The sequence below is a fragment of the Cervus canadensis genome, chromosome 1 (assembly GCF_019320065.1).
Source record: "Cervus canadensis isolate Bull #8, Minnesota chromosome 1, ASM1932006v1, whole genome shotgun sequence".
Lineage (NCBI taxonomy): Eukaryota > Metazoa > Chordata > Mammalia > Artiodactyla > Cervidae > Cervus > Cervus canadensis.
The window spans coordinates 116,903,062-117,045,437 of NC_057386.1; the positions used below are offsets into that span (position 1 = coordinate 116,903,062).

At 42.8% G+C, this 142,376-nt stretch overlaps 1 protein-coding gene across 1 annotated transcript; it reads left to right on the forward strand.

The window, feature by feature from the left end:
• Positions 1-10,207: 10,207 nt before the first annotated feature.
• On the forward strand, positions 10,208-105,662 carry SPPL3 (signal peptide peptidase like 3). The gene is made up of 11 exons (XM_043438911.1): positions 10,208-10,736; positions 75,824-75,901; positions 90,673-90,761; positions 92,553-92,672; positions 93,480-93,558; positions 94,455-94,567; positions 100,838-100,944; positions 101,395-101,558; positions 102,315-102,514; positions 103,699-103,808; positions 104,513-105,662. Exons 1-11 carry the CDS (start codon positions 10,714-10,716, stop codon positions 104,582-104,584), a joined length of 1,155 nt encoding a protein of 384 aa, XP_043294846.1. The 5' UTR covers positions 10,208-10,713; the 3' UTR covers positions 104,585-105,662.
• Positions 105,663-142,376: the final 36,714 nt, after the last annotated feature.

Sequence of the window (142,376 nt, forward strand, 5' to 3'; positions counted from 1 at the left end):
TTCCTGCAGGCCCGCCTTGCAGTGGGGGTGGGGCAGGAGGGGTTATGGAGGCCTCGGAGCACCAAGACCATCGGCCTAGGCCTGGCTGTAGCCGTGGTCCCTGCTGTACTCGAGGCCCATCTGCAACTGTTTGGCACCGGCTCTGTGCCAAACACCACCCCACGTGTACAGTGGGAGCAACGGGGAAGAGCTTCAAGGCAGCAGGGGAGATAAGAAGCAATTGCTCAGGCGATCAGGTGAGTCACTGGTGACTTGGGCTGGATCAGGTGGGTGGGGCTGAGCACCCAGGGCAGACTTGGTCCTTTGTGTCACGGTGGGAAGAGTGAGAGAGGGCCAGAGGGGCCACTGCTGTTTCCCTGCCAGGATTTGCCTTGTGGGGGTGCCTGGCCCCCCTGAGAAGTCAGGTTGGTGGAATGGCCTGTCCAGGAGGGCAGGTCAGCCCCATGGCCCCTCAGCAAGCCCACCCCGGCCTTCTCATCTTAGGAATGCGGCCAAGTGGACAAGCGTGCTCAGAACCACTGGTGGGGTTGGCAGTGTGCTCCTGCCTGCCCAGGCTCCAGGGCTGGGGCGTCACCTGTGACTCATCCCAGGTGGTGCTGGGGAGCAGCCTGCCATGCCCCCACCCCCAAAACACACACACACACACACACCCCGGCTCTGGACTTCTAGGAGAGGACCTGATCAGTGCCGTTTATGGCAGTGGGGGCTTATGATCACTGGGGCAGCAGCCAAAACCCTCCCCTCTGCAGGCCCCATGGTGGCCGTGATGAAATTCAAGCCTCCTTTCCACCCCTTCCTGTGGGCAGGGGGTGTGGTTTTGGGGGACATGATATCAGCATTTCTTAGGGGAGTGGCCTGGGCTGTCTTGCCACATCCAGAGCACTTGCTCTAGGAGGCGACCACCTGGCTGTCCCCCCACCCCCCCATCCCCTTTGCTCCTTCTCCCTCAGAAGCACTTGCTTCAAAGTCCACTCTGTTTCTGCCTTTGCACCCCCATCGAATTCATTCAAACTGGGACACCCCGCCCCCCTCCACCCCCCGCCGACCTTTTGCTTCCCAGGTCATCACCTTTCTCTGGATTCAAAGCCTGGTCCCCGTCCATTTATTACCTCTGCATTTTCAGTTTCTCTATTTGTAAACTCGGAAGAGTCTAGCCTTATAGTTATCAGATTTTTCATCCAGCAAATATTGCGTGAGTTAAGAGACTCAAAGCCCTTTGAAAAGTGCCTGGCATATAATAAGCTCTCAATAAATGGTAGCTATTTCACTATTACTGTAATTAAATATTTACCCAGTGTCTATTCTGCTAGGCCCTGGGGATTCAGTGGTGAGGAAAACAGACAATATTGCAGTGGATGAGGTCAGATAAAGGATGCGCAGCATCTGACACCTTAGGACCCCCAATAAGTAAGGGGATCCTCCTGTCTTTCTCCCCAGGAGTATTCCCACCTCTGAGAACCCCTCTGGTTCTCTGTGTTCATCAAACCTATAGACCTGACCTGAAATGGAGGTTGTGAGATGCTTTTGGCTGGCAGTAGAGCCCCCAGCATGTCTAGTCAGCTTGGGGTGGGCCATGTGCCACCTAGGAAAAGTTTCCCTGAGGAGGAGTCCTAAGGAGAAGTCTAGCAGTTGGGGGGGCGGTGGGGGGCAACTTAGAGGGCGGTGGTGAGTCCTTTCGCATATCCCAGCCAGCTTCCAGAAATGGGGTGTCAGGAGCTTGCCTTCCATGGGTCCTCTTGGTCGGGCCCAGGTTCTCCTTAGGACACTGACTCAGGCCTGACTCTCAGCAACAAAGTTGGTTTATCTCAAAGGTTTAAGCCTGGTTTTGCAATTTTCACATCTCATTCTGGAATTCAGACTTGCCACTCAGGGCTTCACGTGAGGGTGTGGCCTGGTGATCGTGGTGGTTTAGTTGCTCTGTCGTGTCTGACTCTTTGCGACCCCATGGACTGTAGCCCGCCAGGCTCCTCTGTCCATGGGATTTTCCAGGCAAGAATACTGGAGTGGGTGGCCATTCCTTCTCCAGAGGATCTTCCTGACCCAGGGATCAAACCCAAGTCTCCTGCATTGGCAGATGGATTCTTTACCAACATGCATGCAGAGGGCATGGCCTAGGAGGTCCCAGTCTTAGGTAAGAAAGAGCACAAGCTGAGGCGGAGGGTATCTGAGTCCGTTCTAAGAAGCACTTCCAGGCTCTGGGCTCAATTTAAAATGCTTCTTGGGCCTTCCCTGGTGGCCCAATGGTTAAGAATCCGTCTTCCAATGCAGGGGAAGTGGGTTCAATCCCTGGTTGGGGAGCCAAGATCATACATGTCTTGAGGCAGTTTCATTTTGCTCACCCAAATGAAGACCTGGATGAGTTAAAAAAAAAAAAACCAACAAAAAACAACTTTCTTGCTCCAGAGCAGAGGGACATCAGTGGGGATGGATCAGTTGCAAAGATAGAGGTTGGGTTAACTTTGGGGAAAGAAGGATTTTGAAATACCTTAGAAGTTACAGATATGGTTTAACTCTGTAAGTTGGATTTAGGTAGGAGACGGGACAGAGCTCCAGGCAGCAGAAAAGCTGAGGATGTTTATCATAATAGCTACTCTCCGCGGAGTGTTTACAGGTGTCAGGTGCTGCGCAAAATACATCATGTGCATTATCTCATGGAATCTTTACAACAGCCTCATGAGGTTGCTGCTGTCATCATCTCCATTGAAGAAGAAAGAAGGCAAAAGGCTCAGAGAGGTCAGGGCAGCCGCCCAAGGTCACTTAGCTAACAGGTGACAGAGCCAGGACATGGGCCCCTAAAGGGAGGGACTTGAGAGCCCTCAGCCTTAACCCCAGCATCACTGTCACTATCCAGGTGAAGCATGATGCGAAAGTCAGAGTCCTGAGCTACAGAAGAAAAGGAATACTTGTGGGAGGTACTTTGCCTTTATCTGAGGGATGTATTAATTGACTGCGTGGCCTGAGGGATCTCAGTTCCCCCACCAGCGACTGAAGCCAGGCCACAGTCATGAAAGAGCCAAGTCCTAACCATTGGACCACCAAGGAATTCCCATACCACAGGGATTTTTAACCCTGACTGGGCATTAGAATCATAAGGAAACAGGGACTTCCCTGGCGTTTCAGTGGTTAACACTCTCACTTCCACTGCAGGAGGCTCAGGTTTGATCTCCAGTTGGGGAACTAAGATCCCATGAGCCTTGTGGCACTGACGAAAAAACTACCACCAGGAAACAGTGTAAAATGTAGATTCTTAGTCCCTACTGCTGGAGGAGTAAATGGAGCCAGTAAATGGAGCCTAGCATCCTTATTTTTCAGTTTTGTAAATGATTCTGTTGATTTGGCTTGAAAACTATTGCCCTACCCTGAATGGGGGTTTTGAGGGAGCTGACCTCTTCCCAATTCCAGTGGACTCTAGGCTGGAATCCAAACCATCCTGAAGATGTTTGGGAATGGGTGTGAAGTGGATCGAGGATACGGTTATGTCATTTGGTTGGTTTCAAATTGTGACTCTGCTGTGAACTAGGTATGTGACCTTGAACAAATGGGTTCACTTTTTTCAAAGCCTCAATTTAATAAAGGGGGCTAGTTATACTGACTGTAAGGGGACACCCTGATTAATAAAAGGGTTAAAGAATATAAGGGGTGGTAATGGCCAAGTAGTTTCATCAGAATATTTTTGTGTGTGGGCTCAGTCATGTCTGACTCTTCGTGACCTCATGGACGGTAGCCTGCCAGGCTCCTCTGTTCATGGAATTTTCCAGGCAAGAATAACTGGAGTGTGTTGCCATTTCCTCCTCCAGGGGAACTTCCAGACCCTGGGATCAAACCTGCATCTCTTGCATTTCCTGCATTGGCAGGTGAATTCTTTTACCGCTGCACCACCTGAATGACTGTCTCTCAAATAGAGAATAAAATTAACACTCTTGAGAGAAACAACAGAATCCAGGGTCTGTACAGTTTATCATTGACAATAACCAGCACACAAAAATCAAGTGCTAGACATAGCAAGAAATAGAAAATGGACTCAATCTCAAAGAGAAAAAGCGATGACCCAGATGTTAGAATTAGCATCAAGAACTTTAAAGCAACTCATAAATATTTTCAAACTCTGCCTCCCCCCAAATATAGTCATAATGAAGGAACAGATGAGGAACTTCAGCAGAGAACTGGAACTATTAAAACAAAATCAAATGGAAATTCCAGAAGTAAAAAGTACAGTAACCGAAATGAAGAATTAACTTGATAGGTTCAGTAGCAGAATGAACATGACAAAGGAGAGAGTGAATCTGCAGAACGATCAACACAAATTATCCATCCTTAAGACCAGGGAGAAAAAGAAATCACCGAAAAATATTATACAGAGTTTCATGGACCTGTGGGACAACTCAAAGATCTACATACCACATGTCATTCAAATTTTAGAAAAAGAAAAGGGAAAGGATGGGGCATAAAAATATTCAGAGAGAGGGAGTTCCCTGGTGACCTAGTGGTTAGGACTCCAAGCTTCCACTTCTGTGGCCTGGGTTCAATCCCTGGTCAGGGAACGGAGATCCTGAAAACCATGTGGTGCGACCAAAAGAAAAATATTTGAAGATATAGTTCCTGATGATTTCTCAAATTTAATAGATACATTTATAGATTCATGGAGAAAGAAATGGCAACCCACTCCAGTATTCTTGCCTGGAAAATCCCATGGACAGAGGAGCCTGGTGGGCTATATAGTCCATGGGGTCACAAAGAGCTGGACACAGCTTATCAACTGAGCATGCACATGAATGATGATAGTGACATTAAGGATCTTTGCATGGATGTGTTTAACATCTTTATGTCTTCTTTGGAAAAATATCATCTAAGTCTTCAGTCCATTTTTAATTGGATTGGGTTTTTCTGATATTAAATTATATAAGCTGTTTATACATTTTGGATATTAATCCCTCACTGGTCATATCATTTGCAGATATTTTCTCCCATTCAGTTGGTTATCTTTTTGTACTGTCAATGGTTTCGTTTGCTGTCCAAAAGCTTTTAAGTTTAATTAGGTCCCATTTGACTTATTTTTGCCTAGGTCTCCTTTATCTTAGGATATATATATTATATAACTACAATTTATGTCAAAGAATGTCATATTTATGTCAAATTATGTCAAAAATGCCTATATTTTCTTCTAGGAGTTTTATGGTTTCCTGTCTTGTATTTAAGCATTAACCACTTTGACTTTATTTTTGTATGTTATGTGACAAAATGTTCTAATATCATGTAACTGTGCAGTTTTTCTGGAACCACTGATTGAAGAGACTGTTTTTTTTCATCATGTATATTCTTGCCTCTTTTGCCATAAATTAATTGAACATAAAAAAAAGTGTAGATTCCAAAATATCTGTGAATATTCACCAAAATAAGTCAAAGACTGGGCCATAAACAAGCTTTAACAAATTCCAGAAGGTTGAAGCCTTACAGAGGATGTGCTCTGACCACAGCAGAATTAAATCAGCAATTAATAATCATAGGATAACTGGGAAAGCCCCACATATTTAGAAATTAAACAGCACACTTCTAAAAATCCCATGGTATTCCAAAAACCTGCACAAGGATATTTATTCTATTTTATTCATACTTGCCAAAACCTGGAAGCATCCTAGATGTTCTGCAACAGGTGAATGGATAAGCAAACTCTGGTACATTCATACAACGGAATATAATTCAGTGATTAAAAAAAGAAAAGCTATCAAGCCATGAAAAGACAGAGAAGACTTAGCTATTGCTAAGTGGAAAGAAAAAAAAGGCCTATCTGAAAAGTTTACATACTGTATGATTCCAACTATATGACATTCTAGAAAAGGCAAGTCTATGGAGACAATGAAAATATTGGTGCTTGCCAAGGATTTACTGAGTGGGGGCGGGGGGAGTGGGAGGGTGGGAGGGAGGGAGGGAAGGATGAATAAGAGGAGCACAAGGGAATTTTAGGGCATTGAAAGCATTCTCTACAATGGTGAATACATACTATACATTTGTCAAAACAGATAGACTCTACAACACCGAGAGTGAACCCTAATATAAACTCCAGGCTTTAGTTAATAAGAATGTACCATTAGTAGTTCATCAACTGTACTGAATGTACCATGCTAATGCAAGATGTAAATCATAAGGGAAACCTTGTTGGGGAAGAAGGGGTGTGTGGGAACTCTCTGAACTTTCCCATCAATTTTTCTGTAAACCTAAAATTGGTCTTAAAAAGTAAAGGTTTTTTTTTTTTTAAGAGGAACTCATAATCAAAGACTGCAAGTGACCTGACACCTAATAAGCTCAGCATGATGCACCTTCCCTCCAATCTTCTGTCTTACCCATGTCCCCAAGAGAGATTTCTCTTCCTTTAAAGGCTTCTCTTTCTCAGTCAAAGAGGAGGTCGTGGGGAACAGGAAGGGATGCTGAATTTGAGATCATGGGCAGAGTCATGAGACTATCACGTAGAACCAGTTGTTCTGAAACCTGGTTTGCCTTTTTGCTCACTCAAGCATTCATTCCACGAACTTTGAGCTTCTTTGTGCTGAGTTCTGCACTGGGATCCAAAGGTGAAACTGGCGACAGGCCACAGTCCCTTCCCACAAGGCGTGCACAGTCCAAGGGGGAGGATGACAACTCAACAGGCAGTGACGGTTCACTGTGCTAAGTGTTAAAGGACACGGGGGAAACTCAGGGGTCTGCGGGAATGCGGGAGAGGAGTGTCTAACTCAGCCTGGATTTGGTCAAGTGAGACTTTCTGAAGGAGGGGACATAGAACTTGCTCAGTCATTTCTGACTCTTGCAACCCCACGGACTGCAGCTGCCAGGCTCCTTTGTCTGTGGGATTCTCCAGGCAAAAATAGTGGAGTGGGTTCCTCCTCCATGGGATCTTCCTGACCCAGGGATTGAACCTGTGTCTCCTGCATGGGCAGGCGGATTCTTTACCACTGAGCCACCAGGGAATCCCGGGGACATAGAAACCAAGCCTCAAGCTTACAAGCAGCTGTTAAGAAGCAGAAAGCACAGCCCTTTGGAAGCTGCAAGCAGTTCACTCTGTGTGTGTGTGTGTGTGTGTGTGTGTGTGTGTGTGTGTGTGTGTGTGTTAAGAAGCAGAAAGCACAGCCCTTTGGAAGCTGCAAGCAGTTCACTCTGTGTGTGTGTGTGTATTGGAAGGGAGTGTTGGAAAGAGGTGAGAAGAGGGCTGGAGAGGCAGGCGGGGACCGGTCAGACCTGAGCCCTTGACCCTCTCAGAAGCAGCACCTACGCAGCCCAGCCAAACCTGGCAATGCCTGCTCCCTGGAGTCTGCACCTGAGGCGGGTGATGCGTCATGGGGAGACTCACCAAGTCTCTTTTGAACACACTGGGTAGGAGGAGCAATCCTGTAATTACCGTGGTGATAATTAGAGGAACTGCCATTGCCTCTTTCAACAAAAGTTTCACAAGGTGTGGCCCTCTCACCTGTGCAGCGGTGGAGGGTGGGGTGCAGGGAGCTGGGCACCCCTCCTGGGGGGAGCCAGTGCCTGCATCTCCTGCCAGGCACACCTGACTCCCCAGCTGAGGCCCAGAGGTGCCACGGATACCACCTGGGGCTGCTCCAGCTTGGAGCTGAGTGCTGCTGGCAGAAGGACTGAAAGTGACTCCCCAGGTGCCCCAGGCTGGGCAGCCTCCAGCTGATGCACAGACTTGAGATTTACTCCAGCCTGGCCTTCTCCGGGAGGCTTTGAGCCTGCAGCAGTCCTGACTGGCACCTGGAGGTGCCTTCCGCATCTGGGCAACCTCAGCCTGACATACTCCAGCCACCCATTTCTGGGCGCACACTCCATCTGCCTGGACCACCTACACAGGCTTCCATGGCCTGGGTGTCCTCCGGCCCTGCCCAGTGCTGTTTGGCTTCCTATAATGGTCCGCGTTCACATGTTTTCCCAAGAGACACTTGGAGGGGCCTCTAGTCTACATGGAAGAGAAGGAAACCTTTCTTCTCATTTCTCACCCTATACTTTCTCCCAGAACGCTTCTCGCCCCTTTCTTCAAGTGGATTCTTCTCACGGCCCAGAAGGGTCCCTTTGCTTCTGGGAAGGCCTTGACTCTTTCATCAGCACCTCCTGTTCCATCCCTCCAAAACTTGAGTTTTCTCTTGGCTTTGCGTCCTCTGACTCACCGGGAATGAAAACCCAGGTGAATTGCCCAGGGGCGCAGTGTGTCTTTTTGTTTTCTTAGTGACATGTCTCATCTGTTTTGGTCTCAGCTCTCCAGGGAAGGAGCTTCCTCACCTCCCAAAGCCATTTGTGCCAGTAGCTTCTAGCCTTTCTCAAGGCCCCGATGTCTCACGTTTTTGAGACTCAGAATGACTATGTGTCACATTCAAGGGTACACTTGGCATTCTGTAAGAGCATCTGGAAAAGCAGCAAGCACTAAATGAACATCAAAAATTTAGGCTCTTTGCTTTTCCATCTCCCCATGATATCCCCACATCCAGCGCCATTTAGAGCTGGGCAGGTATTTGCAGGCTGGTATCTTTCTGTGAAAGGTCAGAGGAAGGGCCCTTGGTGGTCTGGTATATTCTTGGGGCCCTGCCTCCAAATGTCTGGGGGGACCTGATCTTATCATCTGGCCCCTTCCCCAGACTCACTGGTGGAGCTTCAGGAAACAGATTGAACCCAACTGGTCCTGGTCGCCGGCAATGGGGGAAGGAGGAAGGAGAGATTGCTTCTGAAGGAAAAGTACATTTGGCTTTCTCATGAAAGGGTTCCCCTTGGGGAATAGGCAAGCAGCAGATGTATGGGCAGTGGCCAACTGATCCATTTGAAGATAGATTCAGGGCGTGGTGTTCCCCCATAAGGCTGGGCAGGTCCTGGGAAACTGGAGCAGTGCTTGATCCCGGCCTGAAATTGGGCCAGCTGCAGAGGATCTTGAGAATACTGGTTTCGGGTGTGCCAGCTCTGCTCCCTGTGGAGACTGGGGGTCTGGGAAGTCTACTGTGTCTGTTGCCCAGGCGTGCTTCTAAAACCTGGAGCTGCACTGATCATTTTCATTCATGAACATAGTAAGTGGCCGGGAGGCTTAGCTAGGCCCTTCAAAGTCTAGCCTCAGAGCAGTCTTTCAGTCTCTTCTCTGAACACTCCACAGCAGGAATCATCATCCATTCCACTCCTGGATCCAAGCTCACTCCAAGCCTTCACATCGTTGGGACTTGGCCTCATGTCATTCTTTCTAAAGAGTGTCTTTTCTCCTAGTAACACGCTCACTCTTTCAGACTGCCTCATCAATTCCTGGCAAAGCATTCCCCAGTGCCCCGAGGTTCAGTTCATCTCTCCCTCCTCTCTCCTCCTAAGCCCCAGATTCACTCTGTCGTTCTTTGGTCTAGCCCCATTAAATTTACTTCTGTGTCTGCCTCCAGATGGACTGTTCCCTGAGCTTTGCTCTTGCGTGGTCAGCTCTTTCTCATCCTTCAGGTGTCAGCTGTCACCTTCTCTGCCAGGCCTTCCTTCACCATGGAAACTAGGCTGCACCCCTACTCACGCTGTGTCCCATTACCTTGTGTTATCATCTTCATAAAACTTAGCAGCATCTGCAAGCACCTTCACTTATTTGTCGGCTTGGGCCATCTGTTAAGTCTTTTCCTCTAGAATATAAGCGCTCAGAGGCCAGACCCAGCAAAATGAATTGATACATGGTTGGCACCCAATAAATATCTGTTGATGGATCACATGAAGGCCAGCATGGGGTATTCGACTTGGCCCCTCGAGGACTTGGCACAGAGCCTGGGCGCAATAAAAGCTGGCTGCTTGGAGTTATTTGCTAAACGAATGAATGAACCAACTATCAGACCAACTAAGCGAGGCAGCGTCCCGCCTGCTGACTGACAGGTTGACTGACACTTGGGAGCCCGTGGCCAGCAGACTCTTGATGGATGGGTGACAGCTGAGTGGCAGGCAACAGACGCGCACCGGGCTCCTGACTGGCTGGCTGCAGCAGCCCCTCCGAGAGGGGAAGGTAACAGGGCCCCCGAGGCGACCGCCCCGCGTGGGGAGGGGGCGGCACCAAGCGGCGGGAGGCGGTGCAACCGCCAGAAGCCGAGCGAGCAACAGTCGCCTCGAACCGAGGAACCGACGTCTCCGCGCATGGGCCAGGCGCGAGGGGCGGGGCGCGTGCGTCACGTGAGCGTGTTTTGGGCACGTGACCCGCGCGGGGCCAAGGCTCGCCTCCCGCCCCCTCCTCGCCTCCCCTTGGCGGGTGTGAGCCGAGCGGCCTCGCCTCACCGCCTAGCGCCCCCCTCAGCCGCCGCCGCCGCCGCCTCCGCCCGCCGGCCATGTCCCCGGGCCGCCGCCGCCGCCGCACGAGCGCGGCGCCCCTGCGGCCCAGCGCGCAGTGAGCGCGGGGCCCTCTTGCCGTTCGCCCGCCCCTGGGCCCCCTTGTTCTCAGCGCCGCCGCCGCCGCCGCCGCCATGTTGGGTTTAGAGCCGCAGCGGAGCCGCCGCCGCCGCCGCCGGTGAGGGAGGCCGAGAGCGGAGCCCGCCCCGCCCCGGGGCCCAGGGAGCGGGGCCACCTCGGAGCCCGGCCTCTCCCCGCCCGTCCGCGGTGTGAGCGAGCGAGCGAGCGCCGGGCCGCGGCCGCGCCTTCCGCTCCCGGCCCGAGCGAGCCCGCCGCCCGTTTGTTCCCCTGCCGCCGGGCCCGGCCCGGCCCGAGCCTGCAGCAGAGCCCTCGAGAGTCAGCGCCATGGCGGAGCAGACCTACTCGTGGTGAGTGCGGGGCTCGGGGAGGCCGGGGCGCGGCGAGGGTGGGGGTCGGGACGCCGACGAGGCCGGCCGGGGAGGAAGAGGAGGAGGAACAGGTGCGCTTCGGGGGTGGAGGGGGGCTGGGGACCGCGGCATAGGGGTGCACGCCCCCCTCGCCCCCCGCCAGAGGGGGCGGCTGGCGCTCGCGGAAGGCGGTGAGCGGCCGGGGACCCGGCGTCCGAGGAGGGGCTTGGAGGAGGCGGCGGCCGCGGCGGATGTCATCTGGTCATGGGCGGAGCAGGTGATGGAGAAAGGGGAGCTTGACCCCGAGGTGGCAATCCCATGCGAGGGAAATGGATTCCCACGGGCACTCCGGAACCGAACCGAGGGGGAGGCTTTTGGAAAGGAGGAAGGGACAAGATGAAGAGGGGCGGGACAAGGCAAAGGCGCGGGGGCCACTGGCCGAGAGGCATCTTCTGAGAACAGGTGATACGAGGCCGAATTTGGAAGTTGTCAGGGAGGAGGAGCCACCTCCACTGGGGCTGCTCCTTACCCCTGGGACGGGGAGTGAAGGGAAGAGTTGGTGAGGTGGGCAGAGGCAAGCCGCGGAAGGAGAGTCCGGAGAACCCTGGAGGGTACACCCTGCTGAAGAGGTTGGAAGGGGAGCGTGTTTGGATAACTAGATTTTGGAGAGGAAGTCGCTGATGACAGTGGGGCCTGGGCAGAATCTTTGTGAGGGTTGGTACCCTGTTCTGTAGAATAGGAAGTAGCCCGGTGCCTGGGGCAAGTGTGGAGATGAAGGAGCTACAAGTCATGTCCATTTTAAAGAGACTTTATTAAAGTTATAAAATAGTTTGCTAAGGGCTGACAAGCGTACTGTGTAGTTCATGGAGTGAGAACTATACCTGTCCTGAGAAGGGAGGGCTGAGGTTTGGGGAGAGGGGGATGCACCTCCCTTTAGCCGGCTGAGGTGGAATATATGCTGGAGGGGGTTGAAGGAGTGACGATAATATCCATGAGGAGTGGAGTGGAGTGGAGAGGAAGCGAGAAATGGGATGATGGTAGGTGCAGAGATGGAAAATCTGGTTTCAATCTAGAGCGATTGTTGGAAGATCGTTTTCTCTTGGAAGCAAATGTGGTTTTTGATAGAACTGTAGGCTTTCCCTTCTTAGGAAAGAGCATAGTAGGGTGGGAAGAGCTTGGCGTTTAAAGTTGGTTCGGAGGTCGGGTTCACCTCCTAACTTGCTTTATAACTAGATAAGATAGTAAGTTCTCCATTCCTTTCCCCTTACCAACAAAATAGGATTACCTTTCTCATAAGCTGTAAGGAGTAAATGAATTAAGTTTACAAACTACAGGGTAAATGCAAGGTGCTATGCCTTACTACATTATAATTATCTTAGGGGAACAGCAAAGAAATGAGTAATACCTGAAAAGAATGGCTTTGGATGAAGGCTTTAAACCCAGGGGATGATTTGTGGTGGCTGGGGTTATGAAAAGTGAGGAACGCATTATGTCTTCTCATAGGGAAAGAGGATTGGTGATTGAAGAAGATAATTCAAAAGAGAACTTCAGTTCCGAACATACAAAAAAGAAAAAAAAGATAGAGAAAGCAATGCTAAAGGAAGAATGAAAATCTTAATGAACAATTGTGACAACATATATATTTTTTAAAAGATGTTTAAACTTCTTTGATTATTTTGAGCAACGGTGAACTGCTTCTCCATAGCACGTGATTCGGAACACCGGATTAGAATTCGCGCTTTCTCACGGACAGTTAAAAAAGCAAGTGCAGGTGCCCCTTGCATGCCTCGTCTTGAGCTTCTTAGCATGCTGGCCGCGCTGAGTGTCCTATGGCCGCCCTGCTGTAGTGTGCTGTAGAGGGGCTGTGGATGGGTCAGAGTAAGCGCAGCGGCAGAGAAGTGGGGCTAGTGAGAGTGTTTTACTAGGTACTAGGTAGGCCACACTCTTGTGTGATGTTGGACGGCTCTGCGTGTTAAGGTGAGGGGCAGTGTCGTAAGGAGGAGGTATTTTGTGAAGTTTGACACTATAAGATTTATCCTCCTGAGTACTTCCTTCAAGCTCAGGTCCCTTAATTTGCTTTCCAGGTGAAGAAAGAAGCTCCTTGAAATCAGAACGCTTAGCTCCTCACCTTTAGCACGTTTTGAGATGGAGAAAGTTTTTACATCATCTTGAGAGAGAGGGTTGGGAAACCAGGCATCATCTTGAGAAAGGGGAGAAGATTGGGAAACAAGGCAGCTTTCTTCCTGACTAGTTCTTCCCAAGTCAGTCGGGGGGTAATACAAAGAGCCAACCGTGTGACTTTTAACATATACACTCAGTTGATTCTCAAAAGTAACTGAAGTAGGTGATCTTTCTGTATTTTATAGAGAAGGAAACTTAGGCTCAGGAGCCCAAATGATTTGTCCAAGATACTTCACCTGTGATGCTTTTTTTCAGGACATGAATTCTCCATCATTTTATTCATGCTCATTGAACTCTTAAGTATGGAAAAGGTAATCTCAAAGTACATGCAAACCGTTCTGAATTGTCTTGTCATGTTGGAATATCTTTGTCACTGTTCCGTTGGTTTGTGCAAACAATCAAGAGTTGATTTTTTTGAAAATAGTCTTGCACTTTATTTGTATGTGGCCTTTAGGAAAGTCAGCCTTGTGGAGACTACTGTGGTATGGATTTGTCTGAAGATGGAGTCAGTGAAAAATGTAGGAATATTCGAAAATAGGTTCCTTTAGGGTTTTTGTGAGGCAGACATGTAAATTATAAGAGAAAATTGGCCTTGAGTTGAGGATTGTTGAAGCTCAGTGGCGAGTCCATTTATCCTGTATACGTTTTGCATGTTGAAATTTTTCATAATAGTTTTTTTTTTTGTTTTTTTTTAAGAAAGCCCCTACACATATGTTCATGCTGTTCTCTGGTTTCTTGTGCCTGCTTTTTTTTCCTAGCAAATTCTGTCAGTTCTGGTATCCAGCTGTGATGCATTTTCTGACCAGCCCAACTGAAAGTGAGCTCTTTGTTTTTGACACTTGTTCTGTCTGCCTTACTCCTTTTCATGTGTGAGTACCTAGTCTCCTCACTGGATGGTAAGCTTTTTGATCAGCAAGGAGTTTTCACCTGCTCCGTTTCTGACCTGGGCTGGCTCACTCCTCCTTAGGTTACTTGGTGGTCCCCCACTCCTCAGAGGTCACCATATTGATGCCAAACTTAATGCGGACCCCTGATCGGCATAGTGCATACAGCCCAGAACTCCTGGGCTCAAGCAATTCTCCATCCTCAACCTCCCGAGTAGCTGGGGCTACAGGTTCACGCCACCGAGCCCAGCTAAGCTTTTTGAAGGTTTGTTGTTTAGTTGCTAAGTCTCGTCTGGTTCTTTGCGACCCCTTGGACTGTAGTCCGCCAGCCTCATCTGTCTATGGGATTTCCCAGGCAAGGATACCGGAGTGGGTTGCTATGCCCTTTTCCAGGGGATCTTCCCGACCCAGGGATCAAACCCTAGTCTCCTGTATCTCCATTGGCAGGCGGATTCTCTATCACTGAGCCACCAGGAAAACCCAAGCTTTTTGAGGGTTAGGATGCAATTCCACTAACTTTTGTCCTCCTCTAGCACCCAGCACTTTGTCTTGCCTATAGTTCCTGCTTAGTAATTATTGAACGATTGAATAGATAGGTTTTCAGAGTGGCTCATCCTTTGTTGAAAGGATAAGTGTCAGGGGCAGATCCAGAACCTTTACACCAGGGTGTTTATAGGTTTTGTCCCTGGAAGAGCTTGAATTTGGATCTCAGTATTGCCGCTTCCTTCCTGGGCTGAATGTCATCAAGTATCTACCTCTCTGCTCAGTTTTCCACCTCCCCTTTTTCATGCAGCCAAGCCTCAGATCATTTTTAAAAAACAAAACCCAGAAAATAATCTTCTCCTGTGTACAGGTTTCCTGACTATTCTAGAGAGAGTAGAATACGTTTACTTAATATCAGTTCAAGCCTAAACTTACATTAATCTAGTTTCCTCAACCAAAATACCAAACCGGTTATTTTGTTAATGTCACCAATATCCTATTAACCGCCAACTTCAATAAAGAATTTTTCACACTGAAAAAAAAAAAATGTAAGGGGAAACTGCAGACAGCTGAATGTTTGTAAACCTATAGTTTACAAAAGAAAGCTTCTGGTAGCTTAGTTCCCTGGTGTCTCAGTGCTGTCAGAGTGAGGGTACTGTCCCTTAATAGTTTTAAATAAAAGCGATTGACAGAAGAAGTTAAAATAATTGGTAGTAACACCACAGTCTTTATCATGATCAACGGCAAGATTCTCCTTGTCTCGTTTTTATTCATAAGCACTGAGGAAATAAAAGAATGCATGTGAAAACACACATTAAAGGTGCAAACTAGAGTTTTATTAATTTGAGAAAAAGACCTTGCTCGATGTATGTTTATGAGCAGTTGTTTTAGCGTAAGGTGGGTGAGAAACATCCTTCTCTCTCGATGAGTCACTGCAGTACTTGTGTATAATTGCCCTTGGTAAAAATTACTTATGTTAGGGTTAATTTTGGTGTAAGCAGGGGTGGGGGGGAGGAAGTCAGCCCATGTGAACCTCATTCAGTTGAATTTGTTATCAAAGTATTGATAGTATATCATAATTTGTTGTGTGTTTTCTGTGTGCTGCGGCTTTAAAAGCATTGATGGATAAGGAAACCGAGGCTCAAGGGTGTAAGTAATTTGCCCAAGTATATAAATGGAAAAATGGTTCTAAGTCAAGACTGTTGGACACCAGAATTCTAACACTGACTGTGTGCTGCTTTGCCCATAGTCACTGCTCTCAGCCAGCCCTCTTTTGCTTGAATTTCTTGTTAGTCTCCACACTGATTTCCCTCCATTCTCTGCACAACCACCATCCGTTCTCCTGAGTAGTCTTCTGACAGCCTGATTCAGGTCACCTCAGTCCTCTGTTTAAAACTCTTCAGTGAAAAAAAAAACAAACCTCTTGAATGGCTTTTGGCCACATTAGAATAGAATCCAAATTCCTTAGTAGGGCTCCTCACATTTTGTGTGTGTTTTTGAAGGATGTCAGTAAACCACAAGTTACACAGATGAAAGTCTTTCTCTTCTGGTACTCTGTCCAGTGCCTGGCATACAATAGGTGGTTTGGCAAATATTAATATTTACTGAACAAATGAATGTGCATACCTCCCGCTGGGCTACCTGTCTGAAGATTTGCTCTGAGAACTGCATTATATTGGGGTGATACGTTGTTGTGATAAAGGACATTGTTATGTCAGATGCTTGCAAATAATGCTAAAACTGGAGAGAGATAAACAAGGTGGATCTCTGGAGCAAATGGAAGTTACATCTGTTTTTGGATTTCTGTTACGTATCACTGGATCTGTTGTGATCATATCTGATTGTGTCTTGTGATCATTGCATCTGCTCAAAGTTTTTCAGAGAGAAACTATTTACTTGAAGATGTGTGAGCAGCATTGTAGACTTTAGATTTGCTTTTATTTTTAAAACATGTTTTGCCTGTAGTTAAAGTGCTGTGGCAGTAATGTTTTGGTGATACATGATTCAAGCTAAAATTAGCTGAAGCTAAGACTGTGAATTTTTATTGGAATGATTTTCCTCAATGTTTCTTATAAATCCTTGGGGAGGGGGAGAGCTGAAGAGTTGGTAACCATGTCAGCCTGTAATTTATCAAGTAGTACTATGAATTAAAATGCCTACTGTTCAAGCATTTCTCAAAATACTTCTCAGTAATCATTTATTTTAGAGATATAAATGCCACTGCGTTGAGTTATTACATAGTTCTGTATAATTGTGTTTTAGTTTAACATTAGTAACTTAGTTTTCATCATTTGTACTTTTTTTTTTTTTGAGAGTTTGTGAATTTTTTTTTCCACTTATTTTTATTAGTTGGAGGCTAATTACTTTACAATATTGTAGTGGTTTTTGCCATACATTGACATGAATCAGCCATGGATTTACATGTGTTCCCCATCCTGAACCCCCCTCCCATGTCCCTCCCCATCCCATCCCTCTGGGTCATCCCAGTGCACCAGCCCTGAGCACTTGTCTCATGCATCCAACCTGGACTGGTGATCTGTTTCACACTTGATAAATATACATGTTTCAATGCTGTTCTCTCAGATCATCCCACCCTCGCCGTCTCCCGTAGAGTCCAAAAGTCTGTAAAGCCAGAAAGATAAAGACCAATACAGTATACTAACGCATACATATGGAATTTAGAAAGATGGTAACGATAACCCTATATGCGAGACAGAAAAAGAGACACAGATGTATTCTTACCTTTTTATCATTAAGCCATCCTGTGAAAAATCAAGGATGTCCTGAGAGTGTCTCATGAGGTACTGTTTTAGTTGGCTATGTTTAGCACCTGAAACTTTTATGTGATTGCTGTCCCTGACAGTAGAGCCATAAGTAATAATTTGATTTTTCAGAATTCTATAATATATTTTCTGGAGTTTAAATGATTCCTTCTTAGGATTTAAAAGAAACTGGTGGTTTTGTTGTATGTATAAATCAAGAAACGTTAGCAACTTTGAGTTTCTATGGGTTGTTTGCTAATCCTCACTTAAAGAATTAGAGGCAGAGTGCGCCTCTTCTGGAATTTTTAACCCCTTGGGTATCTAGAGGGGCTCCAGGTGATCAAATTCAATTTTACAGGGAAAATCTACAGTTAGTTCCCATGATGCTCACAATGAATTACCTCTCAGATTTTGTTAATAGGTCTCCTTCGAGCCACAGCTGAAAATAAAGCAGATGCACTCATTTGCTGTGATAAGACTAGATTGAGCTCCTCTGAGAAAGTTAGGTTTGAGAATACTTTTAAGGCATTAGTCTGATGACTATGCATTAGTCTAATAGAGAACTAATAGAAAATCCTTTTTCTTGGTTTGTTCAGTTCACTCTATCTTGGAAAGAAAACTTGATAATCTCTGTTTTGGAGTTCCAGGTTTGATATAATGAAGAACCACTAAAGGATTTTTTAGAAAGGCACTAAAGTAGAGGTGTGTCTTGATTGTTTTTTACATGTTTGTAAATTATACTGAATATAAGTGATCACTCATTAGATTTTATTTGAAACCCTAAGATAGGGTCTAATTCTGTTCTGGTTTCTTTTAAATTGATAAATCTTTAGTGGGAGGGTGATTTTCATCTCTGATTCAGTTCAGTTCAGTTGCTCAGTCGTGTCCGACTCTTTGCGACCCCATGGACTGCAGCATACCAGGCCTCCCTGTCCATCACCAACTCCTGGAGTTTACTCAAACATGTCCATTGAGTCCATGATGCCATCCAACCATCTCATCCTCTGTTGTCCCCTTCTTCTCCTGCCTTCAATCTTTCCCAGCATCAGGGTCTTTTCCAATGAGTCAGTTCTTCGCATCATGTGACCAAAGTGTTGGAGTTTCAGCTTAAACATCAGTCCTTCCAATGAACACCCAGGACTGATCTCCTTTAGGATGGACTGGTTGGATCTCCTTGCAGTCCAAGGGACTCTCAAGAGTCTTCTCCAACACCACACTTCAAAAGCGTCAATTCTTCGGCGCTCAGCTTTCTTTATAGTCCAACTCTCACATCCATACACGACTACTAGAAAAACCATAGCCTTGACTAGACGGACCTTCGTTGGCAAAGTAATGTCTCTGCGTCTTAATATGCTGTCTAGGTTGGTCATAACTTCCCTTCCAAGGAGTCTTTTAATTTCATGGCTGCAGTCACCATCTGCAGTGATTTTTGAGCCCAGAAAAGGAAAGTCTGCCACTATTCCCATCTAGTTCCCATGAAGTGATGGGACTGGATGTCATGATCTTAGTTTTTTGAATGTTGAGCCTTAAGCCAACTTTTTCACTCTTCTCTTTCATTTTCATCTCTGATTAACTGGTTCAATCCCTGGGTCAGGAAGATCCCCTGGAGGGAGGGCACAGCAACCCATTCTAGGTATTCTTGCCTGGAGAATGTATGGACTGAGGAGCCAGGCAGGCTGCAAATACAGTCCATAGGGTCACATAGAGTCGGATATGACTGAAGCGACTTGGCATGCATGCACAGTCTTGTGTTAGTCCCAGTGTTGAATTTTGTACAGTGGTTATTAATGCCTGTCCTACTCCACAGGGTTATTGCCAGTATTCAGTGAGATAATATATGTGAAAAGGCTTTGAAAATTGCTACATGCTTTATAAAAGCAAGTTATTTGTTCTCTGTTTTTAGACCCAAATTGGCTCCAGGTAGAGTTCCTCACTGCAGAAAAGATTTTTCTTTTTCTAAAAATATGTTTTAAAATTGAAGCATAGTTGATTTACAACATTGTTGGTTTCAGCTGTATAACATAGTGATTTAATGATTTAATATTTGTATAGATTATACTCCATTTAAAGTTTTTATAAAATATTGGCTATATTCCTTGTGATGTACTATATATATCCTTGTAGGTTATTTGTTTTATGCATAGTAACTTGTACTTCTTCATCCCTTATCCCTTTCTTGTCCCTCCCCCCCAAAAAAGATTTTTCTTGTTTCACAATTTAACCAACATTTAAACTTTGAGATGTTTATTCTAGTGAGAATTCTCTGGAGATGTTTGAATAGTGTTGCATAAAAAGAACTAGAAATGTTAGTTTGCAAGTTGTCATTGATTTCAGTTGTTGCCTTTGAAATGTGTTGTAAGTAAAACGCTAGCTCATTCGTTTCTGACTCTTTGAGACACTATGGACCATAACCCTGCCAGGCTCCTCTGTCCATGGAATTCTTCAAGCAAGAATACTGGAGTGGGTTGCCATTTTTCTCCAGGGGACCTTCCCAACCCAGGGACTGAACCCAGATCTTCATTGCAGGCGGACTCTACCATCTGAGCCACCAGGGCGGTCTTGGTGTTGTGGGTCATCTTTTAGTAACAAGTTTCACAGTCCACTGCTGCTTAACCAGAAAACAAGAAAAATGGTGACTTGAGTTAAAGTTAAATTTTTTTTAAGTTTATTTTGATCTTTTGAAGGTAGTTTTCTTCATAATGGTGGATAATCCTCTTCTTTGCCTGTTTTTTGTTTTTGTTTGAAGTGTACTGGAAAATTTTCTACTTTAAATTGCCTGAGGAGGGGCTGTGAGCGGTGGGTTATCTGTTTTCCTCACTCTTCACCTCTGCCAGGCACACCCACTTCCCTCTGTCTGAGCGCCTCAGGCTTGGGCTTCACTCTTGACCTAAATAGGACATGTGTAGCCAAGTTTTGTTAATTGTTTGTTCAACCTGGTTATACACATTTGACCTAAGTATAGTGCATGACTTTTTGTTGTTTCCTTGTCTTAATTTTTGCCCAGAATACTCCAGCTTGGCTTTCCAAACTTGACTAAACCTTCAGGCCTTGCCTGACAGTCTTAACTTTTAAACCTCTGATTGTTTGCTCTGATTTTGTAAATGCCCAGAAATTTACATTCATTTCTCAGAAGTGCTTGCAAAAATACTCCTGTTAGAAGTAAAAGCTAGTTTTAGAGAATGAATTCTCTTACCTGTGCCACTGAGTAATGCAAGCACTAATATCTTAAAAGTATTAAGGTTTAATACCTTAAAACCATTTTCAAACCTAACCTCATAGGGCTCAGCTGAATCTTATTACAGGAATACTTCTGGGACCACAGGTCGGATAGCTGAAGGGAGAGTACAGAGTGCACAGAATGAAAGACTCACGTTGAGGCCTGGGATACTCAGTTGAGAAATGGAGGAAAGAAGAGTAGTCAAGGGAAGCTTCATCAGAGGTAGGATAATTAGCAAAGTGTGATGGTGACAAAAGAAAAGGCTCAGAATTTTTAGGGGCAGTAGTGTAAAAAGCTTCAGGATTCAAAGAGAATGAAGAAAAACACAGGCTATTGAGTTTGCAAAGGAAGCCATTCCTGAAAGTGCAGTAATAAAGATCAGAGTAGAGGGGGGGAAGCCCACTTGGGGTGGGTAGTGAGGAAGTAAAGGACCCTTTGGGTGCTGGCCATTCGTTTGAGAGATGCGACGTGAGGACACAAGGGAGGGGGATGGTTGAGAGACAGCAGAGTCATCGAGCCTTTCGTTTTTATTTCATGTAAGGGAGAGCATTGTGTATTTGAAGCCAAGGAGGAGAAATTGATCTTGGAAAGAAATTGTTTGTTTGTTTTTTTACTGTAGTTTAGACGTTTTTTTTTTAAGTCATGGATTTCAGTTAAGAGTTGTGAAGAGGACTCAGTGGGGAATGAATGCTGTGTAGTGTACATGAAGTCGTTCTTTCTTTTGCTCTTTACTTGTCACTTGTTTGGATTGTATTGCATTTGAATTCCTAGGGTTTTTTTTTATTTGCCTACAGTATAAAATCCAATCTTCGGTCTGATTGTCAAAATAATCTGGCTTTTTAACCCTACTGTCCTATGTCGTCTTTAAAAATTTGTTATTTCTGCCAGGCTGGATTACTCACTGCTTCCCATTTTCTTTAAGCTGGTTGGTATACCTGGTTAGCCTTTCTCTGTCTTTCAAGGTCCAGCTGAAGTGCTGTCCTTCCTCTTGTTACAGCCTTCTGATTGGCCCAGAAGAAATATTCTTCTGATGCCTGTACTTCTTTATCTGATCCTGTCAGATGGCTATGCTTTTATGATTTTCTGACCTTGTATTGAATGTATTTACGTGGCTCTCTTCCCACCTTGGCGGTGAACTCTGGTAAGGTAGGATCAGTCATTAATTTCGCGGTTTAAGGACCTGTAATACATAATAGATGATCAGGTTTTTTTTATTTTCCTCCAAAGAATTACTTGAAAGGTGAAGTTTGTCAGGTGCAGGATTTTAGAATAGAACGTGTCCTTAAAATGACAGGGCACATAGAGAAAGTGATATTTGCCTGATGTCTCATTACTCTTTGAAGAAAACATAAAAGTAAAATTGTTACTGTTAAGTTGGGTCACCTGTTGTGGCCAGATGTACCTGACTTCCAAATATCCATTCGGCACATAGAGGATGAAAGTGGCTCAGCCTGGGAACTGAACTCCTAAGGGAGACATTTACAAAGGACCACAGGCCCTTTAGAATAGTCATCTTCATTTTTCTCCAGTCCTCAGTGCCCACACACTGACTGCTATTTGTTTATAATTCTCCCAAATGGGCACCTGTTAAATATGTGACATATATGACACATATATAAGTAGAGGAACTCTGCTATTTTGTTTTTGCAATTAGCAAAACAGTTTTGGGGAAATTTTTTTCAAATGAAGATAGTTTGCAAGAAACTTCCTTTGAGACCTCAAAGCTATATGGAAACTACTTTCTGAACAATTTAACATTTTCTCTCTTTTGCTACTATTTCAGAAATTCATATTTTTTGTATTTCAGCTTCTGTTTAAAAAGTTAATGTTTTTAAAAATAGAAACTTACATTTCATCTTTTTCCTGTTTCTAAAAGACTATTTTCTTTTAACTCTTTTTTTGTTTGTTTTTTGTTTAATAATTATTCAGAATAGGCAGTTAGAGTTGTAATTTTAATTTTTAAAATTTATTGGAGTATTGTTGAGTTAAAATTTTGTGTTTTTGCTGTACAGCAGGGTGAATCAGTTATACATATATCCACTCTTTTTTTAAGATTCTTTTCCCATATAGGTCATTACAGAGCTTTGAAAAGTTCCCTGTGCTATACAGTAGATCCTTACTGGTTATCTCTTTTGTATAAAATAGTGTGTCAATCCCAGTCTCCCCATTTATCCCTTCCACCCTGGTAACCATAAGCTTTCTATGTCTGTGACTAATTTTGTTTTGTAAATAAGTTCATTTGTACCATTTTTTTTCGATTCCTTATATAATCTATACCATATGATATTTGTCAGAAAGGGCAATTTTAAAAAATCTCCTGCAATGGTGTGTACATGTTTTAAATTTCATAGATACAGTAGTGAGTCAGTCTTAGGTCAGAATTAAATAACCTAGTCATATGGAATTGGCATAAACCTGAAGTTTGGGGAACTAGGAGCTTGTTTTTGAACCTCTGCATTCTGTGCAATGGTGAAAAATAACCTGCAGGCCTAAGGATGATGTATTAGCCTGGCTAGCAGAAGTTCTGGCTTTCGTGGATAGCAGAAGTTCTAAAAGCTGAACTAAAGGTTATCACGAACTTAGAAAGGAATTACAGGTAGAGAAGTGCATAGCAGTGGACAGCAGTGAATGACAGACTTTGGACAGTGGAGGCAAAGGCTAGAGACTCAGGAAGCTTCCAGTGGTGAGACCAAATGGTCCAGTGCCAGCTACTAGAGGACAGGAAACTAAGCCAGAGTCATCGTGTACAAAGGCACACAGGCTCCATGGAGCTCTGGAAATTCAGTTTAGACTTACCAAGTTTACAGTGAGTCAGCATCTTTTAGCCTGTCCCATAGCTGTTGAAAGCATCTGGCTTGAGCGTCACAGCTAGAAACCTTGAAGATATTCTCGATTTTCATCAAACAAGTCGTGATGATGGAGATATCTGTGTGTGTGCATGCCAGGTTGCTTCAGTCCTGTCTGACTCTTTGCGACCCCATGGACTGTAGACCACCAGACTCCTCTGTCCATGGGATTTTCCAGGCAAGAGTACTGGAGTGAGTTGCGATGCCCTCCTCCAGGGGATCTTCCCAACCCAGGAATCAGACCCTCGTTTCTTAGGTCTCCTGCATTGGCAGGTGGGTTCTTTACCAATAGTGCCACCTGGGAAGCCCTTTATAATTATATATTGCATGTATATAATTTAGAAAATTTGCCTCCGCTTCATTATCTTTGCTGCTGGATGACCCTTTGTGTTCTCTTAGAACACTTCACTTGTCTCTTTCAGTTGTTGTTTGTTTCCCTGTTTATATCCCTGTAAAGTTTTGAGGATATGGGTTATACTTTGTTCATATCTTTATCGCTAGTTGTTTAGTACATAGTTTATTTAAATTAGTATTATTCCATCTTTAATTTATTTAAATAAAAATCCAAAAATAATAAAATTAGTAAGATGAAAGAGTGTAATCTTAAATTGTTCTCAACCTTTAGTGTAAGAGCTTAAAGGGACAAGCATTAAATATCATTTGAGATACACAGATCATTCTCTTAAGCTGAGTAAATGAAACTATTTTTATTCAAGGTGTTAAGCTGAACCTACCTTGATAATCACTTCCTTTCATGGAACCTCTTCAAAATACAGTGGGAGAATGGGTTACTGTATTAGTTTTAATATCACCACCATAATACTGCATACCAAATTGCCCCAAAACTCAGTGCTTAAAATAGCCATTGATCTGCACGTTGACTTGGGCACCTTTGCTCTTGGCTTTAGATCTGTCAGTCGGCTGGGTGACTCTGCTTTATGTGTGTTCAGTTTGGAGCTCAGGCTGAATGGGCAGCACCTGCCCAAGGGAGGTTCTCATGACAGTGGCAGAAGCTCAGCAGGGCACGTGGAAACATGCAAGACTTCTTGACGCTCAGGAGTGGCACACGGCCACTTGTGCTTCATCCTTTCAGCCGGAACAAGTCATGTGGTGGAACCCAAAGACAAGGAGCCACAAAACTAAACCTTGCCTGTTTGGTGGGAGGAGCTGCAAAATCACAGGGCTGAGGAGTAGATTTGGGAAGGAGTGAGGCATTTGGGCCGGTAATGGCAGTCAGTCAGAGTTGAAATTTTCTCTTTCTTTTCGTATGGCTAGCTATCACTTGTTCTTTCTATTCTAAAATGAAGCATTTCATATAGGTCCCTTTCTGGAGCATTATGGTTTTCATTCTAATGTTGTTCATTTTTACAATAGCTTTATTGAGATAAAATTCACCTACTATTGTTTGGTCAGTAAGTCGTGCCTGCAGCACGCCTGGCTTCGCTGCCCTTCACCATCTCCCTGAGCTTGCTCAGACTCATGTCCATTGAGTCGGTGATGCCATCCAACCGTCTCCTCTGTCACCATCTTCTCCTCCTGCCCCCAATCTTTCCCAGCATCAGGGTCTTTTCCAGAGCCAGTTCTTCGCATCAGGTGGCCAAAATATTGAAGCTTCAGTATCAGTTCTTCCAATGAATATTCAGAGTTGATTTCCTTTAGAATTAACTGGTTTTTCCTTGCTGTCCAAGGGACTCTCAAGAGTCTTCTCCAGCACCACAATTGGAAGATATCAGTTCTTCGGTGCTCAGCCTTCTTTATGGTCCAACTCTCACATCCATACATGACTACTGGAAAAACCATAGCTTTGATTATACAGACTTTTGCTGTCAAAGTGATGTCTCTGCTTTTTAATACACTGTCTAGGTTTGTCATAGCTTTTCTTCCAAGGAGCAGGTGTCTCTTAATTTCATGGCTGCAGTCACATACTATGCTATACGATTCACTGGTTTAACGTGTACCACCCAGTGGTTTTTCGTACATTCACAGAGTTGTGCAACCATGACTACAGTCGATTTTAGAGCATTTTTTCACCCCCAAAGAGACTCTGTACCTGTTAGCAACTCCCTCCTTCCCCTTTCCCCAGCCCTGGCAGCCTCTAATGTGCTTTTGGTTTCTGTGGACTTGTCTATTTCATATAATTACGGAATAATAAAATAATGTCTTCTGACTAATTTCGCTTAGCATAATGTCTTCAGGGTCCATTTCGCTGTAGCATGTGTTAGTGCGTCATTCTTTTTTATTACCAAATAACATTCAGTTGTATGTATATACCACATTCTGTTTATACACATTATAATTGTTTGGGTTGTTTTCACTTTTTGGCTATTATGTACAATAATGTTGTTGTGAACATTCATGTAAAAGCTTTAGTGAAGACACATGTTTGCATTTCTCTTGGGTAGATACATAGGAGTGGAATTGCTGGCTCTTAGGGTTTCTGCGTTTTAACATTTTGAGGAACTGCCAAACTATTTTCCAAAATGGCTGCACCATTTTTTATTCCCTTAGCAGTGTATGCGGGTTCTGATCTCCAAATCCTCACCAGCTCTTGTCATTGTCCATCTGCTTTTATTTTAAAGTATTTATTTATTTGTCTGCATCAGGTCTCAGCTGTGGCATATGGAATCTTTGTTGCATCATGCAGGATCTTTTGTTGTGGCTCTTGGGCTTAGTTACCATGTGGGATCTTAGTTCCCTGGCCAGAGATGAACCTGAGTCTTCTGCATAACAAGGTGGATTCTTAACCACTGGACCACCAGGGAAGTCCCTCATTGTCCATCTTTAATTATAGACATCCTAGTGGGTGTGAAGTGGTTTTGTGTAATTTATGTTTAAAGATTTATAGAAGAGGAAGAAAATGGTGGTTTTAGAATGTTACATCTATTTGTTCTTAACAGTTTAGTACCAAAATTGAACCTTAGTCACCTAAAAATCTAGCATTGAGGGAAAAAATATAATCTTTTGACTCACAGATTTTTCTTCCTACTCGTTTCTTTTACATGCTAGAATCATTTAGGAACAAAGTAGCCTCAGGTAATTGTTAAACTAGTTACTTACCTCTGGGTCTGTGAGGGACCAGATTACTCTGGCAACCTGCTGCATTGTCAGTAGTCATGGGACTGGTTTAATAACTGAAGTTGTTGTTGTTTGTATGGCTGGGGGTGAGTCTCCAGATCTCTTTTTGCCAGGAAAGTAATCACTGGAGGAATTAGTTGTAAAATTCTAGGGCAGCACTGTCCAGTAGAAATATAATATGAGGAACATACATGATTTAAACTTCAGTAGTAGCCAGATTAAAAAGTAATAAGCAATAGGTGAAATTAACTTTAATATCATTTATTTATTTAATATTATATATATCAATATATAGAACTTCCCAGGTGGCTTCAGTGTTAAAGAACCTGCCTGCCAATGCAGGAGAAGTAAGAGACGTAGGTTTGATCCCTGGGTCGAGAAGTTCCCGTGGAGAAGGAAATGGCATCCACTCCAGTATTGCGTGGAAAATCCCATAGACTGAGGAGCCTGGTGGGCTACAGTCCATAGGGTTGCAAAGAGTCAGACATGACTAAAGCGATTTAGCATGCATATCAATATATGGTTCCTACCTGTAGCTCAGACAGTAAAGAATTTGCCCACAATGTGCGAGACCTGGGTTCAATCCCTGGGTCAGGAAGATCCCCTGGAGAGGGGAATGGCAACCCACTCCAATATTCTTGCCTGGAGAATCCCATGGACAGAGGAGCCTGGTGGGCTACAGTCCATGGGATCGCAAAGAGTCAGACAGGACTGAGTGACCAACACTTAACTTACTTATCAATATATCAAAAGTATTTATCGAATCATTTATTGTATGTAACCAGTACAAAATTATTAGCAAGATACTTTATGTTGTATTTTTAGTACAAGGTCTTCTCAGTTCAGACTAGCCACATTTCAAGAGCTCAGTAGCTACATGTGGTTAGCAGCTACCATACTGTATAACACAGTCCTGAAGGTCTTAAGAGCTTTGGTCTATAGATTTTCTGCTCACATGTATAATGATTGTGTATCTCTGGAGGGGAAAAAAAAACAAACAAGCTGATCAGCCTGTATTTCTGGTTCTTAAATTTTAGTTCTTACATGAAATTTCTAACAACACATTTAAGTTTAAATTTATGTTGTTACTTTATGCCTGACCATTGTTGTTGTTGTTTTTTAATGTGGAAGACAATCTTTAGAGGGGTACAGAGAAGCAAACTCCTTACAGGTCAAATTTTTTATTGTGAGTAAAGATTAGTTAGCAAGAGGAAAAAACAGTTGGTCTCCCTCATCATTAAGGATGTTTGAGTTTCCATTGTTCTTAGCAAATGAAAGAAATCTGTTAGATCTGCTATTGTTTGGTCCTAATTATAATTGTTCTGTATGTTCAGGGTCTGCTTTGGCCTGTTCTTTGTCATTTATGCACTACTTGTACTGTTTGACCGCATAACTCACTTGGTTAGACATTAAAAGTTGTAGGTTTGATCTCTATAATTAATTAATGACTTTATGCCTGCTGGGATTCTCTCTTCTGTGAGTTTGCAGTGTTGTTAGAGACTATTTGGCATTTGCTGGGTCAAATGCCAGCAAATGTAATTAAGACAGCTTTGAGAGAAAGGAGATGTCAAGAGTGGGCTGTGTGTCCCAATCACTTGATTACTAGAAGGACTAAATTTGGTCAGATGTCTTCACTCATGGTGTACATTTTCTGATTTGGCTCAGTCCCTTCCACTTTCTGTTCCTGGACGCTGAGTTTCTACATCACTGGTTTGTGTTATTGATTTAGCCCTGAAGGCAGGTTGCGGCCTCCTGGTGTCTGATCAATTCATTGCCTCAAGGATGGGTTAAGGGGACTTCCCTGGTGGTCCAGTGGCTAAGACCCTGTGCTCCCATTGTAGGGGGCCTGAGTTCAATCCCTGGTCAGAGAACTAGGTCCCACATGTTGAAACAAAGATTGAAGATCTTATGTGTCACGGTTAAGACCCAGAGCAGCCAAATAAACAGAGATAAATGAAATAAATATTTAAAAAGAAAAAGGATGGGGAGATAGCAGATCAGTGCCCCAGTGACACTGGATATGGACAGTTGCATGTTGAAGACACAAATACTATCACCAAATTTGACCATTGCATTCAGTATCACTGACTCTTGGATACCTTAATGTTCTAACAAATGTTCTATCAGCCATTGTTGTGATTTTCTGAGTGCTGATACGCAGTTACTCTAAATGAAATTCACACACCTTTGGATTGGGGTCTGTGAGTGGTGGTGTCCTGACCAAGGAAACAAAGATCACTGCTTAATGTGCACATGTCCATGGTACGGCCTACTGCACTCAGCGTTGTGCCCTTGGCATTTTTGATCATGTGGACCCAGGACCCGTTTCTGAGTTCATGTTTTTTAATTTGAAGGCCATGTGAAATCCTTGTGTACTGTAGCTCCTTAGTGCACAATTGTGGGATTAAGTAATACTGTGAGTGGTACTGTTGTTTGTGGGCGGGGGCGGGGGGGGGGCGGTCAACAGTTTCTTTGGCTTTGTTGTGTTTTTGGCACACGTTACGATTTTGATAATTTCCAAATAAAGTCTGACTCTTTGTTAACTTTTTGAAATGGGCTTGCAAGCATTAGCCTAACAGAAAAATAATGCTGCTTTTTAGCTGTTCTTTGGTTTGTTGGTATGATGAAATATTCATTTAAGGGCTGTTTTATTAATGCCTGTTCTCAGCTGAGCGCACAGTCCGCAAGTGGCTAAGCTTCGAGTTGGTTGGGCCAGTGGGGCAGAATTGGAAGCCTTACTTCTCCTCTGGTCTTGTAAGCTAAATAATTCCATTCCTTTGGTAGTAAAATATAATTTAGAGTTCTTCTGTAGTAAAAACACAAGACTTGAACTGATGTGAAGTTAGTTATGTGACCTGTTTATTCCACTTAGTGTAGCTCTTCACTTTGCAGGAATGTTTGTGGGGCTTTTTGTTTTTCTGCTGCAAAATTTGCAGGATCTTAGCTCCCTAACCAGGGATTGAACCCAGGTCCTGGCAGTGAAAGTGCCAAGTCCTAACCACTGGACTGCCAGAGAATTCCCTAGAAGTTTGTTTTTAATTGCTGTGTGGATATATCTCAATATGTTTACCATTGACCACTCAGTTGATGGACACTTTCTCCTTTTTTTGGTTATTATAAATAAAATTGCTATGAATGTCCAAATACAAGTCTTTTTGTGGACACATGATTTTATTTCTCTTGCATAAAACCCAAGAGCAGGAATGGGTCATGTCATAAGTATATGTTGAATTTTAAAGAAACTGTCAAATTGTTCTCCTGTCAGTTCTCAACTGTCAGTTAAGTTAGTTGTTCTGTCTCAGCTGGTGAACTGTCAGACTGTTCTCAGATAGTCTCCAAAAAGACTGTAGCATTTTGCATTCCCACCTGCAGAGTGTAAGGTCCAGTTTCTCCAATCTCATAGCAGAGAGTTGCTTCATTCTCTAGCCATTATAGTGGTGTGTAATGGTATGTCACTATTGGTTTAAATTTGTGTTTCCGTGGTAACTGATGATGTTGCGCATCTTTACACGTGTTTAGTTGAAACTAGTCTGTCTGCTTTGTTAATGTCTATTGAAATCTTCTACCCATTTTTTCCATTGGTTTTTTGTTTTATTGAGTCATAAGAGTTCTATATATATTCTGGATACAAGTTCTTTGTCAGATATATTTTTTGCAAGTCCATAACTTGCCTTTTCATTTTCTGAATGACACCTTTGAAGAACAAAGTTTTAAAAATTTTGATGGTCTAATTTATCCCCACCCCTTCATTATGCTTACTTTTTTTTCATGCACTAGGTGAGAAATCTTTGCCTAACCTAAGGTCATAATAGTTTTTTCCTGGGGTTTCTTCCAAAAAGTTTATGTCCTTTGTTCAGGTCTTTGATCCATTTTGTGTTAAATTTTGTGTATGGTATGAGAGGTAAGATACTGCTTGTTTTTTATTTTCATTTCCATGTGAATATACAATTGATCCAGCACCATTTTTTGAAAAGACTGTCCTTTTCACATTGAATTACTTGCACCTTTGTCAAAAACAATTGACTATAAACACATGTATTTATTCATAGTTTCTCTGTCCTGTCGATCTGTGTTTTTATCCTTACATCACTATTACATTGTGTAATGACTGTATCACTATATCTGTATGATAAGTCTTAAAATCAGAGAGCGAAGATCTTTCGGTTTTCTTCTGTTTTAAGATTGTCGACCTATTCTGGGTCCTTCCTATTTTAGGGTCAACTTATGGATTTCTAGTTTAAAAGTCAGATGGGATTTTGACTAGGATCCTCTTGAGTCTCAGGATCAATTTGGGAGAATTAACATCTTAAGAATATTGAGTCTTAACAGTATCTCTGCTTAGACTGTCTTTAAATTTGTTACAGCAAATTTGTTACAGCAGTGCTTTGTAGTTTTCAGTACATAGTTCTTCCTCATACTTTGTTAAATGTATCCCTTTTCATATTTTTGATGCAATTGCAAATAGTGTTTGTGTTGAAATTTTGCTTTTCAATATTTCATTGGTAATATATAAAAATATAACTTCTAACTGCTCTTGTAGTTTGCAACCTTGCTAAATACAGATTTTGTAGTAATTTTTGTTGCGTTCCTTAGGATTTTGTACTTACACAGTTATCTGCAAATAGAGGTACTTCTATGTAATCCATTTTCATTCAGATGCCTCCTCTTTTTCTCGCCTCATTGCCCTGACTAGGACTTCCATTAGAATGCTGAGTGGAAATAACAAGAGTGGACATCTTGCTCTTGTTGTTGATCTTAGGTAGGCAAGATTGAGCCTGTTACATTCTCTGTGATCTACTAGGTTTTTCTTAGATACCGTTTATTTATTTGGCTGCACTGCTTGGCTTGTGGGCTTTTAGTTCCTTGACCAGGGCTTGAAGCTGGACCCTTGCCAATGAGAGCATGGAGTCCTAACCTCTGGACCATCAAACACTTCCCCTAGATGCCTTTTATAAGGATGAAGTTACCTTATATTCCTAGTTTGTCATGAGGTTTTATCAGGAATGGATGTTGGATTTTGTCAGATGTTTTGTATGCGTCTGTTGAGATGATCTTATATATATTTTTTATCTTGATATGATAAATTACACTGATTTCAGAATGTTAAACCATTCATGCATTCCTGGGATTATGATGTATTTGTGGCAGGGTTTGGTTTGCTGAAGTTTTGTTACAGACTTCTGCATCTATACTCATATAAGATGTATTGATCTATTATTTTCTTGTAACGTCTTTGGTTTTGGTAGTGGGGCCTCATAAAATGAGTGAGGAAATGTTTCCTCTTCTTCTGCAAGAGGTTTGTGTAGACTTGGTATTATTATCGTTTCCTTTAAATGGTTGGCGGGGCTTCCCTGGTGGCTCAGAGGTTAAAGCATCTGCCTGCAATGCGGGAGACCTGGGTTTGATCCCTGGGTTGGGAAGATCCCCTGGAGAAGGAAATGGCAACCCACTCCAGTAGTCTTGCCTGGAGAATCCCATGGACGGAGGAGCCTGGTGGGCTACAGTCCACGGGGTCGCAAAGAGTCGGACATGACTGAACGACTTCACTTTCATTTTCATTTAAATGGTTGGTAGATCACCAGTGAAGCCAGCTGAGCCTGAAGTTTTCTTTATAGAAAGATTTTTAAACTATAAATTCAATTTTGTTACCAGAAACTGGGCTATTTAGGTTTTCTTTCTTCTGGAGGTTGATTTAGGGTTTATGGTATATATCTTTATTGCTGTTAGTATTGCAGTTGGTAGTTTGTCTTCTTATTTATTCCAGGTTGTCTTAATTTGTTGGCATAACTTTACAATATTTTCTTAATTCTCATAATGTTATTTCTTATTTTCTCATTACCTTTTGTATTTGTGCTGTGTGTCATGATATCCCTTCTTTCATTTCTGGTATTGGTAATTTGTGTTGTCTTTTTCCTGATCAGTCTAGCTAGTTTATTAATTTTATCTTTTCAGAGTCACTTTTGTTTTTTATTGCTGACTCTCCAGTGGGTTTGTTTGTTTTTTTAATGTCTGGCCTTATGTTTATTATTTCCTTTCTTCTTATGTGGTATTTTATTTGCTTTTCTTTTTCTGGTTTCTCAAGGTGAAAGCTTAGGTCATTGATTTGAAATCTTTCTTCTTTTTCAAAATAAGCATTTAAAGTGATAAATTTACCCCTCAGCACCTCTTTACCTCTAGCCCATAAACTTTAATCTGTTTTCTTTTCATTCAAATCAAAATATTTTCTATTTCTCTGACAGTCTCCTTGGACCCGTGGTTTATATATTTAGAAGTGTATCTTTCTGTTAATTTATAGTTTCTCTTGTAGTTAGAGAATGTGCTTTTTATTATTTCAGTTCAGTTGCTCAATCATGTCCGACTATTTTTGACCCCATAGACTGCAGCATGCCAGGCCTCCCTGTCCCTCACCAATTTTTTTTTTTATTGCAATATTTTAATTTTAAAATTTATTTTAAAATTTATTTTTAATTGGAGGAAGATTGCTTAACAATGTTGAGTTGGTTTCTGCCATACATCAACATGAATCAGCCATAGGTATATACATGTCCCCTCCCTCTTGACACCCTCCCATCTCCCGCGCCATCCCTCTTGGTTGTCACAGAGCACCCGGCTGAGCTCTCTGATCATACAGCAACTTCCCATTAGCTCTCCGTTTGACACAGGGAGCTGGTGATAGACAGGGAGGCCTGGCGTGCTGCGCTTCATGGGGTCGCAAAGAGTCGGACACGACTGAGCGACTGAACGGAACTGAACTGAATGTATATATTTCATTGTTACTCTCAGTTCCTCCCACCCTCTCCTTCCCCTGCTGTCCACAAGTCTGGTCTCTGTGTCTGAGTCTCTATTCCTGCCCTGCAAATCGGTTCATCAGTACCATTTTTCCAGATTCCATATATATGGATTCAGTCAGTTTAGTCTTTCAGTCGTGTCCGACTCTTTGCGACCCCATGGACTGCAGCACACCAGGCCTCCCTGTCCATCACTGACTCCTGGAGTTTACCCAAACTCATGTCCATTGAGCCGGTGATACATCCATCCATCTCATCCTCTGTCGTCCCCATATATGAAATTAATATACAATATTTGTTTTTCTCTTTCTGACTTACTTCACTCTGTGTAACAGACTTTAGGTCCATCTACCTCACTAGAACCTACTCAAACTTGTTCCTTTTTATGACTGAGTAATATTTCATTTTATATATGTACTTTTTTTTTTTTCAGTGGTCCAAAATATGGTCATGTTTTAGATACTCTTAATAAAAGAATGTATATTTTGCTGTTTTTGGGTAAAACATATAAATATCTATTAGGTCAGGTTAATTGATAGTGTTCAAATCCTCACTGATTTTTAAAAATTTTGTCAATTACTGAGAAAGATGTGTTGAAGTTTCCGACTTTAATCGGTTTGCCTATTTCTTCTTTCAGTTCAGTAAATGTTGAATTTCTGTTCAGTTTACATGTTTAGGATTGACATGTCCTTTTGATGAATCAACCCCTCCTTTGTTATGTAATATCCCCTATTTCTCTTTCCAAAGTCTGTTTTGCTGATGTTTGTGCCACTCCAGATTAGTGCCTGCATTGTGTGTGTGTGTATATATATATATATACACATATTTCCATCCTTTTATGTTTAATCTATTTGTGTCTATTTTTACACTGGGTTTGTTATGGTTAACATATGGTTGGGTCTTGCTTTTCAAATCCAATCCAGTCTTTGGCTTTTAATTAGTTAATTCATACACATTTACTATATCATTGATATTCTTATATTAAGATATTTTCTTTCTTGCTTTTTGTTTTCTATTTGTTCCATCTTCCTCCTCTCATTTTTCCTGCCCCTTCTTAACATTAGCCAAGTATTTTTATGATTCCATTTTGGCTTTCTTGGCTTACTAACTTAATGTCTTTGTTTTATGATTTTAGTGGTTGATAACAAGATTTACAGTGTACATCTCTAATTTATCACCATTGCTCTTGAAATACTGTTATGCAATTTCACCTAAAATTTAAGGAATTTACAATGGTATACTTTACTTTTTCCTGTTTCAGTTACGTTCATGGAATAAGAAGCCACCAGTAACTTAGTATCTTAAAACTATGCTATTAATTTTGCAAACCTTGAATGGGGCACAGTGTGGGTGATTTGTCTCTGTTTTGTGATGTCTGTGGCCTCTCCTGAGGCAGCTCAGAGCTAGAGACTGAAGGTAAAATCTTATTTTTATACTCTTAGTAATACATACCACCAGCAGAGCTTTGTACTTCCTAGGCACAAAAACTATTTTAAAACACAAATAATGAAGGACAGGACTAATCTGTTAGGAGGTTGGATTGTTTTTTATATGTTATTTCTAGAATGTGATTTTTAAAAAATCTACCAGAGATTTGATTGTAAAGTGTAATGTCAGACAGTGTTCTCCCCTGCCAGTTAAACTAGGACTCAGTCCTTTGCTAAAAAGCATATAAACCAAGGATATTTTATCTGTGTAGTATCATCTTAGGGCACTGTAGTTTATTTATTATAACAAAGCAAAAGTCCACCACAGTCTGGTTCACAAATGACTAGAAACATGGCCGATGGATAGCTAAAGGAAATCTAGATCACCGTGGGTAGCAGTCTCTTCAGGATTGGTTTCCAGAAATTATACTCTTTTCCCAAACCCTTCCCAAGGTTTTTTCCTTTCAGAACATTTTGTGCTTTGTCTCCCTCCTTAGCCTATTTTTCTTTAATGTTACGCTACGGGAATCAGCAAACTATGGCCTGTAGCTCAAGTTTTGTTGCAACACAACCAAACCCGTTTTGTTTGCATGTCATCTGTGGCTTCTTTCATGCTGTAATAGCAGAGTTGAGTAGTTGCAGTAGAGACTGTATGGCTTGTAAAGCCTAAAATATTTACTGTCTGGCCCTTCACTGAAGAACTTTGCTGGCTTCTGCTTCTTAAACTATTTCTGATAAAATACCAGTTCCTCCTTCCTCCCTCCCCCCAGTTTGTCACAAACAGATTTTTGGATGAAATACATGAAACATAAATTACCAGATTTTTTAAAACCTTACAAAGTGCATGTCCCAAATTTTCATTATCAGGGTCAACAGACATAAAATTACCAAATTGTGTAAATGCTTTGCAGCATTTATTCTTTGTTTTTAACCATACTTTTAAACGAATCAGTTATGAATTATTTGTGGACCAATAGCAATGCCGAGCCACACTTTGGATAGTCTTGTTCTAGTAGTCAGTGTTTTATGAGAAAACTTTGACATTTATACAGTTTACTCATCCGTTTCTAGCAAGTATTTTTGTAGATCAGGTATATTATACACTTGTGGTTAAGTATGCCAAGAGAGGATGAAGCTACATCATGAAAGTGCTGTGACTCTTCCACTGGTGAGCCACACCCTTCCTGGATCACATGATGTGTACTTTATCACCTCTGACTGAGGGGACTTTTGGACTCTATATATTTTCTATTGAAATTTAACAGAGCTTTCTTATTAATGGGGACAGTATGACTGTAGGCAGAAGTGTTCAAAAATTATTTTAAATCAGTAATTCTTTAAAAATTTCTGTTTCAGCTATTGCAGTTTTGTTTTGGTAGGAGGGTGAAGTAAGCTATATACACACACACTACTGTATGTAGTTTGTGCACTGTATTATCACAATTCTAACCTCAGTTACTGCTTGATAAAAGCATGTAGATTTGGCATTCTTTGTTTTATTTAAAAGGACATGTTAGCACTTAGCTTTATATTTTGTGTGTAGCACACTATAAATTTACTGCATATATAAAATCTTCCCATTGGAAAATTGTTGTACTCTGCCTCCAAGAGACATAATGAGACAGAATTTTAAAAAATGAAAATTTAACACTGTTCAGTTAATAAATAAGTAAAGGGAACACTAATAGTTTCTAAAAAGGAACTGGCTCTTAAAAAGTTAAGCAAATTTGCCATATGACTCTGCAGTTTCACTCCTCCTAGTTTGACTGCTTGTAAATTCTTGACTTATATTTGGTTTCCTCAGTGCCGTGTAACATGGCTGTCAAAAACTAACAATATTTTGATAGTCTTAACATTGCAAGTGACTTTGACTTTTTGCCAGCATGCCAGGACTTCTGCTTTATAAAAGATCCAGTTATTATACTATATTGTTTCTAGAGTTGGTCGTTAGGGATTGGGTGATTCAATATAGACTTTTTTTGTGAAGTTTTTCTTACTTATTTATTTTTTTTTTTTAGTATGTTGCATTGCTTTGATCTTTTCTCCCCCTTTGGGACATTAGGACATTATTACATCATTTTGTTAAATTTTTAAAGCTTCCTTTGAAATACAATTTTCATGTGCTTTAAAGGATTGTTTTTCTAGTATGCTTTCATTGTTTTAGGTATGTTATCTGTACCTCCCCCCATTTTTTTTTCTTTTCCATATAATATCTTTTCAGTATAACTACACTACTGTTTCTTGGTCATTTTAAAGTGAGATTAATTTTTCTAAAAAAAAAATAAAGTGAGATTTATTTTTGTAAACTATTAGAAAAAAAGAGGTGAATCTTGAAAACTTTTCTAGTTTCATGGTTCTAGAGCTCCCTCTTCTGAGTTTTCTCATTTTCTGGCCCTTTCTCCTCCCAGTTCCGTGTCTAGGCTGCCTTCTTCCTTTACTGTTCTTGTCTCTGTTCTGCTTAATTTGCATTCTGTTCCATAGTAGTTTCTCCTCAGTATAAGACTGTGTTCTGAAAGGAACTTCAGATGGTTAACATTTTTTTAAAGATTTTTTTTTTGGCTGTGCTGAGTCGTGTATGTGTGTGTACTGGGTCTTTGTTGCTTCTCAGGCTTTCTCTAGTGGTGGTGATGAGGGGCTTCTCATTGCAGTGACTTCTCTTATTGAGGAGCTGGGCTTGAGGGGCTCACTAGCACGGGGGCTCGGGGGTTACCGTTCCTGGGCTCTGGAGCACAGGCTCAATCGTGTGGCTCTTGGGCTTAGCTGCTCCACAGCATGTGGGATATTTCTGGACCAGGGATCAAACCTTTCCCCCCTGCACTGGCAGGCTGACACGCCACCGCTGGACCACCAGGGAAGTCCCAGATGGTTAACTTTGAGTTATCGGGCCCAGAGTACTCCATCCCCTTCAGACGGACTGCCAGCCTCACCCATAAGTGGAAATGCACAAAACTTTCCAACTGCTCTCGTTTTGGCCCTCTGCACTCTCCAGTGACTGTCTCCTGTCTCTCTGGGGTTTTCTTAAATTCAGGTTTGTCAGATACCCTGTTGCTTTTTCTCACACAGATGGTAGTTCCACATGAGCCTCTAGCTGTCAGTAGTTCCTCCCCACCTGTTTGTATTTGGGGCTTTGTGAGGATACCTCCTCACTTAGTACTGTTGTGAGTGCAGTCAGTTTTGCTATCCAGATTGCTCAGTGTGTTTTTATGGGAGAATTTAGGAGGATTCAGAAAACAACTGTGCCCTGGCTGTTGGCATCATTCTAGAGGTCCTGTCCCATAATTAAATGTTTAAAAAAAATTTTTTTTAGCATAGAAGTGCCAAAAATTGTGAGCAGTAGTGTTTTGGCTTTTGTTTTTTAACTTCAAGTGTGCATGTGGCCTGTTTTAACACAATAAAGTCCAGTGTGATTCATTTACCTGATCCAAACAGATTTGAATTATTTCACTTAGTCTGTGTTTATATGATTAGTAAAATTCATGATGCGTTATCGGACCCTTATTTGGTTTCAGAACACTTAGACAATTAAATAATACATATTTTATAATTGTTTAATATAAAACAGTACAGAGGGAGGTGAATGGAAGAGAAACTAAGTTAGAAAAATTTTCTGTTTGTATTTGCACCTTACTAGTTACAACTTTAAATGAGTCCTTGGATGATAGTATACAGGTGGTTAGTTTACTATTAATGATATGTATTTACTTATGTTCCTTTAGTAATCTGGCCTTAATATTTGCTAATGTGATTTTTTTAGCAAAGTACTTATGACTCATTATTTAGGATAAATTCTAGAGTTTCTTTGGAATTGATATCAATATCTGATATTTAAATACCTAGGTTTATTTCACTACTGTTCTGAGGAAGAGCATTTACTTCATCCACTTTTACTTTGTTGCTCTTGTGAATTAGTACCTCTTCAGCTGCAGTTAACCAAAAAATCCTAATTTGGCTGACTTAAACAGTAAGAATTTGTTTAATTCTTATGGACAGAGATTTTTATCTTTTATGATCAGTGCTTAGGAAATATCTGAAGAAATAAAAATATGTAAATATCTTAATAGGTGAAAATGTTATCTTTTCAGGAGTGGTCAGGCAGCTCACTGCTGTTAGTTTCAAGGGGTCATGTTCTTCCCATTCTTCTGTTCTGCTCTCTTCACCATATTTGTCTCATCTGTAGGTTTGCTGCCCTACTACTTGGAAGATTGCTGCAGCATTTCCTAGATGCCACATCCTCAAGACCGTATCCAGAGACAGAGAAAAGAATCTTCTCTACCTTGTGGGTGCCCCCCCCCACCCCACCCCGCCCCTGCTCCGCCGCCACCACAGTACAGGAGAAACCTTTTCCTCCTTTCTCATTGGTCAGAATTGTGTCATAAGCCTGAGCCAGATCACTGCCAGGGGGACTGGAATCTCTAGGATTGTCCTAGAGCTCTCTTGTTCAGTAAGGTAGCCACTAGCCACATGTAGTTATTTAAATTTAAAATAAATGACAGAATCAGGTCTTCAGTCACACTCGCCACTTTTCAAGTGCTGACTTTCTGGACAGTGCAGATATAAAATGTTTTCATCATGGCAGAAAGTTCTCTTGGACAGTGCTGGCTTATGATTATCAGGAGTCACACTTTGGGCCTTTTAGAATTCACTGTTAAGACTGGAATCTCTCAGCTACCTTCCAGGGATGTCTGTGTGGTGAATATGCACAGCATCCGGCAGTGATTCCATCTTGGTGTGGCTCTTGGGCTTCAGGCACACCTGCACTTCTTACAGGAGTGACTTAGTTCATCCACATATGGACAAGAGTAAGGCTGTCATACTGCCAGAAGGAAGACAGCACATTTCTGAAGCAAGTAGTATTGTCCTTGAGACCAGTAACTTTTTTTGAAATTTAAGCTTTTAAGTCATAATGCTAACTAACAGGGACCTATTATTTATTTGACAAAAATTGATTTATATATGTTTGCCAGTTTCTAACTGGGTAGTTGAAAAATACCGTTAATTTATGTTATTTCTGTTCATTTATTGAGCTATCTGGAAGCTCTTCCTCTGGGAAAGTGTACTTCATAAGTTATTAGAATCAGAAGTTGAGAAGTTGTAGAGTACCCAAAAGATGCTAAGTTGTTAGGTCATAAATGCTTATTAAGTTTGGGCTTCCCTGGTGGCTCAGCGGTAAAGAATCTGCCTGCCAAGGCAGGAGACATGGGTTCAGTCCCTGGGTTGGGAAAATCCCCTGAAGAAAATGGCAGCCCACTCCAAAATTCTTAACTGGGAAATCCCATGAACAGAAGAGCCTGGTGGGCTACAGTCCGTAGGGTTGCAACGAGTCAGACACAGCTTAAAGACTAAACAGCAGCAGCTTATGAAGTTTGGACCCAACAGACTGTTAGGCATTTCTTTTGCCCTTGGGCGTGCCATGAGTAAGTGACATTCTGAGGGAGCAATGACCTGGGACAGTGTAGGAACTTTTGGTGTGGTCTGAGTTTTTTTTGATACTTTGTAGTTTGGACTTTCATTATGTTAAAAATTTGTTGAAAACAAGAGGAGAAAAGCCAGGGAATTATAAACAGCAGCATGGAGAAGGCAGTATGTGGCTCTGGTTTTGAGTCCTGGTTCTTTGGCCAGTTTTATGATGCCAGAGAGATTGGCTTTCTAGACCCACTTGATCCTTAATAAAAAAAAGTAATGGGGAACTTCCCTGGTGGTCCAGTGGTTAAGACTTTGTGCTTCCTTTGAAGGGGGTGTGGTTTCCATTCCTGGTTGGGGAAGTTCTGCATGCTTTGAGGTGCAGCACCCCCCCCCCAAAAAAAATTTATGACAACACCTTATAAGGTTTGAGTGAAATATGGTTGATAAATATACTTTATAGAATTTAAAATCTCTGTACAGGTGTGTGGTAGGCTGAATAATGGCCATCAGAGAGGTCCACATCCTAATCATCCTAATTCCTTTTATGTGTGAATATGGTGAAAGAGACTTTGCAGATGTGATTAAGTTAAAGTTCACATCTTTGTGAATGAGAAGATTAGCCTGGATTATACTGGTGAGCCCAATATAATCACAGGGGTCCTTAGAAAGGGGAGGTAGGAGATGAGATTTGATGACAGAAACAAGAGGTTGGAGTGGTGTGTTCAAGGGCAGGCCTCTGGAAGCTGAAAAAGGCAAGGAACCTGATTTTCCCCTCAGAGCCCCCAGAAGGAACCAGCGCTTCCAGCACCTTGATCGGTAGCCCCATAAGACTCCTTGTAGGTCTGTGACCTCCAGAAGAAATTCTGGTGTTTTAAGTTAGTCTGTGGTAATTTGTTGCAGGAGTAATAGAAAACTAACAGGGTATTACTCAGGTTGAAAAGGGGAAATTTTAAGAAGTCGTTAGTCCATTATTCAACATTCTTTTTCGTAGTGTGAAGTCTGGGATAGCAGCAGTCAGCTTTTCAGACTTTCCTACTGTGGCATAAACTTCTGTGGTGTGGACATGTGGAGGACTGCCTTTGGCTCTAGAGACCGAGTAAGTGATTAGATTGGAAAGGGGCATTGGGGAGGACTCCTAAACCTCTGGTGCATCTGTGATAAGAGTGTCTCCAGAAGGCTTAATTTAGTGAAGAGGGTTCTCGAACTTTCTCCTGGAAGCTTCTGGAGCTGGGTTTTTTTGTTTTTTTACTGATCATCCATCCTATTTCCAAGTTTAGTTTGGTCTAGGAACTTACTTTAGAACAGCTTCTCCAAGCTTAGTGTATTTTACATGTGTACACCAGAGGGTAGTATTTCAGAACCTCTGAAGTGCAAACTTGGGGTTTTCCATGGCTTGGTGATTCAGCTGAGGGGAGCATCTGATCAGGGCCTGCCTGAATGTGTCTGTAACACTGTTAGGAATGGTTGTTTTTACTGAGTCCTTGTCCCCATTTTTTTCAGTCTTAAATTTTCCAATAAAAATTCTCGCTAAATAGCATTTGCCCAGTCCTCGAATGCCTTGGACAAAGCCAGATCATTCCTTGGAGATTTTCTCAGATGCCATATGAAAAAATCATACACAGTATGTTGGTCTCCCTTTTTACAGCAGTTTTGATTTTCTAGGTAAAAGTCGTGATTTAGCTAGGTAAGCAGTAGCTTAGGAGATGTCCTGCCGGTCGGCCACAGGTTTGTAGCAGTTGCTCTGAACTACGTGAATTTTTACCTTTAGGAAACTGACTCAGGTGGTTTGATGTGTGCGGTGTGTGCTCAGTCCTTTCAGTTTTGCCTGACTCTTTGTGACCCTGTGGACCGAATGGTCTTTTTGACCCTATGGAATCTTTGCCACCCTGTGGAAGCCTGCCAGGCTCCTCTGTCCATGGGATTCTCCAGGCAAGAATACTGGAGTGAGTTGCCATGCCCTCCTCCAGGGGATCTTCCTGACCCAGGGATCAAACCTGTATCTCCTGCATTGCAGGTAGATGCTGTACCCACTGATCCACCTGGGAAGCCCAAGTGGTTTGATATATTGTGCCATAAAGCTACAAACTGTGGAAAATTCCTAAATAGATGGGAGTACCAGATCACCTGTCTCCTGAGAAACCTGTGTGCAGGTCAGGAAGCGACAGAGCGGGACACGGAACACCTGCCTGGTTCACACTTGGGAAAGGAGAGCATCGAGTCAGCCAGGGTGACCTGGGCCGTCACACAGGGGACATTGTCACCCTGCGCCTGCTTATCTAACTTACCTCCAGAGTACATCATGCCAAATGCTGGGCGGGATGTATCAAAAACTGGTATCAAGATTGCCGGGAGAAATGTCAACAACCTCAGATACGCAGGTGGTATCACTCTAATAGCAGAAAGTGAAGAGGAACTGATGAGGGTGAAAGAGGAGAGTGAAAAAGCTGGCTTAAAACTCCGCATTTAAAAAACTAAGATTGTGGCATCTGATCTCATCACTTCATATCAAATAGAAGGGGGAAAAGTGGAAACAGTGACAGATTTTATTTCCTTGGTCTCCAAAATCACTGTAGCCATAAAATGAAAGGACACTTGCTCCTCGGAAGGAAAGCTATGACAAACCTAGAGAGCATATTAAAAAGCAGAGACATCACTTTGCTGACAAAGGTTCATATGGTCAAAGCTATGGTTTTTCCAGTAGTCAGCTGAACATTGAAGAATTGATGCCTTCAAATTGTGGTGCTGGAGAAGACTCTAGAGAGTCCCTTGGACTGCAGGGGACTCAAACTAGTCCATCCTAAAGGAAATCTACCCTGAATATTCATTGAAAGGACTGATGCTAAAGCTCCAATACTTCGGGTACCTGATGCGAAGAGCTGACTTTTTGGAAAAGACCCTGATACTGGGAAAGGTGGAAGGCAGGAGGAGAAGGGAACGACAGAGAATGAGATGGTTGGATAGCATCACTGACTCAGTGGACGTGCGTTTGAGCAAACTCTGGGAGATAGTGCAGGACAGGGAAGCCTGGCATGCTGCAGTCCATGGGGTCACAGATAGTTGGACTTGACTTAGCCACTAAACAGCAACGATAAAGCTATTTAGAGTTGATGATCCCATCTGTGGTAACTGTTAGGGGAAGAGTACTTGTGCAGGGGATGGGGGGTGGTATATGTAAGTTTAATGTTAGTTTTGCTTTCATTAATGTAAAAACATTTATATACCCTAATCAAGGTTGCATTACACCTTGTACCCTGAAAGATGGTTAAAATAAATAAATAACTGAATGTCTTTTGGATCATCTTTGATGTGCTCATTTTTTTTCATTGGTGTTATAACAGAAGTGATAAAGAATAGTTTGTGCAGTTTTTTTAAAAAATTCTTTTCCTTACTGTTTGCTTACTTCATCATTTCCGTATTCTTAGATGTAATAAGATACACTGCAACAGCAGTGTTTTAAAACACCTGTGAAACGCCGGTCAGAGTGGCTGCCGTTAACAAGTCTACAAGCAGTAAATGCTGGAGAGCGTGTGGGGAAAGGGAGCCCGCCTACAGTGTTGGTGGGAATGCAGACTAGTGCAGCCGCTATGGAGAACAGTGTGGAGATTCCTTAAAAAACTGGAAACAGAACTGCCATACGACCCTGCAGTCCCACTTCTGGGCGTACACACTGAGGAAACCTGAATTGAAAGAGACACGTGTACCCCAGTGTTCATCGCAGCACTGTTTACAGTAGCTGGGACATGGAAGCAACCTAGATGTCCATCAACAGACGAATGGATAAGAAAGTTGGGGTACATGTATACAATGGAATATTACTCAGCTATAAAGAAGAACACTTTTGAGTCAGTTCTAATGAGGTGGATGAAACTGGACCCTATTATACAAAGTGAAGTAAGCCAGAAAGAGAAACACCAATACAGTATATTAATGGTTATATATGGAATTTAGAAAGATGGTAACAACGACCCTGTATGCACGACAGCAGAAGAGACACAGATGTAAAGAACAGACTTTTGAACTCTGTGGGAGAAAATGAGGGTGGGATAGTTTGAGAGAATAGCATTGAAACATGTATTTTACCATGTGTAAAATAGATGACCGGTGCAAGTTCAATGCATGAAGCAGGGTACTCAAAGCCAGTGCTCTGGGAAAACCCAAAGGGATGGAGTGGGGAGATAGTAGATGAGTAAAGTCATATAGCGATTCTAAATATGATTAAAGTAGTTTCAGTTTAGTTCAGTCGCTCAGTCGTGTCTGACTCTTTGCGACCCCACGGACTGCAGAACGCCACACTTCTCTGTCCATCACCAACTCCCGGCGTTTATTCAAACTCGCGTCCATTGAGTCGGTGATGCCATCCAACCATCTCATCCTCTGTCGTCCCCTTCTCCTCCCACCGTCAGTCATTCCCAGCATCAGGGTCTTTTTCAGTGAGTCAGTTCTTTGCATCAGGTGGCCAGAGTATTGGAATTTCAGCTTCAGCATCAGTCCTTCCAATGAATATTCAGGACTGATTTTCTTTAGGATGGACTTGTTGGATCTCCTTGCAGTCCAAGGGACTCTCAAGAGTCTTCTCCAACACCACAGTTCAAAAGCATCAATTCTTCATTGTTTAGCCTTCTTTATGGTCCAGCTCTCACATCTGTACATGTCTACTGGAAAAACAATAGCTTTGACTATATGGACCGTTTTTTGGTAAAGTAATATCTCTGCTTTTTAATATGCTCTTTAGGTTTGCCATAGCTTTTCTTCCAAGAGACAATCGTCTTTTAATTTCATGGCTGCAGTTACCATATGCAGTGGTTTTGGAGCCCAAGAAAAGAAAGTCTGTCACTGTTTCCATTTTTCCCTATCTATTTGCCATGAAGTGATGGGACCAGATGCCATGATCTTAGTTTTCTGAATGTTGAGCTTTAAGCCAACTTTTTCACTCTCCTCTCTCACTTTCATTAAGAGGCTCTTTAGTTCCTCTTTTCTTTTTGCCATTAGGGTGGTGTCATCTGCATATCTGAGGTTATTGATGTTTCTCCTGACAATCTTGATTCCAGCTTGTGCTTCATCCAGCCTGACATTTCACATGTTCATAGAAGTTAAATAAGCACAGTGACAATATACAGCCTTGATGTACTCCGTTCCCAGTTTGGAGTCAGTCTGTTGTTCCATGTCCGTTCTAACTGTTGCTTCTTGACCTGCATACAGGTTTTTCAGGAAGCAGCTAAGGTGGTCTGGTATTGCCATCTCTTTAAGAATTTTCCAGTTTGTCATGATCCACACAGTCAAAGGCTTTAGTAACAGTCAATGAAGCAGATGTTTTTCTGGAATTCTTTTGCTTTTTCTGTGATCCAACGGATGTTGGCAATTTGATCTCTGGTTGCTCTGCCTTTTCTAAATCCAGCTTGAACATCTGGAAGTTCTCGGTGCATGTACTGTTAAAGACGGACTTGGAGAATTTTGAGCATTACTTTGCTAGCTTGTGAAATGAGTGCCATTGTGTGGTAGTTTGAACTTTTTTTGGCATTGCCCTTCTTTGAAACTTGAATGAAAACTGACCTTTTCCAGTCCTGTGGCCACTGCTGAGTTTTCAAATTTGCTGGTATATTGAGTGCAACACTTTCACAGCATCATCTTTTAGGATTTGTGATAGCTCAGCTGGAATTCCATCACCTCCACCAGCTTTGTCTGTAGTGATTCTTCCTAAGGCCTGCTTGACTTCACATTCCAGGATGTCTGGCTCTAGGTGAGTGATCACATCATGATGGTTATCTACGTCATTAAGACCTCGTTTGTATAGTTCTTCTGTGTATTCTTGCCACCTCTTCTTACTATCTTCTGCTTCTGTTAGGTCCTTTCTGCTTCTATCCTTTATGGTGCCCATCTTTGCAAGAATTGTTCCTTTGTTATCTTGAAAAGATCTCTTAAAATTTCCCACTCTATTGTTTTCCCTCTATTTGTTTGCATTGATCGCTTAGGAAGACTTTCTTATCTCTCTTTGCTATTCTTTGGAACTCTGCATTCAGATAGGTGTATCTTTCCTTTTCTCCTTTCCCTTTAGCTTCTTTTCTCAGCTATTTGTAAGGCCTCCTCAGACAACCATTTTGCCTTTTTGCATTTCTTTTTCTTGGGATGGTTTTGATCACTGCCCCGTATACAGTGTCACTAACCTCCGTCCATAGTTCTTCAGGTACTCTGTCAGATCTAATCCCTTGAATCTATTTGTCACTTCCACTATATAATCGTAAGGGATTTGTTTTAGGTCATACCTGAATGGTCTAGTGATTTTCCCTGCTTTCTTCAATTTAAGTCTGAATTTGGCAATAAGGAGTTAATGATCTGAGCCACAGTCAGCTCGCAGTCTTGTTTATGCTGACTGTATAGAGCTTCTCCATCTTTGACTGCAAAGAATATAATCAATCTGATTTTGGTATTGACCATCTGGTGATGTCCATGTGTAGAGTCTTCTCTTGTGTTGTTGGAAGAAGGTGTTTGCTATGACCAGTGCATTCTGTTGGCAAAACTCTGTTAGCCTTTGTCCTGCTTCATTTTGTACTCCCAAGGCCAAACTTGTTACTCCAGGTATTTTTTGGCTTCCTACTTTTACATTCCAGTCCCCTATGATGAAAAGGACATCTATTTTTGGTGTTATTTCTAGAAGGTCTTGTAGGTCTTCATAGAACTGTTCAGCTTCACCTTCTTCGGCACTGATGCTTGGGGCATAGACTTTGATTACTTGATATTGAATGGTTTGTCTTGGAAAGGAACAGAGATCATTCTCTTGTTTTTGAGATTGCACCCAAGTACTGCATTTTGGCCTTTTTTTGACTATGAGGGGTACTCCATTTCGTCTAAGGGATTCTTGCCCACAGTAGTTGATATAATGGTCATCGGAATTGAATTCGCCCATTCTGGTCCATACCTAGACAGCATATTAAAAAGCAGAGACATTACTTTGCCAATAAAGGTCCATCTAGTCAAAGCTATGGTTTTTCCAGTAGTTGTGTATGCATGTGAGAGTTGGACTATAAAGAAAGCTGAACACCGAAGAGTTGATGCTTTTGAACTTACGTTGGAGAAGACTCTTGAAAGTACCTTGGACAGCAAGGAGATCCAACCACTCCATCCTAAAGGAGATCAGTCCTGAATATTCATTGGAAGGACTGATGTTGAAGCTGAAGCTCCAGTACTTTGGCCACCTGATGCGAAGAACTGACTCCTTGGAAAAGATCCTGATGCTGGGGAAGATTGAAGACGGGAGGAGAACGGGATGACAGAGGTTGAGATGGTTGGGTGGAATCACTGACTTGATAGGCATGAGTTTGAGCAGGCTTCCAGGAGTTGGTGATGGACAGGGAAGTGTGGCGTGCTGCAGTCCATGGAATTGCAAAGAGTTGGACATGAGTGAGCGACTGAACTGAACCAAACTGATTCCTAAAATGTTATGTTTGCTCTTGCCATCTCCTGTTTCAGTTCAGTTCAGTCTCTCAGTCGTGTCCGACTCTTTGCGACCCCATGCACTGCAGCACGCCAGGCTTCCCTATTCTTCACCAACTCCCAGAGCTTGCTCAAGCTCATGTCCATGTTTGACTACTTCAGTTTACCTTGATTCATGGACCTAACGTTCCAAGTTCCTACACAGTATTGTTCTTTACAGCATTGGACTTACAGGTCAGAATCTACCCTTGTAAACATAGACCACCTCTCCATTCCACTCCAGTGCTTATGAACAAGACTAGTTTAGTTTTGTTGCAAAATGCTTACTACTTTTCTGTCATCAGACATTCAACTGCCTATAAAAATGACTCTATCCAAATAGAGATTTTCCCATTTATCTTTGCAGTTAAGATGCCTACAGGTTCACATTCACTGTGGCATTTAGAAAGTAAGGGTACACACCCAAACTGATTATGGCATGTAAGTACAGAAGAACAGGAAGACCAGTGCTCTGCTATGGAACATTAGTTATGAACATTGGCATTATTTTTAATTAGATTAAAATTGGGTTCAAATGGCTACTTTAAAAACAAACCTAATCTGTATTTCCTGCCTTCCCAGAGGACTAAGGAGATTCGGTGGGTGTTTTTTTCCCCCTTTCTTGTTTTCTTTCTCTCAGGTTAGTGTTGAAATCAGTGTTAAGTCATGTGTGTGTGTGTGTGTGTGTGAGAGTGAGGGGTCTCCTTTGTTTGAATCTCCTTTTTCCTGATGCTTGGTACTGTGCATAGGGAAGCTCCAGGCTGTTGTTTCGGGTGTTCAGTGATATAAAACTTCCATTTATTGATGTTTTTAAGTCAGAATCCTGTTTGACTTCTTCCTGAGCCTGAGGGGAAATCTCAGAAAGTCCATTGAGATTTAAGTTATAAACACCGCACTTAATTACTGCATAGGCTTAACCACAGAGTTTGCTGTCACAATATAAATACCCAGATGAAACCTGGAGAGATGCCGCCACACTTCCACCCCCATGAACTCTCTGGCTTTCCTGATCCTGCCCTCTGTCTGGCAAACAAAAATGTGAAATCCATTCCAAGAGCTTCTGTGAAACTGGTTTTAAAACCTTATAAATTACTCAACTGAATGCTTAAAACTCTGCCTCTCTTCTGTTTTGCCAGCTTTTTCCAAGCCCTTTTTTTTTTTTTAGTTTAAAAGAAATGGTTATTTTTCTTGAAAACTTACTGTATTTCACCTACTTTGCTGCACGTTTTTTAAACTCCAATTGTAAAACTTGTTTCTCTTTCAAGTCTTACGTAGCATACACTAAATAAGCAAAACATCCTTGGCTCACTAGTTTCTTCTCCAAAGCCTTCATAGGATAAAACATGCTCAGGCTTTAGGATTCTCATACGGCTATTTTAAAGTGAAATCACAGCTGTGGGAGTAAACCAGAAACTAGTATAGTTCATGTTTCATCAATTTAAAACAGTAAAATAGTGCCTTTACTACAATTAAAAATCTTATTTGAAGAACTTGACATATACCATTGATGAAATGGTGATACACTAAACAAATGGTCATACTCTGCATGCGTTTGAAATGATTTTATGAAATTTGAAGACTGTTTTCACTTCATTTTTTAAAAAATTTTTGTTAGAGTGTAGTTGATGTACAAAGCTTTTGTTATAGTTGATACACAGTATTGCATAGGTTTCTGATGTACAGCAAAGAGTATCGGTTACACATACACCTATATCCACTCTTCTTTAGATTCTTTTCCCCTGTATGTCATCACAGAGTCTTGAGGAGAGTTCCCTGGGCTATGCAGTACATATTAGTTATATTTTTATATATGGTAGTGTGTATAGGTCAGTTCTGGTCTCCCAATTTTATCCCCTCACCCCTTGCGCTTTTCTTCCTGGTCACCATAAAAGTTTGTTTTCTACATCTGTGACTCCATTTCTGTTCTGAAAATATGTTCATTTGTACCATTTTTTTTTTTAAGATTCCACATATAAGCAATATATGATATTTTTCATTCTCTGAATTAATTTACTCAGTATGACAGTCTCTAGGTTCATCCATGTTGCTGCAAATGGCATTATGAAATTAGAAAATTATTGTATCAGTCCCTGTAGCATGTCCCTCCTTTTCAGTTATGTAGAATGTTTTCAGAACTCTGGGTGTGTGCGAGGCACTGCTGTAGGTGGTAGGGATGCCCCAGTGGTCACAGTATCAAAGCCCCTGCTCCGGGGGAGCTTCCCTGCTCGTGGGGAGCAGTAAACTAATGTAAGAAAGGTACCAAGAAGGAATTCTAAGCAGAGAATGAATAGAGAATGCTATCTAGTGATGGGGCTGGCCCCAAAATTGGGTGGGCAGGAAGTGCCTGTCTGAGAAGGTGATATTTAAGCTGATGTCTAACAAGAGCCAACTATGCCACAATCAGAGGCAGCATGTTCTAAGCAGAGGGCCTAGTCTCTCTGGTGGGAATGAGTCAGATATTCAAAACAGAAAGATGGGCGATGAGGCCGAATGATAGTGTTTGTGTTGGTATAGTATGGGGTGAGGGAGGGGATGTTTTAGGGAATAAGGGTAAGTTTGAGGTCAGGTAGGCAGACAGGAGTGAGGATTTTATTGAGACAGTGGCATGTCATGGGGGGATATTTAACAGAGGCATAAAGAATTGGTTGTGTGGGTTGGGAGAATGAGAATGGAAGACAGACCAGTTTGGAGCTATTGCAGTAGTTCAGGGTAGACATGGTGGTGACTTGGATTAGGATGCTTACACTGGAGATTAAAGTGAAAGGATTTGGAATAGGTCTTTGGAAGTATGGTTGATTCATTTGTGTTATAGATTTTGAGTAGCAGGGTGCCTGGTGCCCTTTACTTGATACGGTAAAACTGGGGGGAGAGCAGCTTTGGGAGAAAAATCAAGTGTTTCTGTTTTGTCTGTTTTAAGCTTAAGATATCTGTTACTGGATAGTCAACTGGAGATCGCAGAAGAGCAATTGGGTGTATGTCTCTGGAGTTCCCAGGAGAGGCCAGGTCTATGAGTACACATTTAGGACTAAGCAGTAGAGAGCAAGTGCTGTTTCAAACTGCTGGCCTTTGTAAGATCATTAGGGAAATTGTAGATCGAGAAAGGAAGACTTAATGCTGCCGACCGAAAAAAACTGCCCAGTGTGAGCCTTAACGAATTAAATTTTATTTGGGCCAGAATGAGGACTGTAGCCTGGGAGACAGCATCTCAGATAGCGCTGAGAAACTGCTTAGAGGTAGAAGGGAAGGTCAGTATATATGTGATTTTGGTGAAGGGGGAGTACATGCAATCAAGTACATATTTTTGGGAGAAGTTTCTGCTAGTCACTAGGATCGGACTTCACCAAGAAGGATTTTAGTGCTTTTCAAGATACGAGGAGATGCAAGAATTACATTCATAAAGTCATCTCTTGAAAATGTCTATGTGAAGACCTTTTCTGCCAGTTTTTCCCAGAGCCCAGGGGGCCTCATTTCTGACCTCCACCCTGAGCTCATTTCAGGGGGCGTTGAAGGTCAGCAGCTGCAATGGCTCTTCGTTTTATCCTTGTAGAGGTAAACTGTTGTTATAGCTCAGTTGTGTCTGACTCTCTTGGACCTTATGGACTGCAGCCCACCAGGTTCCTCTGTTGCCTGGAGTTTCCAGGCAAGAATACTGGAGTGGGTTACCATTTTCTTCTCCAGGGAATCTTCCCAACCCAGGGACCAAACCCGCATCTCCTGCATTGGCAGGTGGACTCTCTACCACTGAGCCACCAGGGAAGCCCTGTGGAGGTAAATGGCAAATGCCAGTTTGTAGGTGACAGAACCCTGAGGACTCCAAGAGAAAGAGCCAGCAAAGGCGACTGAAGAAGAATGACCGTTGAGGTGGGAGGGAGCCAGTGGATTGTGGTGTCAGAGAAACCGAAAGTGGAGTTTCAAGGAGGGGTAGAAATTGACATGCTGCTCAGAGGTCAAGTTAAATAAGAATGACAGTGACACTGGTTTTGAGAGCCACACATGATCTTGACGAGAGCATTCTCGGCGGTCAGGGGTTAGAAGTGAGGAAGGAGACAGTGGTTATACACAACTCTTGAATCAAAAAGAGTTGTATCAAGAATAGATAGAACAGGTAATTAATGCTAAGAGAGAACGGTATACCAAACATATACTTTGTTCCTAACACAAGTCAACAAAAATGTCCCTGTGTAATTTATATAATCTATGTATCTGCCACCTGGGGACCCAGACATAGATTAGTAGAACTGTGAGCCCTCATGGTGTGAATGCTCTTGAATGGAGCACGGGCTCAGTGGTCCTTCATGTAACTGCACTCCTGGCTCAGGAATTCACTCTACTAGTTTGAGGCTATAGTTTAATATATTTCAAGCTAGAAATAGTGCAAAATGTGTAGTTGTGTGTCTGTGTGTACTGCCTGTTGGAGCTTCCAGGTCACTGATCAGCTCCTGTTCTTTTGCATTAAAAAAAAAAAAAATGCCTTGGTGTTTTTTTCCATTAACTAAACAGTAGCACTCTGTCTTTAATACTGTATTTTTTTCCTTTTCTCTATTTTTGAAAAATAATCTGTTCGGAAACATTTTTCACGGGAACATCTTCTAAGCTATCAGTGAGGTTCCGCCCGCCCTCTGTAACTTGGAGTGTAATATGTTTTGTTCTGTTGAGGAACAAAAGTTTTCTGATACTTGTTTGTATTAATAGATGCTTTTAACTTTGTAGTATGCATTGGCATTGTTACTTTTATCAGATAGACCATTAGAGACATTTCATGACTATTTTCTCTTACTACTCTACCTAAGGATCAACTTGCTGTGTGTGCTTCTGACGCACTCTCAAAAATAGAGTTCTACCCTTCTTTTTGCCACAGCTTAACAGCTGCACTTGTTTTCTCTCTGTACTGCTGCAGTCCAGTAGCAGAGATTCAAGGCAGTCTCTGTGGTGTGGTAGAAGCTTAGGATGTCATAGTTACTATGTCATGGTTTCCTTAAATGCCTGATAGTACTGGTGCATATTTAAATGTGCAAGCCAATAGTTCTGTGATTCAGGCTGTTTATTGATTAGCAGTCAGAGGAGAAAGAGAGGTTATGTTGATGCTTATTTTGCTTTGAAGAAAGAAGTTGTAATTGTGAGGCAGTCAGATACTGAGACTCTGCAACTGAAGGAAAATTCAGTTATCACTCTGTGTCTGACCTTTCACTTTCCAAACTCAGAAACTGAATAGATTTAGATAACAAGGGGTAGTTGTTTTTGTAACATTGGGCTAATTGTATAAAGCACAGACTGGGACTTGCCCAATTAACACATTTTGTTTCATATTCCAGAACTTCTGACTTATACAGTCAAGTAATTTAACCTAATTCACATGAAGGAACAAATGAGGCAGTTTCTGTTTTCATTCTTTTAAGGAAAATATGTAACGTGGCCTTTTATTTATCCTCTTGCAACAAGGTTTCAGGAATCTATAATAATAAAAGACTGAGTTTCAGGAAGGAGACAGCCCAGATGTTTTGCATATAAGTGATCTGTTGTTTTTACTTAAAAGTGCATAGCCGAGAAAACCAGCGAATAATAAAGATGCGAACAGTTCAAAGCTTTTATTGTTTTTTAAAATAACAGCTTTATTGAGATGTAAAATTCATCCTTTCATAGTACATAGTTCTCTGGTGTTTAGTTATGCCACCATCATGATCTAATTTTTATTCCTCCCATAAGAAACTTGCATGTACAGCCACTCCATTCTCCTATCCCGCCCCCAGCCCTAAGAAGCCACTAATCTACTCTCAGTCTCTATTAACTTGCCTCTTCTGACGTGTCATGTGATTGAAATTATGCAGTATGTGGCCTTAGGTACCTAACTTCTTTCACTTCGCTTAGGGTTTCCAAGATTCATCCAGGTAGTAGCATATGTCAGTACTTCATCCCTTTTTATGGTTCATGTTAGCCCGTAGCATGGATATACCACAATTTGTTTATCCATTCCTGAGTAATTATGAATTATCTGTGTGTGAACACGTTTCTGTTTTTGTTTTTTTCTCCCCCAGTTTTCTTGAGTATATACCTAGGAATAGAATTGCCCCATTTCATAATCTTACTGTTAGGTAATATAGTTGTTGACTAGTTCATTGAATGGAATTATCAGATGTATCTACATATGATGTAGCCGTGGAGTTAGGAGTAGTATTATGCTATTTTCCACCTTTGGTTATTGAAAGAGAAGGACTCTTAAAGATGAGTTGAAGATAGCTCATTGAATGTTTTGAGTCTGCCTACTTTCTTGGACTGGTGGCTGATGTACAGTATTTTGGTACTCATGTGCTCCTTGGTAACTCTAAAAGTCTTATCAGTTGAATGTTTGGAAGCAAATAATAAAATAGAAAGTCCAGTGGCTTAAGCAGTACTGAGGCTTTTCTAGAACAGTAATTGAAAAGTCCAGGTAGCACTGCCTTTGGGCAAGATTTGTTTCTTCACTCTTAGAATTCCTTGGTGGCTTAAACAGAAGGCCCAGTTGAATCTTATTAATTCTGTTGATCTGTCTTGGGTTGCATGCTTATCTTTGGTCAGGATTTGGTATGAGCTGGAGCTTCTCGGGTACAACCCAGGTCAGCATTCTGTTAGGAAAGGAAGCGTGTGCTAGAGAGATACCAACAAGGACCCACTGCAGAGTCACCCCTCTCTCTGTAGAGCTGTTACAGAAAAAATAAGTGTGTATTCCCCACACATGAGTCTGCATTTGGTGACCTGCTGAGTTCAGAAAGCCCGTCTTTCCTCAGAAGACCAGCCCTATTCTTTTTCTGGACTTTCCTGCAGATCCTTTGGATGTCTATGTCTTTTTATTCTTTTAAAAATAGTTTTATTTACTTTTGGCTGTGCTGGGTTTTTGTTGCTACACGGGCTTTTCTCTGGTTGCAGTGTGTGGGCTTCTCATTGAGGTGGCTTCTCTTGTTGTGGAGAACAGACTCTAGAGCACAGGCGCAATAGCTGTGGCACACGGGCTTGGTTGCTCTACAGCATGTGGGATCTTCCCGGACCAGGGATTGAACCTGTGTCTCCTGCCTTGGCAGACAGATTGTTTACCACTGAGCCACCAGGAAAGCCCTATGCCTTTTTATTCTTCAGTATTTCTGTTGGTAAAATATTTGGAGCTTTTTTAAAGTAAAACTGATTCCTTTGTTTTAAATAATAAGCGTGGGCCGTATTCATAATCACTGTCTGAGTTTTCATTCTAAAGAGATGGTGAAGATTGTTTTTACTTTTGCTCAGTGATAGTCTTGTTTGACACAAGGGTTGGGCTTTTAGTGACCAGGGTAACTTGAGTTTTGTCTGAAACATCATCTCTATATGACCCTTCCAGTTAATTCTGATAAGTAACAGGACAAAGAAGTGAATAATCCTCCTCTGGGCATCAGTGAGGAGAATGAGATGAGCATTGAGTGGGTTTCAGCATTTCATGTGAATTGTATCCAAGTTAATTTCCTGATATGGCTCTGGTGGCCTTTTCCCCCCTTGCTGGGTAACAGCCTCAAAACCTCAGTGGATTACAACCAACATTTATTTTTGTTTATGGGTATTCAGGTTGGTGTAGTTCTGCTGATCTAGGCCTTGCTTGTCTAGGCCAGGCTGGGCTTGAACTTCTGGCCAGCCTCAGCTCGCTTTCCTTAGTTCGTGCTCTGGAGCCTAGGCTGAGAGCAGTGGCTCCCTGGGCATGTGGCTACATGTTCTTCTCACGTAGGGTTGCAGGAGTTTAAGATAGTGGCTAGAAACATGCGTTGTCTCTTAAGGCTTCATCTGGGAACTGATAACTTCTCCCAGTTTTAGTAGCCAAAGTAAATTATATGGCCAAGCCCAGTATCAGTGGGGCCAGGAATACACTGTTTCCACAGAGGGAGATTGCAAAGTCACATGACAGCAAACACAGGTGTATAATTCTAATAAGGATGGTGTGAAGAACTGAGAATTATAATCTGTTTAGTCATAGGTATTGTTGTAGGAATAAAGGTGTGTAAAACTGTGACAAAAACAGATTTCTCTGTAGAGTGAGTAGATTAGGATTATGTAAGAATATACTTGGGTACATTTTAATAGTGTGATTAAAACCATTAATAATACTCAGACTGAATTATTAAATGATGTTTTATTTACTACTGCCTCTGAGAAAGCAATCATGGTGGTACCACGTTCAGTTCCTCACCTCAGTGTCTGAAGACCTTTACTAAATTGCTTCTGTTGTTGTTTAGTCGCTCAGTTGTGTCTGACTCTTTGCGACACCGTGGACTGTAGCCCTCCAGGCTCCTCTGGCCAAGGGATTTCCCAGGCAAGAATACTGGAGTGGGTTGCCATTTCCTTCTCCAGGAACTTCCCAACCCAGGGACCGAACCTGTGTCTCATGCACTGATTGGCAGGCAGATTCTTTACTACTGAACCACCAGGGAAGCCCCAGTTTATATATATAATACATCAGTTGTTATAAGACTTTCGTAACTGCTAGAATATAGAATCAATGAAAAGATGGGGCATTTAAAATTATATTTCAAAACATCCAGGTCATCTAAGGAACATTTCAGGAATGTTGTATGCAGTTCCCATAGAGAGAATTATAAATTTGTTTTTGTCTTTTTTGAGTTTCCAATTTCAGTGCTGGCAGAGGAGTGACTTTTGTAGACTTGCAGAAATCTAGATTTTAATGACTAGGACAGTGTTTTCCCTACTAACGGAACTATGGAACCCTTTTCCACAAGAAAAGGATATTTTGAAAAACTACAATTCCATGAGATACATTTTGGATTATACTGTTGTAGACCATATTTATGTAATACATAAGTTTAACTATATGTAAGAAGTATAAGTGATATGTAACAAGACCCCTGGTCTTCCCAGTGGTCACGTACATTTGTGAGAGCTGGACAGTAAAGAAGGCAGAACGCCAAAGAATTTATGCCTTCCTATTGTGGTGCTGGAGAAGACTCCTGAAAGTCCCTTGGACAGCAAGGAGATCTTAAGGGAGTCAAACCAGTCAATCTTAAGGGAGATCAACCCTCCATGTTCACTGGAAGGACTGATGCTGTCTCATGCAAACAGAAGACTCATTAGAAAAGTCCCTGATGCTGGGGAAGATCGAGGGCAGAAGGAGAAAAGGGTATCAGAGGATGAGATGGCTGGACGGCATCACTGATGCAATGAATATGAACTTGGGCAAACTCCAGGAGATGGTGAGGGGCAGGGAGGCCTGGTGTGCTGCAGTCCAGGGGGTTTCAAAGAGTCAGACTGGGCCACTGAACAACATGTGTAGTAAAAACTCAAGATAATAGTGACTTAGAAAACAGGAAACAGCTATGAAAAACACAAGTGTTTGTGTTTAAAATGCAGCTAAATATACTTTGAACTTCAAAAAAGCTCATATTTTAATGTATTTCAGCTAACCTACGACTGCTAACTTAAAATGACCCCACTATGTTTGTGCCACTAAAAAAAGAAGAAAGGTGGAGGGGGGAACTTCCCGTGGTGATCCAGTGGTTAAGACTTCGAGCTTCCAATGCAGGGGGCCAAGTTTCGATCCCTGATGAGGGAACTACATCCCGCACGCCGCAACTAAAGATCCCGCATGCCACAACTGAGAGCTGGAGCAGCCAAATAAATATTTCAAAAAATTTTAAAAACTGTCAATTTTAAAACACTTTAACTTCAGAGATGTTAAAATGTGGGGAAAGTGTGTTATTGACAGTATTAAACATTTTCATGTGTGACTTTTGTCTCTTCCCATGTCTCTCTAACCAGTTGGAGGGAACATTACTGTGTGTAATTGAGAGCTGTTTGGTTAAAGGCAAATAAACTAAGTGAACATAATGCACTATACTACTACTACTAATAGCACTTGGGGATGTTAGTTTTATACCCAGTAAGTCTCTTGGGGCTTCCCTGGTGGCAGTAGTAAAGAAGCCACCTGCCAATGCAGGAGATGAAGGTTTGATCCCGGGGTTGGGAAAATTCCTTGGAGAAGGAAGTGGCAACCCATAGAGGAGGAGCCTAGCAGGCTATAGTCCATAGGGTCGCAAAGAGTTGCAAGTTGCAGAGTCAGACACAACTGAGCACGCCCTTAAGTTTTCTCTTACAAAGCTGCTGCTGCTAAGTCACTTCGGTCGTGTCCAACTCTGTGTGACCCCATAGACGGCAGCCCACCAGGCTCGCCTGTCCCTGGGATCCTCCAGGCGAGAACACTGGAGTGGGCTGCCATTTCCTTCTCCAGTGCATGAAAGCGAAAAGTGAAAGTGAAGTCGCTCAGTCCTGTCCGACTCTTAGCGACCCCATGGACTGCAGCCCACCAGTCTCCTCTGTCCATGGGATTTTCCAGGCAAGAGTACTGGAGTGGGTTGCCATTGCCTTCTCCCTTATAAAGCTGAGCTGTTAGTTATTTTAAAGTTTACTGCTCTGTGTCACTTATCTATTACTATATAACCACTTCAAAATCTCATAGCTTAAAATAACCGTTTTTAATTGGCATTAAATTTGAGATAATTGTAGATTCACATACAGTTGTTAAAAAAAATAAAATAAAAAAATAATGTAGAGAGATCCCATGTCTCCTTTGCCCAGTTTCTCCCATTGGTAAGTTTTGTAAAACTGTAGTGTAGTTTCGCAGTCAGGATATTGGCATTGATACAATCCACTGAGCTTACTCAGATTTTATCAGTTTTATCTGCACAGGTATGTGTGCACATGTGTATGTGTTAAGGTCTGCACAGTTTTATCACCTGTGTCTGTATAGCCACCACCAAGCCAAGGTTCTGAGCAGGACTAACACTAAAAAAGTACCCTTGTCCCTGGTGGACCAGTGGCTTCACACCATGAGCTCAGGGGTTCAATCCCTGGTCAGGGAATTAGATCACCCCATGCCGCAACTGAAGATCTTGCGTGCCGCAACTAAGATCTGGAGCAACCAAATAAATAAAGAAATATTTTTTAAATAGTTTAAAAAATTAAAAAGTGCCCCTCATGTGGCCCTTTTACGAGCATACCCCACACCCACCTCCTCCTTGATGCTGATCTGCTACCCTCGCTTCCATTCCTAACCACTGGCAGCCACTGTCCACCATTTCTAAATTCTGTCCTTTCAGAAAGAGTGTGTTTGCTCTGTGGATTTGCAGTTGGGGCTGGTCTCAGTTGAGTTGGTTTGTCTTTGCTCCATGTGGTATCTGCTGGCTTCTACTGGGACTGGAGAATCCAAGGTTGGGTCAGCCACATGCCTGGAGCCTCAGTGCTGGCTTTCCGTTAAGGTGTCTGATGCTCCTCCCTACAGCCTCTCGTGTAGTCTGTTCTGCTACAGGGCCCCTGTCCACATGGCCTCTTGGCTTCTTGCAGTAGAGCCTGGACTTCTTGACTTGCCAGCTTCGGGCTCCAAGAGAGCAAAAATGGAAGCTGCCAAGTCTGTTTTGAGCTAGGCCCCAAATTGGCACAGACTCACTTCTGTAGCAGTCTGTTGGTGGAGCGATCACAGGGGTAAGCAGGACTCACGGGGAGGGGAAATCTACTCTGCCTCTTGGTGGGAGGAACTTCAGGCTTGTGCAGAGATGAGCAGCATTGCTGGTGGCCGGCTTTGTGAGCTCCAGATAAGACAGTTGCATTCTAGAAGTGACAGCGCATGTGTCTGCTTGGATCTGTAGTAAATGTTATCTCCGTTTTGAGTCATGAATTCGTTTGAATTCCATAAAAAGTGCAAAGAATATGGTAAGATTACATAATATTCTTCCATTAATGTCTGTTTCAAATACAAAAACAGTTCCTTTGCAAGACAAGTTGCTAAGTTCAAGTTACCAACCAGATCTAAGAATTCCCAGGGGGTCTGTGGTATTTGCAGAACAAGTGGTTGCTTGAAGTGGCTGTTAAGATGTTAGGAATGGTTCACCTCTCTTTATTTTCCCAGGTTAGCTGTTTTCTTGTGATCTTACAATACCAGGGCCTTTTTGTATACATCGCCAGCTTTCTATATTACTTACTTTAAGAGACCATACAGAATTTTGTTTTTTCATTAAGCTTTTTGGGTAGGACGTAAGGAAATTGTTTTTTTTTCCCCAGGGTATTTTCAGCTTCCCATAAAAGATCTTTTAAGAGGGAATAATATTGTAGAAGGAAAGAGACCCTCACTTCATGAGAGGATTTGAAACCAGAAAAGCGTTTTCTCTTAAGGTTTTTTTTGACTGTCACATGTTACGCTTCCTTTGTTTTGCTGTGAGTGGCAGCGGAGTAAGTTAAAGGTTAGAGATTCTGGACTTCACTGGAAGAATTCTCTATCATGTACTCAACTGTAAGGAGTAAGCTTCCATAGAATTTGTGAAATGAGAGAGAACCAGAGCTACTGCTCAGTGAGGACTACATGCTTAGCCTTTGTGAATCAGGAGGTTGGTTAAGTAGTGTGGTTGCCGTTACAGAAAGGAGTTTTTCACTCTGAGCTTTAGAAAAATATGTTATTTGGCTGAGAGTTTCCTTCCTTCCGTCCTTTCTGAGTGATGACTGATTTCATGGACATTTTCTGTGCACTCTGTACTTCCCTGGAGGCTCAGACAGTAAAGCGTCTGCCTGTAATGTGGGAGGCCTGGGTTTGATCCCTGGGTCGGGAAAATCCCCTGGAGAAGGAAATGGCAACCCACTCCAGTACTCTTGCCTGGAAAATCCAATGGATGGAGGAGCGTGGTAGGTTACAGTCCATGGGGTCACAAAGAGTCGGACACAACTGCGCAACTTCACTTTCACTTTCTTTCTGTATGTATAAGACACTCTGTTGGATATCATTAAAGGAAAATTAGAACAGGGTCCCTATTTTCCAGGATATTGTGTCCAACAGAACAGAAAAGATATTCACTAATAACTGGTATATAAACCCCTATGGTGATAACATTGAAGTGCAAAACCAGAAGAAAATATTAAAGCAACAAGCTAAGTAAGCTGCCTGAACTTCATTTTTCATTGCTATAAAATAATTGTAGACCAGTTCTCTTCCATCTCTAAAGTATTGTAATTCTGAAATGTATGTTTCAGTTATTGGAGGCTTGTACTTTTTTTAAAGACACATCAGATCCATGTGATGACGTGGAAGATTTATTGCTCTGTATTTTTGGCATGTTTTACCCTCCGTGTACACAGATAAATACTTGTTTTATTATTCATTAATGAAACACAAAATTATGGAAAGGGAGACCCAAAAGGTTGTTTTTATCTTTGGTTAAACCAGAGTAGTTTAAGACCTTGATTTACTGCTTTTCATACCATTCATAATGGTGAGAATAGTACAACTTATCCCCGTTTACTCTGGTAGGAAAAGAGAATTATAGTTTTAAAATTGCAGAAGGCAGTGTCACATAGGCCATCGGGAGAAATGTCTTCCTTTGTTGTAGTAGACTGCTACAGCAAAGGAGAAGGAGAAGTAGACTTCTCCTTCTGTGGCAACATCCATGGTCCTCTTTTGCTGCCCACCTCCTGAATGTTAGGTGTCCAGGTGGGTGCTGTCATGGCCCCACCTCTGATCTTTTCTGCAGTGTCTCAAAGGGTACTGCAGAGGGCGGCGTTCCCCCCTCTCACTACTGCGGCCCCTTATTAACCATGCGTGGCACACTTGGCTTGAAATTGGGTAGTGCACGTGATGGCGCTAAAGAGATCAGGGAGCTGGGAGGAGTAAAAGTGACTCAGACTCGCATACACTAGCTTGTCTGCCCGTTATGGACTGAATACTTTTAAAACTCAGCCTGGTGGGGTTTGCTTTGTTTCTGCGTTCCAGACTGTGGGGAACATAAACAAGTTCTAACTGTGAACTCACGAGCTAGGAAGAATTGATAGGCCAAGTATGAAAATTTCAGGAAATAGTGATAAGTAATCTTGTGAGATAAGTATTATCTCATTAGGATTAAAGGAGAATGTAAGTGAAAGTGTCTAATCCATGACACATGTTTATTCTGAGTCTTCAAAGGTGGTTGTTTAGTTGCTGAGTCACATCTGACTCTTTGCAACCCCAGGGACTGCAGCATCTAGGCTTTGCTGTCCTCCAGTGCATCCTGGAGTTTGCCCAAATTCATGTCCATTGAGTTGGTGATGCTCTCTAACCATCTCATCCTTCATAGGTCAGGGCTCTGCAAATTTATAATCACCTTTCATATGTGTATGTTAAGATGAAATCTCAGTTTTGAGCTCTAGCCCCACATTGGCAGCCCACTTGAATTATATAAAACAAATAGAAGTGGATCTCACCACTTCCTTCGCTGTCTGTCACTTGAAGCTCAGTATATAAAGAAAAACACTCTTTTCCCTGTCCTTCTCACATGTATCTGTTTCTCCTCCTTTGCTTCATGCTTATTTTTGTTACTGTACTACCACCCTCTTATTTACCCGGTTTGCTCCTATTTCTCTCTTACTCCACTGTATCAAGTCAGCTGCCAAGTGCTGTCCTTTCTGCCTGTCCTCTACCTCTTAAAGTGATTCATAGTCTTCTGTCCACCCTGTCTCCTGGTCACTCCCCCTTTTCTAAGGCCTGTTGCCTGTCAGGCCACAGCCTAACTGGTCTTGTTTTCTCTGTTTCCCCTCTGGTCCCTCTGCTCCAGGTTACCTCCAAGTACTTAGCACACTCCACACTTCCTTGTCGTTTTGCCACATTCCTCTTGTAGCCTTTGCTTCTCAATGTTCTTCTCCCCGTTGGTTTCCGCATATCCAGGCCCCACTCATCTTTCGAGAAAAACGCAAATATTACCTCTTTAAAAGAGGCTAAATTGAACTCTGCGGTCGGAAGTAGTCTCTTCCTCCTCTCCTGTCGTTGGTGTATTGTTCCTTTTAACTGAATTTTAGCTCTCTTGCTGGGTCACTTAGAGTCTGAGTTGTTGATGTGTGTTTTCTCTTCCCATTTAGAAGGTAGTCTTGAGGTCATGAGCCGAGAGGCGTCACCATATTGCCACAGGGCTGACGTTCATAAAGTACCCCTTGTACTTCGGAAGGGCTCAGTAAAACATCTGTCCCAAAGCCCTGTTTTTTGAAGAGTCTTCCTTGCAGTCAGATCTCTTATATTAAGCAGCAATGTGGAAACAAGTTGCCTGTGCAGTATGGTGAGCCCTGAACTGCTGTGAGAGCAGCTTGACATTTTCAAACAACCTGTTTTCTCTAAGAGGGGGCATACCTCTATTTTTCTTTTTTCCTTTCAAACATTAGAGCCAGGAAATAATAGTCTAAGGCAGAGACCGATCTTTCATGATCCTTTGGGGATTAATTAAATGCCATACTCCTTAGAATACGGCCTAAATATTGGACATTCAAACCAAATTTTAAGTACTTGGTGCCTATTTTATTTCTAAGGTTGGCTTAATACCTCCTGTTTTTATGAATGTTACTGTAAATTGAAAGCTAATTTGGCATGTGTAAAATAGGATTAACAGTAATGATAACTTTGACACAGAATTATTTTGAGTGTTACATGGACTGATTTATTCAAAGCACACAGCACAGCACCCTAGACATACTAAGTGGTCAGTGAAACCAAGCAGCTGTAACTACGATGAGGAATTCACAGTTGGAGAGTTAGGATTGGTGGTGGTGTAAAGGCAAGTGTGCTGCTGGTGTTTATGGATTGAACTGTGCCCAGTAGTTTCCTAGGAATTAGATTAGCCTGGAAATGTTATGTCAGCTGAGAATTTTGGTTTCTAGGTGACAGTGCTACCATCAGAGACAGGACTGGCATCCCTTCAGAGAAGAAACCTTTCAGTAGGAATCTATAGTAGCTTTTTCTGTCTTTTCAGCTCTCAGGTTAAAATGATAGTCAGTGTAAAGGAGAGAATAGAGAGCCCCTGCAGAAAGGATCTGGAGCTACAGAACTTCAGAGGAATTGCTAAGAGATGGCAGAAATGAGAAGCTGTTTTTGTCTCTATTAAGCATGCACTTTATTAGTGGAAATTAAAAACTCCATGATAGGAAGGAAAAACTGTATGAGAAATATAAGTGATTCAGATACGAACTCTCGAAGTATACAACCTCTCCTTCACATAAACTGGTGGGGTAAGCATTTAACATAAGGAGTGAAATACAGAAATAGTAACATGGAGGAATTTCTTCTACAGGGGTGTGAGTGGAACCTGATTAAAGGAGCCAAAGATCGTGAACCCATTTATCCCTTTTGTAAGAGGAGCAGGTTTAACTTGGGGGTGAGAACTGGTAAATTCTTCAAGCTGCAGTGAGCAGAAGTGTATGGTGGCTGGGCTTCCCTGTAGAGTCACAACAAAGTCTACATAGTAGGACTTCCAACTGAAATGGAGAATGCAGTGGTGTTTACAGAAAAAACAAACCATGAGTTTAAGTAATGGCATTATGTCTGTTTTATAGCAGACTAGAACTTAGAACTGAGTTCCTGATCCCCGCTTCACAACTCCTGTGCCCACTTCGGCAGACACACACACTTGTTCCATCTGTAGCCTTCCCATCTCCCTTGACAGTGGCTCCATCTTTCCACTTGACTGGACTAAAACCATGGTAATCAAATCCTTTGCTCCTCTTTCTCTCCTGCTCCATGTTCACTCTTACCAGGAAATTCTGCAGAGCTTTGTCTCAACACAGAACTGGAATCAGATCACTTCTCATCACCACCGTGACTCACCCTGTGCCAGCCACCTTCTGTCACTTGTGCCTGGATTACCACAGTAGCCCATCCTCTCTGCTTCTGCCTTACCCCACTAGAGTCTGTTCCCCACCCTCCAGGTTGATACGTATTTATTTTCATATAGTTGATGTACAATATTTCTGTAAGTTTTAGGTGTACAACATAGTGAGTCACAGTTTTAAAGGTTTTGGTCCACTTACAATTACTGTAAATTGACTGTATTCCCTGTGTTGCACTGTGTATCTTTGGAGCTTCCTACTTTACACATAGTAGTTTGTACCTTGTAATCCTCTACCATCTTCTCCTTCCCTGTCCCTGCCCCTACTGTTAACCACTAGTGTGTTCTCTATATCTGTGTTTCTTTTTTCTTATATTTTATTCACTAGCTGTATTTTTTTGATTCCACATGTGCACTTACATGTCATTACAGTATTTATCTTTCTCTGTCTGACTTACTGCACTTAGCATAATACAGGTCCATTCATGTTGTTAACAAATGACAAAATTTCATTCTATGTTTGAGTAGTCATTTTGTTTATATATTTTTATATAAAATATATATTTTCCATGTTTTCTTTATCCATTCATCTGTTGATGAACACTTAGATTGCTTCTGTAATCTGTTCTTAATACATCAACCAGTCATCCCTTTTCTCCCTACTTTTCTTAAAGTCAGATTTCTTAAGGTACAATTTACAAACAGTAAAAATCACTTTTTTGTAGCTGTAGAGTTCTGTGGCTTTTCACAACAAGCAGTCTTGGCCCAACCGTCATAGTCAAGAAATAGAATGTTTCCATTGCCCCCAAAAGTTCCCTTATGCTCCTTTGTAATCATCCCTTCCTCCCAGCCCCTGGAAATTTGTCTCTTTTCTCTCATGAGATTTTTTTAGAATGTCATATAGATAAGGTATATTTGTAGTGCTTTGAGTCTGGGTTCTTTCACTAAGCATAATGCATTAGAGATTCATCCATAGTGCATCGCTCAAGAGTTGGTGGCTTTTTATTGCCCAGTACTTCTCCACTGTATAAAGGTACCACAGTTTATCCTTTCACTAGTTGATGGTATTTGGATTGTTTCCAGATTTTGTCAGTTTTGGATAAAGCTGCTGTAAACATGCACATATAATTCACTCTGCTATGAAGAAATTAAAAGAACAGCTTGGAAAACTGTTACAGGAAGAAGCATCCTGAAGACCAATATATCACATAATCCTCCTTTTATTAAAAATGGGACTCAGTATTTCACATTTCTTTATTATTTGAATTTTTAAAATAACACGTAAGTTTTTTAAAAATTGTGTTTAAGATTGTGGTGTACATGTTAAGAAAAGGACGAAGTTTTTGTGATTTCTGATTTGGCTATACTTTTTTATTTTTAACCAAATGCTAGAAGCTTATGTTTTACAATTAAATATAACATTCCTTTATAGTAGGATTTTATTTCAAAGAGCCACAATTAAAGATGAAGTTTTTCTAAAACTAAGCATCAACAACATTGCAATTACATATATATATATTTTAAGATTTATTTAGTCACATCACATCAATTGAGAGTCTTGATTCAGCACTAAACACTATTGCAGGTAAATGCTGCTATTTTGGTTACTAATACTGCTTTTCACATAGGAAACAGCAGCTAACTTCCATACCTTAATTCATCTGAAAGGACAGCTAAAAAAATACAGATCATATTTGAATTCCAGTCTTCCCAAACCCCATCTCACCCTCTTTTGGAAAGTAACCCAAGTTTCCAAATTTCTCTATTAAATGTTAAATTCTTCCACCTTGCCTTGTACAGTGTCTCTTTACTAGATTGTAACCGTCCTAAATGACTGTCTTATTTTCTGTATCTTCAGTTGCGTCCAATTGTGTGCGACCCCATGCACTGCAGCATGCCAGGCTTCTCTCTGGAGTCCATCACTAACTCCCAGAGCTCACTCAAACTCATGTCCATCGAGTCACCGATGCCAGCCATCCAACCATCTCATTCTCTGTCGTCCCCTTCTCCTCCCGCCTTCAGTCTTTCCCAGCATCAGGGTCTTTTCCAGTGAGTCAGTTCTTCACATTGGGTGGCCAAAGTATTGGAGCTACAGCATCAGTCCTTCCAGTGAATATTCAGGATTGATTTCCTTTGGGATTGACCGGTTTGATTTCCTTGCAGTCCAAGGGACTCTCAACAGTCTTCTCCAATACTACAGTTCAAAAGCATCAAGTCTTCGGTGCTTAGCTTTCTGTATAGTTCAACTCTCACATCCATACACGACTATTGGAAAAACCATAGCTTTGACTAGATGGACCTTTGTTGGCAAAGTAATGTCTCTGCTTTTTAATATGCTCTCTGGGTTGGTCATAGCTTTTCTTCCAAGGAGCAAGCATCTTTTAATTTCATGGCTGCAGTCACCATCTGCAGTGATTTTGGAGCCCCCCAAAGTAAAGTCTGTCACTGTTTCCATCATTTCCCCATCTGTTTGCCATGAAGTGATGGGACCAGATGCCATGATCTTAGTCTTCTGAGTGTTGAGCTTTAAGCCAACTTTTTCACTCTCCTCTTTCACTTTCATCAAGAGGCTCTTTAGTTCCTCTTAGCTTTCTGCCACTAGAGGAATATCATCTGCATATCTGAGGTTATTGATATTTCTCCCGGCAATCTTGATTCCTGCTTGTACTTCATCCAGCCCAGCATTTCGCATGATGTACTCTGCCTACGAGTTAAATAAGCAGGGTGACAGTATCCAACCTTGACGTATGCCTTTCCCTATTTGGAAGCAGTTTGTTGTTCCATGTCCAGTTCTAACTGTTACTTCTTGACCTGCATACAGGTTTCTCAAGAGGGAGGTCAGGTGGTCTCGTATTCCCATCTCTTGAAGAATTTTCCACAGTTTGTTGTGATCCACACAGTCAAAGGCTTTGGCATAATCAATAAAGCAGAAATAGATGTTTTTCTGGAACTCTCTTGCTTTTTCAGTGATCCAGTGGGTTGTTGGCAATTTGATCTCTGGTTCCTCTGCCTTTTCTAAATCTAGCTTGAACATCTGGAAGTTCTTGGTTCATGTATTATTGAAGCCTGGCTTGGAGAATTTTGAGCTTTACTTTGCTAGCATGTGAGATGAGTGAAATTATGCAGTAGTTTGAACATTCTTTGGGATTGCCTTTCTTAGGGATTGGAATGAAAACTGACCTTTTCCAGTCCTGTGGCCACTGCTGAGTTTTCCAGATTTGCTGGCATATTGAGTGCAGCACTTTCACAGCATCATCTTTTAGAATTTGAAATAGCTCAGCTGGAATTCCATCACCTGCACTAGCTTTGTTCTTTGTTTTGTATCTTACACATGAGGATTTGTTAAAATTTCATCTGATAAGATCCTTCTTCCATTACTATGTTTAGAATACATGCTTGGCTTTTTTTTCCCTGAAAATAAGAAAAAAATGTGAAAGACCATTACTGTGTACATTATGATAGATAATATTTTAGATAAAAATACAAATTAAATTCTGTTTCAGTGTATTTCACTGTTAAGGGAAAGATTGTACTGTTTCTTAGTGCTGGAATGCAAGTCATATTTTGCATGTTGTATTTGAAGTCGGATATTTTGCAAAACAGAAAACAAATTGTAGCTACCCTGCTGTCTTGTGATCTGTTAGAATTGCATATGAGAAAAAGGAGTAGTTTATATAGTCAGCAGTTCTCAGATTGTGACCAGTGGATCACTAGGGTTTACTCAGACCATATCAGGGAATCTACAGGGTCAGACTGTTTTTATAATGCTACTTATTTGTCTTTTTCATTTTGACATTTTTTTTTCCTTACGGTGAAAAGCAGTGGTGGGTTAAAAAGGAAAAAAAATGACTGCGATGCTGTAACACGAATCAAGCTGAACTAGTAATCGTTGTATTCTTCACCACCATGCACATACTGCTTTAAACAGAGAAAAGTTTCACTTAGGGTGAAGCAGTGAAAATTGCTTTTATTAAATCTCAGTGCTTGAGTACACTTGTTTTTCTCTAATAAAATGCAAAATTTCCCCTTATTAAAAAAAAATGGTCAGAGGACCTTCTTTTCCAAAGAAGATATACAGATGGTCAACAGGCATATGAGAAGATGCTCATTGAGACTAATCATCAGGAAAATATAAATTGAAACCATGGTGAGATACCACTCACCCCTGTCAGCATCACTGTCATCAAAAAGACAAGAAATAACAAGAGTTGGCGAGGATGTAGAGAAAAAGGAACTCTCTCGCACTGTTGGTAGGAATGTAAATTGATGCAGCCACCTTGGAAAACAGTATGGAAGTTCCTCAAAAAATTAAAAATAGAACTACCATATGAACCAGCGGTTCCTTTTCTGGCTGTTCATCCAAAGAAAACAAAAAAACTAATTTGAAAAGGTAATGCACCCTAATGCTCATAGCAGCCTTATCAACAGTACCCAAGATGTGGAAGTAACCTAAGTGCCCACTGATAGATGAATGGGTCAAGAAGATGTGGGGACCTGTGTATACATACATACCCACACACTGTGGAATATTACTAAGCCATAAAAAAGAATGAAATCTTGCCATTTGTGACAACAAGGATGGACCTGCTGGAGGGTGTTTTGCTTAGTAAAATAAATCAGACAGAAAAAGATAAATACCATATGTGGAATATAAAGAACCAAACAAACACATGTAACAAAACAGAAAACAAACTAGTGGTTAGCACAGGGAGAAAGAGGCAAGATAGGTGAAGGGAATTAGGAGGTACAAACCAGCAGCTATAAATAAGTCACAGAGGCGTAATATACAGCACAGGGAATGTAGTCAGTGTTTTATAACTGTGTATGGCGTGTGATCTATGAACACCTGAAACTAATATATTGTAAGTCAACTATATACTTCAACTTAAAGCAAAGCAAAACAAACAAAACCCAAAAAGTTATTGTTAAGCACTTCAGCTATATAGTAAAAGTATCATTAGTTTTCTTTAAAAAAACAAACAAACTTTGGGGGGTCATTTAAAATGCTAGCTGAACTAGCTACTGTTTTCTTGGGACACCATTTTCACTTGAAGAATAAATAGTAGATAAACTATGGAGTTATTCACACTTCAGTGTGTGGCTGACAGCTTCTCACAAATGGATAAAGTGAGCCTGTCACTTCGGCGGGGGGGGGGGGGGGCAAGTTATTTTTGCCAGTGATAAAATTTGCATGAAAATAGGCATTTTGAAAATTTTGCTCCCATTATCATTAGCCTCAAGAGTGAAATTAACAAATGAGGTTTTTGAGATATTGTGTAATGAAATGTGACAACATCTGGAGGAGCTGCATGACTTAGTGACCAGTGTGTGATGTTACAGAATCACCCATGGTTAAAGAACCATTTGATAGCATAGTCCATGAGATTTTAATATAATAGTTTTTTTTTTTAATTCACGGACAAGGTTTCAGATTTCACATTTCAAGTAACCTGTAAGAAATGACGACTTGTTGAAGTTTAGGGTAGTATCAAAGAAGAGTATCCTTAGTTATCTGAAAAGATTATTCCAATGTTCTTCCCCTTTCCAGCTACCCATCTATGTGAGGCCAGATTTCCCCCTCCCCCCCATAAAGTTCAACTGAAGTAACATACAAAACAGATTGAATGCAGAAGCAATTATGAGAATCTGGCTGACTTCTACTTAAATCAGACATTAAAGAGGTTTATGAAAACGTAAAAGGATGCCCCTCATCTAAATTTTTTGTTTTGGAAAACTGTTATCTGTCCTTTAGAAAGGTAATTTATGTGCTCATGTTGTAATGGTTTTATTATATTTAAGTGAATTAGTAAATAAACATTTAAAACTTTTCTCACTTTTAATTTCTAGTGTTATAAATATCAGTAGATGTAACCTATAGGAACAGAAGTTCTCAGGGTCCTTAATTTTACGAGTGTAGATGGTCTCAAGACCAAAAAAATTTGCCAAGTGCTATTCTCAGTCACTGTGCAGGGTTGGAATAGTAGTGACTTGGTTTGTTGGGTGGACAAGAATCCTTTCATTGTATAGCTGGAAGGCTGACACACAGGACACGTTATAGAACAGTACTCTCTGTGTCTCGGTTTGGCATGATTTTTAGCAGGATATGTGTCTAAGCACTTGCTGGTAAAGCAGCTAGAAATAGATGCTTGACTCTAGAGCAGCTACTAAAATCCAGTATGGTTCTAAAAATCTTAGGGTGTGGAATATAACCTTACACATGCGAGAACTTTCTGGTAGCTCTTTGTCTTTGTCTATTAAGGCTTGGGGGAATGTAGTTAAAGAATTAATGGTTTTCATAATAACCACATAAAATATTGCAGCTCAACAGCTGACCTATACCCCTGCCTCATTTGGCCAAGTCTTCGAGTCTGTTTTTAGTACGTTTGGCTAACCTGATCTCAGTGTGTTTCAGATGCATGTATTTAGTTTCTATTTGCATTTCTGTAAGAATTCCTTTTACTTCAGAGTGTAGAATAATTCCTGTCTTTAATGTGAGTCCAGAGTCCCTGGAAACAGACACCTTGTTGGAGGGTCTGAGAAATGATACATGCCTGTTGATGCTTTGGTGGAATCTGAACTATAGGATAAACTGTAAAGTAAGGTAGACCACTGGACTTCGATTTTAATTCATGTTCTGTGTTTTATAATACTTTTTGTTAAAGGCTTTATGTAAAACTGCCATAGTGGTAGGTTGAGTTGAAAGTATATGAAATTTCAAATAATACTGTGAAATAAATCATAACTTATAATTATGTGAAATTTGGTACAGTTTGCAAAGTTGTTAAAAGTTTTTTGAAGTTTTATTATAAATTATGCCATGAACTATATTATGAGTCAGCTTTAACCAGATTTCCTTAGTACAGATTTATTTGGAAAATAAAATGGTCCAGTATAGAAGAAAGCATTAAATGAAACCATGCATTTAGCTCTCTAGTGGGTAGTGTGCAGGGCCAGGAAATGGAGATGAGAACTGGTAGTGCTAATCAGCCTCTTCATAAGATATTTTGCACATGGCCAAGACTTCACCTTGAAAAGTGGATTGTGAAGAACATCAGTGACTCAGTATAGTCAGTCACGCAGAGCAGAGCACAGGGAATCTGTGGAGGAGGGAAGGCTGGTTTAACAAAACTTCACCCCAGACTTACAGAAGTCTTAAGTGATGTCTCTGGAGAGTCTGTATTGATTTGACAGTTATAGCAAGGAAACAATAGTATCACACTTAAGACATGGAGTTTGACAAGTTTAAACATTTAATCTACCTTTTAGGGAATGACAGTATGCTTCAGAATGTGAAGGGTACGAAAAAAGTCATCCAAGTAAAACACTAGCAAAAGAGAAGTCACGTCCTCCTCCTCCTACACACACACACACGCACGCACGCACGCACACTTGTTTCATGCTTTATAGATCAGGCTCTTAATCATATGAAAAGCTACTCAATCTCACTTTAATTCACTTTGAAATTAATTGCATCACAAAAATAATTAACACAAATGAAAACCATATTGAAATATGAATCTTCATCTGTTAGATTGGTTAAAAAAAAATTCAAAAGTTGGACAACACTCACTGTTGTCAAGACTTTGGAAAACAGAGACGCTGGTCTGTTACTGGTCATAGTGCAAAATGATAAAACCTCTCTGGTGGGCAGCTTGACCACATTTATCACGCTGCATTTCCTCCTCCGTCCCACAGCCTTATTTTCAGGAACTTTATTCTCTGTTAGATGTGTTATTTCTTGTGTGTGACTGTGAGTATAACTTACAAAACTCTTTATAACAGAATTGTAGCAGAATTTTTAGAAACAAGGGATTTGCTTTTTGAAAAAAACAAAAAATGTGGTATGTCCACACAGTGGAATACTATGCAGATGTTTAAAGAAAATAAAAATAAAGATCTCCGTATGCTGATATGGAAATATCTCTAGGCTGTATGGTAAAGGTTGGGGAGTATGGAGCAGTGTGTTTAACGGCCTTTCTTTTGTGTGAAGAAATGGTAAGAAGTAGTATGTTTATATTACATGTTTTAGAAGGCTCCTGAAGAAACTGATAAAAGTGGTTATGTAAAGAGGTTATGGGGGGAGGAGGCGAGGTGGAAGTGAGACTTATCAATGTGTACTATACGTAGTTATGATTTTTGTGCCATGTGAGCATGTGACCTGTTCCCCCCGAAGATATTTTTTAACTTCTGGAAAACACTCCCTCTAAACAGAAGTCATTTGTTTTGAGAATTTTGAAAGATGTGTGCAAAGATTATGGCAGAGCAAGAGCTAACTTTAGAGTAAAGAGAAATTGAAATCAGTTTTCCTAATATAGGAAATGTACTGTTCCAGGTATCTCTTAGTGGGTAAGAGAGCTGATAGCTGGACAGAAGCTAGCGAAGGGACTAGAGCGGCCGTCCACTGTCTGCTGCATCTTGCATCCCCTTTGCTGACTGAAATTTTAGGAAATTGTGGGTGCCCACTGTGGGGTGCTGTGGGACAGAACTCGTGACCCAGAAAATAAATGGCTGTATTCATTCACCTCTCATGTTTTTCATTGTCTCAACTTCTCAAAAGACTGCTGTAAAAAAAGAACATTTCCTTTTTGTGTGTGTGTGGAGGTTTTCAGAAAATATGCAAAAGCAGAAGAGTATAAGGAACCCCCATGTACCTGTCATTCCAGTTTCAATAATTAAAAACAATCTCACCTTAAAAAAAAAAAAACACAACTATCCTTCCTGCCTTTTGTTATTCCTGGAATATTTTGAAGCAAGCCTTATATCATTTTACCCAGAGATACTTCAGCATGTATCTTTAATAACTAAATATAAAAAAATTTGACAGTACAGGCCACAGTGTCTTACTATGAAACTTCATCTTATGTCCTGGGTTTTTTTAGAAAGGTTAAAGGAAACTTATCCTTCTCTGTGTTCATCCGTCTTTTCCTCTTCACTGGTATAATTTCCAGTCAACATACAAGAAAGGTTGAGTATCTCCTGTCTTTAAAAATAAGACTTCCCTTACCGTACATTCCTCTCTAGCTGCTATTTCCTTTGAAACTGTACTTTTCAAAAAGCTATCTCCATTTCCTTGCCTTTAACTTCTCAGCCAGTTCCAACCTGACTCCTGTCCCCACCACTCACTCCATTAAAACTGTTCTTGCTAAAGTCATCAGTGACTCACACATTAAATAAACCCAGTGACTTTGCAGTTTTCATCTTGACGTCTCAGCCACCTTCAGCACTCAGGACCTCTCCCTCCTAATACAAGCAGTGAGCACTGAGTAATTACTGGCTTCAGCTCTGTGTGTGAGTTCTCATTTCATTCTGTTTTTAAGCAATTTGTTTTATTAATGTAGAACTTTGTCTTAATCTTAATTCTGTAAAATTGTATTTGTTTATTTATTTTGGGCTGCGCAGGGTCTTGGTTGCTGTGCAGGCTTCCTCTGGTTGTGGCAGGCAGAGCCTGCTCTCCGTTGCGGTGCGCGGACTTCTCATTGCAGTGGCCTCTCGTTGTGGAGCGTGGGCTCTAGGGCGCCGGGGCTTCATTAGCTCATCTCTCGGGATCTAGACCCAGGCTCAGTAGTTGTGGCACAGGCCTAATTGCCACACAGCATGTGGGATCTTCCCGGTCAGGGGTCAAACCCACGTCTCCTGCGTTGGCAGGCGGATTCTTTACCGCTGAGCCACCAGGGAAAGCCTCATTTAATCCTTTGACAGCTCTTTGAGTGAGGTGTTGTCATTATCCTCATTTTACAGATGGGAACTAGTTAAAGCTTAGAGAGGTTAACTGGTCAACTGCAGGTCAGGGGTAGAGCAGTTTTAAGTTCTGGTACCATCTCATCTGATGCCTGTTTGGAAGCACTTCAACCTTACTATCCTGGGTCTTCCTCCTCTGTCTCAGTCTTACCATGTTTTCTTTGCAGCTCCTCCTTCTTCCTGATCTTTAGATTTCTGGCTTTTCGGGCTTCCATCCTGGGTCCTCCTCTTGCGCACACCCGTGGCTTCAGTTGCCATGTGGAGGGTCATGAGCTCCCGGTCTGTGTCCTTGGCGTAGAGCTGCTTCTGAACTCTGGACCCAGAGAGCCAGCTGCTCCTCGGCACATTGGGAACTTGACTCTGCTCCTCCTGTTGTTGTTTCCTTTTTTGCCAGATGGTGCAGCCATCCACCAGCTGCTTAGCAGAAACCTGGGGTCTTCTCTCAGCTCTCCTAAACAGTCACCAAATCCTATTTTATTGAGTCTAGTGTCTCTCTCATTCATCTACCTCCCTAAGGAAGCCCCCCACCCCCAGTTCGGTAGGCGCCACCTGTTACACATTCTCAGGGTATCCTGCACTTGTCTTCCTCCCCTTTATAACATTTCAGCAGTTACATTCACTTGCTTATGTTAGCTTTTTGTTTTCATTCCTTTAGACCAAACTTTAATTTTTAAATTCCTTTAAAAAGACATTAAGAGACAGGACCAACACAACCTTATTTTTTATTCCATCCCTGGGGACTGGCAGAGTGCCAGGCACAGAATCATTAAATATTTGATGGATGAAAAGAGGAAGAAAAATTTGTTCTGGGAAAATCCCTAACATGAATGGGTACTCGGAAGGGTGAATTTCTGAAGACAGACTTGAAAACATTGGGACTTGCCTGGCATTCCAGTGGTTAGGACTCCGAGCTTTCACTGCAGGGCATCCAGCCTTGAATCCTGGTTGGGGAACTAAGATCCTGCATGCCACATGGTGTGACCAAAAAGAAATTTTTTTTACTCTGATAGTCAAGCCATAGAAGGGAGCTAAGGAATTGGCATTACAGTTAAGAGAAATAGGGTATTTATTTTTGTTGTTCAGTCGCTAAGTTGTGTCCAACTCTTTGTGACCCCATGGACTGCAGCATGCCAGGCTTCCCTGTCCTTCATTGTCTCCTGGAGTTTGCTCAAATTCATGTCCTAGGCAATATTGTTCTTTGCAGCACCGGACTTTACTTTCACCACCAGACTCATGCACAACTGAGCATCATTTACATTTTGGTCCAGCTGCTTCATTCTTTCTGGAGCTATTAGTAATTACCCTCCGCTCTTCCCAGTAGCATATTGGACACCTTCCGACCTGGGGGGCTCATCTTCTGGTGTCATATCATTTTCCCTTCTCATATAATTTGTGGGGTTCTCTTGGCAAGAGTACTCTGGAGTGGGTTGCCATTGCCTCCTCCAGTGGACCACGTTTTGGCAGTACTCTTTACTATGACCCGTCCGTCCTGGGTGGCCCTGCACAGCATGGCTCTTAGTTTCACGGAGTTACACAAGCCTCTTCATCACAGGGCTGTGATCCGTGAAAGGGAGGTTATCTGGGGAAGTGGAAGTTGTGGGACTTTCTGACTGTTGTCATAATGTGGGAAGGAAGGGAAGAGGGTGTCAGGAATGCTGAAGGAATCATGATATGCCTTGAGAGGGTCAGGTATGAAGGGAAGAACAATGACTTAAGTTTTCAACCTGTTGACTTTCAAGAACCCTCTGTGGGATACCCACATGAAGAGAACCAATAGGCAGTTAAAGAAAATGAAACTAGAATCCAGGAGAGACATGAGCTTTACTTTTATTACTGAGTAAAATCACTAAGATGCTACTGATAATTCACAAGGAAGGAGTTGGTAGGTATTTTGGTACTTGGGAGTGGAAGCACATGTGTGTATTATACTGAGACGGGATTTTTACATTGATACCATTGAACCCCCGGTGAAGGCTAACTAATAAAAACTCTGAATCTAAAAAAAAAAAAAACTCTGAATCTATACATTTACTTTTTATGCTAAACTTCCAGATCTGTGTTTCAATTAATATTTTCTTCATGCCAATTTATACCTTTTTTCCTTCTTAGACAAAAATAAAACTTAGTGGAGTTTATAGAACTCCATTAGACTGTAAACTCCATTAGTTTGCTGCCATGTGATTAATTTTTTTTTTCCTCTTTTTTTCTCTAGGGCCTATTCCCTGGTGGATTCCAGTCAAGTGTCTACTTTTCTGATTTCCATTCTACTTATAGTCTATGGTAGTTTCAGGTAAGATGCTCTCAAAGGGTCTTCTGTTCGAGGTGGAAGGCGCGTTGTTCTGGGCATTGGGACCAGAATTTATTGCCTCTTTGAAGAGAAACATGACTTTAACAGGAATTGAGTTGAACAGGATAATTCTGATATTTATTCTTTGGTTGGCTGTTAAAACACTTCTTGGTTTTGCTTATGGCTTTGGCATTTTAATGCAAATAAGTGAAAACTAAACTAATCACTTAAATTCTGGTTCTGGGGGAAAAATGATTCACATTAAGTATATTCATTGAGAGAGTTAAGGAGAGAGTCCCTGACAGTGATTCTGCAGTGTCTCAAAGGGACAGAATGTTCTTCTTAATTAAAAAAAAAAAAAAAAAAAGGCATTGACCTATGTTGAGCCATATATGAAATTGCCAGTAGATAGTCAACTTTTTTGACATACACATGTAATTTCATAAGGTTCAGGCTACTATGACGAGAACTGTGCACTGTTGCGTTTACCAAGTATTCTCTCTGCTGACCTTAGGAATGCTGAGACTGGATCTTCTTGAAGTTCCCATCCTAGCAGACAGCCATAGAAATACAAAGATAAGGAAGCTAGATACTCACTCCCTTCTTCTTTTCACTATTCTTACTTTAGAGAAATCTTAGTGGTTGTATAACTGATAGTTTTGTGGTGGATACATTTAAGAATGAAGGCTGCCTGGGAAATTTTAAATTGAGAACTTGAAAGGGAGCAGCAGTGATAAAGGAAATAAGCTTAAGGTTTTGAATTAGTATTATATTTGGATTTTAATGAGTATTTGGTAAAATTACAGACTTCCAGGCTTTATCTCAGCATTGAGTAGAACAAGTAAAATACTGTTGATAATTCCAGTATCAGTTGATAAATGTTTCACTCATTGAGACTTCTGCTGAGAATCCTAGGTTCCTAGCCACCCTTAGGAAACATCAGTCAAGCCAGAGCAGCTTAGAACCTCATCAGCATGATCCTGTACTTTTTGTATCTCTATGCTTTAGACAAATTTTTGTTTTTTTCTTCTTGAGTATATAATAACATTTCAGAAGTTTTTATAATTAAAAAAAAAACTTTAGAGTCACAACTCTGAAAGTCCTTTTGTTAGTTCACATGACATTTTATTTGGCATGTACTTATATACTAAGCAGTCCCCAACATTTTTGGCACCAGGGACCAGTTTCATAGAGGACAATTTTCCCACAGACCTTGGCAGAGTGAGGGGGCTGAGGGTGGTTTCTGGATGATTCTCATAAGGAGCGTGCAACCTAGATCATTCAGATGCACAGTTCACCATAAGTTTTGCACTCCTACGAGAATCTAATGCTGCCACTGACCAGACAGGAGGCGGAGTCAGGTGGTAATGGGAGTGATGACCCAGTGCAGCCAGAAAAAATAATCTTTTCATGGTAGCAGAAACAAAAATTGCAGTAGTCAGTAAGTAAAACTGCTAGAGTGATTTCCTAGATTCTTGCTTTAATGTAAACGAGGGATAGCTGAATGAAGAACTGACCTATTACTTATTTGGACATGGATTGCTTGATGAAAATACAGGGAATTCATTAGGGCACAGCCAGCTGGTACCCTGTTGTTGTTCAGTCAGTCAGTCGTGTCCGATTCCTTGCAACCTCATGGACTTCAGCACGCCAGGCTTACCTGTCCTTCCCCATCTCCTGGAGCTTGCTCAAACTCATGTCTGTTGAGTCAGTGATGCCATCCAACCATCTCATCCTCTGTCGTCCCCTTCTCCTCCTGCCTTCAATCTTTCTCAGCATCAGGGTCTTTTCCAGTGAGTCAGTTCTTCACATCCGTTGGCCAGAGTACTGGAGTTTCAGTTTCAGCATCAGTCCTTCTAATGAATATTCAGGACTGATTTCTTTAGGATTGACTGGTTTGATCTCCTTGCAGTCCAAGGGACTCTCCAGATTCTTCTCCAACACCACAGTTCAAAAGCATCAATTCTTCGGCACTCAGCCTTCTTTATGGCCCAACTCTCACATCCCTACATGACTACTGAAAAAAACCATAGCTTTGACTAGATGGACCTTTGTTGGCAAAGTAATGTCTCTGCTTTATAATATGCTGTCTAGGTTGGTCATAGCTTTTCTTCCAAGCAGCAAGCATCTTTTAATTTCATGGCTGCAGTCACCATCTGCAGTGATTTTGGAGCCCAAGAAAATAAAGTCTGTCACTGTTTCCATTATTTCCCCATCTATTTGCCATGAAATGATGGAACCAGATGCTGTGATCTTCTTTTTTTTAAGCCAACTTTTTCACTCTCCTCTTTCACTTTCATCAAGAGGCTCTTTAGTTCCTCTTAGCTTTCTGCCACTAGGGTGGTGTCATCTGCATATCTGAGGTTATTCATATTTCTCCTGGCAGTCTTGATTCCAGCTTGTGGAGTCATTCAACCTGGCATTTCACATGATGTACTCTGTATATAAGTTATACAGGCTGGGTGACAGTATATACCTTTGATGTACTCCTTTCCCAATTTGGAGCCAGTCCATTGTTCCATGTCCAGTTCTAACTGTTGCTTCCTGACTTGCATTATAGGTTTCTCAGGAGGCAGGTCAAGTGGTCTGGTATTCCCATATCTTGAAGAATTTTCCACTGTTTGATGTGATCCACACAATCAGGCTTTAGAATACTCAGTGAAGCAGAGGTAGATGTTTTTTTGGAATTCTCTTGCTTTTTCTATGATCCAGTGGATCTCTGGTTCCTCTGCCTTTTCTAAATCCAGCTTCAACATCTGGACGTTCTCAGTTCATGTACTGTTGAAGCCTAGCTTGGAGAATTTTGAGCATTACTTTGCTAGCGTGTGAAATGAGTGCCATTGTGCGGTAGTTTGAACATTCTTTGACATTGCCTTTCTTTGGGATTGGAATGAAGACTAACCTTTTCCAGTCCTGTGGCCACTGCTGAGTTTTCCAAATTTGCTGGCATATTGAGTACAGCACTTTCACAGCATCATCCTTTAGGATTTGCAGTTGCTCAGCTGTAATTCCATCACCTCCGCTAGCTTTGTTCATAGTGATGCTTCCTAAGGCCCACTTGACTTCAGACTCCAGGATGTCTGGCTCTAGGTGAGTGATCACACAATCGTGGTTATCTGGGTCATTAAGATCTTTTTGTATAGTTCTTCTGGGTACCCTAGGGTGCTAAATGATGCTTACTAGTCTGTCTTGCTGTCTGACTTCTGCTGTTTCTACCAGTTTGGATGCTTCTCAGATGTTGTGAGTGACTTCTGTTTGTTACTCTGAGGGGGTCGTTTAGAGATGTATGATTGTAATTGGCTACTAGAATTTTTTTTGGTTAGACATTGACTTTATAAAGAAACCTGATGAAGAAAATAGCTAATGTTTTACTGAACATTTATGTTCCACATACAGTGCTAAATGCTTTACCTAAAGTCTCATTTAATCCTTGTCTCAATTCAACAGAATAGATACTGTTATTCCCATTTTATAAAGGAGGAAACTAGGGCCCAGAAATGTTATGTAGCTCACCCAAGTATTAAGTGATGAAGCTGGGATTTAAACTCAGGCAGTACTCTACTGCTGCTGGCTATTGAGAACAATACCATTTCATTTGTGAAGCAAATAAGTTGATCTGATAGTAAAGTCAGAAGAAATGAGAAGTTTCTTAAAAACCCCTTTTTGTGATTTTTTTTTTTCCTTCAGTAGTGGTTCTCCGACCATAAGAATCAGCTAGGGAAGGTTGTTCAGTAGGCTTAGGATGGGAGCACTATACTCCAGCCTCATTCAGGTGACCTGCACACTGGATAATCTTTCCATTATTGCACATTGTTGCCTCTTCATTGCTGGTGGCACTTTATGGACCCACTCATTGATATGTTTGTAACCTTTTACAGTTCTGTTGAAGCTCTCCTGAGGTTCTCAGAGTCTCCATTTTTTGCCAAGTCTAAAAACGTTTCTTCTCAGTCTTCATCCTTGCTAAGCCTTGATGGTTTTACCACCGCTTCTTACTGCAGATTTCTCCTCCCTTGGCCTCTGCTTTCATGTAGCCTTCCATATAGGACTTGCACAAGAAATGCCTCTTGAATTTGATTAGCCCTATCCATATTGTCTCTCCCGATGCCCAGCCAAATGTTCTTACCTCTTCTGATTTAGGACCATAAAAAATACATTATTTGCTTATTTAAATAATACATTTTATTTAGAGCTCTGAAGACATGGAGAAAATCATAAAACACAAGGTGAAAGGTTTGTGCACTGTACTGGTTATTTTCCCCCAGGCTTTCACATTTCTAAGTACAGAGGGGAGAACTGTGCCAAATAAAACTAGATTTTAAAACCCCAAACAAATCCTCAATCTAAGAGCCCTTATATTTGCCATCCCTTGGCTGAGCTCTGCTTGCTAGACTTCCTGTGTTACTTCAAGATGACACCTGATCTCCTTAATCTTTCCAGCTGCTCGGGGGGGAGAAAATAGCATAATTACTCATGTAATAAGTATTTCCCCACAGCCTTTGACAAACCAACAGGAAAACATTAATGGAGGTGCAGGGGAGGTGAAAAGGGCCATTCAGATGGGCAGAGGGACTTAGGAATCACAGTGTGAGATGGTTTAGAATTTTTTAGGCAGCTTATTACTGTCAGGACACTTGAGTTCTGTCCCCACATGAATCACAGACAAAAGAACAGCAGGTTTGAAGCAGATCTAAAAGGAAATCAAAAGGAAGATATACTTTATAATTGATAAAAAGGTAATACGTAAATATAATACAGATGCATCTCTTTATGTTTATGTAAAGTTACTATACAAGGGAACAGTGGAACTTTATTATAGAGTAACTACTACCTTTTTTTAAGGCAAGCACCTCCCTGTGCTTTCTTTCATTTCGAGGGTAGTTTATTTGCTTATACTCAAACCTACTCTAGGAAGACAGTGCAGAGATGATAAGGAATGTACTTTATATGATTTTTTTGACCTTCATACCAAATGCATGTAACTGTAAAGTTAGACCAGGTTAGCCAAAATAAGTCTTATTATGGTTCATAAACCAACTCACCATGAGCCATGCTCTGTAGGGCCACCCAGGATGGACAGGGTCATGGTGGAGAGTTCTGACAAAACATGGTCCACTGGAAAGGGGAATGGCAAACCACCTCTGTATTCTTGCCTTGAGAACCCCATGAACACTGTGAAAAGGCAAAAAGATAGGACACTGAAAGATGAACTCCCCGGGTCGGTAGGTGCCCAATATGCTACTGGAGATCACTGGAGAAATAACTCCAGAAAGAATAAAGAGACGGAGCCAAAGCAAAAACAACACCCAGCTGTGGGTGTGACTGGTGATGGAAGTAAAGTCCGATGCTGTAAAGAGCAGTATTGCATAGGAACCTGGAATGCTAGGTCCATGAATCAAGGCAAATTGGAAGTGGTCAAACAGGAGATGGCAAGAGTGAACATCAACATTTTAGGAATCAGCAAACTAAAATGGACTGGAATGGGTGAATTTAACTCAGATGACCATTACATCTACTACGATGGGCAAGAATCCCTTAGAAGAAATGGAGTAGCCATCATAGTCAACAAAAGAGTCTGAAATGCAGTACTTGGATGCAGTCTCAAAAACGACAGAATGATCTCTGTTCATTTCCAAGGCAAACCAGTCAGTATCACAGTAATCCAAGTCTGTGCCCTGACCAGTAACGCTGAAGAAGCTGAAGTTGAACGGTTCTATGAAGACTTACAAGACCTTCTGGAACTAATACTCAAAAAATATATCCTTTTCATTATAGGGGACTGGAATACAGAAGGAGGAAGTCAAGAGATACCTGGAGTAAAAAGCAAGTTTGGCCTTGGGAGTACAAAATGAAGCAGGGCAAAGGCTAACAGAGTTTTGCCAAGAGAACGCACTGGTCATAGCAAACACCCTCTTCCAACAACACAAGAGAAGACTCTACACATGGACATCACCAGATAGTCAACACCAAAAGCAGATTGATAATATTCTTTGCAGCCAAAGATGGAGAAACTTTATTCAGTCAGCAAAAACAAGACTAGGAGCTGACTGTGGCTCAGATCATGAACTCCTTATTGCAGAATTCAGACTTAAATTGAATAAAGTAGGGAAAACCACTAGACCATTCAGGTATGACCTAAATCAAATCCCTTACAATTATACAGTGAAAGTGACAAACAGATTCAAGGGATTAGATCTGATAGAGTGCCTGAGGAACTATGGACGGGGGTTTGTGACATTGTACAGGATGCAGGGGTCAAGACCATCCCCAAGAAAAAGAAATGCAAAAAGGCAAAATGGTTGTCTGAGGAGGCCTTACAAATAGCTGAGAAGAGGAGAGAAGCAAAAGGCAAAGGAGAAAAGGAAAGATATACCCAATTTGAATGCAGAGTTCCAGAGAACAGCAAGGAGAGATAAGAAAGCCTTCCTCAGTGATCAGTGCAAAGAAATAGAGGAAAACAATAGAATGGGAAAGACTAGTGATCTCTTCAAGAAAATCAGAGATACCAAGGGAACATTTCATGCAAAGATGGGCACAATAAAGGACAGAAATATCCTTGATTTTTAATATTTCTAATATCCTTGACCTAATATCAAGAAGAGGTGGTAGGAATACACAGAAGAGCTATACAAAAAAGGTCTTACTATACTACAAAGCCACAGTCATCAAGACAGTATGGTACTGGCACAAAGACAGAAATATAGATCAATGGAACAGAATAGAAAGCCCAGAGATAAATCCACGAACCTATGGACACCTTATCTTCGACACAGGAGGCAAGGATATACAATGGAAAAAAGACAACCTCTTTAACAAGTGGTGCTGGGAAAACTGGTCAACCACTTGTAAAAGAATGAAACTAGAACACTTTCTAACACCATACACAAAAATAAACTCAAAATGGATTAAAGATCTAAATGTAAGACCAGAAACTATAAAACTCCTAGAGGAGAACATAGGCAAAACACTCTCCGACATAAATCACAGCAGGATCCTCTATGACCCACCTCCCAGAATATTGGAAATAAAAGCAAAAATAAACAAATGGGACCTAATGAAACTTAAAAGCTTTTTCACAACAAAGGAAACTATAAGCAAGGTGAAAAGACAGCCCTCAGATTGGGAGAAAATAATAGCAAATGAAGCAACAAAGGATTAATCTCAAAAATATCCAAGCAACTCCTGCAGCTCCATTCCAGAAAAATAAATGACCCAATCAAAAAATGGCCCAAAGAACGAAACAGACATTTCTCCAAAGAAGACATACAGATGGCTAAAACAAACACATGAAAAGATGCTCAACATCACTCATCATCAGAGAAATGCAAATCAAAACCACAATGAGGTACCATTACACGCCAGTCAGGATGACTGCTATCCAAAAGTCTACAAGCAACAAATGCTGGAGAGGGTGTGGAGAAAAGGGAACCCTCTTACACTGTTGGTGGGAATGCAAACTAGTACAGCTGCTATGGAGAACAGTGTGGAGATTTCTTTAAAAACTGGAAATAGAACTGCCATATGACCCAGCAATCCCACTTTTGGGCATACACACTGAGGAAACCAGATCTGAAAAAGACACATGCACCCCAATGTTCATCGCAGCACTGTTTATAATAGCCAGGACATGGAAGCAACCTAGATGCCCATCAGCAGATGAATGGATAAGGAAGCTGTGGTACATATACACCATGGAATATTACTCAGCCATTAAAAAGAATTCACTTGAATCAGTTCTAATGAGATGGATGAAACTGGAGCCCATTATACAGAGTGAAGTAAGCCAGAAAGGTAAAGACCATTACAGTATACTAACACATATATATGGAATTTAGAAAGATGGTAACGATAACCCTATATGCAAAACAGAAAAAGAGACACAGATATACAGAACAGACTTTTGGACTCTGTGGGAGAAGGCGAGGGTGGGATGTTTCGAGAGAACAGCATCGAAACATGTATATTATCTATGGTGAAACAGATCACCAGCCCAGGTTGGATGCATGAGACAAGTGCTCGGGCTTGGTGCACTGGGAAGACCCAGAGGGATCAGGTAGAGAGGGAGATGGGAGGGGGGATCGGGATGCGAAATACATGTAACTCCATGGCTGATTCATGTCAATGTATGACAAAACCCACTACAATATTGTAAAGTGATTAGCCTCCAACTAATAAAAATAAATGAAAAAAAGAAATTAAAAAATAAAAACAAAAAAGGTCTTAATGACCCAGATGATCTCGATGGTGTGATCACTCATCTAGAGCCAGAGATGCTGGAGTCCAAAGTCAAGCAGGCCTTGGGAAGCATCACTATGAACAAAGCTGGTGGCATGATGGAATTACAGCTGAGCTATTTCACCTAAAAGATGATGCTGTGAAAGTGCTACACTCAATATGCCAGCAAGTTTGGAAAACTCAGCAGCGGCCACAGGACTGGAAAAGGTCAGTTTTCATTCCAATCCCAAAGAAAGGCAATGTCAAAGAATGTTCTACTACTGCATAATTGTACTCATTTCACACGCTAGCAAAGTAATGCTCAAAATTCTCCAAGCCAGGCTTCAACAGTACATGAACCGTTAACTTTCAGATGTTGAAACTGGATTAAGAAAAGGCAGAGGAACCAGAGATCAAATTGCCAAACTTGGATCACAGAAAAAGCGAGAGAATTCCAGAAAAACATCTATTTCTGCTTTATTGATTATGCCAAAGCCTTTGACTGTGTGGATCACAACAAACTGTGGAAAATTCTTCAAGAGATGGGAATACGAGACCACCTGACCTCCCTTCTGAGAAATCTGTATGCAGGTCGGGAAGCAACAGTTAGAACTGGACATGGAACAACAAACTGCTTCCAAATAGGGAAAGGAGTACATCAAGGTTGGATATTGTCATCCTCCTTATTTAACTCGTAGGCAGAGTACATCATGCGAAATGCTGGGCTGGATGAAGCACTAGCTGGAATCAAGATTGCCAGGAGAAATATCAATAACCTCAGATATGCAGATGACACCCCCGTAGTGGCAGAAAGCGAAGAACTACTAAAGAGCCTCTTGATGAAAGTGAAAGAGGAGAGTGAAAAAGTTGGCTTAAAGCTCAGCATTCAGAAAACTAAGATCATGGCATCTGGTCTCATCACTTCATGGCAAATAGATGGGGAAACAATGGAAACAGTGGCAGACTTTATTTTCTTGGGCTCCAAAATCACTCCAGATGGTGACTGCAGCCATGAAATTAAAAGATGCTTGCTCCTTGGAAGAAAAGTTATGGTCATAGATAGCATATTAAAAAGCAGAGACATTACTTGCCAACAAAGGTCCGTCTAGTCAAAGCATGGTTTTTCCAGTAGTTGTGTATGGATGTGACAGTTGGACTATATAAAGAAAGCTGAGTGCCGAAGAATTGATGCTTTTGAACTGTGGTGTTGGAGAAAAATCTGGAGAGTCCCTTGGACTGCAAGGAGATCAAACCAGTCAATCCAAAAGGAAACCATTCTAATTTTTTTAGGAACACACATTTAGCTTACAGCAGAGTTCAGCCATATAGTGTTTACCTTGACCAAGTGAATGCTCCCTTTCATTTTGCTTCCTTCCAATATTAGAATGGTCAAAAAACATGGTATTCTTAAAATACTAAAATAAAAATTCCATTTTGCCTTTCTTCTCCAGTATTCATAATTGTATTCCATTATCAGAATTCAAACAGGTGAACAAGTATAACTTTCAGTAAATGTATTCTCAGCTCCCTTTTGCTTCCTGCAATTGTCAATTGTTTATTTTCACTCTGCCCTGTTCAAAAGTATTTCAGACCATTAAGTTTTTACAAGCTGTGATGAGATAAGGTAACAGAATGGGGCCAAAGAAAAGGTACGGGTGGGAAACAAAGTGAAGCCAAAAACAAGCCCAGAGATGCCTCCCATGGCGGGCGCGCCCCCCTGGTGGTCCACGGCACACGGTAAGCTTTCCAGCAGCCAGCTCTCAGAAGAGAGGAGGAAACTTAACACTTCACAGTGTCCTGATAAAAGACCAGATTGTGCGGGTGAGTTAGTTATTCTTGCTTTTAAGGTCAGACATAGGTTTATCCCAGAGACCCTCAGAAAGAAGATGCAACATTTTATTTCATAGCATTTCATAACAGACATTGGTTGTTTTGTTGACTGAATTATAGTGCTCTTCAATATAACCTGGTGGCATTTCATGAAATTAGATTTCAGCAAAAGCAGTTTTGCCAAAATTGAGGAGACACAACCAGTAGCAGAAAGTTGTCTAGATTGCTAGCTTACTGTGATCTAATGGTATCCAGAGAAATCAATGGGTTATTAGTTCTTCAACTGATTATTGATCTTGTGATAACCGTGGGCAGTGGTCCAGACATGTACTCTATGGCTGGCTGAATATAGGCCTCTTTGTCTTAACAGTTCTCACGGCACATTTGCATTTTTATCACAACCTAAGAGCCTGAAACGGCCTAACTATAAGCCCACATTTCCCCTTGTCCCGAGCAAGCAGTGACTTTCCCAGAAAATCCCCTGTAATTCAATCTAGTACCTAAAGATACTAAATGTTGATTTCCTTAAGTTCTATTCTTTACAGCTTAACTCAGTTTTAGCCTGAAAGAACATTTAGAGCAAATATCACTAGATCTCCACCTCCACCTCAATAAAACCTTAGTAAAGCACTCAGAGAATGTTAAACTACTTCCTGATGTAGTATCTGAATCAAACTATTGGGTTGGCAAAAAATTTGTTAGTTTTTCCATAAGATGTTATGGGAAAACCCAAATGAACTTTTTGGCTGACCCAATACATTGAAGTGACCCAAAAATGCACAGTGGGATTTGTACTTGTATGTCAACTTAAATTTGAAGAATGTTGATCAGTTGTCATTCTTTCTGACACTATTTATTTGGCAGACTCAGTTGTTGGTTATACCCCACCCAGTTCAAGATCAAAACTGTATCATCTTCCTGTAAAAGGTTACTTTTCTTGTTGTTTGTCTCTCCTAAGGCAGGAATTGAGCCAAAAATGATATCAGATCGAGTTAACTATTCTTGGCTTTTTTAAAATAGTTTTTTAAGTTATTTTTGGCTGTGCTGGGTCTTCATTGCTTTTGAGGGCTTTCTCTCTGCAGCAAGCGGGGCCTACTGCTTATTGCTGTGTGCTGGCTTCTCATTACGGTGGCTTTTCCTTGGAGCACAGGTTTACGGTGCATGGGCTCAGCAGTTGCGGTTCCCGGGCCCTAGAGCGCTGGCTCAGTAGTTGCGGCTCCCGGGCCTTAGAGCGCTGGCTCAGTAGTTGTGGCTCCTGGGCTTAGCTGCTCCTTGGCATGTGGGACCTTCCTGGTCCAGGAATTGAACTTGTGTCTCCTGCATTGGCAGGTGGGTTCTTAATCCACTGTGCCACCGGGAAGTCCCTATTTTCTTTTTTTTTTTTAATGAAAAGGAGTTGTATGTATTGATGTGGAAATATATCCTTGGCATACTATCGAATGAAGATTAGTTTGTGAAATGACAGCTGTGCAGTGTGGGTAACCATTACTGGACCCGTCACAGTAGCCTGGGATCTGTTAAACCTAGGTCCATGGATCTTGTTTTAGAAAGCTGGAATACATGTATCTTCATGTTTGAGCAAATATATGGGTCCTCACAGCCTTATTTAGCCAGACTTCAGTTTTGTGTAATAGCGACCCATGGTAATGTTTGACAGGGCAAGGCCAAAAAAAAAAAAAAGAAGAAAAATTTAATACAATGTTAAATACAAAAGGTTGTTTTTTTTTTTTAATTTAAAATTCTTTATAGAAGATAATGGATTGTATAAGCAAAAATAATAATATAGTATGGTATTCATAAGCATGACATGTAAAAATGCACGGTAATAATAGTACAGGTGTTAAGAGGGAAATAAACATAAACTGTTGTCAGGTTTTAATACTATAAATGAAGTACTGCCATATAACTTGAAGGTAGGCTGTGTTGATTAAAGATGTACACTATAAACTTTACCACAGCCAGTAAAATAAAAGAACAAAGAGTTATAGCTAATAAGACAACAAAGGAAATAAAAGTCATTAAAAAATACTGTAACAAAATACTGAAACAAAAAGTAACACTCTTCAGTGTAGCAAACAAGACATCAAGAAGGAATTGGAAAATATTTTGAATTAAAGTGAAAACCTACAAAATTTATGGCCTGCTGCAAAAGCAAAGGGAATCGTAGCTCCAAATACCTGGGTTAGATAGAGGAGAAAGTTTCAATGACTTAGACCTTTCACCATTTCTGACTAAACTAGGGAAATGGAGCACATTAAACGGTATTCAGTAGACAGAAGGAAGGAATAAAGATCAAAGCCAAAGTAAATCAAATAGATTTTCTCTGTGGAGAAAAATGGCTGAAACTAAAAGCTGATTAAAAAAAAAATAATAAAGTCGGTAACCCTCTAGCCAGACTAACCTGAGGGAAAAAAGAAGAGAGACTTAATATCAGGGACAAGAGGTGATATTACTAGAGTGTACAGATATTAAAAGGATAATAAGGGATGACCATAAATAACTTTATGCCAATAAATTTGATGACTTAGATGAAATGGATAAATTTTTTGATTTATCTGTAAGTGACAGTCTATACACAAGGTCACTCAAGAAGAAACAGGTAGCCTGAACAGGCCTGTGCTCACTAAAGAAACTTAAAATTGCCACAGTGTTTCCGCAGTGGCTGCAGCGGTTGGCAGCCCCACCTGCAGGGGGTGACGTTTCACAGCCTTGCTGACCTTGGTGGTTATCTGACGCTTTGGTCGCAGCCCTCCTAATTGGTATGTAGTGGTACCTCATTGTGATTTTGACTTGTATTTCCCTGATCAATAGTGTTGTTTAAGAACTTTTCATGTTCTCACTGGCCATTTGCTTATCTTCTTTGGCAAGAGATATATTCACTATCCGCCCACTTTTTATTTGGGTTGTCTTTCTATTATTGAATTGGAGGAGTTCTTTCTATATTCTAAACGTAAGGTCCTTCTCAGATACATAAGAGCACATATTTTATCCCATCTTTTGGGGTTCTCTCTCTTTTTTTTTTAAAGTATTCCTTGGCACTCACAAGGTTTTTAATTTTAAGTCCAATTTATCAATTTTTCAGTTGTGTTTTTTGGTGTCATAGATAAGAATCCACTGCCAAATCCAAGGTCACAAATATTTTGTCCCAAGTTTTATAGTTTTAGCTCTCAAATTATCTAAATTTAAATTAATTAAAATGAAATGGAATGCAGAATTCAGTCCTTCAGTTGCACTCACACATTTCAAGTGTTCATGGGCTCATGTCTACCAAATAGGTCAATGCAGGGTACAGGGCATTTCCACCATCACAGGAAGTTCTTTCGGACGCACAGATACTTTAAATGAAGGCAGTAGTAGAAAATGAGCTAAGGACTTGAACAGTTCAAACAAAGAGAAAGAAATGGGCAAGGTCAGTACATAAAATTGTTTAGTGGTTAAAGGATTCTAAATTAGGACATGTACAGCATTTTTAGTTCCCCAGATTGAATATGTCTACTTTCTTCAGGTCTGACTCAGAAATAGTACCGATGAGCCCTGCATGCCCCATTTAAAATTTCAGATCTACCCTCTCCATTCCCTGCCTTTTTCCTTAGCTGTTACCATTAACATACCATATACAGTATTTAATTTTTCTTGTTTATTGTCAGTCTCCCCACTCTTCAAATATAAAATCCATGAGAGCCTGTTTTTCTCTCTACTTGTTGTCTCTCCAGTAGCTAAAACACTCTCGGATACAGCAGTAACTCAATACATGTTACTGTTGAGGGAGAGCTGATACGGTGAAGAGAAACAAGTGCTCTTGATAGCTTACGGTGTACGATGTTAAATTCATGATCTCCGAAGATTTAGCTTTGGGACCAGGGACCAGGCTTGATCACTCAAGACCTTTGGTGTAGCAGAGTTTTATTAAAGTGAAAAAGGGACAGAGAAATCTTCTGACACAGACATCAGAAGGGGGACGGAGAGTACCCCGTCCCTAGTCTTAGCAAGGCCTTACATACTTTCTACCAGACCTACTACAACATACATCTTAAGTTAACAAGATTAGAACTAACAATAGAAAGGTCTTACCAGACCCACTCTCACAGTATACAAGTTTTAAAATAACAAGATTAGTCAGAAGGTTCTTTTTAAGGAGAAACAAATTCTCGAGCAAGATATGTTGTTATATAGTCATTGGTACAGAGTTTAAGGGAAAACATACATCCTTGGGCAAGATGAGTTGTTTTGTTGTGCAATCATCAGCTCTGGGCTTAAAAAAGTGTTTGTCCTTTTCTCCTCCTTGAGAACTCCAGACCCCTGTCTCCTCCTTAAGAGCCCCAGACCCCTTTCTCCTTGGGGACCCCAGACTTCTTATCAGACTGCCTAGGAATTGACTCTCACTCTCCTGCACTGCTCTGAGAGTAAATTGATCCACCTTTTTGGAAGCAGTTGTGTGGTATGTAGAAGTTTCAAAATTGTGCTTGCCTTTTGACCCAGTATTTCTCCTTCCTAGGTACTTACCATAAGGAAATAATTAAAGATGTGCACAGAGATACGGCCACGGTGGAATGCTTTTATCTGCTGTCAGGAAAACTCTTGAACTAGCATGGAGACCTGCTTTGCAGAGCTGTTCAAAAGAAATCTTCCTTTCTTTCCTAGTGCTTTAACATTTAAAACTATGTCTCATTACCCACTTTTCTGGTCTAGTTCTTTCTTGAAACTAAAACTTACCTATACAATTTTCCCCACAGGTCCCTTAATATGGACTTTGAAAACCAAGATAAGGAGAAAGACAGTAACAGTTCTTCTGGGTCTTTCAATGGCAACAGCACCAATAATAGTAAGGCATTTTTTGACAATTAACTGTCTACATGTAGTAGTCTTAATTTGATTCTTTCTATAACCCCAATTGATAATTTACTGGGTTTAAGAATTACAGTTGGTATAATAATACAGTTGAATCTTTATGGTATAATTTGTTAAAGTTTTATGTTCTGAATCTGAGCTACAGATTTCTTGTGAAGTCCCTTTAATTCATGCCTCAAACCTTGCAGCCAATATTCTTTATTTCCTTAAAGACAAGCAAGATAGAGATCTGTCTGATTGTAACTTCATTTAAGTCCTTTGGTGAGATTGTTAATTTTGTAGGCGTTGATCATAAATTCACTTAGTGACTCTTAAAGATAGCTACTTGCAGTACCTGTAGAACTGTTGTATCTCTTCTGGTACTTCAGACATTGAAGGATGTTTGCTTTGAAGAAACAGAGGTATGCTATATGGCAAGTGTTCAGCAGCATTATTCATAATAGCCAAAAAGTAGAAGCAACTCAAAGATCAGTAAACTAGTTAATGGGATAAGCAGCATACAGTATGTCCAGCAATAGAATGCTTACTATTCGGTATTAAAAAGAATAAATTACTGAAACATGCTCCAGCATAGATACACAGCAGAACATTGTTAAGTAAAAAAGGCCAGATAGAAAAACAGTGTATTTTAAGAATCCAATTATATGAAATTTCCAAAAAGACAAATATAGAGAGACAGAAAGTAGATTAGTGGTTTCCTGGGGCAAGGGATGGGAAGGAGAATTAACAGTTAACTGGCATGAGGGATCTTCTTGAGATGAGGACATTCTAAGACTAGGTTATGGTGATCCTTTCACACTTGGTGCATGCCAAGTCGCTTCAGTCGAGTCCAGCTCTTTGTGACCTTATGGACTGTAATCTGCCAGGCTCCTCTGTCCATGGGACTCTCCAGGCAAGAGTACTGGAGTGGGTTACCGTTTCCTCCTCCAGGGGATCTTCTGGACCCTAGGATCAGACCACGGTCTCTTATGTGTCCTGCATTTGCAGGCGGATTCTTTACCACTAGTGCCACCTGGGTAGCTTCACACTTGATAATTTACCAAAAAAAATACTGAATTACTTAATACGGGTAAATTTTATGGTATGTGAATTGTACTAGAAAGTTGGTAATGCTTATTATAGAAAGTACTAAATTAGAAATAAGGAGAGTTGATAATATTAAGGGATCAATATTAAGTACCTACCATTCATTTGACATTTATTAAGATATTTTGAAAGATGCAAAAAGAGTTAGTACTCAAGCTGTCCCATAGACAGTGTGGCCAGAATACTCCCAAGGTGTTAGTAAAGTGCTGAAACAGCAAATGCCTTTTCCCCTGGACCTCGAGCAGGTGCTTTTTCTTATGGCCCTTTACCATAGCCTCAGAGCCCTTCTGAACCAGCGTCTGCTGTCAGGTCAGAGTAAGCATCAGTGGTGAAGTCATTTTGACATCCATGTACAAAGAGACTGGAGAGAAACACAAGCCAAGATGGGCAACAGTAGGTTGCGTTAGTAAGGGCTTCTCCTGGAGAAGGTGGATTTGCTGTGAAACGTGATCTCGGATCACTGGACGAGCATGGTGTACAGGCGCAGAGCAGGAGGTGAGCACCTGCCCCGGTGAAGGGAGCTCGCAGTCTCGTTTCCTAGGAAGGAGCCCGAGGGCCTAGGTATTCTGTATCATATGTGCCAGTCCCTAGAGCTGTCTGCACTTTGATGAGTTAATGTATTTAAGTCCATGGGCGCAGAGCCTGTTACGTAAACTTAATATGCCCCTTTCTCTTTCAGGTATCCAGACCATTGACTCTACCCAGGCCCTGTTCCTTCCAATTGGAGCATCTGTCTCTCTCCTAGTAATGTTCTTCTTCTTTGACTCAGTTCAAGTAGTTTTTACAATATGTACAGCAGGTAAATGAGTTCTGCTATCTAGTCTTAACCTTAAAAGGAAATTTTTTAACATTTTTAAAAATCACCGTTCAAAAATTAAGGTTTATACACCACCCCATGCAAGTTTTTCTTCCTAAGTCGTCTTTCTCTCCAAGTTTGTCTTTTTCTCCCCCCACCCCTCCCTGAACCACTTGATACCTCTGTCATCAGTTCCAACTCGCCAACTCAGTCTGGACGAAAGGCTAGGGGTTAAAAACTCAAGAACTTTGTGGCACCAGAGCAGAATTGCTCTGGCTGTGACTCCTTGTCTGATAAGTTACCAGAAGGTCCAGTTTGGTAGAGTGGTTGTTGGCAACCCTTACGTATGCATGTTTCTGCAGATGGAAACACTGAGAGCTAATCACAGTAATTGGACTGTCAGCTGTCTGATCAGTTTTCAAGATGATTGATGGTGGACGTGTATCAATATAAAACACCAAAATGCTAGCCTTCAATGTTTTAAAGTAATTAGCCTCCAATTAAATTAATTTTAAAAATGCTAGCTTTGTTAGATCATATTCTGGCCCCGCTGTTTATCATTTCTTGTTGAGATAGACAAGAAAGAAAACCTCCCAATGCTACCCCTACCTCAAATCAGGTATGCAAAGAGGTTATCTGTGTAATGCTAAAGAAAGATACTTTCCTTTTCTCTAGTTAATTAATAATATTGTATACACTTGTTGAGGAAAGTATTGTAGGCAATAATTATTTCCGTAAGTCATGCCATTTTTCTTATGATTAGTGAAACATTAAACAACAAAATATTAACCATACATTTTCTTTCTGTAGTTCTTGCAACGATAGCTTTTGCTTTTCTTCTTCTCCCGATGTGCCAGTATTTAACAAGGCCTTGTTCACCTCAGAACAAGTAAGGACTTGGGATTTTCCTCTAAACTATTAAGTGTGTATGTTTTTTTTTCTTCGTACTTGATAGCAATATTAAGAGTACATTTTCTGATATTGACTGAAGCACGAAAATGCCAGAAGACTAGAAAATGAAATGTTTGATTTTTTAAAACTGGAAAATAGTACTTCTTTTCGCACCTTCTCATAGCAGAGGAAATCTAAACAAATCTTAGGAAGTCAGTCATTGCAGTGTGCTTCCTTGCTTAGATTATTTAAAGATGAGCAGTTTTTTTTTTTTATCCCTTTACTAGTTAATAGAATATGAAAATAGTGCTTGACTCAGACATTCTTTCCTTTTGTCACTGATGACCTAGAATATATACTAGCCACTTAGGTTTAATTCTAGTGTTCGCAACTTAACTCCTAAAGCTATTGCTTCATGGAAACAAAATGCTGTGCTAATGGAGATGTTGTATGTTCTTAGGAAATCAGTTGCTTCTGGTGGCTAATTTTCCCAGGAATTAGTGATAACCAAATAGGTGGACTATCTTAATTTTATTCATCTTTGGTTAATGAATTGAATTGTTGACTTTCCTCATTTTGTTTTCCTCATAAGAATTAGAAATTTCTCTGTATTTAGATTTTTCAAATATTGATATTATCACTTTAAACTTCTCAATACTCATGTTGGTATCTGGGATAAAAGGTACATTATCTAATGGGTTTAGCAATGTAATCCTCCTGAACTTTCTGTAGTTTCTTCCAAAGAAATGTGGGTATTTTGGATTTCTGGGTATCTCGGTATTGCCTGCTATTTTAATCTGGCCATCATAAATTGTGATCATGGAGAACCAAAGGAGGGTTTGCTTACTGAACATAATTTACTGTCTATTAGTCCAATCAATGTGTGTTTTCCAGGATTTCCTTTGGTTGCTGTGGACGTTTCACTGCTGCTGAGTTACTGTCATTCTCTCTGTCTGTCATGCTCGTCCTCATCTGGGTTCTCACTGGCCATTGGCTTCTCATGGATGGTAAGTAACTACTGGGTGACAAGTTGAAATTGTAATTTCATTTATGGTTAAATTTGTCCTCTCTTCCTCTACTTTCTGTGTTTTAGTAATATATTACTTCTGATTACCTTGAATTATTAGGTCTCCAGAGATAGTGTTTTGTATCAGTTTTAACCCATACTCTTTATTTTCTAATAACAGCTTTTTTGAGATGTAATTCACATATCATACAATTTATATATTTAAAGTGTACAATTCAGTCATTTTTAGTATGTTCAGGGTGGGGCAGCCACCACTTTAGAGCATTTTCACACCCACACTCCAAAACCCACAGCCATTAGCAGTCACTTCCCCGTTCCCCCACCCCAGCCCCAGATATCCCCTAATTTACTTTGCGTTTCAGTGAATTTGTCTCTTTTGGACATTTTGCATAAATGATATCATATATGACCTTTTCTGTCTCTTCTTTTACTTAGCATACTGTTTTCAAGGTTCATCCATGTTGTGCTATACATCAGTACTTCTCTGTTCCTTTTTATGGCCAGATATTGTTTAATTTTATAGATGCATCAATTTTATTTATCCATTCATTAGTTGTTTTCACTTTTTTGACTGTGAATAATGCTACTGTGAGAAATGGAGTACAAATTTTTGTACTTTCTTAATATAAATAGGATTATACTGTAATATAATATCCATATTATATATAAATATGAGGAATATATAATAGTGTATTGATATAAATACATGTCTATATCATTATATACAGGGTAATAGTAGCTAACATTGAGCTGCTGAGTGTTTTACATGGATTTTTCTCATGAAATCCTGAAAACAACTATTTGAATTAGGTACTGTTGTTCTTATTTTACAGAAGAGGAAATAAGTTCAGAGAAGTGACTTTTAGTCTCTTCTTAAGACCCTGTAACCATCTTTGCCTCCTTTTTCATTCATTCCTTCTGTCATTTTCACAGTTCACTTTACTAATCTCATGAGATTTTATCTAACTGCCTTGCCCCACGAAGTCTGTTCACCCTTTCCTTTCTTTCGGTGTTTCAGAAGGGAAGGAAGTTGAAATACTACAGTCAGTTTTTTGCTGTTTTAGCTCATCTATGTCGTAATGTGTATCAACAGTGTGTAAAGAATTTTTTAAAGGGAGGAGTTTGGAAAGCAGAGATATGGGTGTGGGTGGCACTTCTTCCTCTGACCCATTCCAAGCAACTACAGGGCTAACCCAGACCTTGGAACAGAGCTCTCTGAAGGCACTGCCAGGTCCGAGGGGCTCCCCTTCTTGCCAGGCACCATATCCCTGCAGCTGAGAGGACGGCACGCCTGCAGCGGGGCTGCCCTCGGTGCTGTCTCAGCGCAGAGCAGGGTGTGCCTGTGCAGAAACGGCACGGGGCTTCTGTGGGGTGGCTCTACACACCTGTGCACGTGTTCACATCCGCAGAACTGCACATCTAAAGCCAAACTGCTATTTCTGCCGGTGATAATCTGTAAAACGTTAAATATACGTACTTATGATTTTATATAATTTGTTTGTATATATTTGAGGCTGTCCAAGTGCGGGTCGGAAAAGAATTTCCAGACACAGAGCATCTCAGAAGGGAAGGAGTTTATTAAGAACAAAGAGCAGAGATACTGTGAGCACAATGGGCAGACCTCTGGACAGACCAGGGAGAGTTGACAGTATTCGTGAGTTAATAGCCAATTTTTATAGCCTGAAGACAAAAGTAACTTCCTGCCGGAGGGCTGGCATTAGGTGACAGGTTGGGGCGCTATAGGGTGTTTACTAGAGTGGGCATCTTTGCCTAATTGGGCGTCAGGAAGCCTGACAGTGATGATCAGGGGCTTTTGGCAACGGTCACAAAGGGGCTCAATTAGCTTTGGAGGTGACTTTGGTTCTGGGCTCTGCTTCTGCAGCCGTGGTACGAGGCCTCGCACCTGTGGCCTAAACATGACTCTGCATACTTGCTGTCATACTTGTTGTTGAGTGCTTTTTTTTTTTTTTTAAATAGTGCCTACCATAGACCAAGTATGGGAACTCAAAAGCAGTTCCTTGAGGTTGCAGATCAAGTTACCGTTTAGACTTACATACAGACCTTTAAATGACTCAGTAGGAAGTCAGAGTCTCAATCACCAGGCCCAGTCTGTGTAGTGATGGACTGATCTCTTGACCTGCTTGGTCTCTTGTGGTAGTGCCGTATAGTGCCTGATTTTTTAAAAAAATTAACTGTGATCATTTGCTTCAGTTCTTGAATATCCACTGCGCATATAAATATGCATTCTGAAGTGTAGTGTTTAGAATTTCTAAGTGGTTTATTGAACTGCTAAATTTCCCAGATTCAAGTATCTGTGCTTTGAGTATCCTTGTGGATTGGTGGTTGATAACTTAAGTGCTTCTGAAGGTTGATAAAGAATTAAGTTGAGAAGAAGAAATTCCATCCAAAGTCGCCACAGGGCTTGGCCAGATTACAGCAGAAGGGTAAGAACTGTTTTGTAGCGACTAGAAGTTAGTAGTAGTGTAGCCATTAACTTGCATTTGACTTTTCCTGACATTAACTCCTGATTCCTGCCAAGGGCTGATGGTTAACCAGAAGCAGTATTGAAATTGAGCATGTAGTTGATTTTGAAAGACTTTAATAGAACCTAATTGCGCTTTAAAATATGTATTGTAGAAAATTAAGGAGTGTTGGTCCTGTTAATGATTGGAGTAGTGTCAGTCAGTCAGTCTCACAGCTGCTTTTGTGATTATGGCCCTTTGATCTCATCTAGTCCAGTGCTTCCTGATGAGGAAGCAAACAGACATTTCTCCTCTACTGCTTCTGAACAAAAACTTGATATAAATGTTGGTTAGTTGGTTAAAATCTAAACTGGATTATTTCAGTCCCCTCTAAAGTGACAATTTGGATGATTGTTAGCTACATATTAAGAGAAAATGTTCTATGATGATGTCCTTAAATGACAGAGCCCGTTCCCATAAATGGCACCCCTAAGTTCATTTACACAGAGGAGAGCTCCAAGCACTGCAGTCTGACCTAGACTCTGGAAGCCACAGTCACCTACCTGGGACTGGTTAGTCTCCATTCTGGCACTCAGAATTGGGGCGGTGATGGTGATGCTTAAACAACCTTGGAGCCTCTAGCCCCTGGGTAGTCTGAGGCTCGCTGTAATCCCACTCCAGACTGTCGGTGGCCCTGCTTCCATGGAACTAGAGCTTCCCAGGTGATTCAGTGATAGAGAATCCGCCTGCCAGCACAGGAGACATGAGTTTGATCCCTGGGTTGGGAAGATCCCCTGAAGAAAGAAATGGCAGCCCACTCCAGTATTCTTGCCTGGGAAATCCCATGGACAGAGGAGGCTGACAGGCTACAGTCCATGGGGCCACAAAGGTGTTGGACACGACTGAGTGACTAAACAACAACCAGACACACACAATACTGGTTACAGGTTTTGCTAAGGATTTGAAGTTTACTAAGTTGCTGACCCAGTTTTTAAAACATTAGGTACCTCTCAAAACAGCAAGCAGTGTGTCCTTCATACTCCATTCTCTCCTCTCCTCGAGCATTACATAGGACAGGAAAATACCAAAGTAGTGTGCCTCTAAAAAAGAAGAGGAGGTTGGCATGAGGGAAGGTGACTTTCTTTCCAGATAAATTGATTTGCACAGCCATCTGAAGCTCAGTTTTGAGAGCAGTCAGCTGAATGGTCTTCACCACACGGCTGCAGGCAGGGTGGGGAGAATCCTATTAGACTCTCTATAGGAAGGCGGGGGCAGCAGCTCTCCACATGCTGTTCTATAGGGGCTGTCTCACCGTGGGATTCTTGCCTCTAGAGTCAGTACAAATTGGCCATAAAGAGCAAGCTTTATTTTCCCAGAGACCAAGATCAGAAACAAATTTCCGTTGTGAAATGTACCTAATAGTTGAAATTCTTTTGACTGTTCATCTAGGCTCCCCAAACCCTTAGTGGCCCTAACTTGTAAAGTTATATCATTTTCTATCATTTTTGCTACTTCCCCAAATGATAAGAATCTCTTACTGGTTATACTGGTTAAATTGTCCTTGTGACCAAACTTAACAGTTTTCCCTAAAAAAGAAAAAAAGGAGAGAGGCTTTGAACTTTTAGTTGTTTGTTTCTCATATATATCCTTGTTTGATGTGTATGTGACTTGTTTTCTGCTGTTACAGATAAGCTAGCTTGCTAGCCACGCGTCTGTAACATTCTGAAATATGTTCTCCCCTGACATGCAAACTGTCTTTCCAGACTTCTGTGCAGAATCAGGTATCATTTTGTAGGTAGCGATAATGTGGATTTCTTTTAAATGAATGTTGTTTCAATTAAATCCTGTTTCTTTGAAGTTAATTTACAGTGAAAACAGAATGATAAATGTGGTTATTTTAAAGGGTGAGGCATGAAGCTTGTTTTCAGAGTTATTCTGAGAAGCAGTAACATTAAGAAGGTACTTTATAGAGTTTTCTTGAACTAAATCTATAGCTTCTTTTTTACCTACTCAGTGTCCTACTCTTAACAAATTAACCTTTTAAATTTGGAAGGACTTAAAAGAATTTGACCAATAAGTGGTGTGGCATGTTTGCAAAGGCTGATGAATCTTGTGCACACATTCCTCATGTTCAAGGCCATTGAGCCAGGTTCATACTCTACTTCCCCTGAGCAGTGCAGGGCCTAGAAGAGCCCTGACAGATGGATGACTCATTGTATAGCACTTGCTGTTCGCCCAGGATTAGAAAATGCTCAATCCCAGAAGTCTAGCAGTTGATCTTTTGCTTTGTTTTGTTTTGTTTTAAAATGCTAGACTGTGGCGCTTGGTCCACATACAGATTAGCTTTCCAGAAGCCTTTGTCTTAGATGTGAGCACTGCCTAAGACCTTCCAGGTTACACAGTCCTTTTAGAGAACATTGCAGCTTGGCTTGGTGTCCTTTTTTTTGTTCCCGGCCCTCCTGGTTGAGAAAGAGAAGGTGATAGAGATTCTATCAACAGTATATTAAAGATAATTATAACTAAAGGGGAGAGATTAATAATTTACCTGTCTAACATTTTTGATTAATTTACATTTAACCAGAAGTTAAATTTGTTGGTAAATCTGTTAGGGAAAGTCTTGGGTTTTTCTTAGGCAGCATGCAGTGAGGGAAAGTTATCACCTCGGTTCCTTAGAAGAGCCCAGAAGAGGAGGTAAGATTTTTTTAAGGATCAAAGAATGAAGAAGAAAGGCCAACTGAATAGTTGAGAGTGTGTTTTGGGGCTGTGACCGGCTGGTGGTGCCATTCGGTTGGTGGGAATGATTGTCATTGAACACACTTGTGCTGAGAACCTTCTCTGAAGTAGTCAGACGGGATGCATGCTGCCTCTTCAAACATGGAACTTGGGAGTCTGGTGGGGAGACTTGGTTGGCATGGTTGGAAAGAGGTTATCGCTCAACTCAGACGGAGAGAAGGAGTCGGTGGAGGAATAGGAACACAAGAGGAGCCTTGAGGCATAGCACTGTTGTGTGTGTGAGTGGCGCCTCCTCAGTCAGAGGAGATCCATCACAGAGAAGGGGACCTCATGATTTGAGGCAGGGGATGATGCGAACTGATTTTTGACAAGGGCAGTGAAGAGTGTAAGTAGGGGAGAGAGAGAGAGCGGGACGGATGCACATAGCACAGCAGGCAGTGTGGGGGAGCCTGACTGGGGTGTGCAGTGACGGTAAAGAGGGGCACCCCAGCTGGCAGCAGCAGCCTGTGCATGCGTGAGGAAGGCTGTGATAAGTTGAAAAGGAGCGCAGGGTTTCTTGCTTTGAAGATGAGCGATAGGATGGTTGTGTGGAGTCATGGAAAACCCTGTCATTGAGCAGTTCTGCCTTGTCCCCTTTATTTAGACCCAGGTGGGGAGGATGAGCATAAAGGAGTGACTTGACTGGAACAGCGTCCTTAAGGAAGTGAAGAGGATGTGGTCTAGGGTGTGGCTTTAAAGGAGTAAGGGCAATGCAGTGAGGTGGTGGGGGAGGCAGGAGACGGAGCTGGGAGAGCTGGGCTTGGCCTAGAGCTTTATCATTCCAAACAGCCCTGTGGGTCTTAGTTGACCACCATCTCCAGCATGAGGAAAGGGGTTTTCCCAACTAGCAGGAGGTCAGAATGGGCTGAGGTGGGCACGTTGCACTAGTTAAGTGTAAACACCTCACCTGGGGCTTAGGGCTGAGGGACTTCCAAGCTCTCCTGGGTTTCCAAGCTGAATGGCGTGTGGAGGGAGGCGGTGCTTGTGCGCCGCTCTGACCACTGTCTCCTCCCCAGCACTGGCCATGGGTCTCTGTGTCGCCATGATCGCCTTCGTCCGCCTGCCCAGCCTCAAGGTCTCCTGCCTGCTTCTCTCAGGGCTTCTCATCTACGATGTCTTCTGGGTGAGTGTTTCCCCAGAGCTGCTGCTCTCCTTCAGGTCTGATTGGAACATTCACTCCTGAAAATGTACTCAATACCCCAAGTCTGCTGGCCAGGGTACCTCCTGTCCAAAACCACTCCTCCGGGCCGGCACTGCACCTGTTGGAAGATGAGTGGGCCTGTGTGCGTGGAGACCTGTCAGAGTAGAGAGTCCGCGGGTGACTCCTAGGTGAGGAGGGAGCACAAGTCTCTCAGCCCTGGAGCATGGCCAGCTCAGCTCTCAGGGCTCCCTCTCTGGGTGTGGAGAGAAGAAATCTGCAGCGCACAGAAGAGCAGAGATCTTTCCTCGAAGCATGCAGTCGGAAAAGCCTGATGCTGCAGTCCTGAGACTCTGCTCTCAGGAACAAAGAGGGCTGGTGCTGAGATCGGGGTGCCTCCAGTTCCCTCCGGTAAAGGTGACTCTCCCCCGGCAGGTGTTTTTCTCCGCCTACATCTTTAATAGCAACGTCATGGTGAAGGTGGCCACGCAGCCGGCTGACAATCCCCTTGACGTCCTGTCCCGGAAGCTCCACCTGGGGCCCAACGTTGGACGCGACGTCCCGCGCCTGTCTCTGCCTGGAAAACTGGTCTTCCCCAGGTAGGACTGGTGGCCTCGTCTCGGGAGGGTGAGGACCCCGCCCTCCTCTGCCCCTCCGGTCCCCACTTTGTCGTCGTCGTCATCAGCATTCTGATGCTGGACCAGGAAAGGGTTGTGAATCATCTCCACCTTACAGATGACAGGACAGGAGTACTGCCAACTTCCAGAGATGGGTCATTCAGTGGTGCAGGTGCAGCTTGTTAATGATTGACTGACGGTATCAAGCAGCCGTCAGTAACAGCAAATAACAACAGTTACTGCTGCACTGCAGTTTAAAGTTGGCTAGAGGGAATTAACCGGAGGATCTGGGTCCTTTTTTTTTTACTTTTCCAACATTTGTAAAAATGTGTTAATGCTAAAATTACAGAGTCCGTGGAACTATAATCTTGGAAAAATTAATGTGCTGCTTTCACCTCACATGTCTGGTAGTAGTCGGGTGCTTACTGGAAATCTCAGCAGTGAATGTGTGACACGTGGTGAGTTGACATCTCTAGAGGCGGCAGCACTACGCGGACGCTTCAGCAGCCGCTTAGGTGGTGCTGTCCCGAAGCGCTGGCTGCTGCAGACCCTTCTTCCAGTACTCTAGTGGCGTTCAGTCTCCACACTCCTCTTAACAGCCAGTGCTGTTAAACCAGGAGCGACCGCCATCAGCCGTCAGATAAATTCTTTGACTTCTTAAAAAGCGAACAGACCTTGAGCAGGAGGAGGAGTGGGGTTGTAGAGGGCGAACCCCTGACGTGTGACCCTGCGTTCCAGCTCCACAGGCAGCCACTTCTCTATGTTGGGCATTGGAGACATCGTGATGCCTGGACTCCTCTTGTGCTTCGTCCTGCGTTACGACAACTACAAGAAGCAAGCCAACGGTGACTCCTGCGGTGCCTCCGGACCCGCCAACATCTCCGGGCGCATGCAGAAGGTTTCCTACTTTCACTGCACCCTCATCGGATACTTTGTAGGTAAGAGAACCGGGGAGGCTGCATGCGATCCCCTCCCTGACTGTCCTCCAAGCGCTGGAGTTAACCCAGATCTTGCAGCTACAGAGGCTGGAGGAAGAAGAACAGTCACTCAAGTCGTTGTTATAAACAACCACAGAGGGGAAAGCAACACCTGACCCCGAGGTGAGGCCAGCAGCCTCGTTCCCTATCCGATAATAGTATGTTTGAGGGACATTGTAGGAGAAGTGTGGTCAGGCCTCAGACTGAGAACACCTGCCCCACGGCGATGGAGCAGTGTGTGTGCTTAATTACATCTTCAGCGTGAGTTTAATGGGTGCCATGTTTATTTCCTGTGCTGCTTGACAGATATCCCTTCATCTGCTCTAACATTTCCGTCACCTCTGACCCGGACTCTCCCTTGGCTAGTGTTTCTCTAGCCAGCTGTTTCGGCTGGACGGGGAGAGACGGTTGTATGTCTGCCCTGCATGAGCTGCAAGAGCGATGGAGAGGAGCATCTCGCTCACCTCGGTGCCTCCTGCTGAGGGAGCATTGCACAGTTCCATGGCGCTTTCCTAGGCCTGTGCTCATTTCCACACCAGCAGCTCCCAGTGGGCCAGGGCCACTGCCCTGAGGCTCAGAGATGTGCAAGGTCACACGGCTGTCACAAGCAGCAGGGTTAGAACTTGAACCCAGGTCTTTTGCCTCCAACTCTGTCGTCACCCAGCTTCCCCGTGGCACTAGTGGTAACGAGCCCACCTGCCAATTCAGGAGACATTAGAGATGCGGGTTCCATCCCAAGTTGGGAAGATCTCCTGGAGGGAGGAGGACATGGCAACCCACTCCAGTATTCTTGCCTGGAGAACCAAAGAGTCGGACACAACTGACGCAACTTAGCACGTCCACACGCCTGTCATCATCATATATATTGGAGACGGGGAGACCAGGCATGCTGGGGGCTGAGGTGAGGCCTGGAACCAGGGACTTGGCCACTTACAGGTCCTGGGAATTCTTAGTTTTTAAAAAGCTGTGCTGCTCCCTGTTTCTTTACCTGCTCAAGCTAGGTATGTTACTCCCTACCACTGGAGGGAGTGTCACATTAGAGCTATACAGTCTCAGGACTGTGCCGCGAAGCCATCAGGTAACAGAGGTTCTCTTCCCTCGGGCTGGCCGCTTGGAGTTACTCACCAGCGTTTCTCTCCCCGCAGGTCTGCTCACTGCGACTGTGGCGTCTCGAATTCACCGAGCAGCCCAGCCTGCCCTTCTCTATTTGGTGCCATTTACCTTATTGCCACTCCTCACGATGGCCTATTTAAAGGTGAGAGAGGCAGTTACAAGCCAGTGAAAGCAATAATATGGCATTGACCCTGGACTTGGCTAGGTATTCCCCTTGCTTCAGACCCTAAGCTCTTGATCTTGGGATCTTTGTGTGTGTGTATGTGTGTGTGGGGGGGGTGGATTTTGTTTTTGCTAACCTACTATTAGCAACCTCTTCCAGATTGTTAACAGCCATTGGCTGAAAATACTAATGAGTTAGACCCCTCACCACCTAGTCACGGATTACCCTTAAACCCTGCTGCAGAGACTTCTGTTTCTCTTAAAAGCAGCATGCTGTTGCCACCTAATAGCTCTTTTAGTACTCTGCATTAAAGTTTGGAAATAAGAAATATAAAACCTGAGGGCCTTATCTGATTTACAAGGTTTATACCATCACCCACATTTTACAGACAAGGAAGCAGACACAGAGGTTAATATGAGCCTGGATCATTTGACTCACAAGTGGTTGAACTGCCCCCAGGACAGAGTCAGAGCCCTTTCCTGCTGGGGGCGGGGGGAGGACGGCCAAGAGCCCTTCTAGCGAGTTCTTCAAAGAACTGGGAGGTTACTTTTCAATGAATAAAATGTGAATGTTCTTTGATTCTGCACAGAATCAATCTGCTCTGAGGTCAGGAGTCAGGAAGGGCTTGTACATAGATAGGTGTGCCTCGATCTGAAACGTGGCTAAAGTTCTGTCTTTCCCAGGGTGACCTACGGCGAATGTGGTCTGAGCCATTCCACTCCAAGTCCAGCAGCTCCCGATTCCTGGAAGTATGATGGATCACAGCGGGCAACCAGAATGGCCTCTCAGTCCTTCTCTGTCAACGTGTGGTTTGTTTCCTCTGAGAGCTGGCCTGGTACTCGGAGATGCACCTGTGTAAGGACTGCCGTGTGCCCAGATTTTGCATTTTGGGGAGCGAGGTGCTGGAGCCTGTGTGGTTCCTTCTCTTCCTGCCGCCGGAGAGGTGGAGCCCCTCCTGGAGTGACAGGTCCTCCCCCACCCCCCAGCGCTCCTCCCTCCCCTGTTTTTATGGATCTGCACCAGACTGTTACCTGTGGGGGACGGAGATGTGACTGTTGAAACTGACAACGGCAAGGAGTCGTTCTGTACCTTTGAACACTAAAAGGATGAAAACCTCAGCAAACTGGTTTCTTCAGTGAACCCTCAAGAACTTTGGGACCAGTTTCCTATGGGGGACTCAGTTTCAGAGAACTGAGACAGAAGCTCTTCTGTCGTTATATTCTTCTTTCCTTTTTTTGGATTTATTAAATATTTTCTGTGGTGTGAAGTGACTTATTAAATCCACAGACATTGAGTGACTTCTTACAACATACACATAAGAATTTGTTGTAATGAGTTCATGTCCACCCAGACGTCGTGTTGGCAGTGAACGAGGGCACGGTTTTTATACGTACATACACACCCACATGCACATAGATATATATGAATAAACAGAAATTAAAACCCGCTAAGCTCATGCTGTGTAGCAGACAGGGGCTTGCTGTAATTTCTAGCATGTAGAGCAGTTCACGCTGGCTTCCTTGTATACAGACAAGCGCTGCTGTCTCTCCCTCCACAACTGAACGTGCAGTTAAAAACCAGTATAGTATTTGTACTGATAGACTCATGGACTATAGGGGACTCTCATTTGGTTTTGATCAGTGTAGCAAATTAGGGATGAAAAGTTACAGCTTTTTGACCCACTGTTTTGTTTTGTTTTGTTTTTTACAGGCCTCTTCCTCACAGGGTTTTCAGTAGTTTCTTCTTGAACCGATGCATGTATTATAGCAGCAGGTGTCTCTGCTTTCTGATCATAGTAATGTACTACTTGTAAATACATTTTTCTATTTTCTATTTTTTTTTTTTGTATTTTTTTTTGGCCTTTTGTTTCATTGGTGTGCTGTATTTTCCATGCCCTCACTCCTTTAAGAAAAAAAAAGGAAAAAAGCAACACGAGCCTGTCCTTGCTGTTGTGATTACAGTCTTGGTTTCCCTGTGGTGACAGCTGGGTACTGGGGACAAATGTCAAACGCCCACCCCCCGAGTCGGGCCCTCCGTTGCAGGAATCGCAGCCCAAGCTTGCGGCTATGGCCTCGACTGGGGAGCCAGCGTCCAGGCTGTGACTAGTGTGAGTGGCGTCCGCGGACTGATGGGGGAATGGCCTGTCACCTGGATCGAGAGAAGCCGGGGATGAGCCTGTACAGCTGAGAGCATGGGCTGGAGCGGGACCCCATGGCCGGAGGTCGCGGGCTGTGGCGTTCACAGTGGGCGGTGCACGTGGCCATCAGCGTGCTGCATTCCTCCATGTCTTCAGGCCCCACTGAAGGCGGTTCGGTTCTGTTGTTTTGTTGGTTTTTTGTTGTTGTTGTTTTTAATAAGTGCCTCCTTTCTAGCCTCTGTTACCTCACCTTCACTTTTGGGTGTTGGTACCAAGCGGAGTTCCCGTCACCACCTACCTGCTCGGCCCATCCAGGAGACCTGCGGCGTTCCCTGCAGCTGTGGTCCATCCTGCACACGTCCCGGGACAGAGGCGTCCGCTGCCCACACAGCTCCCAGCAGCCTCTGGGCTCAGCGGGGACGGGAGTGCACGGCGCGACCCCTGCTGAGGAGCCGGCCCTCTTCCCTAAGCCCTCGAGGGTGCTGGTGGCAAACCATGGGGCGGGGCGAGGCGGGGGGGGGACTCCTCCACAGTGACCCTGATTAAGGACAAGTGCCGACCATAGTCAAAAATAACCTCCTGGCAATTGGTCATTTTCATTTTTCTGACTTCATTACAAAACTAAATTCCAGACAGACAGAATCTGTCATCTCTCCTGTGCAGGTTTAGTTGGGGGGATACCCATACAGGACTCCTGAATGTAATCTGGATTCCAGTTGTAGTCTGCAGAGCACTTGAAACTCTTGACAGTGACCACAAATGTTTCTTTTGTTGTAAATTAAGCCCAGGAGCCACGCCAGAATGTGCCCGGTTCGGGAGGTGGTGTGGTCTTCTGACAGGGAAAGGTGCAGGGCGGGGTGCAGTTAAAGTGCGTGCTTCCAGTTTCTCCTTCCAGCCTCCCTCTCAGCCTTGCTTGATACATCCTGGTCTTTTCCTGGTTTCTCAGATATTATTTGAGTTTCAGAGTTTTCTATCTAAGAAGTCTCTTGCATTAATTAGGCAAGGGATGTTGGCAAAGTTCCATCGTGGACTGCCCCCCTGACCCCCAGTCTGGGGATCTTTTTCGTGCAACGAGTCTGCATGTTGGAACTCCCACTAACTCGCAGTCACCTTCTTCTTTCCAATTTGAGCTAATGGGGAGATGACAGCAGTTTATCCAAAACCTAGCACGTCCCATTACTATTGTTACCACTTATGCTTTTTCTGAATAAGACAGCTACACAGTTCCCTGTGCAGGAGCAGTTCAAACTGGGGAGACTCGGGTGCAGCAGGCTACTGTGTGAACTGCCTTTGTAGCATGCCAGCACAGGCCTTGGTTAAGCAGGGAAGTTGTGTTACCCACAAGAAAAACAAAAGGACTAGTTGTCTGTGAGGCTGGGGGGAAGGGAGCTCTGTTTCGCCGATAAAGTGTTAAAAAAAGAATCCGCTGTGCCTGTGTAGCAGTGCTCACGGTACCGCCAGCCAGATCCAGCGTCGTTCACAGATGTTGTTTTGTAACGTCTGACGTGTCACAGCCTCGGAATGTAGCAGTGTGGTACACACGTGAATGTCAGCTCTGCAGTTCTCCTCCACAGAGGCTGGCCTGACAGGAGGCTGAGGAGACCAGCCCGCTCGGCTCCTGGTCCTCCGGTGCGTAGGGGCCCAGACAGCCTCCTTCCTTCACTCAGTCCCGTTGCTTTAGCAGTTCCCAGCGATGGAATCACTTCAGGAACCAGGGCTCCTAACACCAGTGTCAACCTGCCACAGAAGTTTGTACTGAAGAGCTGTGACTAGAATCAGAACCCGGGCCCTCCCCTCTTCTCGGAGGGATAAGCCAGGTAAGAGACTTTCTTGTTTCTGTTTTAATCCAGAAACTCCATGCCCACGCAGTTTACACACTGCGTTCCACTTGTGAGGTCTTGACTTCTCCAGGCTTGGAATCCAGCCTCTGGTGTGTGGCGCTCTCCCAGGACTGTGTCAGCCATGACTGTTTCCTCCCCGACTGTTTCCTCCCTAACCGTTTCCTCGGAATTCAAAGCCCTTTGCCTCCGTTTGAGGAATTTCAGTTACGTTTCAGTTTCAGCTGTCAGTCACTAGGTGCTCCTTGAACAGAACCAGACACCTGATCCCACTCTCGTGGTCTAAGGCCAGCCTCGCTTCAGCTCACCTGGCGTGTGAGGCAGGTGGGTGGCGGGCATCCCCCCTGTGAGGTGGGTCTGCAGCCATAGCTCTCCGTTGCGCGACCGTGGGCCTGGCCGGGAACGCCGATCCACAGGGCTGGGTGTGCCGGCCAGGAGGAGGTTGGAAGCAGGGTGGGGAGTGCTCCTCTGTCCTGATGGACACAGGCCAGCCCTGAGCCAAGGGTCTCCCTGCCCGCGGATCGCGGGCAGTGCCTCGTGCCCTGCTGTGGAAATCTCACTCCATGTGGCGCTCTTCAGCGGTGACCCTTGGCTATGCGGTGGCGCTCTCTGGTACCTGAGTTAGTGGAGATGGAGGTGGAGGACTCTGGCTGAGAGATGGACTCTGCCTGGTCACTTTAAGATCCAGGAAGTCTGCCCCCTGTTGGGTAGAACCTGTGAAGCCTGCCGCTGGTTCCCAGATGAACAGAGGCTCTGAGGGTCCTTAGAAGGGGGGAGCGGGGTGCCTGGGCTTCCTCCAGTGCCCACTGGACCCCAGGAAGACAGAGTGGGGAGGCTGAGGGGAGTGAGGAGGTCTGCTAGGCAGTGTGCGCAGACTTCTGTCTTGTGAGGAGTGAGAGGCAGGAAGTGAGTGTCTAGAGGACAAAGGCAGGGGGCAGCATGGGGTGGAGCGGCCCCCCTGGCCGGCATTCCAGCCCCAGGATTCTGGGGTCCTTGCCCCAGGCAGGTTACGCGTCAGCCTTCCAAGGAGAGGTCACTGGATCCTCCCAGGCACGGCGAGCTCGTGCACTAACTTGCAGCAGCTGAACCTTTTCTGTCGGAGGCGGTGGATTTTTGCACACTTGGGTCAGCGTTGTGGCTTGTTTTCAGTTTTCTCCCCCCGAGTGTAGGGTAGCTGTGCCCAGCCATGCAGGCTCACAGGGGAGGGCAGGAACCTGGCTTCAGTAGAGGAGATGGAGGACTCGGTCGTACGGGAGGAGCGGCCCTGGCCTCTGAGCTGATGGCGCTTGCAGGCGAGTCACGGCCTCAGCAGCTGTGCGACGGCGGAAACTGGGGAGTGCTGCCTCCCCAGCGCTGTCCGCCCTGGCTGCTGGTGCATTCCGAGTCTGCGTCGTTCCGCGTCACCTGCTAGGTCTCCCTGCCTCCCTCTCTCCTTCACTGAGCTCTTCTGCCAACAGGCCTTCCCTTGAGAGCTGACCCGGGCTCGTGGGGTGGGAAGAACAGACAGAACTTGGTGCCACGGTGGGGGCTAGATGATGACTCTGGCTTCTGACCTGAAAACAATTAATTGCCAAAACTGAGATAAGGAGAAGATAGGGAATCCTGTTCTAGTCAGTAGAGTAACTAAAGCTCAAAAGATTGGGATGAAAGCATGTTGTTATTGCTCAGTCACTCAGTTGCGTCCGACTCTGCGACCCCATGAACTGAAGCCCACCAGGCTTCCCTGTCCCTCACCATGTCCCGGAGTTTCCTCAAACTCATGTCCATTGAGTCGGTGATGCATCCTCTGCCGCCCTCTTCTCCTGTGGCCTCCAGTCTTTCCCAGCATCAGGATGAAAGCATAGAAATGGTATTTAAAGCCTTGGGGGATATATTCATACAAACTGCACTCAGCAGTGACAGGTCAGAGAATCGCTCCCACAAGGGTGTGTTTGTCAAGGCACCTGGCAGCACGTGGCCCTCACGGCCACACAGGGCCTTCCTCGATGACAGAGCTCTGCGGAGTCTTAGTTTCTCAGTCTGGAGTGGGAATAAAGGGGCTTTATTTGAAGTATCGCAAGAATATTAGGCACCATTCAGGTTTACTGAGTTTTTCGTGTACTCCACAGACAATGTGCCAGTCTTCATGGAGTTAAAGTACAATTATAAAAAAATCAGATTTAAACAGACACATTTCCATTATTCAGATGACCACAGCTTCTGTAATAGTTCCAGCTCATCACTGAGGAAGCTGGTTGCCCTTCCCCTGTTGAGGGGTGAAAGCCCCGCCTTCCTCGTCTAGGCTTTCGGATCTCAGTGGCGGCTGGATCGACAGCAGGGCCGCTGCCATGAACCTAGGCCAGTCCAGGGCCTTGATGTTCTGGACACGCTGGAGGACCTGGTGCAGGGAGGGGGGTATGAGCGAGCCTGAGGAGAGGTGCCCCACATCCGCGTGTCCTGAGGTGTCTGGATGCGTGTCCGCCGCCACAGCTCCTCCGAGGAAGGGCCCAGGGGCCACCCTGGTCAGGTTTGAGGCGCAGCATGAGGGCCTTCCTGGAGCCCTTCCGTAAGAGGTCACCTCAGGCCTTAATCATCTTGCAGCCCCGTCTGAGCAGATTGCTCACAGCAGAAGCAGGAAGTGTCCTCACGAGAGGACCCAGGGGGCCAGCGAGGGGTCCTGCGCTTGTCCTGGCAGGAACTCAACTGGGGGCTGGTCTGCGGAACAGATCCTTCACACTGTGGGGCTTAAAGCCAAGCATATCGGCCTCTGACCAGGTTCTGCAAACAAACCAATGTTGACATATTTTTGCTTAATGTTGACATTTTTATTTTTCTGTCCTTTTGATTAGCTTTTTCGTAATAAATGCTGTCTCTGCCCTCTTGCTTCGTTGTACTTTACAGATCTGTCTGTCTTGAGGGAAGAGGTAACTGTTCCACTGTAAAGCTCCTGGTCAGTCATCGTGGGCCTTAAATCTGAAAGCTTTTCCTAAACACCCTTTGTACAGAAGACTCGATGGAGCAAACTCCCAGCCTGTTTGCAAATAAAGAGCAGTGTCATCGTAAGCCTCTTGGCGCAAGTCAGTCCACAGATGGGAAAAGGAGACCAGGCTGGGTGGAGGTTGCCGTCTACTCTGCATACTGATTTTTATTGGCGTGCATTTGCTTCAGTGATGTTAGTCTCTGCTGAATGGCAAAGTGAATCCGTCTTACATGCACATGTCCATGTATCCGCTCTTTCTGGGCTTTCCTTCCGGTTTAGGTCACTGCAGAGCATTGAGCAGAGTTCCCCGTGCTATGCGGTCAGTTCTGCTTAGTTGTCTGTTTTAGACATAGTAGTGTTTATAGGTCAATCGTAATCGACCAGTTCATCCACCTCTCCTTCCCCCTTGATAACTTGCTTGTTCTCTACACCTGTGACTCTTTCTGCTTTGCCAGTAAGCTCATTTGTACCATTTTTCTAGATTCCACATATAAGCAGTGTTAATCTTACCTTCTGACTGACTTCCCTCTGTATGACACTCTCTAGGTCCATCCAGAGCGCTGCAGATGGCGTTATCTTGTTCCTTTTTATGGCTGAGTGATGTCTTGTATAGATGTACCACATCTTTATCCATTCATCTCTCAGTGGACGCCTAGGTTGCTTCCAGGTCTTGTCTATTGTAAATGGTGCTGTAGTGTACATCGAGGTGCATGCAGCCTTTCAGATTGTGGTTTTCTCCAGATCATATCCCCAGGAGTGTGATTACTGGGTCATGCAGTAGTTCTGGTTTTGGTTTCCTAAGGAACCTCCAGACAGCTCGCCATAGTGCCTGCACCAATTTCCCTTTCCCACCATAGTGTAGGAGGCTTCCCTTTTCTCCTCACCCTCCCCAGCATTATACTGTTTGTAGACTTTTGATGATGGCCATTCTGACTGGTGTGAGGTGATAGCCTCGTTATAGTTCTGATTTGCATTTCTGTAAGAATTAGTGACATTGAGCATCTTTTTGTGTGTCTTTTGGCCCCCTAAATGTCATCTTTGGAGAAATGTCTATTTAGATCTTCTGCCTATTTTTGAATTTTTTTTATATTGAGCTGCACAAGCTTTTTGTATATTTTGGAATTACACCCTTGTCGGGTGCTTTGTTTGCAAATAATTTTCTCCCATTTGAGGGCTGTCTTTGTTTAGGATTTTAGTTGCTGTGCAAAAGCTTTTAAGTTTAATTAGGTCCTTTTTGTTTTTATTTTCATTGCTTTTGGCGGTAGATCGAAAAAAATCTTGGCTGTAATTTATGTCAAAGAGTATATTTTCCTATGTTTTCCTCTAAAAGTTTTATAGTATCTGACCTTACATTTAGGTCTTTAATCCATTTTGAGTTTATTTCTGTGTATGGTGTTAGGAAGTGTTCTAATTTTATTGTTTCAGTCGTAGCTGCCCAGTTTTCCCAGCACCACTATTGAACAGACTGTCTTTTCTCAAGAAGTCCACTCTTAATAAAAGATGTCAACAAAGCATTTGGAAGAGTCTCTATCCTCTAGGTTAAGGTGGGGGAAATGGGGGCATCCAGGGTATCACTGATTAAGCAGATTGATTAACTAGTTGAATGACCCTGTTATCCCAAAGGTTCTCGCCTTTGTCCCCAGCCCTGCCCAGCACGTCTCTTGATAATTTGGCTGCGGACACAGCTTAGCAACTTTGGGTTGGATGTGAAGCAAGGAGAAGGACCATAGCCATGATCCACAGAGAGCCCCCAGGCGTCGGACGGGGGCCAGATCAGACACGGGGACGTTTGGTGTTGAGACGAGAGCCACACACCGACATCAGTGACAGCGCCCAGGGGTCCCCAGTTTGACGGAGGACTCACCTGAGACCAGCACCTGGTAAGTGGCCTAGGGAACTGTCAACACAGGTCTGTGAACTTAACCACTGTCCTCCCTCCCCTCACGGAATTCCTCACAGCCCCCACCCTCAGGAAATACAGAGAAGTCATTACACGCTCTGCTGGCTCAGGGGCCTGCTCCTTGCTCACAAACGTTTTCAGTCCAACCACTGCCCATAGGAATCAAGGACTGTTACAGCACCTCTGTCGTCTTCCCAAATCCAAATCCAGTGTGTATTCCACACTGTAGGCCAGAGTGGTGGTCAGTCATCTCAGACTTGTAGTAAAATCTCACGATACAGTGTGGGCAGGGCAGATTTTATTACCCATGTTCTAACAGACAAGGAGGTTCATGGTCAGCTAATTTGCCCCAGAGCCTCCTGCCTCCAGAGCCTGAGCTCATTATCAGAAGGTAGTCACACCCGCGTTTTATTTGGCTTAAAGTTTCTGTAAACAGGGAATGACTGCGCCAATAACTGCCTACTGGAAGTGGGGGAACCACTGACCCTCTGAGGCGGGGAGGAGCCGGGGTCTGGTTGCCTGAGCCTCACACTGGCTCAGCTGCTGCCCACAGGGGCGTGCAGGCCTGCCTCCCTGCCCGGAAGGCTGTGGCAGCGTGGACTACTACTCACCAAGCTAGGGCACTCGCTGCCCCACAGGGACCAGGACACGTGCCTCCCGGCACGCCACAACCAGACTTCAGGGTTCCTTGTTGCTGTCATTAAAACAGCAAACCGTAAAGTTAATGAAAACAACTGTCAGCTGCTGTTCCGATCACCAGTAATGGTGGGCTGTAATTCAGACCAATCCTGCTAAAAATAAGACGAAATGCCAAAAATACCTTTTGAAAAGCAATGGAGAGGCTTCTGCTGCTGCTAATGATGAGAGAACAACTCTGCCACAAATGACAGCTATAAATTCTCAACAAAATACAGAAACAACCTTAAGGCAGGGTAGGACAACCAAACTCAGGAGAAGCGAGGGGAGCTGACGGTTGGAAGTGAATGGCACCAAGTGAGTGCCCACTTGTATGGCTTTTTGCCTGAAGACAGGCCCCAAGGGGCACTATGTGGGGTAGTTAAAACTCTGGCTTCACAGCCCCACAGTCTGTGTACAAACTCCGCCCGACTCTATGATCTGTAAATACACACCCACAGAGCAGACTCCAAGCAGCCGGCTAAAAGAACTAAAGGGGAGTTCTCAGCGGCTGCCTACCACAGAAGAGCCAGCGTCTGGTCTGAGTTCAGCCCGGTTGACTGCCTGCCTTGAAAGTACTCCTCAGGGGAGGGAGGTGGCCGCGGGACGTTCAGGAGGGAGGGGACATATATGCACACACCTATGGCTGATTGATGTTGAAAAGATATATAGAAATAGTTTCTACAGTGTATTATTAACAATAGCCAGGCTGTAATTCAGAATCACTGTGCATATGAAAAGACGAGAGAAAGATCCATACTCCAGGGAAAAGGCTATTAATGGCAACTGACTTTGAGATGACCCAGATGTTAACATTAACACTCAAGAGTTTTAAATCAACTATTACTGTTCATTTGCCACAACATGGACGGACCTCGAGGTTATCATACGGAGTAAAGTAGCTAGAGAAAGATGAATATCATGTCACTTATGGGGGAATCTTAAAAGGGTACAAATGAATTTAGGTACAAAACAGAAAGAGTCACAGATACAGAAAACAAACTTATGGTTACCAGGGTTGGGGGAGGGATAAATTGGGAGGTTGGGATTGACATATACACGCTGCTGCTGCTGCTAAGTCGCTTCAGCGTTGTCTGACTCTGTGCGACCCCATGGACAGCAGCCCACCAGGCTCCTCTGTCCACAGGATTCTCCAGGTGAGGATACTGGAGTGGGCTGCCATTTCCTTCTCCCCACATATACACTGCTGTATATAAAATAGACAGTAGGGACCTACTGTTACAGCACAGGGAACTCAGGACTCTGTGATGACCTATAGGGGAAGGAAATCTTTTTAAAAAGTGGACATAATGTGTAAGTGATTCACTTTGCTGTACAGCAGAACGTGATACAACCTGGTAAAACAACTGTACTCCAATAAAAACATGTTAATGGGAGAAAAGAGACTGTAAACATCAGTCTCACTGATCTAATATAAACATCTAACATCAGCCTAAAGTGAGCGTGTTAGTTGCTCAGATGTGTCCAACTCTTTGCTACCCTTTGGACTATAGCCTGCTAGGCTCCTCTGTCCTTGGGATTCTCCAAGCAAGAATACTGGAGTGAGTTGCCATTCCCTTCTCTAGGGGATCTTCCCAACCTAAGCATCAAACCCAGGTTTCTTGCATTGCAGGCAGATTCTTTACCAACTGAGCCACCAGGGAAGCCCAACATCAGTCCTAACATACATACAACTGTAGTCCCAGGATTTGAAGAGAACTGGGGCTTTTTTTTTTTAAAGATGAATGACTGAATTTTCCCAAATTGGGGGTAGTTTAAGAATCACAGCAAACCACAGGTAGGATAAATATAAAGAAATCCATACCCAGAGACTTCATAATCAAACTTGATGATTATAGAATCTAAAATTTGAAAATCTTGAAAACAAGATAGAAATGGCATATGAGGAAACAAGGTTTCAATTATAAGAAATATCCTACAATTTTGTGACTATACTAAAAAAAAAACAAAAAACCTACTGAATTGTATACTTCTAAAGGGTGAATTATATGAGAATTATATCTAAACTTACCCAAAAAGGCCTCCTCTTACTCTTCTGGGTCACTCATACTGAGGAGGAGCTGTATCAAAGGGCTGTGATGTGAAATCTTGGAGCGGATCCTCCAACCCAAGTCAGACCTTCAAACAACTCAGCCCTGGCCGATATTTTCACTGTAATCTCACACGAAACCACAAACCAGGATCGCCAAGCCAATTCTGGATTCCTGACTCACGGAAACTGTGGAAAACAATAAACGTTTACTGCATTAAGTCACTAAGCTATGGGGCAGTAATGGAGCAATACATAATAAAAAACTGGCAATAGTAAATGTGTGGATTAAATATAAAAAAGGCTTTTCTCAATTTCTTTAATGCATATAACTGAGCAAAAATTTCTGACATCGTCTGGTAGATACCGTATGTTTTGTATAAAGAAGTAATATGTATGACTTGCATAAAATGTATGCCCTTCCCCATACAGTACCCTATGCGTCTGTCTCTCTGGCTGTTCCTGAGTTAATCTACCTGTAACAACCTGTGTCCATTGCTGGTGAAAGAACTTAAAAATATGATACACAGTGGAATACTGCTCAGCTATTTTAAAAAAAAAAAAGTGATATTCTGCCATCTGTGACAGATGAATGGACCTCAAAGGGAACACACTATAGATCACCTATGACCACTAGACCAGACCTTGCTGGACGGTTGAGATTTATTAGTGCCAGCAGATCTTGACTCTTCAGGCAGATGGATAAAGTGCAGGCTGAGGAATATCATCGTGAGTTCACAGGTTCAGGAAAACTTGTCTGATTATCATGTAAGTCTGGGGGTGAGCATTTCCTCCCAATGCTGACACATCACACTGACCTTATCAAGTATCATACTAAATGAGATGCTAAAGAAATTAGCCTCTAACAATCTTGAGATGCTCCCCTTTGTTATCTTTCAGTTGTTTTATTTCCCTCTGTCCTAACTACTTAAGTAGAAATAATTATTTTTATGGAAGATAGAGATAATAATAGGCGGCTTCAAGCAAAAGAAGATGTGAGGTTCATAATATAAAGAAATGTATGACAGCTATCACACAAGGTTGGAAGAGAGAAACATCAACATTCTTGTATTACCTATGAGGTAATATATTATTTGAAAATAAACTGATAAAGAGGCATACTGTAAATCCTAGAGAAACAAAGTCAGCCAGTGGAGACAAAATGGAATCATAAAAATAATCCGAAAGAAGAAACGAGGCAAACAGAAAACAATGCAGGAGGGTGGATATATAACGAAACATAAATATTCACATTGGACTATTTACATTTTAACACCCCAATAAAAAGGCAGAAGTTCTCAGATGGGATTTTAAAAGCAAGGTTCAATTATATGCTACTTTTGAGAAACCAACTTTAAGCATAAAGACATAAAGATTAAAAGGGTGGAAAAACACATTATCATGCTAACACCAATCATTAGAAAGATGGAGTGGCTATATTAATATGAAAATAGATTTCAGGACAAGGAATATTATTGAGACTAAAGCAGATCCCTCCATAATAATAAATTGGTTCATTTATCTGAAGTACATAATAATCCTAAATGTTTATGTAGCTAATAGTAAAACTTCAAAATATTTGAAGCAGAAACTGATACAAATAAGAAAAATAGTCTAACCCACAAGTATGGTTGAAATTTCAATATCCCTCCCTCACTAATCCATAGGCCAAGTAGATAGAAAATGAGGAAGGACATAGATTTAACGCAAACTCCTTGGCCTAATTAACATTTATAGAACATTCCACCCAGCAATAGCAGGATACATATTCCTTCCAAGTGCATGAAGAACATTTACCAGGATACACCATAGTCTGAGGAGTAAGATAATGAGAAAGTACTGAAACAATACAAAGTATGTCCTCCACAACAAAACTAAAAATAGAGAAAATCCTCAAATATTTGTAAGCTAAATAATGCACTTCTAATTCCCAGGTGGCGCTGGTAAAGAACCCACCTGCCAATGCGGCAGACATAAGAGATGGGTGTTCGATCCCTGGGTCAGGAAGATCCCTTGGAGGAGGGCATGGCAACCCACTCCAGTATTCTTGCCTGGAGAATCCATGGACAGAGGAGCTTGGTGGGCCCCAGTCCATAGGATAACAAAGAGTTAGACATGACAGAAGCGACTTAGCACGAATAACTCATGGATCAAAATGGAATCACAGAAGTTAGAAGAAAATATTTTGAACGGAAAGAAAAACATGACATGTCAAACTTGTGGGATACTGCAAAAGCAGTGCTTATAGAGCATTTACATAGGTGTGTGTCTCGGTATGTATATTTTATAGATTTTTTCTTTTGGCAATCCAGCTTGTGGGAATCTTAGTTCCCCAACCAGGGATCAAACCCCAGCCACAGCAGTGAAAGTGCCAAGTCTTAATCAGTAGACCATCAGGGAAGTCCCTGCAATGAACAAATTTCTTGAAAGATTAAAACTACCAAAGCTCAATGAGAGGAAATAGATGACCTGAAAAGCCCTATATCTATTAAACTAAATTTCTAATTAGAAATCTTTCTACAGAAAAACTCCAGGTTCAAATATCTTCAATTGTGAATTCTAACGAATATTTAAAAGACATATCAATTCCGCCCATGGGGATTGCAAAGAGTTGGACACGACCAAGTGACTAAACTGATTATCAATTCTAAACAAATTCTTCCAGAAAATTAAACAGAAAGGAATACCTCCTTTATTAGGGAAGCATTTCCCTGATAACAAAACCAGACAAGACACTGCCAGATCAGAAAACTACAGATCAGTATCCTTTATGAACCCAGACATACAAATCCTTAACAGAATTTTGGCAAATTGAATCCAACAACATATAAAAAGGATAATGTATCATGACCAAGTGTGGTTTATTCAACAAATGCAGGTTTGGTTTACCATTAATTTTTCAGGGCTTTCCTGGTGGTCCAGTGGTTAAGAATCTGCCTTGCAAAACAGGGGACACAGGTTCAACCTTGGTCTGGGAAGATCACACGTGGGGCGGGCAACTAAGATGGTTCGCCATGACTAATGAGCCTGTGGTCTCGACCCAGCACACCACGTGATGCGGCAACTGACCCCCAGTGCCCTGGAGCCCATGCTCCACAACAGGGGAAGACCAGCACACCACATTTTTTTTTTTAATTCATTCATATCAACAGACAAGAAAAATTCCAGACACCCAAAAGGCATTTAACGAAACCCAACATCCGTTCATGTTAAACACTTTCAGCAAACTAGCAATAGAAAGGAACTTCTTTGATTGATAACAGCACCTACAAAAAATGAGTTATGCTTTATATCTATACTATTGATACTATGTAGAAAATAGATAATTAATGAGAACCTACTGTATACCACAGGGAACTCTATTCAGTACTCTGCAGTGATCTAAAAGGGAAGAAATCCAAAAGGGGAATATATGTGTACATGCAGCTGATTAATTTTGCTATAGAGTGGAAGCTAACAATACTGTAAAGCAACAATACTCCAATAAAAATTAATTTGAAATGCAAGAGTCATACTAAATGTTGAAGGAGATCAACAGAAAATAGGAATCTGAGTAATAAAATGATATCCAGGAATTCATGTTTCTGGGTGTGCACAGATAAGTTTTTCTCATGATTTCCATCAGCACTGCTTTAAATCAATCAACTATATAACTGATATCATCAGATGTTTTATCTTCTATATAGCTGTGCTTGTGTTCTGGGAAAAATTTAGCATCAATAAGGGGGATAGTGTGAAAAATAGGAAAGTGAAGGTCAAGTGACTGGCACTAATCTAGGAGGGGAAAAGTCATTTACTGGAAGAAAAAGTTCATATTTGACCAAAAAGATAAATTCAAATGCTTGTAAAGTGACTCAATTCCAAAGTAAAAGAGTAAAGATACACCCAGCACATGCATGTGAAAGCAAGGATGTGACAGTCATACCCAGAAGAGCCGGAATTTGGTGAAAAGCATGAAGCTCAACAAAAGTTTCACAGTCTGAGGACCATACTCCACTCAGTATTTCATCATTCAGCTCAAGCTGTGAACCAGCATGACTTTCAGAAAGGGGAATGGGGCTGGGGCTTCACAAATATGGGCTATCCATAATTTCAAATACTTTGTAACAGTCTCAAGCATTACTACAAGAATTAAATATAGAAATCTTAAGATCTGACATTGTTATGAACCTTAACTGTCAAACATATCAAACTCTAAGAAAAAAATGCAAGACAAAAAATGGATAGCAATTAAAATGTAGTTGAATTACATAATCTCTTTCAGTCCTGGACAAGTGGGGAGCGGGGAATGAGAGGACTGTGCATAGAAAAAGCTCATCACGCCTGAGCCAGATCAGTGCTGTCCCCAGCTCCACCTCTGACAGCCATGTCCCTCTTCTGTACCAGTGACTCCACCATCCATGCAGCTGGACGAGCCCCGCTACCCCCATGACCAACCAATCCATCACTGAGTCCTGTCCACTTAACCTCCTGAATGCCTTTGGAGTCTGTCCATTTGTCTCCATCACCTCTGTCTCCTCTCTGATACCAGACACTAGCGCCTTGCCCCTAGATTATGACAGGAGCCTCCTAACTCACTCTGACAAACTTCCCTTTCCACCTCCCATCACCTACTCTGCACACCATAGCCAGAGCCATCTTTGCAAAATGGAAACCTTTTACCACTCTGCTGGGTCCACGATCCAAGGACTTGCCCTTGCTCTCAGGATATGGCAGAAATCCATCCTGTGACCCTCAGGGCCGTGCCCACCACGGCCTCCCCGCCTCTCCAGCTCCTCACGCCAAGTGTCACTACTCCGTCCTCCGGACATCCTTCCGTTCCTTCAAGACCAGGCTCCTCTCCCATCTGGGCATTCATCTGTACCAGCCATATCCTGAACCTGGACTGCTCACCTCCGGCTCTGTCTCACTAAGGCCAAGCCATGCGTCAGATCTCAACTCACCCATCACCTTGTCAGGAAAGCCTTCCATGACCTTCCATTCTAGCTCAGTGCCTGTGTTTAGAGAGCTCGGCTCCTTTCTCGCACAGGACTTCTCCCGTTGAGGCTATTATCTGATTAATGTCTGCCCCCACCACGACCTCCACCACCAACCTATTAGAGTTCTGAGTAAAGGAATCCTGCTTTTGCTCACCTACCATTTCCCCCAGTGGCCTGCACAGTATCTCAAATATAGTAGGTGCTGCAATAAACGTGGGAGCCATGAATGAACCTGAATCAAAGTATCAATACTTACTAGATTGATCTGACTCAACTCATTTACTGTCACAGAAAATATAACCTTCTTAGTTTCCCATGGAATAGCAATGGAAACATCATAAACTAGACCCTCACAAAATCACGTATTCTGTGATGTGCAAACAACTGATTGCTTTCTCTCCAAAGCACTAGAATATGCTAGCATATTGCTTTGGAATATCACTAGAAATACATGGGAAAATTAGAAACAGCAAGGGCATGGACTTATTCTTTGCTGTATCACCAGCACTTAAAATAGGTTTTTGATACATTCTTGCAAATGAACATACAAAAACATGGAGATGAAACTGACAACCCCCCAAACAGGAGGATGGAGAAACAAGAAGGAAGATAGGAGAGAAAATCAGAGGTTCAGTCAAGAAGGAATAATCACAGGAATTTTAGAAAGAAAACAAAATAGAGTAAAATGATCAAAGAAATAATGTAATTTTCTGAGAAGTTGAGAACATGGATCTCCAGATTGAGAAAGCCCAACAAGCACCCAACTAAATGGATGAAGAAAATATGTGACATATACACAATGGAATACTACTCAGCCATAAAAAAGAATGAAATAATGCTATCTGCAGCAACAGTGTTGGATCTAGAGATTATCATACTAAGATGGAAAGAAACATATATGCTATCACAGGCAGATCTAAAATATGACTAATGAACTTGTTTATAAAACAGAAACAGACTCACAGATATAGAAAACAAACTTAGGGGGGGCCGAAGGGCGCGGCGCGCGCTGCGGGGGCACCAGGTGGGCAGGAGAGGGGGCTCCTCGGCGCCTAGGATGTTACTTGGACTCCCAGCGCCCCGCCCTGGCACCGCGGAGAACCCGGAGTAACGGATTTGGCTGCAAGGGGCGACGGTGCCGCCTACTGGCGGCTGGAGCGCTCCGCTCCGGACTGCCAGATTTCCCCTGCCCAAGAGGGAGAGAAGCCGAGCGAAGCCCCACATTTGGAGCTTGAATGTGTCCCCAGAGGGACTGTAAAGAACCCCAGAACACCAGATCCTAACCCAACAACTCTCCTCCCCTCCAAACTCATGATGTGAAAACCACTAACATACTGCACAGAAACCTCCTAAATGCTGTCTTGCTAGGTTACAATCTGGGTTTTGGTTCTCTCCTGGCTGTGTGACTTGGAAAACAACGTGACTTCATCTGTAAAAGCGCGGTTAATAGTTGTACCTGAGGATTATGAAATAATAGGAAGCGCTGAGCACAATACGAGGTAAGTAGGTAACTCAATGATAGCTTTAGTTAATAACAGGCATTGCCTTAGAGGAGAAATACAGTGTGAAACTCCTTAAATGAACTTACAAAACAGAAAGAGACTCACAGACTTAGAGAATCAACTTATGGTTGAGGGGAAGGGATAGTTATGGAGATTGGGATGGACATGTACACTCTGCTATATTTAAAATGGATAACCAACAAGGACAGGAAGCTCTGCTCAATCTCATGTGGCAGCCTGGAGGGGAGGGGAGTTTGGGGGAGAATGGATACATATATATTTGGCTGAGTCCCTTCCCTGTTCACCTCAAGCTATCACACAATATTGTCAATCAGCTATATATATCATGATATATATGCTATATATCAGCAATATAAAAAAAAATTTTTAAAAAACACACAAACACTCTTTTAAGAGTCAGGCTATGGCCCATAACCAGCTGTGGAACCTCAGACCTGCCTGCCTCTCTGGAACTTACTTTCTTTTCCATAAAAAATTGTCTCAAGGATCCCTTCTAGTTACAACCTTCTCTGATTGTAGGAAGGTTGTAATCTGTAATCTGACCAAGTCAGGGCTGGAAAAAAAAAAAAAAGAAAACAAACTTAGGGTTTTACCAGAGGGGAAGAGGGGCAGACAGTTTAGGAGCTGGGATTCACAGGTAACTCTACTACATATAAAACAGAAGAAGAACAAGGACCTACTGTACAGCACAGGGAACTATGTTCAATATTCTGTAATAACCTAAAGTCAAAAATAATCTGAAAAAATATATATATATGCACACATATACATGTATAACTGAATCACTTTGTTCCAGAAACTAACACAACACTGTAAATGTCAATTTAACAAAAGGAAAATCACCCACACCCAAAACGACCATACATCACCTTAACATTGCAGACACTGGAAACAAACGCTATAAGCTTTCCTAGAGAAAATACAGGTCACCTACAACCACTGAGAATCAGAAGGACTCTGCATTTCTAAGTCATGTCCAACTCTGCAACCCTATGGACCCTAGCCTGCCAGGCTCCTCTGTCCGTGGGATTCTTCAGGTAAGAACACTGGAGTGGGTTGCCATGCCCTCCTCCAGGGGATCTTCCTGACCCAGGGATCAAACCCACGTCTCCTGTGTCTCCTGTATTGGAAAGCAGGTTCTTTACCATTAGCGCCACCTGAGAAGCCTAAATGGTAACACTGGAAGCTAAGAGACAATGGATACCTTTAAAATTCTGAAGAAATATAACTCCAGACTAGAGTTCTACACCCAGCCAAACATAAGGGGTTAATAAAGGACAGAATAAACACTGATACACAGGAGTTGTTTTTTGCTTTTTTGGCCACACCATGCAGCTTGTGGGATCTTGTTCCCTGACCAGGAATCCAACCCAGGCCCCAGCAGTGAAAGTTCCTAGTCCTAACTGCTTGGCCTGTCAGAGATTTCCCGAGAATTTATCTTTTAAATGCTAATAATTAAATGAAGAAAAGTCTCAAATTACCTAAGCTTCTATCTTAAGAAAGTAGAATACAAAGACCACAGTTGGCTCAAGAGGAAATAATACAGATAAAGACACACAAATCGATGAAATCAAATACAGAAAAATAATAGAAACATGAGTTAAACCAAAAGCCGATTGTTTGAGAAGATCAAGTTAAAATTCATAAACATTTAGGGCTTCCCTGGTGGCTCAGTGGTAAAGTCTCTTGCCAGCCAATTCAGGAGACATGGGTTCGATTCCCGGTCCCGGAAGATTCCACATGCCACGGACCGACTGAGCCGCGGTGCTCCAGCTCCTGAGCCTGTGCTCTCGAGCCAGAGCCCCGCAACAGGAGCCGCCCCAATAAGGAGCCTGCACACTGCAGTGAAGAGCAGTCCCTGCCCCCCGCAACTAGAGAAAAGGTCCTCACAGCAACCGAGAGCTAACACAGCCAAAAATAAATAAGTAAATAAAATTGGAAACTTACTAAAAAAGATTCATCTTCAAAATATACAAACAGCTCATGCAGTTCAATACCTTCCCCACCCCACCCCAAAAAAAAAAACAGCCTGATCAAAAAATAGGCAAAAGACCTAGTCATTTCTCCAAAGAGGAGATAAACATGGCCTCTTCGAAGCACATGAAAATATGCTCAACATCACTAATTATCAGAAAAATGCAAATCAAAACTACAGGGGGTTACTACCTCATGCCAGTCAGAACTGCCATCATCAAGAAAATCTAAAAACACTTAATCTAAAAATCTAAATGCTGGAGAGGCTATGGAGAGGAGAGAACCCTCTTGCACTATTGGTGGGAATAAAACGGATCCAGGCACTATGGAGAACAATATGGTGATCCTGGCTCCAGGGAGTAAGGGGCCCAGAGCCCCACACAGCACGTGGCCATGAAGGAGCCACCTCGTGGGAGGGTGTTCAGATCGGGCACTGCCCAGAGGTGGCCTGGGGGGACACTGGAATAGCCTAAAGGCAGAGCCGAAAGGCCAGCTGAGGAAGCGCTCTCAAAGGACGAGTGCTGTCCGGACGCCGCGTTTTTATTAAATCCGAGGTTTCTATCTGGTTCTGAGTCCCCAAAGGAAGGACACACGGCTCTTGGCTGGAACAGACAAGGGTAACAGGGGTGGCCCACTCCCATTTTGCCACCACTCTGGGCTCTGCAGGGCTGCATGGCCTGGGACCAACAGCCCGGATCCTATCGAGCAGCAAGCTGCAGCTCCCGCCCGGACACGGTGGCTCCTGCTGCCCAAGGACTGGGCAGGAGCAGAGAGGAACTGCCACCTGGGTGGGGGTGACCCTCAGCAGGCGAGGGGGACAGGAGACAACGTGGGTGGGCCTCAGGTGATCCACCTGGACGCGGCTGGTCTCCCCTCACCCCACCGCAACGGCCAACAGACGTGCAGAAACCCCGCCGGAGACGCACGGTAAGTGTTCAGACGCTTCAGAAACGAAGGTCTGGGCCGCGCCTCCAGGCAGGCCCCCAGCGCCTGCTCGGGGGACGGCCTCGGGGTGAGAGGCGTTTGGAACGGATGGTGGGGGAAGGTGAGGATCAGCACACCTAGGAATGTCCCCTGCAGAAGGAGGGCCCACAGAAACCACGGGATTGCTGCTCCCCAAACCATGTGGAGAAGGGGAACTGAACACGTGCCTCAAAGTCCTCTGATTTCAGGGATGATGGTTGACCAGGCTACCCAGCCGCTGCTGCAGGAGCTTTGAAATCCACCCTTCAGTTTGTGTCGAGGCCATGCCTCCCACAGGTCTCCCCCCTGTCGAGGACACAGGACATCAAGGACACTGAGGCAGGCTGCTTGCTGGGGACCCAGGACGCCTCTGAGCCAACTCTGGTTTGAGGACTCCCTGGCAGCTTTGTGGAAACTTCCTGGGGGTGCACGGCCGTCTCGGGAGCTTCTGTCCACCCTTCTCTGCTGCTTGTCTTCGCTGGAGGCCTTGCAGCCTTGACCAGCCCCTTCCCTGTCTCTCTGGGTATTTCCCCAGATAACTCTCCCCTCCACCACCCGGCACATTTAGTCTCACCCTGGCGTCCCTTCTTGAAGGTCCTGGACCAACACAGGAGGTCTTCTGAGGGGATGGTACCAAGAAAAACTCAGAACCTATAGGACAAGTGATGTGTGTGAATATGTAGAAAATATAATTAGAAGAGCTGTTTCCTTTTGTTGCAGAGATGGGAAAACTTAGTGATAGATACACAGAGCTAATAAACAGGAAAATGAGGCAATTACTAACTCCAGGAAAAAGGAGCATTGTTTAAAAAAAAAAAAAAAGGAAATCATGACTTGGCTCAGTGTGACAAGGGTTGATGTTGAGACGGTAAACCAGACAGAGGGTGTGAGGGACAGGGTGAGGAGGATGATTTGGGGAAACAGTGCTACAATTTCAGCCTTTACAACCAGGACATGAACAAGGAAAGTCAAAAATTATAAATGGAGAAACAGACCAGGGGTCTTCTCGGGTGGTCCAGTGGCTAGGACTATGCGCTCCCAATGCAGGGGGCCTGGTTCGATCCCTGATCAGGGAACGAAATTCTACATGCTGCAACAAAAGACCCCGTGTGCCACAGCTGTTGATGAGGGGAAGAGAAGAGCAGACAAGCTGGCTTGAAATGCAATATTGAAAAAACTAAGATCATAGCATCCAGTCCCATCACTTCATGGTGAATAGAAGGGGGGAAAGTGGAAGCAGTGACAGATTTTATTTTCTTGGGCTCCAAAATCACTGCAGATGGTGACTGCAGCCATGAAATTGAAAGGCGCTTGCTCCTTGGAAGGAAAGCTATGACCAACCTAGACAGCGTATTAAAAAGCAGAGACATCACTTAGCTGACAAAGGTCCATATAGTCAAAGCTATGGTTTTCCCAGTAGTCATGTATGAGGAGAGTTAGACTAAAAAGAAAGCTGAATGCTAAAGAATTGATGCTTTTGAATTGTAGTGCTAGAGAAGACTCTTGGAAGTTCCTTGGACTGCAAGGAGATCAAACCAATCAATCCTAAGGAAATCAACCCTGAATATTCATTGGAAGGACTGATGCTGAAGCTGAAACTCCAATACATTGGCCACCTGACGCAAAGAGCTGACTCTTTGGAAAAGATCCTGATGCTGGGAAAATTAAAGGCAAAAGGAGAAGGGGGTGGCAGAAGATGAGATAGTCTGATAGCATCACTGACTCAATGGACATGAATCTGAGCAAACTCTGGGAGATAGTGAAGGACAGGGAAGCCTGAAGTGCTGCAGTCCATGGGGTCGCAGAGTCAGACACAACTTAGCAACTGGACAACAACAAATGCCACAACTAAGACCAGATGCAACCAAATAAATATTTTTTAAAAAACAGGCTGAATGGAATAAATATGTAAACATCAGCATTCACTTATTTTTAAAAAGCATATATATATATATATATCAGTACTGAACCAATCTGGGGAAGTGAGAAGGTGAGGCAGGACACTGAGGGTTTTGTTTTGTTACAAGCCTTGCAATACAATTTAACCTTTGCATATTGTATTTTGGGGAAAAATTACTGTAAAATGAAAACAGTATATGTCAAAACCTGTAACAGTTACACCAGTGAAATTTTAAATCTACATAAACGGCCTGTTTTCTGGGGAAACATAAATTAACAGAATTGATCCTAGAAGTGGGTGGGGGGGGGGCAGTGGGGAGAAAAAAAGGAATAGACCAGTTAGTACAGAACAAATTGAAAAAACAGGTAAGAACCTGCCCTCTGAGGGAAACCACCATATGATACTATAAAGGAGGGTGCATGTCAGCATACACTTGTCCAAACTATGTAACACCAAGGGTGAACCGTGGTATAAACTCTGGACTCTGGGTAAGGGTGTGTCACCCTAGGGCCATGACTAGTGACAGAAGTCCCCCTCTCGTGGGCACGACGACAATGGTGGAAGCTGTGAGTGTTGCGGGGGGTGGGGGGTGGGGGTGGGGGGGGCAAAGGGGAATCTCTGTACTTTCCTCCCCGTTTTACTGTGAACCTAAAACTGCTCTAAAATGAAGCCTTAGGTTCAGTTATGCTTGGGGTTTTTTTGTTTGTTTGTTTTTCCCACAAATTACCTGTTCTCCTTTGCACAGCCCTGCAATAAATCTCTCTCTGCTCCAAATAAGAATAATAATAATAGGACTTCCCCTGCCCTGATGGTCCAGGGGTTAAGACTCCATGCTTCCAATGTAGGGAGGGCAGGTTTGATCCCTGGTCAGGAAACTAGATCCCACTTGCCATGCTGTGAGGCCATAGTAATAATAATAAAGTCTTAAAACGTAATTTTTAAAAAAGACCTGGCCCTTGCCCTGAAAAAGGCATCTCATAACAAGGGTCAGGTGAGACATGGAGCCGCTGGAATTGTCCCTCTTGTGAGCAGGGGAGTAAATAGGTAGAACTGATGTGGAGAAACACTGCCCAGTAACCCCTAAACATATCCATGTCCCATGACCGGCAATTCCACACCCCGAGCATACCTCCAACACAACTGAGAGCTATGCCTCAAAAGACACTGGCAAAAAAATGCTCATATCTGCATGATCTGTAATAGTGAAAATCTAGAAACCACCTAAAAACCCATCAACGGTAGAACGCATAACTCACAGCACATTCATACAGTTAATACACAGCCTGGAAAAAAGAATAAACTACTCAGCATACTTTGACATCACAGATGAACCCCACAGACAATGCTGAGTGAAAAAAAGACTCCAAAGAGTTCACACTGTACCGTAATTATATGAAATTCAAATGCAGGCAGAGGTCATCTGTGGCATGGAAATTAGGTTTGGGTGGTGGTGGTGGTGTGGTTTTCACTTTTAAACCAACCGAACATGTTTAATATAAAAACCTGAGAAGGGAAAGGCTACCCACTCCAGTATTCTGGCCTGGAGAATTCCATGGACTTTATAGTCCGTGGGGTGGCAAAGAGTTGGACACGACTGAGCGACTCTCACTTTGGTGGCCCAGGGGTAAAGAACCTGCCATGCAATGCAGCAGACGCAGGTTCGCTATCTGGTCAGGGAACAAAGATCCCACATGCCATGGAGAAACTTAAGTCGACTCATGACACGGGATGAGCAGTCACGGGTGTTTGCTTAAAGATCCCGCCTGACGTGACCAAGATTCTGAGAGGCACAGCTAAGACCTGACACAGCCAAATACAGTAATTTTAAAACTCCACAATTATCCCAAAGGCTATTAAAACATCCCTCCCTTGGACTTCCCTAGTGATCCAGTGGTTAAGAATCCACCTGCCAGAAGACCTAAACAGACATTTCTCCAAAGAAGACATACAGATGGTTAATAAGCACATGAAAACTTGCTCAACATCACTTACCATTAGGGAAATGCAAACCAAGGCGAAAATGGTTTATCATCTCATACCAGTCAGAATGGCCATCATCAAAAAGTCTGCAAACAACAAATGCTGGAGAGGATGTAGAGACAAGGGAACCCTCTTGTACTGCTGGTGAGAATGTAAATTGATACAGCCATTATGGAGAAGAGTATGGAGATTTCTTTAAAAACTAGGAATAAAACTACCATATGACCCAACAATCCCACTACTGGGTATGTACCCTGAGAAAACCACAATTCTAAAAGACACATGTACCCCAATGTTCATTACAGCACTATTTACAATAGCCAGGACATGGAAGCAACCTAGATGTCCATTAACAGATGAATGGATAAAGAAGTTGTGGTATATATATACAATGGAATATTACTCAGCCATGGAAAGGAATGGATTTGAATCAGTTCCAGTGATGAACCTAGAGCCTGTTATAGAGTGAAGTAGGTCAGAAAGAGAAAAACATATATCATATATTCATTGAGAGAGTAGCACTGAAAAATATACCTTACCATATGTAAAATAGATAGCCATCAGGAATTTGCCGTGTGACGCAAGGAACTCAACCTGGTTCCGTAATAACTTAGAGGGGTGGGAGGGAGGTCCAAGAGGGAAGGGACATATGTATACCTATGTTGATGTATTACAGAAACCAACACAACATTGTAAAGCAATTATCCTCTGATTAAAAATAACTTTTTTTCTAAAAAGAACCAAGTTCAGTTCAGTCACTCAGTCGTGTCCAACTCTTTTCAACCCCGTGAACCACAGCACACCAGGCCTCCCTGTCCATCACCAACTCCCAGAGTTTACCCAAACTCATGTCCATTGAGTCGCTGATGCCATCCAACCATCTCATCCTCTGTCAGGAGCTTCTCCTCCTGCCTTCAATCTTTCCCAGAATCAGGGTCTTTTCAAATGAGTCAGCTCTTCAAATCAGGTGGCCAAAGTATTGGAATTTCAGCTTCAACATCAGTCCTTCCAATGAACACCCAGGACTGACCTCCTTCAGGATGGACTGGTTGGATCTCCTTGCAGTCCAAGGGACTCTCTAGAGTCTTCTCCAACACCACAGTTCAAAAGCATCAATTCTTCTGCGCTCAGCTTTCTTTATAGTCCAACTCTCATATCCATACATGACTACTGGAAAAACCATAGCCTTGACTAGACGGACCTTTGTTGGCAAAGTAATGTCTCTGCTTTTTAATATGCTGTCTAGGTTGGTCATAATTTTCCTTCCAAGGAGTAAGCATCTTTTAATTTCATGGCTGCAATCACCATCTGCAGTGATTTTGGAGCCCAAGAAAAGAAAGTCAGCCACTGTTTCCCCATCTATTTGCCATGAAGTGATGGGACCGGATGCCATGATCTTAGTTTTCTGAATGTTGAGCTTTAAGCCAACTTTTTCACTCTCCTCTTTCACTTTCATCAAGAGGCTCTTTAGTCCTTCACTTTCTGCCATAAGGGTGGTGTCATCTGCATATCTGAGGTTATTGATATTTCTCCTGGCAATCTTGATTCCAGCTTGTGCTTCATCCAGCCCAGCGTTTCTCATGATGTACTCTGCATGTAAGTTAAATCAGCAGGGTGACAATATACAGCCTTGATGTACTCCTTTTCCACCGGGGGAGGCGGGAAGAGTCCACCTGCCAATGCAGGGGACACGGGTCTGACCCCTGGGCCAAGATGATTCCACATGTTGCAGGGCAACTAAGCCCGTCGCCACAACTACTCAAGCCCCTGCCCTAGAGCCCACACTCTGCAACAAGAGAAACCACTGCAATGAGAAGCCACAACCAGAGAGTAGTCCCTGGCTCGCCGCAACTAGAGAAAAGCCCACGCAGCAATGAAGACCCAGCATGGCCAAAAATAAATAAATAAAACACCCCTCCCTTAAAAAAAAAAAAACCTTCAATACACAAACGGTAATCAACAGCATCGCATGGCGGCCAGAAGCATGGCAGGGGAGGGGAGGTTTTCACTCTCCCCTGCTCCCCCTGCCCGAGCTCTGTGACCTGTGTGAGCATGAGGTCTTAGCAAAGGGCAGATCAAAGCCAGCACTTCCACTGCCACGGCCCAGGTTCAATCCCTGGTCAGGGAACTAAGATCCCTCAAGCCCTGGGGCATAGCCAAAAAAAAAGGGGGCAGCCAGAAGTAGGAGGGGTGGTTCCTGAAACTGATGCTGAGACAGACCAAGCACAGCAGGGCCCCCAACATGCCATGCCCCCGCGGGGCCGCTCCAGGGAAAGCCAGGTCCAGTTAGGAGGAAGCGGAAGGTGGCTGTGATGGACAGGAGACTCAACCACCATTCCTCAGCATCCCGCTGGCCACATCTTTGGGGAACAGCGCTTTCCGAGGGCCTTCTGAGATTGGTTCCCTCTGTCAACCACAGACGTGTGCGTATCTGCCCGGGGAAAGCCACTCAGGTCTTGGAACAGAGCTCTCATAAGAAGACGGGTAACACATAGGACTTCCCTGCTGGTCCAGCAATTAAAACTCCATGCTCCCATTGCAGGGGGCACAGGTTCAATCCCTGGTCAGGAAACTAGATCCTGTATGCTGCAACTAAGACCTGGAGCAACCAAATAAATAAATAAAACTTTTTTTTTTTTAAAGAGTCAAGCTTACCAAAAAAAAAAAAAAAAAAAAAAACCTCACAAGATGGTCACAGAGACATGTTCCTCCTACATGACCAGCCATGGTAACTAAAATGCAGGGCTCCAGAACAGATATCAGGTGCACAACCTAAATCTTAATGTTTACATGAAACATTCTGATACCTGATAATCTGCTCCATCGCCCCCCTACTGCCCTAAGCCTACACAGTAACATCATTAATCACGAGAATCCCTTGGACAGCAAGGAGATCAAACCAGTCCATCCTAAAGGAAATCAATCCTGAATACTCATTGGAAGGACTGATGCTGATGCTGAAGCTCCAATACTTTGGCCACCTGATGCGAAGAGCCAGCTCATTGGAAAAGACCCTGATGCTGGGAAAGACTGAAGGCAGGAGGAGAAGGGGACGACAGAGGATGAGATGGTTGGATGGCATCACCGACGCGATGGACATGAGTTTGAGAAAGCTCCAGGAGTTGGTGATGGACAGGGAGGCCTGGAGAGCTGCAGTCCATTGGGTCGCAAAGAGCTGGACATAACTGAGTGACTGAGCAACGACAGTGAGCATTCCTAGAGCTTAGTTCTCAGAGCTTGTCCGGGTTAGGACCAGGGCCCCAGGCACCACTGGAGAACAGCAAAGACAGTGAAGCAGGCAGACTGCATGAACCCTCTGCCTGCAGCAGACACACAGACTGAGGGGAAGCCCTGGGCTTTGCACTTCCTGTCTGCCTCTGCAGACACCTCTCCGCCTCTGAAGGACAGAGAATCAGCCGAGGGAGCCCAGCCCCAAGCCCACACTGCGAAGGGATGACTGTGTAAAGAGTAGGTAAGAACAGGTGTAGGAGGACAGTGCTGAGGCCATTTGATGAGGGAAAGGCAGTCTTTTCACAATGGGACTGGGAAAATTTAATATCCACAGGTAAAAGAAAGCAGTTGGACCCTTCCCTTACACTAGACACAAACCTTAACCCCCAAATAGATCAAAGTTCTACATATGAGAGTCCACACTATAAAACTCTAAAATTCGTGACACTGGATTTGGCAACAACTTCATGGATATGACACCAAAAAAAAGGAAGACAAAAACAGATAAACGGGACTTCATCAAAATGAAAACTTTTTGTACATCAAAGGACACCATCAGCAGAGTAAGAGGATCTTCCCTGGCGGTGTGTGGCTAAGACTCCACACTCCCAGTGCAAGGGTCCCCAGTTCGAGCCCTAGTCAGGAAACCAGACCCCACATGCTGCCACTAAAAATCCTATCTGCCACAATGAAGATGGACGATCATGCAGGCTGAACCAACTCAGTGCAGCCAAATAAAGAAATAAATACAAACAACAGCAATGAAAAACAGTAAGAAGGCAAGCCACAGAAAGGGAGAAAATGTTTGTGAATTACATATCTGATAAGAGATTAATACAAAGAACTCCTACAATTCAATGACAAATGATCCAGCTGAAAAATAGGCAAAGGTATGGAAATACACATTTCTCTGAAGAAGGTACACAAATGAGTAAGCACATGAAAGGCTGATCAACGTCCAGTGATGAAGGAAATAAATATCAAAACCACAGTGAGAGACCACCTCAACCTATTAGGATGGTTATTATCAAATGAACAACAACAACAAGAAAACAAAACAAAGAATGCCAAGTGTTGACGAGACTGTAGAGACATCGGAACACTGGTGCATTGCTGGTAAAAATGGAAAATGGTGTAGTTACTATGCAAAACAGTATTCCTCAGAAAAAGTAAACACAGAATTTACTATATGACTCAGCAATTTTACTTCTGGGCTACAACCAAAAGGATTGAAAGCAGGGAATCAAACAGATATTTATACAATCCATGTTCACAGCAGTATTCTTCACAATAGCTAAAAGGTAGAAACAATCCAAAAGTCCATCAATAAATGAATGAACAACATGTGGTCTGTTGGGAATTCTCTGGCAGTCCAGGGGTTAGGACTCTCACTGCTGAGGGCCCAGGTTCAATCCCTGGTTGGGGAGCTAAGATCCTGCAAACTGCTCAGTGTGGGGGGGGAAAAAAAAAGGTCTATCCAAACAATGGAATGTTCAGTTCAGTTCAGTTCAGTCGCTCAGTCCTGATCGACTCTTTGCGAGTCCATGAAACACAGCACACTAGGCCTCCCTGTCCATCACCAACTCCCGGAGTTTACTCAAACTCATGCCCATCGAGTCGGTGATGCCATCCAGCCATCTAATCCTCTGTCATCCCCTTCTCCTCCTGGCCCCAATCCCTCCCAGCATCAGGGTCTTTTCCAATGAGTCAACTCTTCGAATGAGGTGGCCAAAGTATTGGAATTTCAGCTTCAACATCAGTCCTTCTAATGAACACCCAGGACTGACCTCCTTTAGGATGGACTGGTTGGACCTCCTTGCAGTCCAAGGGACTCTCTAGAGTCTTCTCCAACACCACAGTTCAAAAGCATCCATTTTTTGGCCCTCAGCTTTCCTCACAGTCCAACTCTCACATCCATACATGACCGATGGAAAAACCATAGCCTTGACTAGACGGACCTTTGTTGGCAAAGTAATGTCTCTGCTTTTTAATATGCTGTCTAGGTTGGTCATAACTTGCCTTCCAAGGAGTAAGCGTCTTTTAATTTCATGGCTGCAATCACCATCTGCAGTGATTTTGGAGCCCAAGAAAAGAAAGTCAGCCACTGTTTCGCCATCTATTTCCCGTGAAGTGATGGGACAAGATGCCATGATCTTAGTTTTCTGAATGTTGAGCTTTAAGCCAACTCTTTCACTCTCCTCTTTCACTTTCATCAAGAGGCTTTTTAGTTCCTCTTCACTTTCTGCCATAAGGGTGGTGTCATCTGCATATCTGAGGTTATTGATATTTCTCCTGGCAATCTTGATTCCAGCTTGTGCTTCATCCAGCCCAGCGTTTCTCATGATGTACTCTGCATGTAAGTTAAATAAGCAGGGTGACAATATACAGCCTTGATGTACTCCTTTTCCTATTTGGAACCAGTCTGTTGTTCCATGTCCAGTTCTAACTGTTGCTTCCTGACCTGGATATAGGTTTCTCAAGAGGTAGGAATATTATTTAACCCTAAAAAAGAAGGCAATTCAGATACTCACTACAACATGAGTGAATCTTGAGAACATTATGCTAAGTGGAACAAACCAGTCACAAAAGGCTAAGTACTGGAGGATCATATTACGTTAGGTTCCCAAAGGAGTCAAATCCATAGAGACAGAGAGTAGAAAGGTGGATGTTAGGGGCTGAGAAAGGCAGGGAATAGGGAGGGATTGTTAAATGTGTACAAAGTTTCAGTTCAAGAAGAGAAGGTTCTGGAAATGGGCAGTGGTGATTGTTGCCCAAGAATGTGAATATGAAACTGCGAAGCTCAGGTGTGACTCGAACTCTGGCCAAAACCCACACTGGGACTTGTACCCAAGGGCTGGGATTCAAATCCACTGTCTTTAAATAAGATCACAAACCTGATCTCAGGACTTAACGAAGCTCGGGTTCTTTATGTCTCAGTGTCGAAGGAGACAAGTGAGAGGCGAAGTGATGAGTGAACTCTCTCAGTCGTGTCCGACTCTTCATGACCCCACGGACTGTAGCCTACCAGGCTCCTCCATCCATGGGATTTTCCAGGCAAGAGTACTGGAGTGGGGTGCCATTGCCTCCTCCAGAGGATCTTCCCAACCCAGGGATCGAACCCGGGTCTCCCACATTGTAAGCAGATACTTTACCATCTGAGCCACCAGGGAAGTCCAAGATTTCAATATTTGCAAATGAAACAACTGACAAGGGATTAATCTCCAAAATACAGAAGCAGTTCCTGCAGCTCAATATCAAAGAAACAAACAACTCATGACTTCCCTGGTGGTAACAGTGGTTAAGAATCTGCCTTGCAATGCAGGGGATGTGGGTTTGATCCCTGATCAGGGAACTAAGATCCCACACGCAGCAAAGGAACTAAGGCCGCCTGCCACAACCAGAATGTGTGTGCACCTCGATGAAAGATCCTACATGCTGCAACTAAGACCCCACACAGCCAAATAATTATATTTTTAAAAAATTTAAAAATGGGTGGAAGAATTAAATAGACATTTCTCCAAAGAAGACATATAGATGGCCATCAAACACATGAAAAGATGCTCAACATCACTAATTGTTAGAGAAATGCAAATCAAAACCACAAGGAGGAATCACCTCACACTGGTCAGAATGGCCATTATGAAAAAATCTGCAAATAAATGCTGGAGAGGGTGTGGAGAAAAGGAAACCCTCTTACACTATTGGTGGGAATGTAAATTGATATAGCCATTATGGAGAACAGTATAGAGATTCCTTAAAAAAACTAAAAATAGAACTACCCTATGACCCAGTGTATGCTACTACTGAGTATACACCCTGAGAAAATTGTAATTTGAAAAGATCCAAGCACCCCAGTGTTCATAGTGGGCTTCCTTTTGTGGCTCAGTGGTAAAGAATCTACCTGCCAATGCAGGAGGCTTGGGTTCGATCCCTGGGTCAGGAAGGCCCCTTGGAGAAGGAAATGGCAACCCACTCCAGTATTCTTGCCTGGGAAACCCCATGGGCAGAGGAGCCTGGTGGGCTACAGTCCATGGGGTCATAAAAGAATCAGACATGACTTATGTAAGAACGCCGCGACAAAACAAAGAGAGCGCCAGAGTATCAAAAGGCTTTTATTGGGCAATCGCTCCCGGGCAGAGCTCCCACGCACCAGCAAGGGAAAAAAAGGGAGTCTGCAATCTGCAGGGAGGTGGGGCGACACCTATATACCCCGGTGGACACGGAAGTGGTGGGACCAAGGTGCTGATTGGACTTTTAGGTCCCGTGTCGGTTTTTTGATTGGCCGGAGTCTTGGCGCCCTCGCGTCCATCAGTCCGCCTGGCAACGGGCTGTTGATTGGTGGATGTCTGACCCTGGGACTTTCCGGCGGGGGGCTTCTCCGTCAGTCCGGCTGGCGCTTTCCTGCCTGCGGTCAGCGTGACCTTTCAACTTAGTGACTAAACAACAAATGTTTGTTGCAGCGCTATTTACAATAACCAAGACATGGAAGCAACTTAAATGTCCACCAACAGAGAAATGGATAAGGAAGATGTAATACAGATATGCAATGGAATATTATGCAAACATAAAAAGGAATGAAATTGGGTCATTTGTTGAGTCTGTCATATAGACTGAAGTCAGGGAGAGAAAAACATCATATATTAACCCATATATATAGAATCTAGAAAGATGGCACTGATGACCCATCAACAGGGCAGGGATATACATGCAGAGGTAGAGAGACTTGTGGACACAGCGGGAAGTGGAGAGTGGGACTAATCGAGAGGGTAGCCTTGACATACACACAGGACCACCTGTGAGACGGACAACCAGTGGGAAGCAGAGAGCTCCGCTCAGCGCCCCATGATGACTGAGGGGGGCGCTGGGAGAGGGGTGGGAGGGCATATGTGTACATCCCGCTGATTCACTCTGTCCTACAGCAGAAAGTAACACAACACAGCAAAGCAATCAGACTTCAATTCAAAACAGAGACACACATGTCATAGACAGAATGCAAAAGGCAAGAGTGTCCCTGGGAGAAACACACTTTGCAGACAGGGTGTGGGCCATCTCAGAAGGCAAGAGGCCCTGAAATACAGGGTGGTTAGTTTTGCTGGGCTGGCTAATTTCATAGGCTAATGAGTGGGAAAGTGACAGTCACTCATTCGTGTTGGACTCTGCGACCCCGTGGACTATACAGTCCATGGAATTCTCCAGGCCAGAATACTGGTGTGGGTAGTCATTCTCTTCTCCAGGGGATTTTCCCAACCCAGGGATCAAACCCAGGTCTCCCTCATTGCAGGCTGATTCTTAACCAGGTAAGCCACCAGGGAAGCCCAAGGAGTGGGAGGATTGTTCCAAGTATTTTGGAGAAGGGGTGCAGATTTCCAGCAATGGGGCCCCCACCCACGTTTTGGTCTTCTGTGGTCACCCTTGGAACTGCCGTGGCACTTATGGGTGTGTTGTTTAGCATATGCTAATATATTACAATGAATGTATAATGAGGCCCAAGGTCAAGTTAAATCTTCCGCCACCCAGGACCCCATTAGTTCTGACCAGTTTATGTCATTCTTTTTTTTTTTTCCAATTTCTCCTTTATTTATTTTTTTTCAGTGGGTTTTGTCATACATTGATATGAATCAGCCATAGAGTTACACGTATTCCCCATCCCGATCCCCCCTCCCACCTCCCTCTCCACCCGATTCCTCTGGGTCTTCCCAGTGCACCAGGCCCGAGCACTTGTCTCATGCATCCCACCCTGGATATAGTATACATGCTGTTCTTTCGAACATCCCACCCTCACTCTCCACAGAGTTCAAAAGTCTGTTCTGTACTTCTGTGTCTCTTTTTCTGTTTTGCATATAGGGTTATCATTACCATCTTTCTAAATTCCATATATATGTGTTAGTATGCTGTAATGTTCTTTATCTTTCTGGCTTACTTCACTCTGTATAATGGGCTCCAGTTTCATCCATCTCATTAGAACTGATTCAAATGAATTCTTTTTAATGGCTGAGTAATATTCCATGGGGTATATGTACCACAGCTTCCTTATCCATTCATCTGCTGATGGGCATCTAGGTTGCTTCCATGTCCTGGCTGTGCTCTGCCCTTTTCTCTCCTGTTTCAAATACACTTAAGGCCACTGAACTACACACTTAAAAATGGTTAAAATGGTAAATCCCATGTTACGCATATTTTACCACAACCTTTTTAGAAAGGAATATGTGTAGACAAGCTGGCTGGTTGGTTCTCTCTTTAGTGCTAGGCAACTCCTGGATCCGGGCGGTGGCAGGTTGTATATGTGTATATGCATGTTTATATATGTGTGGGTGTAGGGGAAATCTTTGTCCTAAGGAGAGGTACAGAGAAGTCACTTGGTGTAAAGGCCACGTGATACACAGAGTATTCATCCCATTTGAGGGGAAAGTAAATAAGTGATCCTAGGTGCACAGGAAAAGGTCTGGAAAGATGTACCCCAACTGCTCCCCAGAGGGAAACTGTCACTTTTTATCATGAAATGTGTGTCTGAAACATTTAGATAAAACTTCTGAAAGGTTTCTTTTTTTAATTTTCAAAGTAGATGTTAAAATGTAAGTGAAAATCACTCGGTTGTGTCCGACTCTTTGCAACCCTATAGACTGTAGCCAGCCAGGCTCCTCCGTCCACGGAATTCTCCAGGCAAGAATACTGGAGTGGGCAGCCATTCCCTTCTCCAGGGGATCTTCCAGACCCGGGATCGAACCCAAGTCTCCTGCACTGTAGGTGGGTTCTTTTTCATCTGAGCCACCAGGGACGCCCTTAAAATGTAAAACCACTTTAAAAAGTTTAAGGGTGTCCCTGTTAGCTCAGTGGTAAAGAACCCACCTGCCAGAGGAGGAGACACGGGTTCCATCCCTGGTCCGGGAAGATTCCACGTGCGACCTCAGAGCAGCGAAGCTCGTGCGCCACAGCTGCTGAACCTGTGCTGGAGAGCCCGGGGCCACTACTGCTCAGGCCCCATGCTCCAACCTCTGAAGCCCATGCACCCCAGAGCCCCTGCTCTGCACCAAGGGGGGCGCCCAGCAATGAGAGGGCCGCCCACCGCAACTAGAGAAAAGCCCCCGCAGCAGCGAAGACCCAGCACAGCCATGAAGAAATCTAAATCCATAAAAAAGTTGAAGTCACACAAGGAAGGAGTCTTTTGGCAACTCTACAGTTGGCAAGTGATTAGCATCCAGAACACGCACACGGAGGGACCTCCCTGGTGGCCCAGTGACTGAGACTCTGCTCCCAATGCAGGGGGCCTGGGTTCGATCCCTGGTCAGGGAACTAGATCCCACATGCCACAACTAAGACCCTATGCAGCCAAATAAATAAAAAGAAATATTAAAAAAAAAATCAACAACAAGACAACCCATGGAAGAAACAAAGGACGTAAATGGCAATTCACAGCAGAAACCAGAATGGCCGATAAACAGTGAGAAGCTAGGCAATTCCTCTATCGACCAGGGAAATGCAGGTTAAAATCACAATGCGGATGAAGAAAAATCGTCAAGTCTGCTGGTACCAAGAGATGGACACTCTCCTTCCCCGTTAGGAGGCGGTGTGCCAATGGAAGAACAGTGCAGAGCAGTCTGGCAGGCGCCAGTAAAGCTGAAGCAACCAACAGCCTGAGGCCAGCAAGCCCACTTCTATTTAAACACTCAGAAGCTCTCACACAGGAACGAGGAGACACGTTCCAGAATGTTCGCCGTATCATGGTTTATAACAGAGAAAAACTGGAAACTACCTAAATATATTTACACAGTGAGACACCGTAGAGAAATCAAAATAAATGGACTAGAGCTAAATGTATCAATGTGGGGAAAAAGAGAATCTTTTAAAAAACATTCAGTTTTTATACAAGATGACTGGGGCCATGATACAAATCTCAACACATTTCAAAGAATTTAAATAATGCAGAAAGTGTTCTGAGACCACAATGCAACTAAGGTAAAAATCAATGGTGATGGAGGAATTCCCTGGAGGTTCAGGGGTTAAGAATCAGTTTCCACTGCAGGGGGCAGGGTGGGGGTGGGATGGGTGTTCCCACTCCTGTTGGGGAACTGGAGAACTAAGATCACACATGCAGTCAAAAAGGAAAAAAAATCAATATCGATGGGTATTGAGTGGCCTTCAGTTTGTTTTTCACTTTTTGGCATTCCAGCTGAGCTATTTCAAATCCTAAAAGAGGATGCTGTGAAAGTGCTGCACTCAATATGCCAGCAAATCTAGGAAACTCAGCAGTGGGCACGGGACTGGAAAAGGTCAGTTTTCATTCCAATCCCAAAGAAAGGCAATGCCAAAGAATGTTCAGACTACGGTGCAATTGTGCTCTTTTCACATGCTAGCAAAGTAATGCTCAAAACCCTTCAAGCTAGGCTTCAACAGTATGTGAACTGAGAACTTCCAGATGTACAAGCAGGATTTAGAAAAGGCAGAGGAACCAGAGATCAAACTGCCAACATCCGCTGGATCCTAGAAAAAAGCAAGGGAATTCCAGAAAAACATCTCCTTCTGCTTCATTGACTACGCTAAAGACTGTGGCTGTGTGGACCACAATAAACTGTGGAAAATTCTTAAAGAGATGGAAATACCAAACCACCTTACCTGTCTCCTGAGAAATCTGTATGCAGGTCAAGAAGTAACAGTTAGAACTGGACATGGACAGACTGGTTCAGAATTGGGAAAGGAGTATGTCAAGGCTTGCCAGGAGCCAACACACGAGATCCTACCTGTTGGGAGCCGCCGGGATGCACCCAGTCTGTGACAAGGTCATGGGACGAGAGAGGAACCTGCAAGGCAGCTCTTCCCCTCGAGGTTGTCCCAGGTGCCCAGTATGTCCCCTTCTTCCTTCTGTCTTACTGTTGTTGGGCTTTCTATTAACTTTTGGAAATGATAATATATAGTTTAATAAGGCCTTGCTGGAAAAGTCCAAGCCTTTTTGGAAATGCTCAAGATTGCTCTGGCTCAGGACACGACCATAAACATCAAGTCATAAAAGAAAAGGCCACAGGTATAGTTTGGCTGCTTGCTTAAAAGATTATAATGTTCTAGAATCGAAAAGAGTAGAGGTGTTTAGATTTAGAAGTAGATACACTGCTTTAGTTTACTTGCTCCTTGGTTGAAAGGGTTTTCACTATTGCTATTTCCTTGCTGCTATTTGTTCATTGTTTCCCTTTCTTTAAACAACATGGGATATTATGGGTATTTTTGTAAAATTAGAAAATGGGGTATATAGGATTTTAATAGAAGATTTATATTAACCAGCTTTACTGCCATTATCTTACTATTAATAGAAGTGTTTTTGCTGTTTAATAGTTAATCATTGTAAATTGAGATTTTGTGGTTTCAGGTAAAGAAAAATATCAGGTTTTTCTCATGGTACTATTTTCAGAAATGTCAAACATGTTACTGTGACCCTTCTCATGTATTGTTTTATTGTCCAAAGAATTTACATTATACTTGAGATTTGTGGAACATTGTTTTTGTTAGAGTGAGAATGTTAGGCCATTGAGGCAAGAAGACTATGTACGGGACATTTAAGTATAAACCCTGTCATCAGAAACGTTCTAGATGAATGCTTAGGGAAAAAACATGGGGAAAAAAAATATTGATGGAAGCATAAACCAATATCTGATATAATATGTGGTGATTTAAGGGGAGGTAACATTCATTCTATAAAAACTGAGCTATCCTAAAAATTAAAAAAGAAAAAGCTACCTCTTCTACGCAACGTCTGTGTGTGTGTCTGTCTGTCTTCTTCCTCGCCGACGCGACTCATCCCTTGGGTACTCCTGGTCCTGCCGGGGCTGGACCTCGGTACCTACCCATGACAAGGTCACGAGGAGAAAACCTGACAGGCAAGGCAGATCAGGTTTTCAGGGATTCCGAAAAGCTGCCCCCGGCTCTCACCTTAAAGATGATATCTGTCTTTCTGATGCTTGCTTCAATAGGCTACTCCCTAATTTCTGTGACACAGGCAGAAGACCTTCCCCGACCTCTTCCCAAATAAGAATCAATTTAGAACTTTAATCAATAAGTTTCCCAGGTGGTGGTATTTTATGAGATTATCCAGGGTGAAAGGAGTGTTTTAATTTAAACTCCTTTGCTGGTATTTTAGTTTGTTTGGCAAATGTGTCTATGCCCTTGGTACTAATACGCATGACTGCTTATAATACCCTAATCATAAAACAGCATAAAGAACCTGATTACATAAAGGCCCTAATAGGCACAGAGCCCTTAGGGGGGTGAGGAAGCCCTATTAGAAAACACAAGAAAAATTATTCTAAAAGTGGCTATTGGGTTAACATTTGCTTGCTGTGTTTTTGCTCTTAATGTGCTAAGGTTGTGTTACAGAAACCATTGTTAATATAGTTATAGATCTAGAAAAATAAGAGCTTAGCCCTAGTGTGGTAACAATGAGATGGTTGTTAAT

Coding starts and splice junctions, on each gene's coding strand:
- SPPL3 (XM_043438911.1), top strand. CDS start 10,714: ATGGCGGAGCAGACCTACTCGTG. Junction 10,737..75,823: donor GCGGAGCAGACCTACTCGTG/GTGAGTGCGGGG, acceptor TTTTTTCTCTAG/GGCCTATTCCCTGGTGGATT. Junction 92,673..93,479: donor TTTTACAATATGTACAGCAG/GTAAATGAGTTC, acceptor TTCTTTCTGTAG/TTCTTGCAACGATAGCTTTT.